At 36.9% G+C, this 144,179-nt stretch overlaps 6 protein-coding genes, 3 long non-coding RNA genes and 1 pseudogene across 16 annotated transcripts; 6 read left to right on the forward strand and 4 right to left on the reverse strand.

Annotated features, from left to right (window-relative positions):
- The first annotated feature begins 814 nt into the window (after positions 1 to 814).
- LOC113347926 lies at positions 815 to 2,141 on the forward strand. Its single transcript, XR_003359331.1, has 2 exons — positions 815 to 1,742; positions 1,879 to 2,141. It is a non-coding gene; the product is annotated as an uncharacterized LOC113347926 (long non-coding RNA).
- Positions 2,142 to 13,028: 10,887 nt separating this feature from the next.
- LOC113353460 lies at positions 13,029 to 16,426 on the forward strand. The gene is made up of 4 exons (XR_003361295.1): positions 13,029 to 13,152; positions 13,917 to 14,072; positions 14,193 to 14,269; positions 16,186 to 16,426. It is a non-coding gene; the product is annotated as an uncharacterized LOC113353460 (long non-coding RNA).
- An 11,062-nt stretch (positions 16,427 to 27,488) lies between these two features.
- On the reverse strand, positions 27,489 to 31,296 carry LOC113347928 (vacuolar-sorting receptor 6-like). The gene is made up of 12 exons (XM_026591620.1): positions 30,855 to 31,296; positions 30,052 to 30,744; positions 29,881 to 29,969; positions 29,692 to 29,761; positions 29,484 to 29,567; positions 29,321 to 29,397; positions 29,144 to 29,225; positions 28,710 to 28,792; positions 28,507 to 28,570; positions 28,271 to 28,399; positions 28,069 to 28,172; positions 27,489 to 27,984 (listed from the first exon to the last, which is right to left on the reverse strand). The coding sequence occupies exons 1-12, from the start codon at positions 31,150 to 31,152 to the stop codon at positions 27,880 to 27,882; spliced, it is 1,878 nt and encodes a 625-aa protein (XP_026447405.1). The 5' UTR covers positions 31,153 to 31,296; the 3' UTR covers positions 27,489 to 27,879.
- An 11,701-nt stretch (positions 31,297 to 42,997) lies between these two features.
- On the reverse strand, positions 42,998 to 45,183 carry LOC113351294. The gene is made up of 5 exons (XM_026595309.1): positions 44,860 to 45,183; positions 44,423 to 44,764; positions 44,287 to 44,307; positions 44,046 to 44,134; positions 42,998 to 43,136 (listed from the first exon to the last, which is right to left on the reverse strand). Exons 1-5 carry the CDS (start codon positions 45,181 to 45,183, stop codon positions 42,998 to 43,000), a joined length of 915 nt encoding a protein of 304 aa, XP_026451094.1.
- Positions 45,184 to 66,234: 21,051 nt separating this feature from the next.
- LOC113347929 lies at positions 66,235 to 71,658 on the forward strand. Of its 5 annotated transcripts, none has more exons than XR_003359336.1 (18): positions 66,235 to 66,648; positions 66,816 to 66,932; positions 67,093 to 67,267; positions 67,395 to 67,637; positions 67,806 to 67,881; positions 67,977 to 68,065; positions 68,137 to 68,222; positions 68,311 to 68,386; positions 68,474 to 68,507; positions 68,707 to 68,783; positions 69,026 to 69,085; positions 69,359 to 69,465; positions 69,746 to 69,838; positions 69,982 to 70,069; positions 70,150 to 70,212; positions 70,520 to 70,598; positions 70,818 to 70,880; positions 71,414 to 71,658. It is a non-coding gene; the product is annotated as an uncharacterized LOC113347929 (long non-coding RNA). The 5 variants fall into 5 exon arrangements; XR_003359334.1 differs by having other exon boundaries at positions 66,235 to 66,482; positions 66,590 to 66,648; positions 68,137 to 68,386; XR_003359333.1 differs by having other exon boundaries at positions 68,137 to 68,386; positions 68,474 to 68,541.
- A 15,231-nt stretch (positions 71,659 to 86,889) lies between these two features.
- On the forward strand, positions 86,890 to 91,979 carry LOC113347930 (anoctamin-like protein Os01g0706700). Of its 2 annotated transcripts, none has more exons than XM_026591622.1 (16): positions 86,890 to 87,701; positions 87,852 to 87,921; positions 88,067 to 88,182; positions 88,325 to 88,451; positions 88,550 to 88,650; positions 89,155 to 89,246; positions 89,348 to 89,452; positions 89,536 to 89,799; positions 90,008 to 90,140; positions 90,238 to 90,351; positions 90,505 to 90,575; positions 90,704 to 90,831; positions 90,913 to 90,995; positions 91,079 to 91,186; positions 91,270 to 91,428; positions 91,593 to 91,979. In XM_026591622.1, exons 1-16 carry the CDS (start codon positions 87,522 to 87,524, stop codon positions 91,698 to 91,700), a joined length of 1,959 nt encoding a protein of 652 aa, XP_026447407.1. In that variant the 5' UTR covers positions 86,890 to 87,521; the 3' UTR covers positions 91,701 to 91,979. The 2 variants fall into 2 exon arrangements, with proteins under 2 accessions (XP_026447407.1, XP_026447408.1); XM_026591623.1 differs by having other exon boundaries at positions 90,505 to 90,560.
- A 9,035-nt stretch (positions 91,980 to 101,014) lies between these two features.
- Positions 101,015 to 104,474, forward strand: LOC113347931 (annotated as a pseudogene).
- A 4,016-nt stretch (positions 104,475 to 108,490) lies between these two features.
- On the forward strand, positions 108,491 to 110,877 carry LOC113353461. 3 transcript variants are annotated; one of them, XM_026597055.1, is made up of 4 exons: positions 108,491 to 108,728; positions 109,531 to 109,628; positions 109,847 to 109,950; positions 110,307 to 110,877. In XM_026597055.1, exons 1-4 carry the CDS (start codon positions 108,681 to 108,683, stop codon positions 110,336 to 110,338), a joined length of 282 nt encoding a protein of 93 aa, XP_026452840.1. In that variant the 5' UTR covers positions 108,491 to 108,680; the 3' UTR covers positions 110,339 to 110,877. The 3 variants fall into 3 exon arrangements, 2 of the variants coding, with proteins under 2 accessions (XP_026452840.1, XP_026452839.1); XM_026597054.1 differs by having other exon boundaries at positions 109,847 to 110,006; positions 110,307 to 110,873; XR_003361296.1 differs by lacking the exon at positions 109,531 to 109,628 and having other exon boundaries at positions 109,847 to 110,006; positions 110,307 to 110,865.
- A 253-nt stretch (positions 110,878 to 111,130) lies between these two features.
- On the reverse strand, positions 111,131 to 112,619 carry LOC113353462. The gene is made up of 2 exons (XM_026597056.1): positions 112,042 to 112,619; positions 111,131 to 111,485 (listed from the first exon to the last, which is right to left on the reverse strand). The coding sequence occupies exons 1-2, from the start codon at positions 112,432 to 112,434 to the stop codon at positions 111,459 to 111,461; spliced, it is 420 nt and encodes a 139-aa protein (XP_026452841.1). The 5' UTR covers positions 112,435 to 112,619; the 3' UTR covers positions 111,131 to 111,458.
- Positions 112,620 to 133,399: 20,780 nt separating this feature from the next.
- On the reverse strand, positions 133,400 to 137,164 carry LOC113351295 (E3 ubiquitin-protein ligase ORTHRUS 2-like). The gene is made up of 9 exons (XM_026595310.1): positions 136,700 to 137,164; positions 135,542 to 136,098; positions 135,322 to 135,447; positions 135,134 to 135,233; positions 134,981 to 135,042; positions 134,771 to 134,873; positions 134,520 to 134,673; positions 134,174 to 134,388; positions 133,400 to 134,047 (listed from the first exon to the last, which is right to left on the reverse strand). Exons 1-9 carry the CDS (start codon positions 137,162 to 137,164, stop codon positions 133,400 to 133,402), a joined length of 2,430 nt encoding a protein of 809 aa, XP_026451095.1.
- Between the last annotated feature and the right edge of the window lie 7,015 nt (positions 137,165 to 144,179).

Raw genomic sequence — 144,179 nt, forward strand, 5'->3', positions numbered from 1 at the left:
ACCAATGAATAAAAGATATATTGCTATGCAACAAAAAAAATTCATAGACTAAAGTCATTGCCGACGACCTCAAGTTTCTCTTGAAACTGCATTTTACAAAATAATTGGTTGATATATGAATTAACGTATATCGATTGTGGTTTATGTTTATCACATCAACCTAGAAATGGCTTATGTAGGTGTATCATATCTACTGATTCTTGTGAACATCAACAACAAATCGGTGTATGTTAATGCCTATATCAACCGATTTTGGTTGAGTTTCAGAAAAATTTGATGAGAAATTTCAGAGGTTCAAAGTTAAATCATTGATGAATCCCTTTTGAAAGGAATGAATTAAAGGTATTTAACCGAACCACTTGAATTCTCTGTATCCAAAATATTGTTTAAAAACCCAAAACAATGGAGAATTGAATTATTGTTTGTGATTAGGTTTTAGTTTTTGATTATCATGGAAACTGAAAAAAAAAATAGTTTTTAATTAAAGATTGTTAGTAGAAATTATTCAGGTTTTTTATTAATTTTTTTTTAAACAATTAAAATTATTAACGTTAGTGTGAAAGATAATTTGGTATTTTATCACACTTCAGACATCCCACATCATATTCTCTAGGTTAGGGGAAGAAAGTGATAGGCTCAAGTAAAAACCAGCTACTTCAAACTAGCCAAGTAAGAAAAAATAAAAAAAATTTAAAATGCCACACTTCCAATATCGAGTTTAAGAAAGTGCCACAGTCTTTCTCAAAATTAATAAACTACCACAATCGTTAAATATTCCGTTGGGACCCACCGAACGGATCTATATTCGTTGAACAAGACAAGAAAATGTTCATTTTCACCAATTTACCCTTCACAATCTTATTAGATAACCCTAAAAATCTAAAATGTTCGGCTTCTTCTTTCTTCTTCACTCACAACGACAGCCATGAATCCATGATGTCATCTCCATCAGAACCACCACAATTACCACCTTCTTCTTCTAATCTTATTCTTCCCCATACAGAGAGAAAGTTATACTTTTTATTTTAGAGCTAGGGTTAGAGGATCAATTCGTGAAGAACTTAGGGGAGAAATCAGGGAAGATTTGATCTGTTTGTTGTGTTGAGAATGGGTTGAAGAGAAAAAACTCATCGAAGATTTAATGGAAGAATTTAAAGTAGAAATTAAACTAGGTTTGAGTTGATAATTCGAACAAGGAAGATATGGGTTCTGAAATTAGGGATTGTGTGATATGATTGAGTTAGAGTTTGAACTGATTTGAGGTGTAGGTGATGAAGAAGCTACTGATGAGGTGGAAAAGGATCTGAAATTGAAGGTGGAGGAAATCTGTTAGATTAATTGAAAAGGTTAATGGAAACGTGCAGATATCTAGTTCAGTGGTTAAATTGAATGGAAAATTGCAAGTAATTTCGAGTCCTAGTTTGATTAGGAACAATAGGTTGCAAGGGATTTTGATCGTTAAGCAAGTTAGGAGAAGATTAGTGGAGATAATCATCTAGCAGGTTCAAGGTTGTGACAGAAAAAATAGCATCGAACCAACATCTGACGCATAAAAGAGAAATTTTAAAAGGGAGAACATAAGGTTCATATTATGAATGGAAAATAAATTGGCTGGTATTCTGATACTTGCAGGTTTCAGTTTGTAGTGTTTGCTGGTAAGAATAGGAACCATGATGAACTAAAAGACGGAATTGGTGAGGATTACGGCCCCTCCACTCATCTGCAAAGTATGAACATAAATGGTAATACAAATCATGCACGTTTTGCAAGATTAGGGGATTCTTCTTTTGTTATTTAAATATTCCTTCGATTTTTGATTCAATACTTCGGTAGTAATAGCATTTGGTTCTCGTATGTTCTTATTGTGAGCTTACGCAGGCTATCTGTTGGATGGAACGCCCCAAGAAAGAGAAGAAAGATTAATTAAAAGATACTTAAAGGCGTCTTAGTCAATTGTGTTCTCATCTTGATTTTTTTTTTTTTTGGGATCTGACAGTGGTATTGGTAAGAAATTTTGATCATTTTTCCGTTGGTGGGTTTTGATTTGTTTCAATGTCACGATTGGATTCTCAAGTGATAGTTACTGGTCGATGTCATTTTTTGATTATGTTTCTGTATGAATGCATGAAATTTTCTAATTACTCTTGACTTTCGTGGTTCTTTTCTAATGACTCATGACTGAACTCGCTAATGACTCACAATGACGAATTGATTTAACTCAGTATAGCGAGATGATTTGCGGATGTAGATGTCTTTTACTAAGATGAATAACTTCCACCTATGCACTAACGGATGTTAACTGTTTTTTGAAAAAATTGGGATGGAAAAGGTCAAATGAGTGGCATTAAATAAATTTTGAAAAAAACAGTGACACTTTTTTAAACATGAAATTGAAAGTGTGGCACTTTATTAAAATCCCCAAAAATTAATAAAAAATAAGATTGAAATAAAAACATATAAAAACTACTGATTGGTAACACTCACCCCCAAACGGAAAAAGGAAAAAAAATCTCTCGATCAATACTCTACCGGAAGGTCGACTATACATCTCCTATCAAATATTCCACAGAAGATGGCTAAGTGACAAATTTATCACTTAGCCAGTTCATTTAACCCCATAGTCCAACTGATAGATTTTTCATACCCATAGTCGGGCTTACAAACATTTTAGGGTGAATTTAAGTGGTAATTGAATTTATATCCCTACTTTTGATAGACCTTACAAATATCCTTATCATACAATAAATATATCCCTCTTCATCTATAAGTTGCTGTGAATGAAGAACAGATAATCAAACAATTCAAATCAATGAATGGATAAATGGTGAATTCACCTTCTGAATCAAAGATCCAGACCTAAACTGTGCAAATAGGCGCAGTCAAAAATGGTTTAGTTTTCATTAATTTTCAGATAAAAACCTGATTGGGTTTTCTTACAACTTAAATACCCAATCATTAACCCTACCATACCCTCAATGGATGAGCAACACGTGCCAAAGATCTAAAGGACACAGTTACACCAATAGCTAATGATAGAGAAGGTTAAAGGCACCTAACTAGATTACTAAGAGCAGCCAGAGCTCCCTGAATTACATGTCACACTGTGACATTTCCTCCCCCAGAACATGATCCTTGTCCTCAAGGATAAATTTTGGATAATGAGCCTTTATGTTTGACAGAGCCTCCCAAGTAGCATTCTCAGGTGAGGAATTGGTCCACTGCAAGAGTATTTGTCTCACCAATCTGCGACCCTGAAGAATTGTTCTGGTGCTAAGTATCTTCTCAGGAAGCATCATAATTTGACCCTCATGATCAACCACTGGTGAGTCTGGAGATGGAGTGTGTTTGAGGCCAATGTGTTTCTTCAACTGAGAAACATGAAAAATTGGGTGAATACGCGCGTGAGAAGGCAGCTGCAACTTGTAAGCCACATTTCCAACTTTCTGAATGACTGGGAAGGAACCATAGAATTTAGCAGAGTGCTTAAAGTTCTTCCTGAGAGACACGGATGCCTGTCTATATGGCTATAGCTTGAGATATACCAAATATCCCACTTCAAAGCTTCTATCTTTGCGTGATTTGTCAGCATAGAGCTTCATTCTCTCTTGAGCTAAGTGAAGTGACTCTTTGAGAAGATCAAGTAAAGAGTCTCTCTCCTTCAAATAGGTTTCAACAGCATCAACTGAAGTTGTTGCAGTGGTAGGAAAAGCTAAGTGGGGAGGGACATACCCATAAAGTGCCTAAAATGGGGACATCTTCAGACTTGTACGAAAGCTTGAATTGTACCACTATTCTGCCAAAGCTAGCCATTGGCTCCATTTTCCAGGTTGATGTCCAGTTAAGCATCTCAAATAAGTTTCCAAGCAGCCATCCACTCTCCAGTTTGGCCATCTGTTTGGGGGTGATATGCAGTGCTTAAATTAAGACTTGTACCCAAAGCCTTAAACAGATCATGCCAAAAATTGCTGGTGAAGACCTTGTCCCTATCTGACACAATGGATGATGGTAATCCATGCAATTTGAACACTTGAGAGATAAATGACTGAGCAACTGAGGTTGTTGTGTATGGATGTTGAAGAGACAAGAAATGAGCATACTTGGTTAGCCTGTCAACAATGACAAGGATAACACTCTTCTTGTTGCTGACAGGGAGGCCTTCAATCAAATCCATTGTGATATGTTACCATGGTTGATCAGGGACAGGAAGGGGTTGGAGTAGTCCTGCAGCATTGGTGGTGTCACTTTTGTTTCTTTGGCATATATCACACTGAGAGACAAAAAGCACTATGTCTTTGTGCATTCCTCTCCAATAGAAATGGCTTCTTGCTCTCTCATAGAAGTTGCTTGAATTCCAGAATGCCCTCCAATAGCATGTAGAGAAGCTAACAGTGTTTTCCTTACATTGCCTCCAGTTCCAATGTAAAGTCTATGTTTATACCTTAAAACACCTTCCCTATAAGTAAAGTATGGAACACTGAGAGGATTGAGAAGGAGTGAAGAGATAATATCTTGAGATTGAGAGTCATTTAGATAGCTACTGGTAACTTCAGCAACCCAAGTTGGTGTAGATAATGCCAATGAATGACAAGAAGAAGCATTTACTGGTCTTCTGGAGAGAGCATCTGCAATAGCATTGTCATCTCCCTTTTTATACTGAATATCATAGTCAAAACCAAGGAGTTTGATTAACCATTTATGCTGGAATGAAGTGGTAAGTTTTTTCTCCATGAAGTATTTCAAACTTTGATGATCTGTCTTAATGGTGAATTTGTTTCCTTGCAAATATTGTCTTCAACTCTGAATAACCATGACTATAGCAAGAAATTCCTTTTCATAAGTGGATAAAGCTGAAGCTCTTGGACCCAAGGGTTTGCTATAGTAAGAAATTGGTCTGCCTTCATGTAGTAAGACTGCACCAATGGAAGAATCACTTGCATCACTTTTAACCACAAATGGTTTAGTGAGATCAGGAAGTGATAATACAGGGGTGTTGCTCATGGAAGTCTTGAGGTTCTCAAATGCATTTGTGGCAGCAAGGTTCCAATGGAATGCATCTTTCTTAAGCAAATTTGTGAGAGGCTTGTTGATGGAGCTATACCCTTGCACAAATTTCCTGTAATAACCTGTGAAGCCAAGGAACCCTCTAAGATCTTCAATAGATTTTGGAAGTGGCCAGTTCTTCATGCACTCAATCTTGGAAGGATCAGCACTTACTCCTTCAGCTGTGATAATGTGACCCAAATAGTCAAGGGAAGACTGCCAAAGATGCATTTAGACATCTTAGCAAATAACTGGTGTTTCCTGAGTAAGGATAAGACAATCCTGAGGTGTTCCAAGTGTTCCTTCATGTTATGGCTGTATATAAGGATATCATCAAAGAAAACTAAGACAAATTTTCTCAAGAATGGCTTGAAAATATAATTCATCAAAGACTGGAATGTTGCAGGTGCATTTGTAAGTCCAAATGGCATGACCTTAAACTCATAGTGACCTTGATGAGTTCTAAATGCTGTTTTGAAGATGTCTAAGTCATGGATTCTGATTTGGTGATAGCATCCCTAAGATCAATCTTGGAGAAAACTATATAGCCACATAGCTCATCTAACAGTTCATCCACAATTGGAATGGGAAATTTATCTTTAATGGTGATGTTGTTGAGTTTCCTATAATCAACACAAAATCTCCATGTGTTATCTTTATTCTTAAAAAGAATAATAGGAGATGCAAAAGGGATGTGACTTGGCTGAATAGTGCCAGAATGGAGCATTTCTTTCACAATCTGTTCAACTGCATCCTCTTGAATATAAGGGCATTTGTAGGCTCTGAGGTTAATAGGTGCAAAATTAGGTTGGAGAGTGATTTTATGATCCAAACTTCTCTTTGGGGGTAGCTGTGTATGTTCTTGAAATATATCTTGAAATCCAGTTAGCAATGGTTGTAATATTGGGGGAGTGGTGGGTGTAGGGGTAGGAGAATTGAAAATAAGTGGCCCACCAGGCCATGAGAAGAAGTAGAAAAATATTTCTTAGCTGCTGAAGCACTTGTCTGAAGTAATGTAGACTGTGGAGAAATAACTTGTAATGTAATCTGCTTCTTGTGATGTGTGAAATAAATACTGAGTTTAGTAAAGTTGAAAAGAACATCACCTAAAGTCTTGAGACAATATGTACCAAGTACAATGTCACACCCTCCTAGAGGTAAAATCCTTAAGTTGTCTACAAAGTGGTGACCATGCATACTCCATTGTAAGTTTAAGCAAATGCCAGTGCTGATTCTTTTCTCTCCATTGGCTACAGTGACCATCATTGGTTTAGTTGGTTCAATGCAGCATTGCAAGGAATTTGCCAAGTCACTATCAATAAAACTTGTTGTGCTGCCAGAGTCAATGAGGATAGATACTTTCTGGTTGTGGAGAATACTAGGAATTCTAATAGTCTCACCAGGTGCATTGCCTGTGATTGCATGAAGTGAAATTTCGACCTCTAAGTAAACTTGGGATTCTTGAGCCTCTTCAAAGATATCTTCCTCATCCTCAATGTCCTTGGTCTCAGCAGTATCCATATGAAGCATGTAGAATGTTTGTTTCCCTTTACAGAAATGCCTTGGTTTGTAAACAACATCACAATTATAGCACAACCCTTGAGCTCTTCTTTTGTCCATATCCTCCTGTGACAGTCTTTTGATAATTTGGTTAGGAGGGTTGGTCTTTGGTGGAGGAGAGAAGAAGGATTTTGGGGTTGTAGGTAGAGACTTTGGTGAAGTAAGGATTGTTTTAGGTGACAATGGTGTAGGGGAGTATTGTCTGTTGGATGTAAAATTAGCTGAGAAGGATTTATTGAATGGTTTAGAATTTGTATGAACTAATTTGAGTTTTTGTTCATGTAATATGGCTAAATTGAAAGCATCAGCCAAAGTTTGGGGATGAAACATGGATACAGACTTTCCTATTTCATCTTTAAGGCCACTAAGAAAACTCATAACAAAATAATTTTCAGTAAGAGATGGGTTCATATCAAGCATTAATGCCTTGAGAGACTCAAATTCTTCATAATAATCATCCACGTGGTGGTTTGGATCAGTTTATTAAAACTACCCACAAAATTTTCATCCACAGGGTTTTCAAATCTAGCACATATACTCTTAGCTAAATCATTCCAAGTAATTTGATGCCTATTAACTTGAAAATTTAAAAACCATTTCTCAGCGTTACCCTCAAGGTAGATTGCAGCTATATCCACCTTTTTGTGTTCTTAAATGTCATGTAATTGAAAGTATCGATCATCCTTTTGGATCCAACCACGAGGATTTGCACCATCAAATCGAGGAAAATCGATCTCAGAAATACGATTAGGAGAAGGATAGTAACGATGATGAGTGAAACCCGGTTCCTCCATATCATGATTATTAGATCCAAAAGTATCTTCGGGATTCGGTTGATACTGAGTATTATGAGGACGATTGAATAATCTCACCAAACTTCGAGTGGTCTATTGTAAAGTGCTGTTGAGGTTGGTTGCTAGAGAATCAAACTTAGTAGTGATATCAGATGATAGGGTATTGAAATCTGCTTGCAGCTGAGAGTGAGAAGCTTTCAATTGGGTTACTTCTTTTTCAACAGCCTTAAAAGTCATTGTGAAAAAAAATTGGTGGATTCGAACTGCTCTGAATACCAATTGTTGTGAATGAACAACAGATAATCAAACAATTCAAATTAATGAATGGATAAATGGTGAATTCACCTTCTGAATCAAAGATCCAGACCTAAACTGTGCAAATAGGCGCAGTCAAAAATGGTTTAGTTTTCATTAATTTTCAGATGAAAACCTGATTGGGTTTTCTTACAACTTAAATACCCAATCATTAACCCTACCAGACCCTCAATGGATGAGCAACACGTGCCAAAGATCTAAAGGACACAGTTACACTAATAGTTAATGATAGAGAAGGTTAAAGGCACCTAACTAGATTACTAAGAGCATCTAGAGTGCCCTGAATTACATGTCACACCGTGACATAAGCCCATCAGGGGTCCATTAACATTTTTCTTCTTTTCATATTTACCCTTCCCCTTTTAAGTTTCGATCGATTCACTTCCTCTTTCAATTTTTCTTTCTTTCTCTCTGTTCCTTTCAAACACCTCTATAACGACCACCACCAGCTCCGCAGTCGCCACCACCACTTTGGTCCATTACATCACAACCACAACAAACCACCACTGTTACGACGATCATCACTTCCTTTTTCCGAATTAAATGAGAAATTAGGATCAAACAGAAATCGAGGTTATGATTTAGAGATTTGAAATAAAAAATCAAATCAAAAACTACTATGGTTTTTCAGATCTAGAATTTTAGGTTCCAATTTCTGAAAATTTTTCGAATTGAAGACTTGTATGTTCGAATCATTGAAGCTGAAGACGTAAAAACTCAGTTGCCGAGTTTTTCCAAGTTGATTTCGATGTTTATTTTGATTCTAATAATCTTTAGATTCGATTCTTCTTTGAAATAGGTATGTTTCTGCTTTTTCGTAGGTTTATTAATTTTATTTTGGTGTATAGCTTTGATTCATTGTAGTAACTAGGGGTCACTGGATCATGCAAATTGCAACCGATTTAAGGAAAAACAAAATATGTGTGTGATGTTTTCAATTGTACATATCCAATGGTTTTATTGTTGTTGACGATATTTTTGAACCATTGTTTTGTTTTAAGCAGTGGTGGTGGTAGTGGATTTTGTAGTGGAGGTTGTGGTAGTTATTTTAGTGGCGGAGGTTGCTGCAATGCTGGTGTTTGTGGTTGGTGGTAGTGATACTATTGTAATTGTATTTGTATTGGTGGTAGCGGATGTTTTTGGTGGTGGTGGAAGGTATAGTTGCAGCGATGGCAGTGGTGGTGTTTGTTGTGTTTGCAGTGGTGTGGTGGTGTTGGTTTTTGATTGCCGGGATCAACTCATGTTTTTGACCCAATTTTTTATGGATCAACTACGATTGTTGATCCCATAAATGGGATCAACTCCTGTTGTTGCCCCAATTTTTTATGGATCAGTTAGGATTGTTGATCCCATAAATTGGATCAACTCCTGTTGTTGACTCAATTTTTTATGGGATCAACTACTGTTGTTGATCCTTTCAACTCCTATTGTTGACAATATTTTCTTGGATAACTTGTAGTTTAAATCATGTAAATTTCTTCCAATGTTGAACTTGTGGTACAATGGTAGCATGACTGACTCCATGTCAGATGATGCGTGTTCGACTCACGCCAAGTTCACTCCATTTACATGGATCGACTTTCATTGTTGATCCAATTTAGTGGATCAAGTACCATTGTTTATCCCCTAAATTGGATTAACTTCTACTATTGATCCTTTTTTTTGGATCAACTGTCGTTGTTGATCCCCTAAATTGGATCAACTTCTACTGTTGATCCTTTTTTTTTTGGATCAACTACCGTTGTTGATCCCTAAATTGTATCAACTTCTACTGTTGGTTCTATTTTTATTTGTATCAACTACTGTTGTTGATACAAAAATATTTGAGCCAGCGGCGGCGGCGACGACGGTGGCGGTGGTGGCGGCGGCGACGACGGTGGCGGTGGTGGCGCGGCGGAGGACTAGTGGTGGTGGCGGCGACGGACTATTAGTGGTGGAGGACTGTTGGTGGTGTAATGGTGGTGGTGAAGGAGTTGTGGTGGAATATTAGTGGAGGTGGCGGTTGGTAGGTGGTGGTTGTTGAACGGTGGTGGTGGAATGGTAGCTGAATGTTGATGGTGGTGTTGCTAGTGGTGGTGGTGAGTGGTAGAGGAAGAAATTTATTCCATTTTGAAATAAAGAAAAATATTATATGAGTAAGGATACTAAAGTAATCTAAATTTAAATGAATAAGATTATTAAAAAGTAGGGACATATTTATTGTTGTATAAGGATATATTTATTTATCGAGATTGACGTACAAGTGTACTGAATGATGCTCTGATTAGGATCTCGTAAATTTCATCAGATGACAAGTTTTGCATCTCTTGTGCAACTATTCTTCGTCTTCTACTTTAGTAAAACCCTTCTTCAACTCCATTATTCTTGAATTAACTAGGATGTTATCGGTCCCTCCACTTCACACGCCTTTACCTCGAAATCCTAACTTGCGCGGATTAACAAAAGCAATAGCAAAAACCAGAGAAAATAAGTTTGATAAATCAAATAACTCAATGTTTAGTGTTTTTCTCTGCAATACTAGGCCGTCCTTCTTATATAGGCCTCAACAAATCATGATAGTACTACTGGGACTAGGAAATGAAAATCAGAAACTTATTGGAACTTGGACAAGTAAACTAACACTAGAAAGCTAAGATGTTTTAATCACGTTCTAATTCAATTTCTACATCTCAGACTCAGCAAATCATTCAATTTCATGTTCGTTTTATACCTCTCTATATCTTCACATCTCAGCAAACTAAAACTTGTGTTCTTCATGAGATTAATTGTTTTGATTTTATTCTATTCATTCATTCTGATTTTGAGTTGATTGAAGAGCATCCTGATTCTGTGTATTTAAGTTTTTTTTTTCTTTTCTGATTTGATTAAATTGATTCAATTTAAGATATGGGTTTGTATTAATTTGTGTGTGAATGTTTGTTTTGAACCTGAATTGAAACAATTGTTTAATTAGGGTTTGTATGATTCAATTTGAGGATTTGAATTGAGCAGAACTACAGAGTTAGGGTCTGATTTGAGTTGAGCAGAAAGTCATGGGGTTGTGATGATTGTGATGATGGTGAATGAAATTGGAGCAGTTGATGACGATTTAGGGTTCTTAGAAGAAGAATTTGGGTCGATTTCATATTCCAGTATTGAATTGATGATGTTTGAGCTCGTGGAAGAAGAAGGGAATTTTAGGGTTAGTACTGATTCAAGATTACAAGAAAGAAGTGGAGGTGTTACTGTTGTTGTTGATTATTCAGTATGGGTTTGTGTTGGAATGGTTAGACAGGTAGAATATGAAGTACAGATTTAGATGTATGTTAGGTCAGGGAAAAAAGAAGAAGAGATGAATCTTGAGTCTCTGGTGGGTTTAACAGAACTAGGGCTGAAATATTTTTGAGCAAGAAGATGGTGGTGATGTGAATCTGTTAATCTCAGGCTGAAGTTGTTGCAGCTTCAGTTTTAGGTGTTTAATGGTGGTGCTGAGGACTGCTATGAATTGCAGATGGGTGTTATTGCTGAACTGCAGGTGATGATGGCAACAGACATGTTTGTGGTTTATCCTGGTGGTGTTTGTTATCTTTGTGGTGTCATTGGTTAATATACTCATTTCATTACTGGCAGGCCTGTGCAATTTACAACAACTGGTGGCCAATGTTGGCAGGTAACTAGAAAAAACATTTAGATGGTTACTCTATTTCTTATGTGTTACTCTATTTCTTGTAGCTCTCATGTACGTGATGGTGCCTATGCCCTGTTTATTTTTTGGTGGTGGATCCATTGCATTTTTAACCAGCCGTGATGGTGGAGGGTGAGTCTATCTTATTCTTCAAGAACTTCAATTGATTTCTGTATTACCTTGGTGTATAAGAAAAAACATCATAATTCACAATATATATCCTGCATACCATATTTTACTAACTGAGTTGATCATTATATCTTACTTGAAAACAAATTCCTTCACAACTCATGCACTCCAACTGATGTGTTTTCATTTTTCATGCAGCTGGATGGATGTTGCAAAGTTCTTGATTTGAGCTGAAGCTGGTTGAGAATGGTTGAATGGTGGGAACGATGCAGGTGTTGAGAGATTGTGATGTTAATGGGTTGAGTTTGCAGGATGCAATACAAAGAAGATGCAAATGGTTTTGTTTCTTGAGCTGAACTGGGAAGAATTGGTAGCATGAGTTGTTCTGTGAAGCTGGTTGTGTATGGACTGATTTACAAGAACTGATGCAATGATGCAGCTATACGGAGATGATGGTGGTGCTGGGTTGTAGTTGAGGACAATAACAAGTGTCTGTGATGCAGTGAAGTGGTGTTCAGATGAGGCAGAGAAAATTTGTGTTGGTTGCAGTTTGGTGGTGATGAATGAATGTGTGTGTACAAGGAATGGGATTGATTTAGCAGTTGAGCTCAATCTGAGTTGGGAGTTGCAGGTGAATATAGCATGGTGATGGTATGAGCATGTGGCTTGAATTGGATGAAGTTGCAAGTGGAGCTCAGTTATGAAGTTATGCACTGCATGGCATTGATTCGACTCGGCGATTCAACTCTACCCAGTCGTAGGAATGGCTTTTTAGACTTTTCGACGCTGCCACCTAAGCGTTAACGTTTGTTAACTGCTGTTTACCATTTTTTGAATAAAATGATCAGGGAAGGGTACTTTAACAAATTTATATAAACGGGGGCACTTTTTTAGTGTAATGTAAAAAATAGGGGTACTTTATCAAAAAACCCAAAAAAGTATAACTTACTGATGTGTGGCATGAGCAATTTGAAGAAAATCCATAGAAATTCAATTTTTTGGTCTCAGTGAAGAAGAAGAATGGATTTTATACATTATCCATAGATCCGACCCACATATCCGGAAATTTCTCCCATATTATTACAGTAACAAGTGATTGTTAGATTCTGTGTGGTAGATCAGAAGAGAAAGTTTCAGTTAAGAAGAAGAGATTGTTTGTTGCAGAGAGTTTGAAACATCAAAAAGGTGAAACTTCTGTTTTCTCCGAACCTCCACGTGCGGCACATGAACATAACTTACCTAAACTACCATAATTACCCTTTAGTTGTGTTAGTAATACCTTCCTGCAATCCTGCTGTAAGGGAAAAAAAGGTTCAAATTACAGTTTAAACCCTATTGGCTGAGATTTAGACACTCTACTCCCGTCCCCTCAAGTACTATACCGTCCTAATTTACAAAACCGAGAACAATTTGATCCCTTTTTAGACGAGTTAGTTCAAATGGTTACCCATCCTAGTTTCTTTACCACCTAAAATACCCTCTTAGCGTTATCAAATATAAAATTCTATTTTTAAGTTTTTTATATTCTATTTGAGAGACACAAATTAGATGAGATTTATAGAGAGAGAAAAGTGATTTATGTTGATCGAAATTAATATATCAACAAATTTTCATTGAGCTAAACGATTTTAAGTCGATACCTATTTGCAGGTAAGTATCTAATCTTTGATTACCTTTATTTTTTTATTTCTTGATGGATTTTTGTTTTGTGTTTGATGTCTGATCTTTTGTTTCATTTTTTTTCAATTTTTTAATCTTTCGTTTCATATTTTGATCTATTTTTTATATCCATAACACCTTGATTTTGATTCGTTATTTTTTAGTTTGATTTTTTTTTTACCGCTTAACTTGAAAAATATATTTTGAGATAGTGATTCAGTTCGTATGTAATTGGTATTTGATATCTTGTTTCATGTTTTTGATTTTGTAGAATTTTGATTTTGTTAATTTTGATTTTAGGTTTTATTTGTTTTCAATTTTCACTACAGCATGGGATTTTGATTTCGATTATCTTGTTTCATTTTTCAGTTTTGATTATCCTAAATTGAATTTTAGTTATTTGAGATCTTTAATGTGATTTAGATCTTTTATTTCTTAGATGTATTTTCTCTGTTGATCATTCAAATCATCATGTAGGTAACTTTTGATCTCTAATTACAAGCTGAAATTGATAGACTAATTGATAATCTTCAGTTTATACAACATGTGCACTTTAATGTACACTGTTTTGCAATCTATTTATACAACCGGTGCACTTTAATGTACACTGTACATGTATTTTAGAATCTTCAAGGTATACAACATGTGTACTTTAATGTACACTGTGTATGTATATTGCAATCTTCAGTTTATACAACATGTATACTTTATTGTACATTGTATATATTTTTTACATATGGTTTTGCATTATGCAGGTTATCAAGCATTCTGGTAAGGCCGTGTATGCTATTTTGTATTATGATGATCAACATAGACAAAAAAAAAGATTTTCCACCATACCAACATAATTTGATATTTGCTGGTAAACAACTTGAAGATGGGCATATTAGCTGATTATGATATCCAGAAAGGTAGTTATTATACAATTATTGTTACTAATTTTGTGTTTTCATTTGTTCATTTAAAAGTATTGGTTGTTTCCTATTTCGTGTGGTGTGAATGAAGAATCGACTCTACATCTTGTTTTGAAGCTACATGGAAAAATTATTGAACCATCTTTGATGTCTTTGGATAGAAAGTACAACCGGGACAACATTACCTGTCGCAAGTAAGTTTAATTTGGACATTTTTCTCTTCTCTTTTACAGTTTCATCAACGTTTTAATAACAACATATTGCGTTATGAAATTGATGTTATGAATGAATTGATGATCATGTAATCAATAGACCATATGTATTAGTAATATACTATGTGGAGAACAAGCATTTGAAAATTTTAGTGCCAAATGTTAGTTTAGTAGGTATAAGCTTATAAGACTGAATAATTTTTTGGGACACATCAAGGTGTACTTGATTGTGCACTTGTTCATGGTGATGAATTGAGAGAAAAAAATTATAATCTTCATTTATATAAGATGTGCACATTATTATACACTATATTATTTTTTTGGCATGTGTACTTTATTATACACTATAATTTTACTTTTTTGTTTTTGTTTTTGTAAACGTGCGTATACTTGTACATCAATGTGTTATGTCATGAATAAAAGTATATCTGGCATGCTTTGTGTAAGCATGGATATTAAATTTTGTAGATGTGTATATAATTGTAGACCGATTATCATGTTATGGACATATGACATGTTATGTGGTTTTGGTCATTTATGTAGGTGTGCACATACTTGTACATTGATGTATCATTTCATGGAAATATGACCTGTTTTATGTGGGAATGCATGTTAAATTTTTTAGATCTTTGTACATGTGTACATGCATGTACACCAGTGTGTTGGGTCACGGATATATGGTCTAGTAAATGTTCACATGTTATTGAATTTTTTATAAGAAAATAGAGTCTTAGTACTGTACATAGAGGTTATCTTACAAAACTAAGTATGCATTTAATTTGATTTGTTCTTTGACTCGTTTGTTTATTTGTTAGATTTGTTGTAGGAATATACAGATCTGTACACCAATATTACATTTTGTGGGATATATTAAATTGTTTTGCTCGCCTGTTCTATTTCTTAAATTTGTTACGAGGTACGAATGTTATTTTTGTTAGACTTGTTATAAAATTGTACATATTTGTACACCTTTGTGGTATCCCATAGATACAAGGATTTTTTTGTGGGCATGCATGTTTGATTGTCAGATTTGTTGTAGGAGTGAATATAGTTACACCTTTGTGATGTCACACGGATATATTGCATGTTCTGTGGTATGGATGTAGTTTTGTTTGAATCACTGCTGTATTTTGTTATTATTCTACGGATGAGTACATACTTTTACACTAGTATTTTTTTTTTTGTGAATGCATGGTGTGATTTGTGGTTATATATGCTATATATTCTTACTGATTCTGGAGATGTGTACATGTTTGTATACTAAAATGCTATGTGATGAATATATGGCATGTCATGTGGGTATCGATGCAAGATCTTTTTTGGTTTTTATAGAGGTGTACATATTTATAGACTAGTATATGCTCTATGATGAATGGATGACCAATCATATGGGTATGGATGCTAGAATTTGTTAGGTTTCTGTATAGGTGTATATATTTGTATACTATTATGCTCTGTAATGATTTGTTTAAGTTTATTGATCTCATAATCTCAAAATGTTAGAGCGCCCAAGCCTATCACAAGGTTTGCGGAGGTTGATGGTTCGAATCCTTCTGAGTTTTCCATGTTATGTTTATGCAATATTTATAGCGGTATTGGTGTTTAGGTAGATAATTCAAGTTGTATGTATGTACAAACTGGCCCCCTTTGTCTTTTCATGAATATCCGGTATGTTTTTTGGGTATGGATGTTGAATTCTTTGGATTTTTTGTAGATGTATACATAGTTGAACACCATTGTCCGTCTCGTGAATATATCACATGTTTTGTGAGTATGAATGTTAGATTTGTTTTGTTAAATTTTTTGTAGATGTGTACATAGTGGTACGCCATTGTCACGTCTCATTGATGTATGGTATGTTTATACGTATGGATGTTGAAGTTGTTGTATTTTTGTAGATGTGTCATATGGGTACTATTTTTGAAGCGGTAGAACGCAGTGATGTCTGGTACTCAACTACACACTTTTATCCTTGAAATAAGAGGGTGCCCAAATACACCACAATCTTTTATATCCACCCATAAGTCCTATACCTTTTGCGATTTCTATAGACGAGGTCGATACAATACGACAACAAGATATTTACTTGACAGTATTTACGGTAATAAAACCAATTGACTATTAGGATCAGTGTCAAATAATTCGGATTAACATACAAGTGTAATTTACTTTATTGTAATAAGACAATTATAATGCACAAGTAAATATGTATGCACAAATTCACAAGATACAAAAACTAATAAGAAAATCTTCTTCGTCTTGAAAACTTCAATTGCCTTCTCAATAACCTGCACAACATAAACTTGAATTCTCTTATGATAAATCACACACATAACGAAGTCTATTAACAATGGATTATCACAAGATGTCTTTAGATCCAACAATGGTTCTAAAATCCCGTCGATACTTTGATCTAGTTTGAGTGACCCTTATGTCAGAAGAGAAAGCTCCCAAGAATAATCAAACTAGGTGCAATCAAAGTTTCAACAATCGTTAGTCAATCAAATCAATAATAGAAAACTAAAATAAAAATTCAAAATCTAGTTTTCTACCAACGGTACTCGTCGAGCTTCTTAATCCCACATAAGTCTTTAAACGAGCGGTCCTAAGAGATTTCGCCTAATTCGTTAAGCAAAAACAATTGATATCAAACAATAAAGAAGATACCAAATCATTAAGTCAATAGTGAAAACACTGGGAGTACCAAAATACACCACCAACTTTTTCGGTGGCAATCTGTATGGACAAACTCAACACAACTCCGAGAGTTAAAAATCAATCAAGAAAAGTGTCTAGAGTCATATCTCTATCTCTCTTGTTATTAGAACGTTTACATAATCGAATCCGTGAACCTAATCACAACGAGAGTTCTTGGACGGTACCAAAGACCAATGTCCAAGGATCAAGAAGTCGTATCCAACAACCTAGGTCGGACGTATCTACTTTGATTGATCAACATACAACCTGTGATATGTATTAGAAAGATAAACGATATAATGTGAAAAAAGAAATAACACAGACACTTGAAATTTTGTTAATGAGAAAACCGCAAATGCAGAAAAACCCCGGGACCTAGTCCAGATTGAACACCAAACTGTATTAAGCCGCTACAGACACTAGCTTACTACCAATTAACTTCGATGTGGAAGTAGATCCCAAACTCATTTTCCCATTGATTCAGGTACAGTCGCGCTCCTTGTGCCTCCTAAATCCCATCATAAGACTACGCAAATGATTTCCTTAGATAACGTCACAATAACTAAAAGTTGCTTCAACTCAATTGAAGACTTTAAACTAAATATGCCTCCCACAGATTAAGCCTTTATAATTGATTTCCTGATTTACTATCGAAACAGATGATTAAATCAAACGTAATATCCAGTTGATGGAAATCGATAGCAACTTGATAAAAGTATGGCTGTCCTCAAAATACGGACTTATGCAACCCAAAGTGCAGCCTAGATTATTATTCACCTCATAAGTATAAAACTTGTGGAATCAAAAAGTTGATACAAAGAGACTTTGTGATTTCTATCTATCTTGTTCAAGTGATAAATCAAAAATCGAACAGGATGAGGATACTTAAGTTATCAAGATAAAATATAATTGATCCTGGCTTCACGAATCCCAATGAAGTTTTTGATAGTCGTTAAACCCTAAAAGATTTTCTGGAGAGGACGACTCTGATACAACTAGGTCACAAAAAAGTTAGAGTCAGGATTAAAAGATCCCAGTTGCCAAGAGTTCCGTTATATAGACTTCAAAGATAGGTTGCTTTAAGTTTAAGCTAAGATACCTTTCGAACCAAGCAAACAATATTTAGATGAATATTGTTTGCTTGGTTCGAAAGCTATCTTAGCTTAAACCTAAAGCAACCTAGATGAAATCTTTGAATCTCATTCACATGTACAGTATCTACATTTTGTTTAGGTAAATCATAAAAGAATCGTGTACAAAGACTATGTCCAACATGGTTAGTCAAAATTAGTCAGTTTGAAATTAAAAGCTTAAAACTCATTTTCATGATCACTAAGACATCAATCTCGAGTCAAAATTATGTGATCAAATAAGTCTAGTGTTAATTAGAGAATTTATCAGAAATAATTAAATCGCATTTGAACAAAATCGACATAGTTTGTAAATGCACAAAATACAAATACATTAACTGTTTCTGAATGGGTTGAGTCATGGTACGCGGACCTGTTTGCAAATTTGTTAGCATAACCGAGATCTGGAGTTGATAAACATTTTTCATTCCACGTACTAGTTTGTCAACTTTGGTGCAAAACTGAGTTCCGGAGTTGACAGAACGTTTTCAGTTGGTGAACCGGTTTGTAAACCTTAAGACTTTACCGGATTCAGAGTTGATAGAAACTTTTCAATTTTCGTACCTTTTTGGGTACTAAACTGGTTTTAGAACATAGAACTGTATTGGTTTGCATACCGGTTTGAATTTAAACCCGGTTCCCTTACCACAGTTCCAAAATGGTTTGTATGCGAATATAGATACCTATCTGGATCACGAGTCAGACAGATTTTCCCAAGATGTTCAACGAATATGCGTACTACACAAATATGTAAGTCGATATATAGCTACTATGTTACATGTATTACGTCTTCAAACATATAAAAGTTATCTCAGTTTGTAAGACTGATAACACTGTCTTGTATTCCGAATATAGTAGTTTTATATTTCTCTAAATCAATTCGAAACATTCCTGAATAACATCAAATTTCAATACATTACCTATACATGGGTAATTGGAGTACTTGTACGTTCAGTTTGTTTACTTTCCTGGGTTGGTTCTTCACCTAAAGCTTCATGATCATAAATATCTTGATTTAATGTTGTTGCATCAACAAATTCAACGTTAATGATTTATACTAATCATCATCAAACGAACCTATTAACTTAACTAATTATAATTAACCATTAAACATGATTAGTGAGGGGCAGATTAGGAATTAGTTAAAATACATGGATAGGGGGTGACCTTGCTTTACTATTTAAATCCCGTTTTTATCTTTTTCCTCTATCTCCCAATTAGTTTTAGTATCCCCCAATTGCGCGTTCTTAAAAAGAAAGGTTGTGAAGAAAGAATAGATATTAGGAGATACGTGTATTTGCATATATTGTATATATGCTCAGGTATTAATAGGTTAGTTGGGAAAGATATTATTTGGTGTAATTTCGGTAACCAAATGCATTTGTGTTTCTACCTATTTAGTTACAGGGGAACCAATAATAAAAAAAATCTTCATCTTCTCTAGCTTGTAGTTTCATGGTAAGAGAGCCAGAAAAGACTTAATCTATTTGAATTCAAATCAAAAAATTGTGCTTAAGATTAACACCATGACTTTTGTCGCTAATGTAGCGATCACAACCTTTAACTCTGGTGGAGGGTCTTTACCGTCACAAGATCGATTAGGTCTTGCTAATACTCTTACTGGATACCCAATGTGAAATCATTGTGCAATTGCATTAAAGAATTTTTATTTAAGACTAAAGAAATATGTTTCTTGTTTCCATAAAGCTTCCAAACAACACATACTCTCGTGCTCCATGCGAACACACTATGGTGCTTGGAAACATTATGAAACTCGATACATGCGAACGCACTATGGTTCGAAGCTTTCTGGTAAATGGAACTCGATATATGGGATGCATGACATATGACATCAAGTAAAGAATTTTTATTTAAGACTCGTGAAATATGTTTCTTTTTTCCGTAAAGCTTCCGAACAACACATACTCTCCTGCTCCATGTGGACGCGCTGTGGTGTTTGGAAACATTATGAAATTATTTCCTGTTTTATTTAATCCTGATCTCAACATCAACTTGATTTCTTTAGGCTTAGTCCTATGGTTTTCTAATCTAGCATCTAGATTGCAAGTCCACGTCATATAGAACAAACTCCTAAGTCCTATGGTAGTTCTAATCTAGCATATTAGATGCGCTGAATCATTCAACAAAAACTAAATTTAGGATGCTGCGCTGAATCATTCGACGAAAAAGTAGATTTAGGTTATGCTGAATGGTTCAACACAACCAATCTCAGCAGTCAGATCAAAAAATAAATCCGGATGCGCTGAGTCATCCCGCGATAAGGTGATTTTGATTGCGTTGAACCATTCACTGCAACCATCTCGCCACTAGTTCACATGCGAACAATTGATAGGAGAGAGAACTAGTGCTAACAAATAGACAACACTTTATCCAGCTACCAAATCTACCCGGATGACTCAATCTTAACATATCTAATTAAAGATTTGAGATATATTGTCACTCTAGCTGGTAAATGGTTTTTGAGTTTCTGCCAACGCTCATGTGGGTTGAGATTTTCTTGAAGTTAAAGTGGAAAGGTCGTGAGTGAAAGAATGGGTTTTTGAGTTTATATAAAGTGTTGTGGTGGATAGATTAGAGATCTTCACAAAACCACAACCAAACTCCAGTCTTACATGGATCATATGTACCGTAATGGTCTAACTACGTGGGACATCTTTGAAACTTCCGTGCAAATTATCACCGGTCAACGACTTTCTCCCATACACAGATTGGGTGATCTTTGAACGAACGACTTTCCCCTCTGGTATAGTATGTTAATAGGGGGTATCATTTTGTTTGGGATGTAAGAAAATCCAAATAAAACAAATATCACTAGTGTGTATTTTGGCACACCCCTCAATCAAAACAGTACCCGATTAGCATCCGTAGTTACCTAGGAGTCCGTCCATCCGAGTATGAACAGTCACCTCATTTTCACACTCTTCGCCTGACATACGGCGCATTTTAGAAAGCACTACAGAGCGCAAATTAGCATAAATTTCCATTTTCAGTTGTTTTCAAACAAAACTAGCTTTAAACTGCAGAATTGAGTTTGCCATTTTCGATCATCTTTATTAAAAAAATAATTCGAATACCAACAAAAAAAAAACACATTCTGAACTCTGAAAAAGCAGCTTCTCAGAAACCCATCATCTTCCTCTTCTTCTTCTTCAAAAGACTTCTTCTCCTCTGCATACATTATTTTTTCAGTGAAGAAGAAGAAGAGGCAGATGAAAAGTCCCGTCCTCCATTAACGCTCTGTACATTTACTCAGTAAGCTCTTTTTGTCCCTCTCTCTGTCTGATTCTTCAATAGTACTCATTTTCTTGTGGTTTCTGCTTGTATTTTTGAAGGTTTTGGGGGTTTTTGAAATAGAAACTTATTTTAATCTCTTTTACTGTAATTAGCTCTGTTTTGCACTCTGATTTTTGATTTTTGGCCGGAAGTGGGTTTTGATTTCTGCTGTTTCATCTGTTGGTGAGATGAAGAACAGTAGATACTAGTCACATTGAGTATTTACAGGCTATTTTTGTTTGATTGAATGGTTTATTTGATGGATTTTTGTTCAATTTGTTGTTGATTTTGCTTTGATTTTTGAAATTTTTTGTTATAGGGTTGTTGAATTTGGGAACAATGTCGATTTCTGAAGTAGAAGAAGGAGAGATTGTTGAAGGGGATGAGTTGGATTTTCAGTGGGGTAATTTAAAAGAGAAGACACAGGATGATATCCAATTGTATGAATCGTTTACGCTTGATGGAGTTGAATACTGTTTGTATGATTGTGTCTATATGCAGCATGAAGATGAGTCTTCTGTGGAGAATCACATTGGAAAGATTGTTAAAATTATGGATCATCCAGACAATCAGAAGGAAGTGAAGATTGTATGGTTTTTCAGGCCTAGACAAGTACAGAAGTGGCTTAGAGAAAGAGAGGTTTCTTGCCTTGTCCATGAACTCTTTCTAGCATCAGGGGAAGGTCTAGGCGTTGCAAACATCAACCCCGTGGTAACGATTCCGATTTCTTTCCTCTTTCCTTTGATCAATCTGCGTGTTAATATCACTTTCGATTGTCAACTACCTTCAACTTACATTAGTGCTAGTATTCTAGCATCAGTGAATTGTTTGCCAAATGAATGTTATGCATACTAAGTATAATATCTGAATGTAGTCCTCCATTTGATTACTTGAAATGAAAAGTTTGTGAAATGCCCATATCATTACCGCATGTAAATCCACGACCACGCCCTTTATTGCCATTGTTGAATCAATTGGTGTGGTTAATAAGGGGTTTGAGAGGACTAATTTTGCTTGTTTGAAAAACTTCGAAAACGAGCAAGCAAAGCAGTTGATGAGGAATTTGTAGCATTAGTTTGAGACTAGAGAAGAGGCATTTCATTATTGAGAAGGATAGAGCAAAGTTGAGAGACAGTGGGAAGTTTGTCTCCGGTTTTAGAGGCTGTCACAAACTGAGCATAATCAGGATCAAGACTGCAGAAGCTATTTTGAGTTGCAAGGTAACAAGGAGTGGGGATGACGGTAGAGAGCATTTAGAGTGACATAGTTTCTTACAGTTCAGTAGTACTCAACTATTTAGCAACATACTTCAGGTCTATCTAGCATATTTCTGTTGGCTTAGTTGTCCATGTTGCGTAGGTTGACAGTTTTTGAACTTATTTATTGATATGATACACGTTGAATTTGTTCAGGAAGCAATTGTGGGAAAATGCTGTGTGGTATGCATATCAAAGGACAGAAGAAATCCTCAACCCTCGATAGAAGAACGACGAAATGCTGAGTTCGTGTTCTCCAGGACATTTGATGTTCAACAATGCACTTTCTCACATAAACTAGATAATATCATATCTGGAATTAAAGGTGCACACTCTGTCTTATATCATTTCTTTCTTTTTTTAATAAAATTTGTTGTTGTGATAGTTGATTATCCTGTATCCATTGCAGTTGAGCACTTTTTCAACAGTATAGAGTACTCAACGCTGAGTGGAGATCAAGAACGGAAAGGTAATCCTTAGAAAACTTTTTGTGATTCGATGTTGAATGCAGTTAGATTAGTAGAAAATCGAGAGTAAGCTTTTATCCTTCCACAGATGCAGAAGTAGAGAACCCAAATCTAGTGGTTCTGAGAAGGATAACCTTAAAGCTCCAATCGTTCAAGGTGGAGAGGACGCTAAGCTGAAATCAAAAGGTGAATTACATCATTCTGGCTCACTGCGAAGTACTTCTTTTGAGGAAACTCCTGCAAGTCTTGGTGACTCAGCTAAACGTTCACTGGATGGGGAACTTAAGGGTAATGCAATGCTAGTACGGAAGCCAAAAGGTGGAGAGGACGCTGAGCTGAAACCAAAAGGTAAATTATATCATTCCGGCTCACTGCGAAGTACTTCTTTTGAGGATACTGCAAGTCTTGGTGATTCAGATAAACGTTCACCAGATGGGGAATTCAAGGGTAATGCAATGCTAGTAAGCAAGCCAAAAGGTGGAGAGGACAAGCTGAAACCAAAAGGTGAATTACATCGTTCCAGCTCACTGCGAAGTACTTCTGTTGAGGAAACTGCAAGTCTTGGTGACACAGCTAGCCATTCGCTGGATGGGGAATTTAAGGGTAATGCAATGCTAGTACAAAAGCCAAAAGGTGGAGAGGACCCTAAGCTGAAATCAAAAGGTGAATTATATCGTTCCAGCTCAATGCGAAGTACTTCTGTTGAGGAAACTGCAAGTCTTGGTGACTCAGCTAAACGTTCACCGGATGGGGAATTTAAGGGTAATGCAATGCTAGTAAGCGAGCCAAAAGGTGGAGAGGACGCTAAGCTGAAACCAAAAGGTGAATTACATCGTTCCAGCTCAGTGCAAAGTACTTCTGTTGAAGAAACTGCAAGTCTTGGTGACTCAGATAAACGTTCACCGGATGGGGAATTTAAGGGTAATGCAATGCTAGTAAGCAAGCCAAAAGGTGGAGAGGATGCTAAGCTGAAACCAAAAGGTGAATTACATCGTTCCAGCTCACTGCGAAGTACTTCTGTTGAGGAAACTGCAAGTCTTGGTGACTCAGATAAACTTTCGCTGGATGGGGAATTTAACAGTAATGCAGTGCTAGTACGGAAGCCAAAAGGTGGAGATAAAGCTAAGCTGAAATCAATAGGTGAATTATATCATTCCAGCTCACTGCGAAGTACTTCTGTTGAGGAAACTGCAAGTCTTGGTGACTCAGCTAAACGTTCACTGGATGGGGATTTTAACGGTAATGCAATGCTAGTACAAAAGCCAAAAGGTGGAGAGGACGCTAAACTGAAACCAAAAGGTGAATTACATCGTTCCAGCTCACTGCGAAGTACTTCTGTTGAGGAAACTGCAAGTCTTGGTGACACAGCTAGCCGTTCGCTGGATGGGGAATTTAAGGGTAATGCAATGCTAGTACAAAAGTCAAAAATAAGATGCAAGGATGCTGGAATGTCATCTGGAATTCATGTAAGTCATGACCGTAAAATTGATCGAGGGACCTCATTTAGATTGAGCCAGAGGAAGACAGTCAAGCTAGCAGGTTTTCATGTAAGTCATGACCGGACATTTGATCGAGGGACCTCAAGTAGTGTGAGCCTAACTAAGACAGGCGACCTAGAACGTAAAGAATTTGCTCCTAAACCAGCAGGAGAAAAGGGTAGAAAAGATGTCCAAGTAATTGTAAGAAAAGGACCAACAAAAATTGTAGTTAGAAGAGCTGCTCCTGATTTAGCACACCAGAAGCGTAGAAATACTCAAACCCAATATTCCAGGTTTAGAGAACCTGGAAAAGACTCTGTCAGACATGATCGAACAACCAACGACAAGAAACTGCACCTCAATGAAAGAAGAGAAGGTGCCACAGGTCTCGTTAGACAACACAATTTGACATCCAGAACATTGAATCGTAATGACAAAAGGTCCCTGCTTTCATATAAAGAAGCACCAGAAGCATCCCAGCGAAAGAAGATCAAAAGTGTAATTCACACTGTGGAGGCCCAGAGAAATGTTGTAAGTTCTCTTTTCATGCCTGCTTGGATGAAAAGAAAATCACCTTTTGATTTATGTCTTCTCATCAAACAAGAATGTGCAATCTTTGAAAATATTCAATAAGTAGACTAAAATTAGTTTGAAATTTTTCGTAGGCATGCATTCACAAAACCTGAGTAATGCTCCTGCTTGAAAGTTTTTAATTTTTTCTTAATTCCCAAAGAGGCTTATGCTCTCCTACTTTCTCCCTTCATGTTTTCAGGACAGAAGCAAATGGTTCAACTTCAAGCAACTTGTAAGTAGTTCTTCTCTAAGTAAACTAGGCTTCTCCTTTTTCAGCAAATACATTTTCGTAGAACATTGATTTAACTCTTTAAGCTTTTGTGATAAAAAGCTGCACACAGACTGTAATTTGAAGTTGCAAAAGAAACAAAGTAGTGCCAAGCTATTGTGGTGCAATATGCATGTAAAAATCGACAAGTCTCCCTCTTCCTTGAAACAGAAAAGATTCTTTTTCAAGGCAAAAAAGTATACTAGAATGTTTAGTTCATTACCAAAACCTGTAAACTGGGATTCGCAAGCTATCATTTTGTAGCTGTGTAAGTTATCTAAATCAAGCATCTGTTTTTTTGTTTTTTTTAGCCTTCGGAGGAAGAAGTGGAGCCAGTGGACCGTGCTTATTCTGAAGGAACTCTTGTCCGACTGCAAAACTTGGACCCCTCCTATTCAGCAGCAGAAATTGAGGTAGGGATGAAATTTCCAGTTCTGTTCGAAATTGTAGACATTGGTTATTATTTTACTTTTTTTAGGTTTGACATTCTTTTGCAATTCCATTCATTTGTTTTACTTTTGAACTCCTGTTTTTTGTTTTATTTCAGGAAATAATTATGACCTATTTGAATGTAAGGTGCATTGCAAAGGTGTTACCACAGTGTACATTCTCTAGCCCTCACAATGGTAAATGATCCAATTGAATTTCATAACTGTTATCATTTATCAAGTCCATTCAGCTATGTTCCTTCAAATGCAGCTTGGTTTATACAACTAGGTGTTAGATTTACTTCAAGTCTTCAAACCTTTCACTTTTTTTTTTTACCTTCTATTCCAGGTCAAGCTTTTTTGATCTTCGGAACAGAAGAAAAGGCAGAGGCGGTAATTAAGCAATTGCGGGAGAGGTATCTAATGCTACCAAATGGAAGGTATCTTTACTTTTAGTTGCATTTCACCATTTTAGTGGGAGCCCTTACATTGGTTGGTACATTGAATATGAGCAAACAATGTAGCATTTGTTTGTGAATTGAACACTGCAAATCTAGATTTATGTGGACCTTCACCTGATTGCATACCAGGCTCTTTTTAATACTTTGTCAATACTTAGTGTATTACTGGATTTGCTTATTCCAGGCCTCTTACTGCTCATCGAGGAGCCCCAAGGGTGTTCCCTGAAACATCAGCGAAGTTTTTTGGCCATATCACGCTTGACAGATACAGGCATCGTGGCGGGGTGGGGCTTTTCTTATCCCACTCCTCTTAATCAGTCTTAGTTTTTATTCTTTCATGCATCATGCTATTGTTGCTAGTTCTCAGTGTTAATTGACTTCTGGTTTTCAGAAAACTGGTTTTCAGAAAAGAGCGGTCTCAACGTCACACTGTGCACAGTCTAACACAGTAGAATACGAGTTGGCTTTAGACTGGATCTTACTACAAAGACAATCAAAGGCGACTCGGAAAGCCCTTTTTGAGGTGATTCACATAATACCATAGGAATGCAAGTTGCTTTAGAATGGACCTGTCATAGTTGGAAATTCACATAACCTTTTACCTTGTTTTTTGTAGCTTCATGGGAAGGAATTGGATGCTCTAAAAGCAGAACTAAAGAATCAACCAGCATAGTTCGACAGGAAATGAGTGACCTGTTATGTAAATAAAATCTTTTGCGAATGTCTATACGGCCTAATTGAAGCTGAAGTTACAAGTATATGCTAACAACATACAGGCATACAGCCCTTCAATCTTTTGGAAACCTCAAGGGAAGTATTAAACATAGTCTAGTACAGTTAAATGCATACAGACTTACGAAATGCCAAACTGGTAGGAGGTGGATTTTTGTAAATTTTTGGTGTCAGGCATATCAAATTGTCAGTTGTTACCACCCCTTCAGTGTAATGGTTTCTCATGACCATTTCTTTTTGCTTTTCATTTCTATGTTTAGCATTTATAGACAACTGAATATTATTCAAGTATTACTATATTATAGAAATATATAGGAAAAGTTCTTAAAACAGACTACATTTTGGGTGGTTCACTTCACTGCTTTTCTGTCCGAATGCTGATTTTTATGCTTCATGAATGTGCAGCACAGATTTGGATCAATCCTGGAAAACATAATTATATTATTCTTCAAGACTACAATTGCATCACTTTTATTTCCATCTACATAGAAAAATAAAGGATCAGAAAAACCTAAATGCTACATCAGTTTATTTGTCCATCTGCACAGAACGGTTTTCACAAGCAAAGAAAATAAAATGGCAGGAGTTTTTCCTTGTTTTGACGGTATTGTGTTGGAAACATATACTTGAAACCGAAAAGCTATCTTGAACTGATGATGACGGAGACGAACAGTTGAACTATATATCTTTTGTGCACCAGAAAGTAGCACGTACTAAAAACGCAAGCATAGAAAGTTTCACAAGTATTTCTTCCTCCCTCATAAGGTCTTACTACGCACTGTTGCTTCAATCTTCAAATACAGACAACCTATACGGCCGAAACTGGTTGATGTAGCGGTTGGACCTCATTTTGTTGATTGTCAAGGGGCATGTACTGAGACATTATAGCCATGATTTCTGAATCCATGTATGACTGCAAGTGAAGTAGGACTTTAGATGTTGGAATGGAGTTACCAAAAAGAAAAGTAAGAGAAACATACAGATAGGTAGAGATTACCCTCAGCCTGTATTTGTAGAATATATAACCCGCCATGCCTGCACCGACTACTCCAGACACCACCAAGAGTGTAAGGAACCATCCAAATCTTGACGAATCTCTTCCTGTATAACAGACGAACATGGGTCAAACAGAATGCAATAAATATATACCCACTAGAACACATTTGATTTTCAGTGTAGAAAATACCTTGATCACTTACCTATACAAGTATCTTGCTCCAATATGTATAAAGAGTCACCTTTGCACTTGCAGTCATATCCACCCCATAGATTATTACAAGTGCATCCATCACATTGACATGCACGACTCTCCTTACATTCATCAATATCTAATGCATAAACCAACACAAGGAGAATTCTTGGTATAATTTTCCAGACTACGAGAATTCTAAATGTAATTGATGTTGCCAAGAGCTAAAAAAACAAGATGGAATACCTTCACATTTCAGACCATCTCCTCGGAATCCACTTGGGCAACGACAGCCTGTTAACTGGAATTCCTATTTTGTGTACCAAAGAAGAAAATAAAACCCTGAATTAAAATAAAAATAGATGGCGCATGCAAATAGATCAATGGTCATGAGAGCGTAAAACCGTTGGAAGACTAAAAAAAAAAAAAAAAGGATAATGTGAGTGAACCGCGCAAGCTGAAACAGTCAGTCCATTTCTTGATTCAGACCAGCAGCCTCCATTGTTCATAGTGCATCTCGCCGGCCCTACACCTGCCGATGAAGGAAAGGAAAACACAAATATTTATCTAGGTGATTGTATACATATGTGAAACAGCATTATAATTCTTCATCTGTTTAATGGTTTGAATTGCAGCTGGTTATATATGATAGTACTTATGTCTGACTTGTGCTCGCACTGTAAAAATGTAGTACTTATTGTTACAAAACGAGCATCCAACTCAAAGCCAATTGGCAATGAGTGGAGAGGCCCTAAGGGATTATAAGTCGCAGGATCTTAGATTGTCCAACAATGTGGGACTAATAATCTCAACACTTATGTCTGACTTGTGCTTGCAAATAAAATAGGAAATTGGTTTGTAGCAACATCAGAGGAGTGTGTACCTTCACAAGATCGATAACCATCTCCACGATATTGGACACCATTCACGACTGGGCACTGGCATATTCTTCCCCTGAATGTGTCCTGAAAGAAACAAGTGATCGTTGATAATCTGACAAGTTAGTATGCTATTTCACCTTAAATTATGGCAGTAAGCTGGAGTACTTCTTAAATTGTACCTTGCATGCAGTTACATTAGATTGTGGGTCTCGCCAACAGCCACCATTATTCTCAAGGCACTCATTAGTCTCAATAGCTGTAACATCAAGGGATAAAATGAATCCAAGTCCAAGCTTACATTTTTTCTAGTAGGTTATAAGGTAGAAGAAAGTGGATAACAACCTCCACTCAGGCATATTGGAGGATCGCTTGTTTCCTTAAATCCTGCGCATACAGCCTTCAGCACTGAAGTTCTCTCTAATTTTCCTTTAGGGAATGCAAATAAAGGAGTTGTTAGTACTTCTGCACATGTTTTCTTTGCAGCAGTTTCAGTGTGACAATTAACAATTCCAAACAGGAGAAGAAGTAGTTATAGCATTGCATGACAAACCTCGATATTGTGCATTGTTAATAACTAGTGTTGGCAAGATTGTGACATCACCCCGAGATCCTCTACCAATCTACACGTAACAAACAATAAACACTTGAACCACATATTGAGCGGTGGTTGGCATCATCTAACCAAACCAAACAACAAACGATACCTGTTTTACGAAGCAAGCAAAGATATAAAGCAAACCTGCAGATCTTGCTCAATTTTTAAGACAGGATTATCCACATCGGCCTCAGGGTCACCCATGCACTTTTGAATCTTCTCGATTGGCAACTCTAATGGATGATACATAAAGAACATTATGTAGGAGCAAATTGAAAAACATACATAAATGTTACTTTTACCAGTTGCACGTACCAAGTGAGTTCATAACATCCTCGGCGCATTCTTTGCTATACCTTTTCTCCTTCATCGAACACCTAATGTGGAAATCTGTCACGTAATCCCACCAAACCCAAGAACGATTACTTTCATTGGCGACTCTGTGGACACAAAGTTGCCTCAGGTTCTCAACAACTACATCTTTTCCTTCATACCCTTTTCCAAAATCCTGTTCTGGATCGGGTGCACAGTACCTCCCATGGTTTATACACTGAGACTTGCATTGTTTGCTTAGGATAAAAGCCTCAGGACAATACCAAGTTATATAGTGAGGTGTAAATTGAGTAAAACCACCCTTCTCAAGAATCTGAGCATGACCTTTAAAATTCTTGACGAAATTCATCTGATCATCGCAGCGGACTCCACACTCATCATTGCTATTTGTCCACAACTCGTACTCGACTCTCTCGTCCGGATGTGGCATAGATTCTGTCCAGTCCAGTTTTATCATAATGTCTTCCCCTTTCAGTGAGGCTTTCTTCAATGTCTCACCAAAAGAGCGATGAATCAAAGCCGATGGTATTTTAATCTTATCTATATACCCTTCAGAATCGCTACTCTCCTCTGGAGAATCCATTGTTATCAAAGGTTCGTCTATGTTGTCAGCTACTAAAACTGCTGCTGCTCCAGCTTTTTGTGCATTCCATACTTTCAAAGCAAAGTAGCAGTCTGCAGGATCAATATAAAACTGAATTAATACCCATTCCTCAAAATTGAAAGATCAAGAGTCTGACGATCATTACTAAAAACTGCATGATCTATATAAGAAGAGTGCATACCTCCACGATCAAGGAGAAGAAAAATGGGAGCAGAAGAAGAGTGAGATTTGACGTCAAAAGAGTTACAACCATTTGATGATGATTTATCGGATGGATAAACGATAGTACCTATCAGTGTACCTCCATAATCAGGAATACCAAAATTGCCGATAGCACTATCATGTTTAGAACGTAAATTATCAGGTGATAAAACTGATATACTACTTTTCTCTACTACAAATCTACCATTAACACTAACTAATAATATGAATGATACCCAAACCATCAAATTCATTGATATGATGATCACAAAACCCATTCTCCTAGTTTCAGAATCAGACTTGTTTTTGGTTTGGTTGTTGTAATTCAGAATCAGAGTTGTTTTTGGTTTGGTCGTTGTAAAAAGGAAAATTAAGACAAGAATAAGTGAGTAGTTGTTGCGGAAAGCAAAGTAATAGGAAGAGAAGAGAGAATGATTCGACGAGTGTTTGTCGCTTCTTCAGAATTGGTCTTCCAAATTTTTTTCTTTTTTACGTAAACAAAACGACATTCATCTGGCGATGTAACTAAGCATCATCGTCTGATGTACAAGTCACAACAAGTGATAGCGATGGAAAAACCGATAAAAAGTGCAATTTTTTATATTTTTTTTCATAAAAAGTGCAACCATAAAATAGAAGAAGACTATGGACTTCTTGCAGAGAAAAGGGAGAACACTGCGCTACACACGTATAAAAAATATGGCCCGGTGAACCTGGCGCTTAAACGATTGATCCGAACACCGTCATGGAGTCATTGAAGTTTTGGGCCTAAGATCTATTTTGAAACTTTTTCTTTATTATTATTTTTTTGGTGGGGTGTGGAGGGTGTGTGCGTGTGTGGTTTAGTGTCAACATTTAAAAGGGTTAGACAAATAAAGCTTCCATTTGATCAAAACGAAAAGAAAACTTCCACGTGTAATTCTTGTCTTTTATTGATTGAAATCGATTTTTCGTGATGCGGTAATTCTGACGAGGATACTTATCAATGCCTGATTGGTACCATAGTATTTTATCATGATGGAAACCTATTCTTTGATTAGAAATTATGGTAAATAATTATTACATTTCATTTACATCCCATACGTAATTATACCAAGTCACTGTCACCTATAATGAGTGGACATAACTTTAGATCGATAATTTGTAAGTGTTATATGATTTTATAGCAACAAATGTATTGATTCCGGGTAATACTTTTGATTCCTTCATACCTATATACTGTAATTTCATAGCAACAAGGAGTTCATCACAAGCTAATTGGAAGTAACTGCATATCTTGGAAAGTAGTTTAGCTCATCAGATTAATCAAACATACATGATATAAGATGCATCTAATACTTTTCGTATAACCGAGACAGATGAGTCAACTCATCTGAAAAATCGGTTTTATAAATCTTTGATTCTAATGGTTTTATGATTCTAATTTGTTCTATTTTTAGATTTTATTCAATCTCACCATGATTTCTATAGTTTTAATAATTAGATTTCATAGTTGGCTGTGGAATTTTTTCTTGAAATCAAAATTTTAGTTCAAGTTGAAATTTCTCTTTAATTTAATTATCCATCTTAAATAACTCTCATGTGTTTGTAAACCTTTTCAGGTCTCTAATTGATCATTCTGTGGGTATCCAATGGTGGTATTTATCATGGGTTTTGCAGCTGAGAAAATAATAGTGGTACAACCAGCAGTGGTGCTAACCGTCATCGTCTTGATGTTGGTTCATATTAGTAGTTCATAAGATCCTCTTCATTCATCCAAAAATATTCTTCCTTCAAACATTACCTTATTAGATACTATCATCCACTCTTCCCATTTTAGATCAAGTTACCCTGATCAAGAACACCGGATTTCTCATCTTCATTCAAAAATTCAAAAAAAAATTGGCTCCCAATAACCAGTCAATCAATCATCGTAATTTTAAGCAGAGTTATAGTAATTCCAGTCTGTCAATATTATTACCATATTTTTATGAAATATCATTCTCACAATCATCGGAATATAAGAGCTAACTATGGTCATCAATAATATTCTGTTTTTAACCATTATCATAAAGCATATAGGGTTACCCTTCTAAGGAGATTCACATTTATTACGTTGAACAAAGTTGCTGAGAATAATATATATCATGTGAGTAGTTGTGGAAACTATATTGTTCATAGGTCCGTGAAATATAAACAAGTTAAGGTTGTCAAGATACTCAATCCAGTCATGTCTGCATCACAGAGCGATCATATCAATCAGCTATCTCGTCAACGGAGACAAGCCAATATTGATTTGTCTTCAAATCAAAGAAGAGTAGTTGGGTCTTTACAAGGTATCAACCAGGAAGCTGGAGAATGACGTCCGTTGGAATATTGGGAAAGTTTATAGAGAAGAATAAGATGAAGATGAGAGTTATCAGAGCTGAGATTAACTCTCTTTGGGGAAGGTATCGTAATAAGGAGATAAGAATCATGGGGCACAATCTTATGCTAGTAAGATTAAACGGTAAAGAGGAACGCAATGAAGTTATTTCTGATGGTCTGTGGTTAGTAGATGGAGTTCTCTTCCATGTCCAGAAATATTACCCAAATATTCCTCTTAAAGAATACGTATTTAAGCATCAAATCTTCACACTTCATTTCAAATATCTTAAGCTGGAGCATATGAATGTAGCTGTCATTGTTGAAGCCATAGGTTTTATGGGTAGAAAAATCTCAACAATGCCAAAGAACTGTAGACCTCGTGCAGGAAATACAGTGAAAGCAAAAATTGAAATTGATCTTCAGAAACCTCTTCACATGGGAGGCTGGTGGAAAACTATTTCGGGGGAGGATGTATGGATCAGATACCATTGGGAATTGCGGCCAAAAGATATCTTTCCTAAGTGTTTTGTTATTGATCATCTAGATAATAGTTGTGACCATATTGCTGGTCTTCTTTATCTAGATGGCTTATCTGCTACTGAATACGAAGCTTGTTTTAAGGAGACGTCTGAAGAAGGAAGTGAAATGCAAGAGGAGAATGGTGAAAATACTTAAGGAAATGCTATGGAAGAGGAGATGGCTGAAGAAGATATTGCAGATGGTCCAAGAATTGTCAAGATAATGATTCTCTTAACCAGGAACCTTCAATGAATCCTCATAATATTCATATCCGCCACCCAATACCTTGATAAACAATGAATCTACTAATGAGTGCCAACATAATACTACAATGATGGTTTAGGACAACTCATCTGCAATTTTTTTTTTTTGCACCCATGAATGATTGCGTCAGAGATCCATCTCAGGTATTCTTAAAACACAAAACCTGCATTTATTTTTGTCCATTTCTCTTTTTCCAACTTAGCTTTAATTGCTTCTTATAATCATTATTTCAAAGTCTGAATGAAAATTATTGCTTGGAATTGTCAAGGTTTTAATGATGTTAAAACTAGAGATCATATTAAATTCTATCTAGATTACATAATCATGACATTATTTTCATCCAAGAAACCAAAGTCAGAACTGACAAGATTCTCAGTCTTTCTAAAAGTCCAAACTTCCCAAACTCTGCTTATGATCCATCTGTAGGTTTATCTGGTGGTCTTATTCTTTTATGGAAGGATGGCTTTGGCTTAGAAATAGTTCATTCCTCTAAGAATATGATATATTGCTTAGTTAAAAATGATCCCTTTAAACCAGATTGTATTTTGTCATTAGTGGATTGATCTTGTAACCCACTGGAAAAGAAATCTCAATGGAGTTGTATTAGGGACCTTGGTTTAGAAGTCAGCCAATCGTGGGTGTTGGTGGCTGACTTAAACGTTATACTTGGCCCTTCAGATAGAGTATGGAATACTGTGGCATCAAGTTCTACTTCTTTATCGGTCAAATAATGTATCTAGGATGCTGGACTAGTCGACTTAACTTACAATGGTAAGCCCGATACATGGACCAACAATAAACATAGGACTGGTAGTATTAAGTCTAGGTTAGATAGATCTATGGTTAACGATGATTGGCTTATTTGTTTCCCTGACTCTAAGCTAACCCATCTTGAATCTGACCATACTTCCATTCTTTTAAGCATGTACTCTCCTGAAACTAATATAAGCAGGAATTAGAAATTATTTTCTTGCTGGCTACAAGACTCTGCTTGCAAAGAATAGATTATCAAAGCTTGGAGCAATAATGTAAGAGGCAGCTCAGCTCATAATGTCAACCACAAGCTTCAAATTACAAGGAAAACTCTAAGTATATGGAACAAGGAATATTTTGGGAACATTGACACCAATATTAAGTTGTTACACTCTAAGCTTGATAGTCTTCACCAGAAAGCCAGTCATCAAGACAACACCAACAATATATTGGGGGTGGAAGATGAGATTCACAAGTGGGAAGATATTAAAAAAGAATTCTGCAGGCAACAAAAGAACAAAAACAATTTCTTCAGAGAAGTAGACAACAACACAAAATTCCACCATGTTAATGCCAACAGAAGAAGATCAAGAAATATGATAGATGCCTTGAAAGACAAGAATGGATATTGGTGTACGGATAGAGGGTCTTTATCAACACTTCTACAGACCATTTAAAAGAAAGCATTACTTCAAATCCTAATTTAAATGAATATCTTCTTCAGTATGTTAAACTTGTTATTAATCCTCATGACAATGACAGATTAACAGCCATTCCTTCTGAGGCAGCAATTCTTGATACACTTAAAAGTATGGATCCATGGAAGGCCCCTGTGCCAGATGGTTTTCCTCCGGGATTCTATTTAACACAGTGGTACGTTATAAAGGAAGATATTTTAGGTGTGATACAAGATTTCTTCAAGAGTGGTTTTCTCAGCAAGAAGATAAATCAAACTAGACTTATGCGAGATCCTAAAGTCAAAACTCCAAGCTTGTCATCTGACTATAGACCAAATGCACTTTGAAATACTTCTTATAAGCTTGGTTGAGGGTGAAAACGGTTTCTGCTAGTTTTGGTAAATTCGTGTGTGTGGGTGAGAAACGAGTCTAGACCCTAAACAATGTACTGCACGGGAGTACTTTTGATTCGAGAGATCAATCTGTATAACCCTGGCCTAAACCAAGAAATGGCCATTCTAGGCTTGCTTCGGCCACAAAGTGAAGGAGAAGGGTTGGTCTTCGGGAGGGAAGCGAAGAAAGTGTTGAGACCATAATAGTTGATTCTGAAGGTGTGGTTGTTTACGACTTGTATCAGAAAGTAGAACAGGCTAGCTGAATGAAAATCTATCAGGTGATTCCTGGATACTGTGTTGCTCTCCTGGCCAAAAACTTGTTTTTGGTGGAAATAGCTAAAAACCTATTTATACAAGTCGTAGTAAAACATACCCTGGTCTCGTAGCAGTAAGTGGAAATGATTGAGTAGTGGAAGAATGGAGTAACGTGTAACGTCAGAATTTATGCTTCCATGATGAAGGAAAAGTTTATACCATTACTTCTTGCCATTACTAACCGCCCTTCTTCATGACACTTTCTTGTAACGGGCGTATTGCACGCCGCACGCTGTAAACCGCTAGACCAATACCCTGATGAGTATCCCCCAGTTTGTGACATGTTTGATGTCTCGAGTGTTTTCGTGGAAAACATGTAGCACTTTGCTACGTGTGGCAAGTTAAAATCAAGAGGCTTTCCACAGGAAAATAGCATGTGTTGCTATTAGGATTGTCTTGGACCTGAAACTTGCCACAAGCCTGCCGGCTTGGTGGCGATCTTTGATGGCTGAGATTGTATCTCATGATGAAGGGTAGCCGTTGATTATGGTTACTTTCTGTTGGCGCCTGGTAATGGCGCAATGGCACCTTTGGTGCATGTCAGCGGCATTGCATCATGGATGGCATGGCTCGTGCATGTCAGTGGCACGGTGGTGCAAGTGGGGCCTGGCGTAGCCATGGACACTAGATTTAGGCGGCGGGTCTCCTAAAGGTTGCCACAAGTCTGGCAATTTGGTGGCAAACTTGGATGGCTGAGATCACATCTCATGAGGAAGGGTAGCCGTTGATTATGGCTACCTTCTGTTGGCGCCTGGCAATGGCACAGTGGCGCCTTTAGTGCATGCTAGTGGCGTTGCGGCATGGCTGGCATAGTTTGTGCATGCCAGCGGCACGATGGTGCAAGTGGCGCCTGGTGTAGCCATGGCCGCTGGATTTTGGGCACGTTGGTGTTAGATTCAAACGTGGTGTGGCAACATCAGTTTTAATGGCCACATTGATCACCATGTTCTGTGGAACATTGTTTGGTTCGGTTGGCGCGATTGGCATGCTTTTGGCATGTGCGCCTGGCATGCGTGTTTGGCATGTGCGCCTGGCATGTTTGTTTCTGGCATGTTTGACATGCCGTTAGCATGTTGGCATGGTTTTATGAATCCAACTTGGTAGGGTAACCTTTTGACACAATTTCCACCCTTTTATAAAGCTGTGGCAGGTTTAGAGAAACCTGATTGGTCAATGAAAGCAGGGAGCCGGCCAAGTATGGGCGTGGCCACCCTTTTGGCGCGCATGGCAGGTTTAGTGCGACCTGATTGGTCGCTGGGAAATAGGGCCGGCAAGTATGGGCACAACCACAAATTATGTGCATGTGGCGAGTTTAAGGAGACCTGATTGGTCGATGGAAATAGGGACGACAAGTATGGGCACAACCACAACTTATGCGCGTGTGGCGAGTTTAAGGCGACCTGATTGGTTGAGGGAAATAGGGACGGTTTAGGATGGGGCGTGGACAATGGCAAATGGCGCTGGTTGTCCTAAGGCATGGCCACACCTCTCTTTTTTGCTGCTCCTATCATGCGGCTCCTTGTTTTCTGATTCTGGGCAAGATTTTATATCTTTTAATCCATGGTGGATTAAGTACCTAGTTTTCCTAGGCTTAATTTCGATAAGCAAGGCCTGATATATTGCGCAAGGCGCAAAACCCTAACTTTTGCAAATTAGTCAGGATAATTGACTGAATTCTATGTGTTGACACAGATTTCTTTTAAGTTCGTTGTCGGAGAGCAGCATGCTTTCTGATTTAATACCTTATACAAAGACCTTATCCTTGATACTTGGAAATTCGTGCTACTCTGCTGCGAGTGAACACAAATTGTCATGCCGTATCAACATTAAGGGTTCAGCCGGGGAACATAGCACAGAAAGCATTCAAAGAAACTTATATTAATTGAGTGTAGGCAAGGTTCCAAAATTTACAGAATGCCTGGGATTATTGCTACACGCACCAAATTTCATAAGAAAGTATTGAGTTTCTTAATAAATGTGCCAGTGAAGAGGTTGACACTCATGGCTCTGTTTCCTTACAGAGTGACGTCACATCAGATGTAAGGTTTTACAATTTTAACCCTAAGCGAAAAACCACCATCAACAAAGCTCATATCTAATATTATTGCTAGAAGAATGAAAAGCCTACTGGGTAAAGTTATTTCACCTCTAAAATCTTCTTATGTGTCGGGGAGACTTATTTCAGACAACATCTCACTTGCACACGAAATTATCCATACCTTATAAATGAAGAAGAGTGGTGAAGGTTTTCTAGCTTTAAATCTCGACATGTCGAAAGCCTTTGATATGCTTGAATGGAGCTTTATTCTTGAAGTTATGAAGATAATGAGTTTTGGAGAATAGTTTCGTGGCCTTATCTCTCAGTGTATATCTACAACTGAAATATCACTACTACTCAATGGATCTCCTTTTTCACCTTTTCATCCTTAGAGAGGGATCAGGCAAGGTGATCCAATTTTTCCCTACCTATTTATTATTTCTTATGGAAGTACTCTCAAGGTCCATGATAACAGCTGAATTTTCTAAGCTGGTAAGACGCATCAAAATAGCTAGAAGATCTCCTCCTATAAGTCATTTACTATTCGCGGAGGATTGCTTAATCTATGTAAAGGTTAATTTGGATAACATTCAGAACCTTCAAAATATTCTGCAAGATTTTAGTACATCATCAGGTCATCTCCTTAACTATCTCGCAAGGAGATGCTCAAGCCATTATTGGTATTATGAATGTCTGAAGAATGTCTGAGGATGAAAACTGTCTTGGTATCCCATTATTTCTGAAAAAGAAAAAGAAAGTATCTTTTAACTTTCTAGTGGATAATATGCAAAGAAGGTTAACTAACTGGATAGGGAAGATGGAATCTTAAGCAGGCAGGTCTGTAATGGTTAAAAATATTCTTAACAGCATTCTAGTGCATCAAATGAGTTCGTTCAAGCCATAGAATACAGTCAACAAAATGAATTCCTTGCAATTACATTTCTGGTGGAATAAAAAGGAGAAGAAGGGTCTATACTTAACCTCTTGGTCAGGTAACTGTCGTACAATAGATGATGGACGATTAAACTTCAGAGATTTGAGACTTTTTAATCAGGCTCTTTTTTTCAAAATCAACATGGAGAATTTGTACGCTTAAAAATAGCTTATGGGGTGGTTCCGTTCAAACTAAATACTTTAAAACTCTAAACGCTCTTTACGCCCCTAAAAAAGCAGACTCAACATGGTCTTGGAAGAGCATTAGTTCTGCTTTGGGTTTCGTATGCAAGTATATTTTCTAGTTAATGGATAATGGTAAAAAAATACTGATTTGTCAAGATAAGTGGATCCTCAATACAGATGGTCCTCATTCTCCATCAAATAGTGACATTAATCCTGGCAGTTAAACTTTTGTTGTGAACTCATCGATCAAGAAAGGAATGTATGGAAACAGGATATCATCACTCAACTATTCGACCAGGAAACAGTTGCTAAGATAATTCGCCTGATAATTTCTCTAAACAGTGGGGATAAGCTTATCTGGACAAAAACAAAGGGTGGAAACTTCACAGTGTCTTCCTATCATGTCCTCTACAACAAAAAACATCATAATGGGGAAGATCAGTCAACTAATATAAGCAATAATATGTGGAAGAAAATATGGGATACTGACGCTTTTCCAAGAATAAAAGTTTTTCTCTGGAAGTGCGCAAAGGATATTACCTGCTCTAAGGAAAGAATGACTAGAAGACTACCACAAGATACTGTTATGTGTTGCAGGTGCAAGGTTAACATCGAAACTACAATGCACATCCTGTTATGGTGCCTGTATATAACAGCGGTTTGGTTTGGATAAGGCTACATCATTCCTAATCAGCGATGGAATAACCTTAAAGACTGGATATCTACTTAGATTAATGTGCCTGACAGAAGGCTCGTAGCCAAAATGGCATTGATCAGTTGGCACCTGATTAACAACAAATTTTCCTCCTCTCAGCAATCTCTACAGCATATATATATTCTTGATGATATGATTTTAGCTAATAAACCTAGAACCAACTCAGTTAGAGCCACAATCATTCCTAACTGGTGTCCACCTGATCTAGATGTTGTTAAAGTCAATACTGACGCTTCCTTTTGTCATATAACTTATGCTGGAGGTTATGGACTAATATTTAGAAATTCTGCAGGTGCGCATTTAGCCTCGATGAGTGTTGCTTTCAATGGAGCAGCTGGAATGTCTGGCAGTTTTAGAATCTATAAAGATGGCTCTAGAGTTGAAGTTTCAGAAGATAGTCATTGAGACAGATTACGAACCACTAGTGAAGACTATTCAAGAAGAAGATGCAGAAATTCCTTGGGAGCACAGAGGCATTGTAGAAGACATTTTTTTTTTGAGAGTTGGTCAGGTACGCACACAAACAGATTAGCTAATAAGTCTGCCGATGAATTGGCAAAATATACCCGTAAGGAAGGTATTTCTAGCACCTGGCTTATAATTCCTCCTACATTCTTGTTAAAAACTATCCAGCACGACAGTGCATAAGTAATCTAAGTTTTGTTTTCATCAGGAAAAAAAACTTCTCGTATAACCTACGCAGATCTGAACGATAGTGGTACCATATATGGAAAATTCGTATGATAAATAAATTAGGCTTGGTACATAGCACGTGCACTTATCTAATCTAGGGTACAAAATAAAATGGGCGTCTCTTAGTAGTTAGATAATTACTAATTTTATTCTTACTTATATCCACCTAAACCAATACAAAATAAACCAAATAACAACTTTACCCCTAACTATTTATTAACCTAGTAATAAATAAATCTAGCTTAAAAACAAATCAAAACAAAAATCATTCAAAAACCTAACCGAATTTGGTTTCATTTCAATTTTTTCTTTTCTTCTTCTTTCCTACATAACTGAACCCGTCGTTATTGATTAATCGTCTATTCCAAAAAATTGTCATTGTTGATTAATCTCTTATAGTAGATCCTACTAAACGTGTTGTTAGGGTTAATAGTGAAAAGGAGAGGGTACCAAGTATACCTCAATATTTTTTGTTCGTGAACCTGTATAGACAATTGTTTTTTACAATCAATATGTATAGAACTACAGATAAAATTCTCGGAAGATTTCAAAGATCAATATCCAAGAACTAATATGTATCTGAATAATACACGATTCGAATTCCAATTAGAACAAGTCTTATAATCTATATTTAAATCTAAAAATTTAAAAGAACAAATCTCAGATGTTTTATACAATACTTTGAGTTTAAAAATTGTCTGGCTTGGTTGCTTAACATACTACTTGTCATATTTATATCATAAAAATAAACAATATAATATGCAAAAGAAATAATACAAGACACCATAAATTTTGTTAACAAGAAAAACTGGAATGCGCGGAAACCCTCTCGGACCTAGTCCAGCTTTAACACCCTGAATTAAGTTGAAACAACACTAGACTACTATTAGACATCGGAATGGAACGTAATTAAGACTGAATCGACCCTCCGACCAATTTATCTTCAATTTTTATGCTTACGTTTGTATATATTGTGAGAAATTAACATGTGAAAAAAATGTCTGGATAAGCCTATATGTATTTTGAAAAAATTAGACGGACAATGGGATTGATTGGAAGGTGGTCGTTGCTCTGTGAAGCCGACCTGACGCGGTGCCCTTCACTATAGTAAAAATTAGACATACAATGGGATTGATTAGAAGATGCTTGTTTGCTCTGTGAAGCCATCCTGACACGGTGCTCTCCCTATAGTGACCACACATCCGAAGACTATGCCTAGATAAAAATTAGACGGGCAATGAGATTGATTAGAAGGTGATTGGTGCTCTGTGAATCTAGCCTAACGCGGTGCCCTCCACTATAATAAATTGATTAGAAGATGCTTGTTTTCTCTGTGAAGCCATCCTGACGTGGTGTCCTCCATTATAGTGACCACACATCCTAAGCCTACGTCCGGATGAAAATTAGACAGACAATCATATTGAAAATATAATAAAAGGTGTTGGTTTGCTCTGTGAAGCCATCCTGACGTCAGGTGCCCTCCAGAAGGTGCTCATTTGCTCTGAGAAGCCAGCCCGACATTAGGGGACCTCCACTATAGCGACCACACAACCCAAGCCTACGCCCGGAAAATGCAGGCAACTCCTAATTTTGGGTATAAATATGAGGTGTTATTTTCTGTTGTAAGTTACTAGTGGATTGCCCGTGCCATACTGGGACGGGGCGGAAGGGGTGCTGGTGCTATGGCCAATGCTTCGTCTATAACCCATGCCATCGGTGGTGGTGGAGGCGAGGCATCTCATAGAAGACATTTATTCCATTGTATATTGTCTTTATGCATATTGCATCACCGGAGCTACCAAATTTCATAGTAGACAGTTAATAACAAAGAACTAATATAACTTGAAACTGAGTTTATTTTTAAGAAGATTAGTATTTGTCTTGTTTATGTTACTCAATTTATCTCTACATTTTTTTTAAATTAGTCTATAATTGTGCGCCAATGTAATTGATCTCGTCGATTCTAAGTGGTGCATTCAGCATTACAATTCGCACAAACTAAAAGTCAAAGTAGCCAAGAATAGACACTGGTGATAAAATCAGAAGAATCAAATTTCGAAAACAAACTTATGACAGGAGTTTCGGATACACAACATTTGTTGCTTCATGTATAGTACTGTTCTTTGGGAGTAACACGTGGATCCCCCTGGCACTTGTGCATCTGGACAGTGCAACATATAGCTTCCCATGGCTGAATACGAGACTCCTTAAGTCTACCCCGATATACTTCAGCGATTGACCCTGAGATTTATTTATGGTCATCGCATAAGCCAACCTGATTGGGAACTGTCACCTAATCATTCGAATGAGGACATGCGATGAAGATGGTGTCAGTGATATGCACGGAATAAAAACCACTTCCCCAGCCTTATCTCCTGTTAAAATTGTAGCCACAATAACATGTTTTTCACAAATCTCTACCCTCAACCTGATAACACAACAAATCATGGCACAATTAAACAATCATCGAAGCAAGTATAGGGTTCTAAATATAAGCAACACAATGAGAATAAATGAGGTGAATCATATGATATGTGATAATCTAGATAAAGCACATACCTAATACCATTGCATAGTCCACTTCTAGGAGCTAGATTACACAACAACATAATTGGACAACCGACTTTAATACCTAATTTGAATGGAGGTAATCCTAGTGGATTTTGTTAGTTTAATGTTTCACTCGTATAGGTTGTACCTGTTGATGCTTCACCGTTAACCTTCTCTTGCTTATCTGCTGCGATAAACGTGTGAGATTCACCATTGTACATCTCCAACACAATTTTATTTATTTATGAAATCTCGTCGTTCCTAGAAGATAATATTGTTCTCTCGGTCATATATTTTGCACTGGGTTTTCTCATTTCTTCAATTCCCGGATATATCTTTGAAATCAACTCATGTAGATTGGCATATTTTGAAATAGCAGATGGCGAGTTAACTTTTGTCTCTGGATTTTCCCCCACCTGCAAAATGACGTAAATATATCGAAGGAACTAATATCTAGTGTGGAAGATGCGGTGGCTAAGTATGCAAGGAGAAACAATTTAACTAAATGCCCGTAAACGGGATCCCCAAAATGCTTAATGAGTTGTGAGTCTTAGCTTTCCATTATGTAGTGTAATTATGCAGTTCTACGAAGTTTTTTGTATCAATCTAGCAATCACTTAAGCAAGTATGTACCACTCGACTTGATGTTCAAAACAATTAACATTACAGTCAAAAAAAAATTGTAGTTCAAACACAGGATACATTGCATAAATGTTACCCAATTTGATTGTAAGTGGAATAATGGGCCGACTTGTAGCTAACACGGTTCCCACTTCCTCTAAGCTACCTTGTAGCTGACACACAGTTTCCACCTCTTTTAGGCTGTGTAGTTTGGCAGCTCTTTGTTTCAGGGGATAAGCTGGTGACTTGCAGTTCCTATATGATATCAGTTTCATTCTATTTGAACAACGAAATTGTACAGAGAAAGCTACTTCCTAAAGAGGAAATTATACGTTGTACCTAAAACCTCCTCTATTAATTCTATGAGGAAGAAGCTATATACAGAAAAGTACAACTGACTACATTACTGTACTTCTTGATAAACATACCTATACACAAAATGACTCCACAAACACAGAAACATTGCACTGCGTTTCATAAGCATAAAATTCAGAATAATAATGGATAATGGCAAGAGAAGAATTTCATGTATAGAAAACGTACCTGAAGTAAATACTCAGCGAATGCAATGCTGTCAGGATCTTGACTCTCAAGCCTCGTGTTTTGTGTTAGCTTAAGAACATTCACGTCTCTCCATAAAACAGAGCTTCTAATCGAGGCATCTATGATTTGTTCTCTACGTCCCTTTTGTACAACTGGAAAAGTTTGCTTAAAGTCTCCTCCAAGCACGACGATGATCCCTCCGGATGGTTCGTCACTTGATCTCACATCTCTTAGAGTACGATCTACCGCTTCAATACAGTTTTGCATTGCCACCTCATCCCATATGATCAATTTGGTAGATGGAAACAATTCCACCTCGATTGAATCAAAATCGACATTACACTTGGAATCAAATTATGGCTTGAAAGGTATCTTAAAGGTAGAATGTGTTGTCCTTCCACCAGTTAGAAGCAATGCAGAGACGCGCAAGAAGAGACTGTTAAAACAACGTCACCCTTGCTTCTACGTGTTACTGCCAATGTGTTGTACACAAAAGTCTTCCCCGTCCCAGCACTACCATTTAAGAAGAACGTTCTACCAAGATTATTCACTACAGAATCTGTAATTATCTCAAACGCATTTCTTTGTTCTGTGTTGAATTTATCCACATTCGAATCCACCATTGATTCTTGAATCTCAAACTGCAGTTCACTTTGCTCCCATAGTAATTGATTTCTAATAATTCGGATCCAGTCACCGGTGTGTTGGGGCATTCCAAGATCCTTCATTTCCTTCCCTTCCTCCTGAACTATTTCCTCCATGAGGTAAAGACCTTAATCAAGAATCTGCTCTTCCGTTGGATTTTTAATTCCGTATTGTCTTTTGAACATAAATGGTAAATCATCACATATACCCTTTCCATACCTCTCCCATAGAACTTCTGGCCGTGTAGGACTGAACTTGGTTAGTATTATACCAAACAGTTGTCGTAGCTGATGTCCAGTTTTGATCACGACGGATTCTTTCAAGCATTTATCACATTCTCCATTATCTTCCAACAGATTTAGTGCAATACAGGCAGACTTGAAAGTCCGGTGGACCTCTTGAACACCACTATTCATCGTAGTTCTCAGGTGCTTGAACGATTTTTCCCCCGCTACTACCGTAAGCAACAACCTCAAATAATATACTTCGCCATTGTTTGGAGCGACAAAATACATTCTCCCAATAGAAAATCCTTTCTTTCGATGAGACCACTTCTTATCTAACAAAATGACATGAACATAATTCAGATGTTTAATTTCAGTAACTTAATTCAATTACATATTTAGAACATGTAAATAAGCACACGTAACGACGACCATTTCAGTAACTACTACCAGAATCAGACTATTACCACAATCGTCTCAGTAACTAATGTGTTTCAGTAACTAATAGCTATGTAAACCAAAGAAGGAAATGGACACACCGAGGACCGTATCTCACCTGACCATACAAACTTCTGTGGAAAGTCATGGTAGGTATATGCATCATCTTCTGGATTTAACCTATGGTATTTAGAAACTTTAGAATATGTCCCTTTTCTATAATAATAACAATGAAACATTCAACATGCAATTTAATCAGTCTATTAAATAGACTAAATTGTAGTTTTCTTCTCAGTTTACCTTACTGTTATTGTCACAGTGCCACCAATGCAACAATAAATGCACAAAAAATATGTTTTGATGGATTCAACGGTGATTTGAAAGATGCAACCTTGATTAACATAATGTAGAAGATTTAAGCTCTAAAACCACCTACACATCGTCCTGTATTTGGGAACCCAAATTTCAGAATGACTACTAAAGATAGATAACAAAATATACTTCTGAGAATGAATTCTACTTTAGGAACTAAACGGGTTTCCTGTGCAAGAATACTTAACTACAATGAGCACTTTGTGCAAGAACTGAAACACAACGGAGATAATATTATGCAATATATAAAGACAACAGAGAACAAAATGCAAAAATCAGGCAGAAATTGTAGTTGCAGGACAAAGTCGAAATAATCACTAACCTATTGTAGTCAAAATACCCCATCAAAGTGGTTACTACATTTTCTGCCTTGTCATGAATTACTTCGACGGGATCATATGGATCGTAAATAACTCGCTGCTTTCCCGTAAGATGTACCACTAGCCGTTGTACTTTGGGCTTATCTTTGTGAAGACGGTTTCCAAGTAATCTCCAAGCTGCCTCAGGTGCTCCGATATACCTTGCATTCAGATATTGAAGAATCTCGTTGGGGCCACCACCAGCTACCATAATCGTCAAGTCATATCCCTTGTATATATACTTGTGTATATACTTCACGGCTTGGACGCTGAGCAAACCTCGACATTGATATGGCAGTCAAACAACCTGCTAAGATGTGGATTGTAAGGGACCACATCCATATTAGTGAATGACTGGTTGCGATAATGGAAAACCCGACCATCATCGCGTCAGCGATACACTGGATACCCATCCTCACAAATTTTTGAAGTTGATTCTGCATACTGTTTCGGAGAGTCTTTGGTGCACCTACCGCCATCCATGCAACTTGCACTTGGTTTCCTAGCACCACACGGTCCATGAACCATGCATCTCTGTATATTCTGAAAGAGATCCGGGTCTTTTTTTCATCTGGGAATTCGGCACATACCATCTTATCTACTTGCTCCGGGTTGTGTATTTTGTCCGTCTGGTCCAGAAAAATCAACATGTGCATATGCGGCAAACCCCTTCTTTTTAAACTCTATAGTGTAAACATATCCAACCACCCTGCCAAACACTTTCTTATCTTATATTTATTTTATCAGCGCCTTACGTTTGAGCTCAAACACCCTAGCCACCAAAACAGGCTTATTGTGTGGTTGTTGGTTTTCTAACAGGGCACTTGTAATTTCTTCCCAGCGCGGGTTTGCTGTCATGGTTAGGAATATAGCTGGATGATGGTTGTACCTTTTAGCAATAAAAGGAAAAGTATATTAACAATTTTTAACATTCAATTGATTATAGAATCCAACCAACTTATGATATGTGAGGTCTGTCATGTAAAAGAGATATTCATATGCATAGAGTAAAACAGATCCAATCCACAAAAATGTGAAATGAAGCCAACACACCCATCTTATTACTGAGAACAATAGATTAAAGGTTAGCCTCGACAGAAAAGCCAGAATACATGACCCATAATACACACGGACAAAATCTGAGGTTATTACATGCAAGTATGAAATTGTCACACATAGTCTCATGTATATCCTGTCACAATTGTGAACATTATCATGTGCAAGTATCAGAATACAAAATATAACAACCTAATGAACAAAAGAATCAACAACCATAATCCATCTTCTCTGCGAGGAACGTGAAAAGAAAGACCCATCTCAACAAAATTTGGATGCTAATTACTTTCTTAAACTTCAGTGGAATGATGATTAGTTTCTGACATACATTATTGGTGGGGTATGTCAGACTTGGAATGCATTTCTGAATTAGTTGCTAATTACTAAACTATGTTTCAGAGGGAGAAGAGGTTCGTCAAGCATTTCCGAATCAGGAATTTAGGCATTTAATCTATCAGCAGATTTTTCTTCTAACAAAAGGTAAATTCAGAGAATTACTGAACAACAAAAATGACTGAGATAATAGCACTATAATGATGAGGAATACATATCAGGGAAAGTTTGGTTGTACCTGGTTATCGCCATTGAGTCTTCATATATCTCGTACATGTGTCGAGGACCGCCTATGAAAGTGGATGGAAGTATTACTGGTTGACCACATTCTGCTGCTTTGTTGCCAGAAACCCCAAGGTCAGCAAACCCTTTATATTTTTGAACTCTCAACTTGGGTTGATTTTTCCTAATCCACCAAAGGCAATTCTGTTCAGTTGTTACCCAAGCATCGACTATAAATTCTTGAAAGAGCATACCCGCTCTCAATATCGTTGAGTACTCACCTCGCCTCTGAAATAATCTATAGTTGTAGTATTCCATTTATGTAAGTCGTGTATCCGTAGGCTTATCTAGATCGACATCCCAGTGTACCATCCCAGGCTCCCATCCCAATTCATCATATGGGAACAAAAAGAACATAATGCAAAGGAAAATAAGCTGGATGACACTCATTAATTCTCTTCAAAGCATTACTTCCTTTCATATGAAGTATTATGTCACGTGGTCCAGAATTGATGGCTTGTCCGTCTTCAGGAAATATAACGACTATCTCATCTATTGTGGATATGTTACGTCTCGGATCTGACCCTTTTTCGTATTGAAGAGAAACATGGACGTCATTTCCCCTCCACTCATTGCTTTTTAATAATTCAAAATCCTGACTGTATTTCTTCACGAATGCATTGTTGTCAGATAGAACCTGTTGTATAATCTCAAGCACCGTAACGTTCAACCTCGGGTTTAGCTCAAGGAGTTTTGATACTGTAGCTTCCGGATCGTAAATGTAGAGTTGTGAGTATGTGCCGCTTTGCGGATTTTCATGTAAGAGTGTTCCAGTTCTGTTCCTTAGCTGACCATGAATAGTGAACAACGGTGGGCCTGTTTCAACACATCGAAGATAGAGTATGAATATAAAGTTAACTCCAAAGTGACACATTTAACATCACTGTTCTGCTCTTAAAATTCACAAATAAGTATTGCAGTAGTTATACAATTATGGGTACATAGATTTGTTAACCGTGAATCAACGAAAAGCAGTTTTAACACATGTAATAATCTTGAAACTATGTGCTGGGACATACTTAACTTTATGGCTTTTGCAGGATTAGAACGATCAAAAACTATTTGACAACATAGACACAGACAGTGGTGTATCTTAGTTACAGCATAATCTAAGGACACATAATGATAGAAACCATAAATAATTCCAAAAAATGAATATTTCCAAAAACATGTTTTTAGAATTCAAAACAATGACTTATGAAATAAGGTTTTCTAAAGTAAAGATTAAACTTATTATCAGAAATTAATACGTGTAGCAAATCAACAACTATTGCTATTCTGTGTACTTTGCAAGTAACTCTGGAAGTTAAGGGATAGACTCAAATACAATAACTATCGCAGAAACTAACAACCAATGGCATTTGTAACTTTAACTTCATACGTATTCCTTCTGCTAGACAAATAAATCATCTATTCATACATATACCAAACTCAAACTTCCTACATTTGCTCAGCTATTGATAAATCATCTATTGATACATGTGGTGAATCAAAAGTACTTGTTCCCTTGAGTTTTTGTGGTTTAAGTGTGCATCCCAAACTCGTGAATGGGTTTGCCGTGTTGTACCTGTATTGGTTTCATTAAAAAAACTATTCAATTAGTGGATGAGTATGTTTTGTAAGGCCTAACATTTATTTCAGGTTCTAACGGGATGCTATCGTGAAAGAATGACAGTGTGTGAATGTTGGTTATCTACGAATATTTTCCCGGAAACTCTTTGCGACTTCGTCAGTTCCTTCGAGTAGCTCTATAGTGGTACCATATAATTTTTGTTTGCATCAGGAAAAAAAACTTCTTGTATAACCTACGCAGATCTGAACAATAGTGGTGCCATATACGGAAAGTTCGTATGATAAATAAATTACGCTCGGTACATAGCACGTGCACTTATCTAATCTAGCGTATAAAAAAAATGGGTGTCTCTTAGTAGTTAGAAAATTATTAATTTTATTCTTACTTATATCCACCTAAACCAATACAAAATAAACCAAATAACAACTTTACCCCTAACTATTCATTAACCTAGTAATAAATAAATCTATCCTAAAAACAAATCAAAACAAAACTCATTCAAAAACCTAACCGAATTTAATTTCATTTCAATTTTTTCTTTTCTTCTTATTTCCTCCATAAACGAACCCGTCATTATCGATTAGTCGTCTATTCCAAAAAATTGTCATTGTTGATTAATCTCTTATAGTAGATCCTACTAAACGTGGTGTTAGGGTTAATAGTGAAAAGGAGAGTGTTAGAGCATTGCTCGGTCGAACTCGCATGCGTTGCTATCTCAAGCATGTTTGTCAATATTGTTAGTGATCAAAATTATAAGTCTTGATTTCTAGTATATTATAGCTAAGGTCTCGGACTAGGATAGAAAGTGTAGTTGAGCTCAAGAACTCCATGGTAATCATCATACAAGACAAAGGACTACTCAAGGAACTGGTGGATCTTCATCGACTAAAAGGTATATGGAGACTTGAACTTATCTATCACTCAAAAGTCTATTTATCTCCTATCTTGAGACAAAAGTTGTTTTTCTATATAAACTTAGATTATACACATTTGGTATTTCGAGCCGAGTTTACCTCGCCTATCTATTTCTCGAAATATGTGTTGGTAAAGATTTCGCTTTAGCCAAGTTCATCTTTACCAAGTGACGAAAGTCATGTTATGTTTCAATCACTTTGAAAATTGCTCTGACAAAAAATGGTTTGTGAATAACAACTATATAACGTTCTCTGAGAATGTTTTAATGATTGAAATGAAAGTTCAGACTATATAATCATTTGGAGGATATAAGCATTGTTGTGGAAACACATATATGTATAAGTCCTTATTGTTTGATCCGAAGTTTGTGAACTTTGTTGATCAAGTGAACCGGAGAAGTGAGTGAGATAAGTCCACGAACTGGCGAAGTTCTCAAACCCGAGAATTTCTGCTGGAGTTTGTGAACTCCATCCGGGAACTTAAGTCCGTGATGGTTATTTTCAATGATGTTGTAGTAAGATGGTTCGTTCAAGACTTGTGAAAGCAGATTTTTTAGACTTAAATTTTATAAATGATAATAATAAACTCAAATAAAAAGGTGATACAAATATTGTGGTGAGACTAGGGCTAGGATTCCACCATTGGTCAATATTAGTGATTTAATAAAACAATAATTTTGCAATTCAACATTCAAATTGATTCTAATAGTATTGCCTAGACATGTAGATTTTTAAAAGAATAGATTTTAATCCAAGGATAGAATATCAAAACTCTAAAGCAAGAATATTCTATCAAGAGAAAATACACCTAACTAATCAAAATCATATAACTCATTTTTAGTTCAATGCAAAAATCATAAAAGAATTGCTATAATTAATTTAAAATAAAGATATATCACTTTTACCGAAACAACAACTTCCTCCATCGCCCCAAGGATTGGGTTTAGCTCTTCATCATGGAAACACGCTCAAAATTCATTTTTATTGCTCAAAGGTGGTGTACAAATGATGAAATTGGAGAGAAATCAATTAAAACCGGGTTTGTAACAGTTATAAGTGTTACAAACCGAACTGTTACAGGGAACGACAGAACCTAACTGTCGTTGTCACTGTAGCAAAACGACTGCCTCTGTGGGTCAATGTTCTTCGTGTTCTTCAGCTTCAGCAGCAGAAATGGCAGTTTCCTGAAACTCGATTATTTACATCTCTGTAGCGTTCTCCCCTATCCCAAACTCTCTAGAACCCTATATATACTCTACAGGACCAAGGATTACCCCTCATAACTCCAAAAGATCTCCGGTAAGTCGACAGTGAAGAGAATTATTCTCCATGCAGTTACGGGAATATCTTTCCATTTTCACCTCCATCACGCGTCTTCCTTCCATCTACACACTACAAACATGCCATAAGCTCGCCTATAATTGAGTTAAGCTCGTGAAAGGGGAATATCTACACACTCCAAACACGTAATCTTCACAAACTCGTTCAACAGAATCTCGAGAATATCTCGTGCTCTGTTTACTCCAAAAGATACGTTACATGCCTGTTTTCTTGATTCCGCAAGATTTACCATCCCTGTTTAGCTGAATCAAGCCTACGCAAAAAAAATCAGCCATTGAGTCTCATGAAATCACGTCCAATTCGTGAATCTAAAATCTGCCAGTTAGTGCTCCATTTTCCCGCCAAAATTTGTTTCAAACGAAGGTGAAGATGAAGTGCTCATACCCAGTTCTGGGGTGCGAATAGACATGGGTGCTGAGAATGAATTTGGGCAGTAGACATCCATGGGTGCTCCTTAGCCAAATCTGGGGTCCTTATAGCAAATGTCCTCCGAGGTGCCCCGAGCAACTTTTCGAGCCGAATTTTCCAAAAATACCTACAAATACAAAAAAACACCATAATAAGTACGAAATCGAGTACCAAAAATACAGTAAATTGAGGATAACTTAGACACAAAAATGTGTCTAACAAATACCCCCAAACTTATTATTTGCTAGTCCTCGAGCAAAAATAATCTAGAAAAATAAAATCCTAACTCACTAGGTGGCCCTAGTGACCGAGTTAATCTCGGGAGGGTTTACCAGAAGTGTACCCACAAAATCATGACTTCTAAATGGTTACAAGTATCCAAAGAGCTATGAGGACATACATATTCTCAACCTATCTCCAAGTAACTAGAATGCCAGAGAAATTAAAGGTGCCAGCTCTAAAGCTGAACAAAGAATTAGGGAGACACATCCGCAACACTACTAGATAAAGAGATATCTGCTACACAACTAGATAAAAATTGTAAGATGCATCCGCTTTAAAGATGGATAAGATTAGGAGAGAGATAAAAATGAGAGGGACATCTGCTACACAGCTGGACTAATTACGTGTGATGAGTTGAACCAGTGTTAGAAAGATCTTGTGCCAGATGGAAGCGGACTAACAAAGCAACCAATATGCATCTCTCTTCGACTCTCTCATAGTGCTCAGTAGAAACAACATCTTCTTCGTCTTCAACTGTTGATGATAAACTCTCGAACCTCGTAGAACCTTGACAATTTAACTTTTCTCCTTAATTTATTGTTTGAAACTTCCTTATAGATTTCTACTTCTCTATGGCCTTATTGGACAAAACGTAACGATGATTTTTTATTTTTTTATTTTTTCTCTATTTTTTTTCAATAAAACAAGATAAAAATTTACATTGCCATGAGAGAAGGACTTTAGAACTTGTATCTTTGCAATTTGTAATGTCTTGGTATCATGAACTTCAAAAACTTATATCTTTTGATTTTCTTTGCTCTTATAACTTCTTGTAGCTAACTTTAATTTTTTGAATTATTCTTTTCTATTATTGCTGCTAAACCTTAAACGTCTTCAACTTTCTTCATAGATTTTGATGTCGCTCCGTTTGTTGGTGATGATAAGTTTCTACTGAGAGAGAGACGTAATCCAGTAACTAAGACTACATTGTGAGATTGCTTTGTCTTTCTAGCATTTCCTTCTGGCCTTATTGTCTCTCCATCATGGATAGTTAGATCCATCACGATTACCCTCTAAAAGGAACATGTTCTCTCCTGAATGTCAAAGATCTCAATGTCTTTTTCTCTAATGTCTCAGTAGATTATTATCCCTAGCATTCCAATTTCCATCTTTTCGGTGAGAAACAGTATGTAAACTTAGCTAATCGGATACTATGTGATGCTAGAATTTTCTCCCTTACTCCCAAAATTAAATCTAACATTGTCCTTAATGTTCTAAAGATTAAATTAAAAACATGAAAAAGGAGAAACTGTTACCACTTGAGGGAAAAGAAATAAGGAAGGATATTACCGTAAGCATGAGCGTAGGTACCTCCCAGAAAATGTTAAATTTAAAGGCTTTGGCTAGACATCAAATACCTCAAAAAGAATTGTCACCTTCCAAAGTCGTATACCAATAGTCGAAACAATTGTGGGTCCATAAGACCAAATAGAGCTGACACCAGTATGAGACAACTGCACTGGTTCAGAAAAATGAAAAGAAGGAGCACGTCCTCATCTAAGGTTTCTATCAAGACAACTGGGTTTATCTGCGACGAGTAATTGAACTTCATATGTGTGTCTCGATAAATAGATTCATCCGAAAAACGGGTTTCTAATACCTGGGTTACCTCCTGGACAGTATCAGGAGGATCGGGTTGCGGAGTCTGAAAAGACTCAAGAAATATCTCAGATGCACAAGGCTCGAGTCCCAAGTTAGGGACTCTAATTAGGGATACGATACAATCACAAGAACCATCACTACCCCCAAACTTAGGGTTTACAGACAAACATCTAACTATTGCTAGAATTTCCGGATCTTCAGAGTCCTTAAAATACTCAAGAGATTCTTCTAGTTCTCTACCCCCAAACTTAGGGTCATCATTATTCTCTGAAAAACCTGAAACTATTGCCTGAATTTCTGGGTCCATAGAATCTTTAAAATACTCAAGAGCTTCTTCTAAAGATTGATCACATATCTGATCTAAGAGAATGGTTTCCTCAAAATCATCTAAAGAATCTACCAGTAAAGTGTCAAGCCAATTATCCTAAACCAAATCCTGAACTAAAGTGCTAATCATATTCACTTCTTCTAAATCATCGTTCTCAGAAGGTTGTCTAGTAACATTAAAGACATTTAGTTCAGTGGTCATATTACCAAAGGATATGTTCATAAGCCCAGTATTACAGTTGATGACATCGTTAGCTGTGGTAAAAATAGGCGACCTATAATTACTGGGATTTGAGAACTTGAGTCCTGAACAGGCTGGGTGTCTAGAACAACGAAATCCACTGAATAAAGAAACTTATCAACCTCAATCAAAACATCCTCTATGACACCACGAGGGACTTTGACAGACCTATCAGCTAATTATAGTGTCATTTTAGTCGGTTTCAACTTACCAAGACCTAGTTGGGTGTATGACATGATACGGGAGTAAGTTAACACTAGCTCCTAAGTCAAGTAAAGCTTTATCGACCATGTGATTACCAATCGCACAAGATATGGTGGGGCATCCAAGGTCCTTATACTTAGGGGGTGTTTGGTTCAGAAGTATGGAACTTACTTGACCAGCTAAAGAGGCTTTCTTATGGACATTAAGCTTACGCTTTCGTGTACAAAGATCTTTAAGGAACTTGGCATAAGCAGGCATCTACCTAATTGCTTTTAATAATGGAATTTTGATGTTCACTAGCTTAAATGTTTCCATTATCTCGTTGAAAGTCGACTCCTTCTTTGTTGGGGCTAAAAAATGTGGATATGGGGCTCTAGGCACAAAGGTAAACCTATCAGGAATTTCTTGGGAATCCTTAGAGACTGTTTCAGTTTCCTCGTCTATGGGCTCCTCCTGGGAAGTAGAAGGTGGAACTACAATATGTCCACTAGGCATGGCTACCTTATTGTCTACCGTTTTACCACTCTTAAGGGTTGTTATCGAGTTCACATGGTTTGATGATTTCTCACCAGCTAAAGATATTTGATGGACTCCCCTAGGGTCGGGTTGTGGTTGACTAGGAAACTTTCCTTTTTCTCTCAATGTCTCATTTATCTGACTAACCTGGGTTTTCAACTCGGAAATAGCCTGAGAGTTAGCTTGTACCATCTTTTTATATTCATCTAATCCTTGTGCAACCGATTGCTGAAATTCTAAAGTGTTGCGAGTTAACAAGGCAAGAGACTCTTCTAAACTCATGATTTTCTTATCCGAAGGGATCTGAAGTTGTGCCGGAGCTGAAGGATTCTTAGTATAGCTAAAATCTGGGGGAACCTGAGAGTTACTAGACTAACCTTGATTCTGGCCCTTAGACCAAGAAAGGTTGGGATGGTTTCTCCAGCCAGGGTTATAGGTTTCTGAATATGGGTCAAACTTCTGACGGTTATCGAATCTAGTGTTGTTATAAAGAGCATTGGTTTGCTCCTAAACAGTATGGCCTTCCCAAAAAGGCTCTATTCTACCACTATTACCACTAGAATGACCTAATTCTAAGGCTTCTAACCTTTTGGCTATGGCTGCTATTTTAGCATCTGACTCATAAGATCCTTCTACCCTATTGACCTTTCCTCTACTTAGAAGAATTGTTTTCTGGGGTTCCCTAATATTTTCCCATTGTTGGGTCTTATCAGAGATTTCATTCAAAAATGTCATCGCCTCATCAACAGTTTTATTCTCAAACCCACCTGTGCATAAAGACTCAACCATGGTTTTTGTTGAATAATCTAAATCCTCGTAGAGGATCTGAACTAACTTAACCATCTCTAAACCATGATGAGGACATTGATATATTAAGTCATTGAACCTTTCTAAATACATATATAAATATTCTCTCTCTTGTTGAGCAAAAGTATAGATTTGTGTCCTAATAGACGATGTTTTGTGCCTTGGGAAAAACTTATGTATAAAGGCAGATGTAAGTTGGTCATAGGTTTCAATTGACTCAGAAGCCAAACTATACAGCCAAGATTTGGCTTTATCTTTTAAGGAAAAGGGGAATAACCTAAGTTTCAACGCATCATCACTAAGGTTTTTAATTTTCAGAGTACTACAAACTTCCTCAAATTCCCTAACATGAAAATAAGGGTTCGCATTCTCTTTTCCTAAAAAGATTGGGAGCATTTGTAAAGTCCCACGTTTGAGTTCATAATATGCCTCGGTTTCAGCTAACTTGATACAAGACGGACGAGAGGTCCTAGTTGGGTTTAATAAATCTTTCAAAGTTGCCATTTTTGGCACTACCAAAGGACTAGGAGTACTTTCTTCACTAATTGTCAAGTTTTCAAAGCTGAAATTTCCAAAGACAGGGCTCTCAAAAGAAGAGTATTCGAGCTCCCTGCCTTCACAAGAAGAACTACTAGGTTTATCACTAATCAAACGACCTAGAGTGTTTCTTTTCCAAGCCCGCTCTTTAATAACCTTGGGCATACACTAGAAAAACAAAAGAAAAAGAAAGAAATCCTAAAAGGAAGGGAAGTTCTATGCAAACACAAACAAGGATGACTCCACCACAGCAAACCTACTGATTTCTAGCAAACAAAAAGCATGATGGATCCACTTAGATTGTTTCTAGACCAGCTTCTAATCTTTCGAAAGGGAATTCGTTACAATTTAAGCAAACCCCTCTGGAATCAATCCGAGTTTAAGTAAGTTGAATCGAGACGAGGGAAGCTCAGTGGAGCTTTGATACCCAAGGCCTCACTGGCGTTACAAGGCGGCGTATTCGACTCACAGAAACCATCATGAACTTTGAAGCATGCTTAAAAGAGTAACCAATATTTTTCAAATGACTTTCCCATTAAGCTCGTTACCCTATAGGTCTCGTTCTAGTCAAATTTTAGGTTTAGGTTCGCGTTTGGTTTCGTTTTCCTAAGGCGGGAAAGAAGGGAACGGTGATGAAATCCGAACCCTTATCTTCTAAGTCCAGTCCTTTCCCTTTACTAGGAAATTAAAGCAGCCGTTTTCAAATCCTCATCATATATGCAAACGAAGGAATACAGTAACTCGCTGACAGGGGATTCGTGAGTGTTTCGACAAACTTACCTCCTGTACCAGACGGGGGATGAACCGCCGAAGTCGACTCAGGCCACGACTCCTATGTTATGTACGAACCTGAGGGGCCGACGCGATAACGTAATCGCCGTCCTTCTCTACAAACAGTTTATATTTAAACCACCCTTCCGTAGGGTTTTTAAAAAAAAAAAAGTCCCAAAGTCCACAGTCCAAAGTCCAAAGATAAAGTGCAAAAGAAAAAGATAATCTAAAAAAAAAATTCTAAAAAAATTGTCTCTCTCTCTCTTTTTTTTAATTAATTTTTATTCTTCTTTTCTTTCGCTCCTTTCTCTTTGCTTTTACTCCAAATCTTTAAGTATTCACCAAAAACTTTGGCAAATTTTTCTTTCGCTCCAAAATCTGTAAGGAAAAGATAAAAACGTAAAGAAGAACAAACAAAATAAAAATGAAAAACAAATAAAAACCTAAAAAAAAAATCTAAAAACTCTAGCCTAAAGACAAGTCCGCGTCGGCGGTGCCAAAAATTGATGGTTATTTTCAATGATGTTGTAGTAAGATGGTTCGTTCAAGACTTGTGAAAGCAGATTTTTTAGACTTAAATTTTATAAATGGTAATAATAAACTTAAATAAAAAGTTGATACGAATATTGTGGAGAGACTGGGACTAGGATTCCACCATTGGTCGATATTAGTGATTTAATAAAACAATAATTTCGCAACTCAACATTCAAATTGGTTCTAATAGTATTAGTATTGCCTAGACATGTAGATTTTTAAAAGAATAGATTTTAATCCAAGGATAGAATATCAAAACTCTAAAGCAAGCATATTCTATCAAGAGAAAATACACCTAACTAATCAAAATCATATAATTCATTTTTAGTTCAATGCAAAAATCAAAATAGAATTGCTATAATTAATTTAAAATAAAGATATATCACTTTTACCGAAACAACAGCTTCCTCCATCGCCCCAAGGATTGGGTTTAGCTCTTCATCATGGAAACACGCTCAAAATTCATTTTTATTGCTCAAAGGTGGTGTACAAATTATGAAATGGTAGAGAAATCAATTAAAACCGGGTTTGTAACAGTTATAAGTGTTACAAACCGAATTGTTACAGGGAACTATAGAACCTAACTGTCGTTGTCACTGTAGAAAAACGACTGCCTCTGTGGGTCAATGTTCTTCGTGTTCTTCAGCTTCAGCAGAAGAAATGGAAGTTTCCTGCAACTCGATTATTTACATATCTGTAGCGTTCTCCCCTATCCCAAACTCTCTAGAACCCTATATATACTCTACAGGACCAAGGATTACCCCTCATAACTCCAAAAGATCTATGGTAAGTCGACAGTGAAGAGAATTATTCTCCATGCAGTTACGGGAATATCTTTCCATTTTCACCTCCATCACGCGTCTTCCTGCCATCTGCACACTCCAAACATGCCATAAGCTCGCCTATAATTGAGTTAAGCTCGTGAAATGGGAATATCTACACACTCCAAACACGTAATCTTCACAAACTCGTTCAACAGAATCTTGAGAATATCTCGTGCTCTGTTTACTCCAAAAGATACGTTACATGCCTGTTTTCTTGATTCCGCAAGATTTACCATCCCTGTTTAGCTGAATCAAGCCTACGCAAAAAAAATCAGCCATTGAGTCTCATGAAATCACGTCCAATTCGTGAATCTAAACTCTGCCAGTTAGTGCTCCATTTTCCCGCCAAAATTTGTTTCAAACGAAGGTGAAGATGAAGTGCCCATACCCAGTTCTGGGGTGCGAATAAACATGGGTGCTAAGAATGAATTTGGGTTGTAGACAGCCATGGGTGCTCCTTAGACAAATCTGGGGTCCGTATAGCAAATGTCCTCCGGGGTGGCCCGAGCAACTTTTCGAGCCGAATATTCCAAAAATGTTTATTTCCCAAAAATACCTACAAATACAAAAAACACCATAATAAGTACAAAATCGAGTACCAACAATATAGGAAATTGAGGACAACTCAGACACAAAAATGTGTCTAACAATCCGCGAACTTGAGTAGGTTATGTCTAAAATCGATGTTTATTGAACCGATCTTTATAAACTATGGAATGCAATTGCAAACCGTGGCTATAGAGTTCATGAACCGATTCATGTGAATCAAATCGTTTTTCTTCAATTGTATCTTGTGTAGTACATAAGATTTCCTTGCAATTGAACAACTCTCTAACTAGTTCACTTGAGTCATTTGAACTAGTTATGGTGAAGAAGAATATGGTTGATATGAAAGTGATCATATGGCTAACCATTTGGTTAACTATTGTTGAACCAACTAATATACAAGTTTGGGTACGGTTACACAAGCCCAGGAACGTGCATTTCATTTCTGTATAACAAGCTATGTTTTTGATTTAACGGTTGATAAATATTAGCTTGAATCTAAATCAGGCTTTCATATAACGGTAAATATTGAATTCTTTGTTACCTAGCTAACATTGATTGCAAACCCTGATTTGAAAGACTATATAAAGGAGAACTCTAGCAACTGGGAAACCTAATCCCCACACATTTTGTGTGATACTAGTTGTGCTAATCTAGAGTAGATTCTCCTTTAACCTTTGGTTTCTTCTTCTTAACCAGGTTAACGACTTAAAGACTTCATTGGGATTGTGAAGCCAGACCGATACTACTTTTCTTGTAGTTGTATGATGTGATCTTGTTGTTTCTATCGTACGACTACAATTGTAATAATTGGCTTGAGATTTCTATCTCCGATAGGCAAGATAAAAAGTAATCACAAACATCTTCATCTCATCGTTTGTGATTCCATAATATCTTTTTTCGCTACGTCGATTAATACTATTGTGAGGTGATTGATAATACTAGGTTGTTCTTCGGGAATATAAGTCCAGATTATCAATTGGTTCCTGTTCACCTTGATTTATCAAAAGACGGAACAAAACTCATAGGTATATTCGTGGGAGACGAATTTATCTATTATCCTAGACTTTTTTGTGTGATACAGATTTGTTTATTAAAGTCTTCGACTTTGGGTCGTAACAACTCTTAGTTGTAGGTGAGATCAGCTAAGGGAATCAAGTATGTAGCATCCTGCTGGGATCAGAGCTGTATGAGCATAACTGTACCTTGGATCACTGTTAGATTGGTTGGGGTTCAACTACAGTCCAGACCGAAGTTAGTTTGGAGTAGGCTAGTGTCTATAACGGCTTAATACAGTGTGTGTTCAATCTGGACTAGGTCCCGGGGGGTTTCTACATTTGCGGTTTCCTCATTAAAAAAATTTATGGTGTCTGTGTTATTTCTTTTCCGCGTTATATTTGTTTATAACAATGAAATTATACAGTTTGTGCGTTCTTCAATCAATTAGAATATCCGACATTTTGGTTGTTGATAAATTGACTGAAACTTGGATATTGGTCATTGGTACCATCCAAGTTTATCTTTCTTGTATTTAAATTGAGACTCGCAGTTTGCTTGAGTAAGATTTAAATCGAGAGATAGAGATAAAAACTCTTTGATATACTTTTTATCTAGATTGAGTCTGACTGTCTAGTTGATTCTCTAGAAAGTATATTGGACTTTGTCCATACAGATTGCTAAGATAAATATTGGGTGTGGTTGTTAGACCCCCGCTTTTTCAATTGGTATCAGAGCAGGAAAACACGTTTAAGACCTTACAAGTCTGTGTTTGTAGCGATCTGACTCTATGGACAGAGGTGTTATCTCAATAAACGTACCACCAGTCTTCGATGGCTCTAATTACTTATGGTGGAAAATTTCTATGCGAGCTTTTCTTCAAGCACGTGATTTTCAATCATGGGCATATGTAGTTAATGGCTATAATGCTCTCGTTGTGACAGTTGGAGATGTAAACGTTCCCAAGAACATTGGTGAATACACCCTTGCCGAGATAAATGATGCAAAGAAAAACTCCAACGGTTTGAATGCCATTATACATGCCATTACCCCAAATCTTCAACACCATGTGTCAAATTGCACTAAGTCTAAAGAAGCTTGGGATATCTTAGAAACCGTATTTGAAGGAAATACCAGTGAAAAGGAAGCTAGACTTCAAAACCTTAATTCCGATTGGGAAAACCTTCGTATGGCAGATGAAGAAATATTTGGTGAGTTTAATCACAAAGTGTCTGAAATTGTTAATGCATCTTTTGTATTGGGTAAGACTATTCCCGAAAAAGACATTGTGATGAAAATTCTCAGATCGCTGCCATCTAGATACGATTCTAAGAAGCATACCATCGTTGAGTCAAATAACCTTGATAATCTTTCCAGAAATACACTGGTTGGGAAGCTTAAGATCTTTGATCACGAACATTCATCCAAATCTAAGGATGTTGCGTTCAAAGCACTAAAGGACACTAAATTACTTGATAAAAGTAAAAGTATATATCTTTGAAGATGATCATTCTGAGACAGATTCATCATATGAGGATCTTGACAAATCAGTATCGATGATCACAATACAGTTTAGGAATCTTCTGCTGAAGAGAAGTAAACGGTTCTCCAGAGATAAGCCTAAGGCATCAGTCAAACCTCATAATCGTGTTCCTCCTAAAAATAGGGATACTGATGAAACTAATGACGAGAATATGCCTCAATGCTTTAAGTGTAAGGGATTTGGTCATTTTGCAAACGAATGCCCAAATCGTAGAAAATACACTGGGAACAAAGGTCTTACTGCAATTCTTGATGAAATGTCTGACATCTATGATTCTAATGAAGACGAGAAATCAAGTGTTGCATTTCTTGGTGAAAATATTGATTTTAATTACTGTAGCAATACATACATCAATCTTGATATTCTTTCAGAAGATAAACCAACTATTCTGGAAGATAAAGTTGACTCATCCTTTGGAAACTCTATTTGTAATGTTTCAGGTTCCACCATGTGCCTAGATGCTTGCACATCTCAAAAGCCTGATTTTTATCCTAACTTGACGTGTTCTTATTGTTCTTTAAAGGGTCATGAACTATCAAGGTGTTACAAGTACAAACACCAACGAAGGCACGTCAACAAACTTCAACGAAGAGAAAATCATTTAGAAGAAAAAGTTTAAACTTGCTCAGAAGACCACTGAGGTATGTAGGATTTTATCTTCGTCTAAGAAGTTAGTTTCCAAGGATAAACCAAGACCATTATAAAAGAAAGTATGGTCGAGTCGTTTCGATAGACAGAGGTCTGTAGATTCCTCTCAAGAGAAAAATGGTGGACAAATTGTTGTTCACCACAATGCAACTTGATTGTGTTGTGTTTTGAAATCGTGTCTCATGTGCCTGATCAAAAGAGACAATGATTTTGTACCTCTCAGGCTTTAGGAAAAGTTTTTTTTTTCTTCTTTTCTTAGATTTTCTTTCTTTTTGTCTTTCAAACAAAAGAAGGGTACTATCGACAATTCTACTCTTCATAGGTTGAGAGTTGGTCGTGTACGAACCTGTTTAAAGGTTTCAAAACCCTACATTCTTTTTTCCTTCTTTGAAACCTCTTTTTATCTCAAGACTACTTGTTGAGCAAATTGTGATTTCCTCTTACAAACCCATATGTTTATGGATACTCCAAGCATGATGTCTTCTGATGGAAAAGATGTTAGTATGATTGTTAAGCCATCAATCACGAAGGAAAAAGAAAAATCTCCATTATCTCCAATATTGAAAAGGAAAAGAAGGAATGTGAGGAAGCCAAGAGTCGTTCCTTCAAACTCTCAGAAGTTTTCTGATGTTCTTGATGGGTTGAAGGAGATGCGAAAAGAGATTCAACAAATAAAGGCTTTTGTATATAAGACTCATGAGATTCAGAAGGCCCTGGTTCGAAAACATCAGCCAAGAAGGTTTATTGACATAAACTTATATCTTAATGAACCTTATGTTCCAATGGCGGTTGACGGCAAGGAGTTCGGGGACGATATAGAATCCTTTAAAAGTCTTATTACCTAGTAAATATTCTATTTTTTCTTGTTTTTCTTAGAAGAATAACTAGAGTTTGGAATAGCCATTATTGTGATTACACATAGCTATGTCCAACGTTTTTCATCTTCATGTTTTTATATTTATTGGTTCAAATTCTAAATTTGTTTGGCAGATGATTTTTGCAATATTAATCTTTATAGTTTTATAAATTGCAATATTGTTATGGGATATGTGTGTTTACGACCGTGAACTTGATTGTCCCATACTTTGTCAAAAGTAAAGTCGTTCGTGAGTTGATATGTATGTGTTGATGAAAGAATGAATTGACTTTTGACAAATACAAAATTTAAGCCTATTATGTAAATTTTTGATGGAAGATAGGTTAAAATCTTTTGTGTTCAAGGATTATGTCTATTAGATGTCATTTTGCAAATGGTGATGGAAAATAGAATGAGTCCTTGATTATTCCACGGTATTAGGTCGATCTCCGATCCACAATTTGTGTACATACTGTGTTGTTCCATAAGGTGTCTTATGTTGAGCTCTATCGACTGAGTCATTGTTTTGGCATAGTTGTTGTTCCATGAGATACTTTGTGTCGAGCATGACCAATTAAATTGATTACTTTTGTGATTAGTTTGATTGTGTATTTAGATTACATTAATTATGGGTTTTCTTGTGATTAATCTAATTGAGTGTTTTTAAGTCTCCATAAGTTTACTTGTGTTAAGCATTTCCGATTAAGTTAATCATGGGTTCTCTTATGATTAATTTAATTGAGTTTTTTGGATTCAAATTCATACTTGTATGTACTTTGTTATGTCCAAAGAAATCCTTCTTTTCTTTTTGAAATTAAGGTCGCTCTTGTTGTTCTTTCGGGAATGACATATTATGGGGGTGACTTATTAATTGAACTTGTGCTTAATTGCCAAATCTTTGTGGGGAGTGCGGATGTGGAATATTGTAGGAGTTATCTTGTATCTTTATAGACTCCTTGATGAATGCATTTATCTTCGGATTTATGATTGCATCTAAATAAGATGATATATGCTTTTGGTCATGAAATGTCTCTTTCGGAAATTTCATTAAGATTCCGTTCTTGTACCTTTGCCAATTTTATTGACAAAATGGGGGAGAATTAATATGTAGTTCACACTACAAATACATATGGTTTTCGGATCATTATGTAAGGGGGAGTGGTTTCCATGAGAGATGGAGTATTGACTAAGGGGGAGTGACATATCATCATAGTATTGTTGTTAAAGTTGTGATGCAATTGAACTTTGACGCTGTGTAATGATACTATGACACTGTATAACAATGATTGAGAACTCTTGTTTTCTCGTTGTTATAGCTACGAATTTTCAACAAGGATGATGCTAAAGTTACAACCTTTGGGATCATTGGAGTACTTGGGAGTGACGAAGATTTCAAGTAATGTTGAAGATTATGCATGTGGAATAGGAGCTACAAAAGTTTATTTATATATTTTTTGTATTCCATATGTATCGATAGTTTTGTCACTAAAATTGACATAGGGGGAGATTGTTAGAGCATTGCTCGGTCGAACTCTCATGCGTTGCTATCTCAAGCATGTTTATCAATGTTAGTGATCAAAACTATACGTCTTGATTTCTAGTCTACTATAGCTAAGGTCTCAGACTAGGATAGAAAGTGTAGTTGAGCTATAGAACTCCATGGAAATCATCATACAAGACGAAGGACTACTCAAGGAACTGGTGGATCTTCATCGACTAAAAGGTATGTGGAGACTTGAGCTTATCTATCACTCAAAAGTCTATTTATATCCTATCTTGAGACAAAAGTCGTTTTTCTATATAGACTTAGGTTATACACATTTGGTATATCGAGCAGAGTTTACCTCACCTATCTATTTCTCGAAATATGTGTTGGTAAAGTTTTCGCTTTAGCCAAGTTTATCTTTACCTAGTGACGAAAGTCATGTTATGTTTCAATCACTTTGAAAATTGGTCTGACGAAAAATGGTTTGTGAATAACAACTATATAACGTTCCCTGAGAATGTTTCAATGATTGAAATGAAAGTTTAGATTATATAACCATTTGGAGGATATAAGCATTGTTGTAGAAACACATATATGTATAAGTCCTTATTGCTTGAAACGAAGTTTGCGAACTTTGTTGATCAAGTGAACCGGAGAAGTGCGCGAGCTAAGTCCGCGAACTGGCGAAGTTCTCAAACCCAAGAATTTCTGCTGGAGTTTGTGAACTCCATCCGGGAACTTAAGTCCGCGAACCCAGTCCGCGAACTTGAGTAGGTTATGTCTAAAAACGATGTTTAGTGAACTTATCTTTATAAACTAAGGAATGAAATTGCAAACCGTGGCTATATCACTACACCAAATTTAGTGATTAGCAACTCAGATTCGCAACAGCTAGAAAGCTGTTGCAAATTTCAGTTGCAAGAAATTCGCAACAGTTTAAACAATTACGAAACTCGCAACTGTTTCCCTGTTGCGATTCGCAACAGAATTCAGTTTTACGCGTGTGACTCGTGTGTGTCTGCCCACACTTTCAAGCTGACTCGGTTTCATCCTATTCAGATACTCGTAGTCAGCTTCAAAACTGACTCGCTCTTTATCATTATCGAGATCACCTTTTTTCTCTCATCTTCTGCTCTCTACCTTTCATTCTGTTCTTCCTTCCTCTCTCGTTCTCGTCTCTAAATCCCCGCTTCTCTCTCGTTCTCTTCCCCCTTACTACTACCAGAAACATCATTATCATCAACTTCATAAACCCCCAAATCCTTTTCCCTATTTTCTTTCAAAATCCTAGAAATCTCTTTATGTTTGAAGATCCACCAAACCCAAAACCTAATGGTCGTCGTTCAAAAAGAAGAAGATAGAAAACATCTTGGAACTAGGGGTCAATACAAAGGGGTTTGTTTGTTTATTTGATATATGTTGATTGTGTAAATAAAATTTCAATAAATAGGTCAGAATAAGATTAGGGTTTTGAAGTTCTAATTGAATTTGATTTGTTAAAGGCAGAGATGGGGTTCTAGATCTGCTGTAAAGAGCTGGATATCACTCTGCTTGTTACAGGGTATTTTTCCTTTTCTTCGTATTTCATCTTTAATTACAAGACTTATCTTCGTTTAATGTATTGAATGTTTAATTGGTATTTTTCTTCAATTAGTGGTGATTGCTGTTTTTGGTTGATTAAGGAGTATTTTCAGTTTTTGAGTAATTAGGATTATTGTGTTTGTTTAGAACTTGCAGGCTAAATGATTGCAGGGAATGAGCTATGTAAGATTATAAACAAGCAGCAAACTGATTGATCCTTCACTACAAACAGTATTGACATTTGAGGGGTTAGACCAAATTTGGGTTAGTTTCTAAAAGTAATTAGATTCTCGTAGTTAGTAGTTTCTAGAACTGAATTATGTTTTCGATTATAGAATTGTTGATGCGAGGATATTAAAATTTTGGTAGGAAATTCTTGGTTTTGTATTCATTTGCTTATTCAGCTTATTTTCTTTTGTTTCAGAAAGTTTTGGTCGAAAAGGATAGTAACGTAGATTCTGTGCTTTTTCTTGATTGGAACAAGAAACTTAAGCAGGCTTCAAAATATTTGGGTTAGATAGTATCTTTGGCTAAAACATTATTAACATGTGCTCTTGATCTAGCATCACTGGTTTTCCCTCTTTGGTCCATTTTAAGGAGTAAGTGTAGCTGTTCAGGATATATATGTACCTGGAATTTATGTTAGTCCTATTTCTAGTTGTACAAAACACGATCTCCTGTTATATATTAATATATGTAATCTGCTGTTTTCTCTATTTTATATAGGTAATCGCTATTACAGTAGAAGAAGAAGATGATATTGTAAAATTTTCTGATTACAAAGCTTCGTCAACATCATCCAGTGGAGGGGCGAAAAGCTCACCGGAACCTTCTCCACCAAAAAAGAGGCGGAGCCTGTGAGCTCGCCTGAGCTAACAAGTTCAGTGGCTGCTGAACCTCCTCAATCAGAAGGTCGCAGTTTTGCTATCCCTCTTGCAAAAAAACTGGCTGAAGACTGAAGAGAACAACGTTAGTCTTTCTTTTCAATTGTTACAACAAAACTCTTATTACTCAATATCAAACAAACTCATTATGGGTTTCTCGTGTCTTGAACATTTTGCATATTTCCTTGCTATCTTATGCAACCACTTTTGTTGGAATATTGACGCTTTCTATTTATTTGAATGTACTTCACAGTAGGTGCCTACTTTAAGCGTTAAAGGCACAGGTCCTGATGGCAGTATTGTGAAGGATGATATTGATGACTACTTGGGTATAGTTTTTTCAATGTTGTTTCCTGTGTATTGGTCATTTTCTTGGTAGGGTTCCTTTTGAGTATCAATAAATACATTTCACCTAATGATGTAGCTAGCAAGGCATCAGCCCCCAAGGATAAAGCCACAACACAGGCATCTAATTTGGATTACACCGAACTTCCACACACTCAAATAACAAAAGTAAAGTTTTTCTTTTGTATGCCTTAATGTTAAGTGGGACAGAGCTGTAGCTGATATATCTACTTTTGCAGATCACAGCTTCACATCTGCTACAATCAAAACAAACTATTCCTCATTATTATTTGACTGCTGATTCTTGTGTCGACAAACTAATGGAGTGAGTATCAGTTGTGAAAAGCAAAGTTTTATGTTTCTTCTGTTCTTGTGATGTGGGTCCTCCTTAGGTATGGTTATTTTTCTGAAAGATTGAGAAGCAAATTTAATTTCGTCCAAGAAGATTCTGGTGGGAAACATATCTCAGTTAATGATCTTGTAGTGAAGGTAACCTCTTTCACTGTACCTTTAAGGTAACTGGATAAAATATGTTTGCTAAAAGGACACTTTATTCACTTATAATTGCAATTGCAGGCTGCTGCTTTGGCTCTTCGCAAAGTTCCTCAATGTAATAGTTCCTGTACAAATGATTATATCTTCTAGTAAGTAGATATGCCAGTTTTACCATAATGTATTCTGGCGTCTGCTTGTGTCTGTTGTTGATGTCAAACCATCGCTGGTTATGCTTAAAAGGATTAAACATATGCTACTTATAAGGATCAAACCCCGATACTTAAATTTATATTTGGGGTGTATAATTTCTACAGGTTCAAAACCATCGTCTGATGGATCTGGGAGGAGAATAAGAGAAGTTGCATGTTCTACTTGCACCGTCCATTTGCGGGTAGGACTACCTCTGCTTCTTTGTTTTTTTTATTTATTTAATTTTCAATTACTGGTTTACTAGAAATTGATTACACTGCTTCATTGACACTTCGCTAGTTTTATTCGGATGCTTCTTTATCAAGGACATAGATTTCTAGAATCTTGTTCTTCTTTCATATTCATTATGCCATGCTTTTGGCATATTCTTCTTGAGAAGGTCTGATAATGAGGCTGATGCTAACATCTGAAGTGAATGTGCAGTAAAACGATGGCTCACCATAGCTCCCGTTGCACCCACAACCCTCTGGTTAACTATGTCAGGTAAGGCACTAAAATTATCCTTACTCTCCTTCCAGTGTTGTCAAGGATGGTGAAAAACATAACCCTAGCTCTGGCATTTGTAACTTTCTGAAGCTAAAATGTAGGATGTTGATGCTGAAAAAATCAGTTAAGCACTATTGATCCCTTGTAGAGCTAGTATTACGTAATGGCATCAGTTTCTAATTTCTTGTTGGTTTTAGCGATTTTATTATATTTTTCGAGATCGTGCTTTGTAGAATATTGATGTCTACATGTCAAACATGTGGTTCATAGGGTGCTGTGGAAAATCCTTCTTTTATCCTACTTTTCGAAAGCTCTTCCTGTAGACGTTTTCGTACAGCGGGGCTACCTCCTCTTTCGTGAACACTAGAATCTAACTGGTAAGGCGTTAGTGAGATCTTTGATTTCGGCTGCATCTCTATCTTAGCAGCTTTCTGTAATAAACATGAAAAATGGTGAGGTGGCACTTGTGAGTCTGTGGCTATAAAACCAAATATACTTTTGGCTCTCCATAGTCTCGGCAAGAACTCGTTGTTGATCCTCCTGGTTCAATCATCTCTTACTGAAGTTGGCTTGTATCTTTTGTTAAGGTTGGTGGGAATCAACTTCTTTTTCTACTTTCTAACACTTGGGGATTTATTTTGGTTTTGCTTATTCAAGCTGTGTGCTGACGTTATGTACGACATGGGATAGAATCCTGGGACATGGACAATGGTGAGAACATTGTGGTTGCTGGCAAAAAGAAAAAAGAAGGTAGTGCAAGATATATGGGACCAAGTATTCAAAAGTATTGTAGTATATCTTTTCTTGTACAATACTGATCCATGGAAAGTAGTTGAGTGTGACCAAGTACATAGTTAATCCTTATAAAGTAAAAATAAATGCTCACTTTGCAGCCTGTAAGCATGATGGACGGTTTCCTGAGGTTGGCGCAAACAAATACAAAGAAATATTTAGAAACATGTGGGGTTCTTGCTGGTACCGGTAAGTTCTTATGAATGTTGAAGTTTGCAGCAAACTGTTATGAATATTATATCTATTCTGACTTTTGAAACCAATTGCAGAAAAACAGAGTATTCCATATTACAACACTGATGATTCCAAAGCAGGAGGCAACTTCGGACCCTGTAAGTAATGTTTTGCTCCTTTGTTCTCTTTCACCAATTAGCCAGTATTTTTATAGTGTCTTACTCGAGCTTCACCGTTCCTTCCCATTAGATGATCCCCGCCGATCTAGCTAAGTTATTTGCCTTGTCTAGGATGACAATCTAATTTCATATAATTAAGATGAAAACTATCCACAGAGCTCACTGAATGAAAAGAAAACTTATTTGTGTCGTTTGTGTTCTTCCTAAATCTTCTGCACCTGCATGGGATTCACTTCTTATTTTAATGTGAACGTCATTCGTGATGAAATGTTTGTTGTTTGTCCAGTGCTCGACGATGAATGAAGAAGAAATTTTTGAGTTTCAAGACAAACTCTTCCTTTTCCCCCTTGGGTGGATTCATGCAAGTAAGAAAAATCACCTTTCAAGTAGTCATCCTATTTTTTATTCAAGGACTTGTTGTTATCTAATCCTTGCCTCACTTTAGGCGCATAATGTGTTTATCAAATCTTCAATTTGACATCAATCGTATGATATCATGCACATCTTTAATCCTTGATATGTATTGTCCTATTCACAAAAGTATACAGTCACTTCACTCATTAACTTCCTGGTTTGTTTTGCAGGCACATTCTTCACAGACTTGATTTATGTCTTCAGTTGATCTTCATACACATTATTCGTACCAGGTAATGATACACTATTTTGGAATAGTTATTATTTGCCTGTAGACCTCAATATACAGCCCATACCTACTTCACTATTTATAGTTCATTTAAAATTTTACATGGATTTTACGTGGCTTTTTTATTAAATCATGTTACCCGAAGCAATTACACTTGTCATGGCCCCCACAGATACTTCCAGGTAGAATTTGTATCTCCCTTTGTACCTGAATTATTACAATTATAGTGACTTTGCATGGTCTAGCTGAACAAAAATAGTAGTTGGTTACACCCATTACCCACTCTGCCCTCTATCCAACAAATTTTCTACTCTTGTGGAATAGTAGAATTAAAGTAAACAAAAAAAGAAAAGGGAGTTAAAAAACTGGACCATAAAAAATGATTGTTACTATGTAGTCCATTCTTCATTGTACCCGTCGAACGAACCAACAACTGTCTTGCCGTATTTAAACATTCAAAGATACAGACTATCACCTACTCAATTATTGCTTGTCATATTGAATACTAATAGTAAAATAGTTCATTGTTTGTTGTAGATTTTGAGCAGTTTCATTGGGCGTGCGACATCTAACACACTGCTCTTGCTGGTTCCTCCAGTTGAAATGCCTCACAACCCATGGTGACAACTTAAACTTCAAGCACCCGGCATACCTCATGCGGCAAAGAATGTTCACCTGGTTAGCTGGTTCCAGCTGACGAATGTGAGAGTTCTTATTTCTTTAGATCATTTTGTAAGAACCTTAGTGTGATACTAAATATTTATAAATATATCCACATGATATGATTTTTGTGATGTGCTTCATACTTTTTTGGTGTATATGGACTGCATCATGGTATATCATTGTGAATACGTTTTTGATACTTCTGTTCGATTAATTTGATTTCGAAACGAATATGAAATTTAAATTTGTTGCAGGAACTCTAATGTTGACCTAGTTTTGACCGGTCAATACCCGGTTTTGACTGGTCAAAATCACAATTTTTTGATGTTACAAAATTTCGCAACTGCAAATAACTGTTACGATATTCCAGTTTTGCAACTACCGGAAACTGTTGCGACCATCTAGTTTCGCAACAACCAAAAACTGTTGCGAAATTTTGACGTTGCAACAGGTGCTAACAGTTGCGATTGGAAATTTTCAACGGAAATGTAACCGTTGGGAAAAATTGCAATATCGACTTTCGTATCAGAGCTGAATTTTTGCGACCCCACTTTGCAACTGCTAGGTACCATTGCTAATCACTAAATTTGGTTTAGTACATAAGATTTCTTTGCAATTGAACAACTCTCTAACTAGTTCACTTGAGTCATTTGAACTAGTTATGGTGAAGAAGAATATGGTTGATATGAAAGTGATCATATGGCTAACCATTTGGTTAACTATTGTTGAACCAACTAATGTACAAGTTTGGGTACGGTTACACAAGCCCAGGAACGTGCATTTCATTTCTGTATAACAAGCTATGTTTTCGATCTAATGGTTGATAAATATTAGCTTGAATCTAAATCAGGCTTTCATCTAACGGTGAATATTGAATTGTTTGTTACCAAGCTAACATTGATGGCAAACCCTGATTTGAAAGACTATATAAGGGAGAACTCTAGCAACTGGGAAACATAATCCCCACACATTCTGTGTGATACTAGTTGTGCTAAGCTAGAGTCCATTCTCCTTTAACCTTTGGTTTCTTCTTCTTAACCAGGTTAACGACTTAAAGACTTCATTGGGATTATGAAGCCAGGCCGATACTACTTTTCTTGTAGTTGTGTGATCTGATCTTGTTGTTTCTATCGTACGAGTACAATCATAATAATTGGCTTGAGATTTCTATCTCCGATAAGCAAGATAAAAAGTAATCACAAACATCTTCGTCTCATCGTTTGTGATTCCACAATATCTTTTTTCGCTGCGTCGATTAAGACTATTGTGAGGTGATTGATAATACTAGGCTGTTCTTCGAGTATATAAGTACGGATTATCAATTGGTTCCTGTTCACCTTGATTTATCAAAAGAAGGAACAAAATGATAGACGCATTTTTGTGTCTAATTTGTCCTCAATGTCCGTATTGTTGGAACTCTATTTTTGTACTAATATTGTGTTTTTATGTATTTTTAGGAAATAAACATTTTTGGAAAATTCGTCTCGAAAAATTGCCCGGGGCACCCTTGAAGGACAATTGTTATTCGGACTCTCACTATCGGTTAAGGGGCACCTCAGTGGACACCTGTTATTCGCACCCCAGTTCAGGATAGGGGGACACCCTTCTTCTTCGTTTGAAAACTGTTTTTTGGCGGGAAATGAAATTCTCAACTGGAAGAAGTTTGATCACAAAAATGAAGGGGTTACGGGTCGATTCAATGGATGAAATTTGATAGAGAGATGTGATATAGGTTAAGGAACACATTTTGGGCAGTGGGTTCGATCGGAATTGGCTGGAAAACGCGTGATGATCACACACCCAAAACAGAGCACGTGTACTGTAACTCGAGCAAAATTGAAGTTATTGTGTGCATGGAGGAGTTCTACTAGCATTGAAAGAGTGCTGAGACGTGGAGAAGGCTAACTAGAGCGTGCAGGATCAAATCTAACGTGTGTAGAAGCCAAAAATGGAAATTATTGTTAAATATGGGCAGCGAGCAATGACGGGATTAATGGGAGATTATACGGTGTTATGGTCGGATATTTTTGTTCTAAAACACTATAAATACAAGGCTAAAGAGTTTAGAAAGTTTGGAGAGAGTCTTTGGGAAAAGTTTAGGAGTCGAGAGAATCAAAAGAAAATCACGCAGAGAAGAGAAGAGTTCTGCTGGTGTAGTTGAAGACGAAGAACAAAATACGCTCCAGGAAAGTCGTTGAAAGGGCTTAACTGCGACAATTTCCAATTCCTTTCCCGCGACTTAAAAACAGTGCTTACAGCACTTCATTTGTATCGTTCTTCCCTGACGCTTCCTGTGTGTTGCAAAGTACGGCCGAATATTGATTTTTTTGACATTTCTCTTCATTGTAATCAACTTTTGAGCATCAATGAAATATTTTGAGAGGTTTTTCATCATGAGTAGCTAAACCCAATCCCAGGGGTGACGGAGGAAGCCTTTCTCGCAATATTTATGTGGTAATTTTTATTTGATTAATTTTTGCAATATTTATATATGATTAATTGCATTGAAAATAAATGATTTAAATGATTTTTATTAATCAAATATATTTTCTCTTGATAATACATGCTTAGTTTTATACTCTTGATGTATTATGCTTGCGATTAATCTTTGATATTTTGAGAATCTGCTTTTGGCAATAGTTAGAATCAAAACAATTATTAAATTTGCATAATAAAAAATAAATAAAACTACATAAATATTGTTGAATGGTGGAATCATCACCCCTATTTTCTCCATAAAATTTATATCACTTGTTAATTGAATTTTCTACATTTCTAAATTATTTAAATCTAAAAAAAATTATTCCCTTCACAAGTTCGAAAAGAACCAGTTTTCACCACTATCTACAACAACTTTTGAAAATACATCAAATTTTTGGCGCCGCGCCGGGGACCTGTGCTTAGGTAGATTTTTTTTTTTTTAGGTTTATTATTTTTTTTCCTTTTTACGTTTCTTTTTGTCTTTGATTTGCAGGTTCGAAGTGGAGTACTAAGGACCTTGGAAGGAAAAGCTTAAAGCGAAAGGAGCGAAAGAGAATTTTTTTTTTTTTATATATAGAAAAGAGAGAAAAAAAAGAGAGATTTTTATTTTTTTTTAGGTTATTTTTTCTTTTTCTTTTGCACTTTACTTTATTTGGACTTTGGACTGGACTCTTGGACTTTATTATTATTTTTTTTAAAAACCCTACGGAAGGGTAGTTAAATACAAACTGTGTGCAGGGAAGGACGGTGATTACAATATCACCTCGGCCCCTCGGGTTCGCACACGGCATAGGAGTCGTGGCCCGAGTCGACGACAACGGTTCATCCCCCGTCTGGTACGGGAGGTAAGTCCAATCGAAACACTCGCGAATCTCCTGTAAGCGAGTTACTGTATTCCTTAAGGTGATCATTGATTGAGGACGAATTTGGACTGTCTTTATTTTCCTAGTAAAGGGCAAGGCCTGGCCTAAACAAGATAAGGGTTCGGATTTCATCACCGCTCCCTTCTTGCCCGCTTTAGGAGAACAAAACCTAACGCGAACCCAAGCTTTAAAATCTGATTAGAAAGAGACCTATAGGGTATCGAGCTTGTTAGGAAAATTTTCGAAGGATATTGGTTATTCTTTTAGCATACTTCGAAGTTCATGACGGTTTCTGTGAGTTGAATGCGTGACTGCGCCGCCTTGTACTGCGGTGAGGCCTTGGGTATCAAAGCTCCACTAAGCTTCCCTCGCCTCGATTCAACTTACTTTGACTCGGATTGATTCCAGAGGGGTTTGCTTAAATTGTAACGAATTCCCTTTCGAGATATAGAAGCTAGTCTAGAAACAATCTAAGTGAGCCATCATGCTTGTTGTTTGCTAGAAATCTCTAGGTTTGCTGTGGTAAAGTCGAGTCAGCCTGTTGTGTGATTGCTAGAACCTTCCTGTTAGGATTTTTATTTTTTTGATTTTTTTAGTGTATGCCCGATTTTGTTAATAGGGCTTGGAAAAGAGATACTCTAGGTCGTCTGATTAGTGATAAACCTAGTAGTTCTTCTTGTGGAGGCGGGGAGCTCGAAGACTCTTCTTTAGAGAGCCCCGTTTTTGGAAACTTCAGTTTTGAGAATCTGCGTCTTTGTGAAGAAATTTCTCCTAGTCCTTTGGTAGTGCCAGAAATGGCAACTTTAAAAGCTTTATTGAACCCAACTAGGACCTCTCGTCCGTCTTGTATCAAGTTAGCTGAAACCGAGGCAAATTATGAACTCAAACCTGGGACTTTACAGATGCTCCCAACCTTTTTAGGAAAAGAGAATGAGAACCCCTATTTTCATGTTAGAGAATTTGAGGAAGTATGTAGTACTCTGAAAATTAAAAACCTTAGTGATGATGCACTGAAACTTAGGTTATTCCCCTTTTCCTTAAAAGATAAAGCCAAATCTTGGCTGTATAGTTTGGATTCTGAGTCAATTGAAACCTATGAACAACTTACATATGCCTTTATACATAAGTTTTTCCCAAGGCACAAAACATCTATTAGGACACAAATTTGTACTTTTGCTCAAAAAGAGGGAGAATCTTTATATAGGTATTTAGAAAGGTTCAATGACTTAATTTCTTAATGTCCTCATCATGGTTTAGAGAAGGTTAGGTTAGTTCAGATCCTCTACGAGGGTTTAGACTATTCAACAACGACCATGGTTGAGTCCTTATGCACAGGTGGGTTTGAGAATAAAACTGTTGATGAGGCAATGACATTTTTGAATGAAATCGCCAATAAGACCCAACAATGGGAAAATAATAGGGAACCCCAGAAAACAATTCTTCTAAGTAGAGGAAATGTCAATAGGGTAGAAGGATCCTATGAGTCAGATGCTAAAATAGCAGCCATAGCCAAAAGGTTAGAAGCGTTGGAATTAGGTCATTCTAGTGGTACTAGTGGTAGAATAGAGCCTTTTTGGGAAGACCATACTGTTGAAGAGCAAGCCAATGCTCTTTATAACAACACTAGATTCGATAACCGTCAGAAGTTTGACCCTTATTCAGAAACCTATAACCCTGGCTGGAGAAACCATCCCAACCTTTCTTGGTCTAAGGGCCAGAATCAAGGTCAGTCTAGTAACTCTCAAGCTCCCCCAGGTTTTGGCTATCCTAAGAATCCTTCAGCCCCACAGTTTCAGAACCCTTCGGATAAGAAGATTATGAGTTTAGAAGAGTCTCTTGCTTTGTTAACTCGTAACACTATGGAGTTTCAGCAATCTGTTGCTCAAGGTATAGAAGAAAATAAGAGAATAGGTCAGGCTAACTCTCAGGCTATTTCCGAGTTGAAAACCCAGGTTAGTCATATATAAATGAGTCTTTGAGGGAAAAAGGTAAGTTTCCTAGTCAAACTCAACCCAATCCTAAAGCAGAGAAATCGTACAATCATGTGAACTCTATTACAACCCTTAGGAGTGGAAAGAAAGTTGACAATAAGGTTGCCATGCCTGATAGTGAACATGTTGTAGTTCACCCTTATGAGCCAGAAAATGAGAAGACTGATAGAGTCTCCAAAGAGACCAATGAGGGTCCTGATGAGCCCGGCTTTGTTCCCAGAGCCCCGTTCCCCCAGCTGCTAGTTCCGACTAAGAGGGAGTCCAACTTTAATGATATATTGGAGGTTTTTAAGCAGGTTAATATCAACCTTCCGTTATTAGATGCAATTAGGCAGATTCCCTCTTATGCCAAGTTCCTTAAGGACTTGTGTACGCGAAAGCGTAAGCTCAGTGTCCAGAAGAAAGCCTTCATAGCTAGTCATGTGAGTTCTATTATTCAGAATACCACTACTCCTAAGTATAAAGACCCAGGGTCCCCTACCATTGCTTGTACAATAGGTAAGTACCGTGTTGAGAAAGCGTTGCTTGACTTAGGAGCCAGTGTGAACTTACTGCCATACCATGTGTACCTTAAGCTAGGACTTGGTGAGATGAAACCTACACAGATGACACTTCAGTTAGCTGATAGGTCCGTTAAAATTCCTCGTGGTGTGATCGAGGATGTTCTCATAGAGGTCGACAAGTTTATATATCCGGTGGATTTTGTTATCCTAGATACCCAACCTATCCCTGACCCAGAGAACCAAATACCAGTGATTTTAGGTCGCCCGTTTTTAGCTACATCCAATGCGATCATTAACTGTCGAAATGGTATTATGAATTTGTCTTTTGGTAATATGACTATTGAGCTGAACATTTTTAATATTAGTAAGCTACCCTCTGAACTAGATGACTCGAATATAGAAGAGGTGAACATGATAGGAACATTAGTCGAGGAGTCATTACCAAACACTTTGTTAGAAGATCCATTAGAGAAATGCCTAGCTCACTTTGGGATTGATTTTGATGATGATAAGGTGATTAATGAGGTGAATGCTTTGTTAGATTCAACCCTTTGTTAGATACTAGTAATGGATGGAAACCTAAGTTCGAACCACTACCATTTTCTAAGTCTACCCTAGTTCCTTCTTTAGAAGAGCCTCCTAAGTTGGACCTAAAACCATTGCCAGATACCCTGAAGTATGTGTTTTTAGGCCCGTCTGAGACTTTACCTGTGATTGTTTCTTCCGACTTGGATAGAGATCAGGAAAGTAGGCTAGTAACCGTCCTTCAAAACAACAAGGAAGCTTTAGGGTGGACCATAGCAGACATTAAGGGTATAAGTCCTACTGTTTGTATGCATCAGATCTATTTAGAGGAAGACACCAAACCTTCTAGGGAGATGCAACGTCGACTAAACCCCAATATGAAAGAAGTAGTTCGAACTGAGGTTCTTAAGCTATTAGATGCAGGCATTATCTACCCTATTTCAGACAGTAAGTGGGTCAGCCCCGTTCAGGTTGTTCCCAAGAAATGGTATTACTGTAGTCCAGAATGATAACAATGAGTTAATCCCGACCCGAGTGACCACGGGTTGGCGTGTTTGTATTGACTATAGGAAATTGAACAAGGTCACTAGGAAGGACCACTTTCCCCTTCCCTTCATCGACCAGATGCTAGAGAGATTAGCTGGACATAGTCACTACTGCTTTTTAGATGGCTACTCTGGATATAATCAGATCGTTATTTCCCCAGAAGACCAGGAGAAAACCACTTTTACCTGTCCCTTTGGTACCTTTGCGTATAGACGCATGCCTTTCGGGCTATGTAATGCCCCTGCGACTTTTCAGCGTTGCATGATGAGCATATTTTCTGACATGGTAGAACGGTTCTTAGAGGTCTGTATGGATGATTTTTCAGTGTTTGGTTCGTCTTTCAATGAGTGCTTGCATCATTTGTCATTAGTTTTGACTAGGTGTAAGGAAAAGAATTTAGTGCTTAATTGGGAGAAATGTCACTTTATGGTTCGTTCAGGAATTGTTCTAGGGCATATTGTATCTTCAAAGGGTATAGAGGTAGATAGAGCCAAAGTTGACCTTATTAAAACTTTACCGGTCCCAAAAACCGTAAGAGATATTAGGTCATTCTTAGGGCATGCTGGTTTTTATCGTCGTTTCATTAAGGATTTTAGCTTGATGTCTAGACCTCTTTGCAATTTGCTTGCAAAAGATGTTAAGTTTTTCTTTGATGATGCTTGTTTAGAGGCTTTTGAGAAGCTTAAGTCATTACTCACTACCGCCCCCATAGTCCAGGCACCCAACTGGAACCTACCCTTTGAGATCATGTGTGATGCTTCAGATTATGCTATTGGTGTTGTGCTATGTCAGCGAGAAAATAAGTTACTTCATGTGATTTACTATGCTAGCAAAACTCTGAATGATGCCTAGTTGAACTGTACCACTACCGAGAAGGAACTATTAGCCATTGTGTTTGCCTTAGACAAGTTTAGACCCTATCTATTAGGTTCTAAGATCATCATATATACTGATCATGCTGCTTTAAAATATCTTTTTTCTAAGAAGGATACTAAACCTAGATTGATTAGGTGGATTCTGTTGTTGCAAGAGTTTTCTCCAGACATTAGAGACAAAAAGGGTGCCGAAAATGTTGTAGCAGATCATTTGTCTAGGCTAGTTGTTAGTTCCCCAGATGATTCCCTTCCTATAAGGGATAGCTTTCTGATGAACAATTGTTCTTTGTTACCCAATTACCTTCGTATGCGAATATATTGAACTATCTTGTTACTGGTCGAATGCCCCAACATTGGGGTAAACAAGATCGTTCTAGATTTTTAGCCGAGGTTAAGCACTTCTTTTGGGATGATCCTTATTTGTTTAAGTATTGTCCAGACCATATTATTAGGAGATGTATACCTGAGAGTGACCAGTCCAGTATTATTTCCTTTTGTCATAATCATGCTTGTGGGGGTCACTTTAGTGCTAAGAAGACTGCTGCTAAGATATTGCAGTGTGGATTCTATTGTCCTTCGTTGTCTAAAGACTCCCATAGTTACTGTGTTACTTGTGAACGTTGCCAGAAATTAGGAACCATTTCCCGTAGGAACATGATGCCCTTGAACCCGATTCTGATTGTTGAGGTCTTTGATGTGTGGGGTATTGACTTTATGGGTTTGTTCCCTAATTCTTTTGGTAACCTATACATCCTTGTCGCTGTAGACTATGTCTCTAAGTGGATTGAAGCGGTTGCGTGTAAAACCAATGACCATAGGGTTGTGATAGAGTTCTTTAAAGAAAATATACTTACACTTTTTGGTACACCGCGAGCTATAATTAGTGATGGAGGGTCGCACTTTTGTAATGGACCTTTTCGGCTTTTAATGAAGAAATATGGTATTACTCATAAGGTAGCTACCCCGTATCATCCACATACTAGTGGTCAAGTTGAGGTTTTCAATAGGGAGATAAAACGTATATTAGAGAAAACAGTTAATCCTAATCGGAAAGACCGGTCGTCTAGGCTTACTGATGTCTTATGGGCTTACCGTACTGCGTTTAAGACTCCTATTGGAATGTCGCCTTATCGGCTTGTTTATGGCAAGGCATGTCATTTACCTGTTGAGTTAGAACATAGAGCTTATTGGGCTGTTAAGCAGCTAAATTTTTCACTCGACAAGGCAGGAGCCCATAGGAAGCTCCATCTCAATGAGTTGGAAGAGATTCGTAGAGATGTGTATGATAGTGCGAAGGAGTATAAGAACAAAATGAAACTTGTGCATGATAGGAATATTCTAAGAAAGACATTTTCTTCAGGTCAAAAAGTTCTTCTGTATGATACCCCCTTACATCTTTTCCCTGGGAAGTTGCGTTCTCGGTGGACAGGTCCTTTTATTGTTCGCACTGTTTTTCCTCATGGAGCTGTTGAAATTAAGTCACCGGATGGTAGAAGTTCTTCGAAGGTTAACGGTCAGAGATTGAAACCCTTTTTAGAGCCCTTGCCTACAGGTGATGTTTAGGAGGTCCCTATGGAGGACCCTGTTTACCCTTGATTGACCATCGAGGCGGATTGTATGTTGTATATTAGTTTTTGATTTTCTTCACCCAGGTACTATCTTTCCAACTTCTCCTCTTGTTATGTTGCTTTTGGTACTGCTCTTTCATAAGAAACATTGAGGACAATGTTAGATTTAAGTTTGGGGGTGGGGAAGAAACTTTTTGTTAGTTTTAAGTTGCAATAAATAAACTCCAGAGCCTAGAAATTTACGCCTATTAAGGATAGCACTAACCAATCTAAGTGGATGGAAACATTTTTGTTTTAGGAGTTGAGGAACCAATCTGACTAGATGGAAACATCTATAGAGTCTATTCATAAAAGCACAGAGCTCAGATGTTAGAAATAACATGATAGTTTCGCCATATCTCGTCGAGTCCTTTTCACTTTCTATTTTTTCTTTTATTTCAAGTGATTTGGTGGGGCACACGATTCAAGTTGTTACCTTTGCTAGGGTGAAATAGAGTGGCTGAGTTACCTTTTCAAAAAAAAAAAGACCAGACCAATAGACCAATCGGAATAAATACTAACACTTGGATAGCAATATGTGTGTGTTCTCCCTGTCTCCGTCGCCTAAACAAGCGTGGAATGCAGGATCCACGGGAGACAACACTCCCGCCACTAGGGCCACCTAGGGGTTCAAATGATTTTCCTTTCTAGAATAAATTTGCTCGAGGACTAGCAAATAATAAGTTTGGGGGTATTTGATAGACGCATTTTTGTGTCTAATTTGTCCTCAATGTCCGTATTGTTGGAACTCTATTTTTGTACTAATATTGTGTTTTTATGTATTTTTAGGAAATAAACACTTTTGGAAAATTCGGTTCGAAAAGTTGCCCGGGGCACCCTTGAATGACAGTTGTTATTCGGACTCTCACTATCGGTTAAGAGGCACCTCAGTGGACACCTGCTATTCGCACCCCAGTTCAGGATAGGGGGACACATTTTCTTCTTCGTTTGAAAACTGTTTTTTGGCGGGAAATGAAATTCTCAACTGGCAGAAGTTTGATCACAAAAATGAAGGGGTTACGGGTCGATTCAATGGCTGAAATTTGATAGAGAGATGTGATATAGGTTAAGGAACACATTTCGGGCAGTGGGTTCGATCGGAATTGGCTGGAAAACACGTGATGATTCACACACCCAAAACAGAGCACGTGTACTGTAACACGAGCAAAATTGAAGTTCTTGTGTGCATGGAGGAGTTCTACTAGCGTTGAAAGAGTGCTGAGACGTGGAGAAGGCTAACTAGAGCGTGCAGGATCAAATCTAACGTGTGTAGAAGCCAAAAATGGAAATTATTGTTAAATATGGGCAGTGAGCAATGACGGGATTAATGGGAGATTATATGGTGTTATGGTCGGATATTTTTGTTCTAAAACACTATAAATACAAGGCTAAAGAGTTTAGCAAGTTTGGAGAGAGTCTTTGGGGAAAGTTTAGGAGTCGAGAGAATCAAAATAAAATCACGCAGAGAAGAGAGGAGTTTTGTTGGTGTAGTTGAAGACGAAGAACAAAATACGCTCCAGGAAAGTCGTTGAAAGGTGTCGCTTAACTGCGACAATTTCCAATTCCTTTCCCGCGACTTAGAAACAGTGCTTACAACACTTCATTTGTATCGTTCTTCCCTGACGCTTCCTGTGTGTTGCAAAGTACGGTCGAATATTGATTTTTTTGACATTTCTCTTCATTGTAATCAACTTTTGAGCATCAATGAAATATTTTGAGAGGTTTTTCATCATGAGTAGCTAAACCCAATCTCATGGGTGACGGAGGAAGCCTTTCTCGTAATATTTATGTGGTAATTTTTATTTGATTAATTTTTGCAATATTTATATATGATTAATTTCATTGAAAATAAATGATTTAAATGATTTTTATTAATCAAATATATTTTCTCTTGATAATACATGCTTAGTTTTATACTCTTGATGTATTATGCTTGCGATTAATCTTTGATATTTTGAGAATCTGCTTTTGGCAATAGTTAGAATCAAAACAATTATTAAATTTGCATAATAAAAAATAAATAAAACTACATAAATATTGTTGAATGGTGGAATCATCACCCCTATTTTCTCCATAAAATTTATATCACTTGTTAATTGAATTTTTTACATTTCTAAATTATTTAAATCTAAAAAAAATTATTCCCTTCACAAGTTCGAAAAGAACCAGTTTTCACCACTATCTACAACAACTTTTGAAAATACATCACAAAACTCGTAGGTATATTCGTGGGAGACGGATTTATCTGTTATCGTAGACTTTTCTGTGTGATACAGATTTGTTTATTAAAGTCTTCGACTTTGGTTCATAGCAACTCTTAGTTGAGGGTGAGATCAGCTAAGGGAATCAAGTATGTAGCATCCTGCTGGGACCAGAGACATATGAGCATAACTGTACCTTGGATCAGTGTGAGATTGGTTGGGGTTCAACTACAGTCCAGATCGAAGTTAGTTTGGAGTAGGCTAGTGTCTGTAGCGGCTTAATACAGTGTGTGTTCAATCTGTACTAGGTCCCAGGGTTTTTCTGCGTTTGCGTTTTCCTCGTTAACAAAATATCTGGTGTCTGTGTTATTTCTTTTCCGCATTACATTTGTTTATATAATTGAAATAATACAGGTTGTGCGTTGTTCAATCAATTAGAATATCCGACCTTTTGGTTGTTGATTTAAATTGATTGACACTTGGATATTGGTCTTTGGTACCATCCAAGTTTATCTTTCTTGTATTTAAATTGAGACTCGCTGTTTGCTTGAGTAAGATTTAAATCGAGAGTTAGAGATAAAAACTCTTTGATATGCTTTTTATCTAGATTGAGTCTAACTGTCTAGTTGATTCTCTAGAAAGTATATTAAAGTTTGTCCATACAGATTGTTAAGCGAAATATTGGGTGTGGTTGTTAGACCCCCGCTTTTTCAGAGAGGGTAACGAGTATACCTCAATTTTTTTTGTTCGTGAACCTGTATAGACAATTGTCTTTTAGAATCAATATGTATAGAACTACAGATAAAATTCTTGGAAGATTTCAAAGATCAATATCCAAGAACTAATATGTATCTGAATAATACACAAGTCGAATTCCAATTAGAACAAGTCTTATAATCTATATTTAAATCTAAAAATTTAAAAGAACAAATCTCAGATGTTTTATACAATACTTTGAGTTTAAAAATTGTCTGGCCTGGTTGCTTAACATACTACTTGTGATATTTCTATCATAAAGATAAACAATATAATATGCAAAAGAAATAATACAAGACACCATAAATTTTGTTAACAAGAAAAACTGGAATGCGTAGAAACCCTCTCGGACCTAGTCCAGTTTTAACACCCTGAATTAAGCTGAAACAACACTAGACTACTATTAGACATCGGAGTGGAACGTAATTAAGACTGAATCAACCCTCCGACCAATTTATCTTCACTTTTTATGCTTACTTTTATGTATATTGTGAAAAATTAACATGTGAAAAAAATGTCTGGAAAGCCTGTGTATATTTTGAAAAAATTAGACGGACAATGGGATTGATTGGAAGGTGGTCGTTGCTCTGTGAATCCAACCTGACGCGGTGCCCTTCACTATAGTAAAAATTAGACGGACAATGGGATTGATTAGAAGATGCTTGTTTGCTCTGTGAAGCCATCCTGACGTGGTGCCCTCCATTATAGTGACCACACATCCTAAGCCTACGCTCGGATGAAAATTAGACGGACACTCATATTGACAATATAATAAAAGGTGTTGGTTTGCTCTGTGAAACCATCCTGACGTCAGGTGCCCTCTAGAACAAAAGGTGCTCATTTGTTCTGTGAAGGAAGCCTGGCGTCAGGTGCCCTCCAGAAGGTGCTCATTTGCTCTGTGAAGCCAACCCGACATCATGGGACCCCCACTATAGCGACCACACAACCCAAGCCTATGCCAGGACAATGCAGGCAACTCCTAATTTACACCTCCAGAAGGTGCTCATTTGCTCTGTGAAGCCAACCCGACATCATGGGCCCTCCACTATAGCGACCACACAACCCAAGCCTACGCCCGGACAATGCAGGCAACTCCTAATTTTGTGTATAAATATGAGGTGTTATTTTCAGTGAAACTTGTTTTGAGGCATACTCATTCATTGTACCATCTAGGGTGGGTTTATAAGGGGTGTCTAAAGGTAGTGTAATTACCCATATATCCTTAAACAATTTAAATTATTAGAGTGCCCTTATCCTCAAAAACCTAAAATCAAAAATCAAAATAAACTTTAAAATTAAACATCTTGGACTCCAATTCAATCAAGAAATTGATCAAGCAAAGCAAACAAGAATCGAAGTGAGCGATGTTGGAATGCGAAATCCAAATCTCAATTGCTCTTAGATGTATTTTAGAATGTATATGTAACAAACCCATCTTGTTTTTGATTGATTTTATTTTGTTTGATCGATAGAATATAATTTCAAAGATGAAATTCGGGTTTTCAGAAGATCAGTTCGGCTGATCTTGGAGTATCAATTTTGAGCCGAACCTAGTGTATGATTTAGAGAAACACTATGTTCGGCTAATGCGACTTTGCTAGATTTTGTTCGAATTAGCCGAACCTAAATTCGTCACTTACAGAGTGAAGTTCGGCTGATAACTTTATCAGCCGAACCTAGGTATATTTTCAAAAAACTGAGGTTCGGCTGAAAAGTTATCAGCCGAACTGTTCATCTGGTCAGTGGATCTGGGTTTTAAAAAATGAATTTTTTGACAGATTCAACTTATAAAAAGAAATTAAACCTCGTATATAATCTACCTCTGATTTGAATCACACATTTTGGTCACTTCTAATCACTAAAATCTCAAAATTCAAAATCCAAGTTTTTTTTCACTTCTTCCTCTCAAAAACCCCAACTCCCTCACATAAATTTGATTTTCTACTAATTCACCACTAATAATTTAATCTTTAATCAATCCTTAAAATTCCTAACTAATCAAATCTAATCATAATCATTAATACTAATTATGTAAGGATAGTTATGCCATTATCAAAAAGGGTGAATAAGGGTGATGTTGTTTTTTATTTAGTTATCCTATTTTGGCATTATTTAGTATGCCTCAAAATAGGATTCTTTTCAGTTGTAAGTTATGTGGGACTAAGCAATATAACGGGCTATATTTGAGAATTACCGCTCGGCCCATTCCGTACAAGTGTACGCCAAGAGCTTTGAACTGAACATGCTGGAAACTCACCGGAGAGTGGAGATGGCAACAAATCTGACTCATTTTTGAATTCAACATTAATTTTAGAGTTCTAATTTTACAAGATGCAGCACCAGCTTCACTGCTTTTCTATGAAATTCGTTTGAATGCTGATTTTTTATTAGCAAGATGATGTGATCCCAACCCGTCGGTTTTGGCATTGGCATATCCTAATAGCCTGTGAGCTAAGGCTAACTCTTATGGGGTGCTAATCTAGTAACTAGATTGGCAATCCACGTCAGTTAGGATAATCACCTAAGTCTTATGAGAATGCTAATCTAACATCTAGATTAACAGTCCACGTCAGGTGGGACCACCCACCGATGAACCGTTCAGCGTTTTAAATCCCAGCCATCAGATCAAAAAGTAAATCGCCAAGCGCCAACCATTCCACGAAAAGGTGGTTTTTCCAGCGCTGAATTATTCAGCGAAACTATCTAGTTGCTAGTTCACATGCTAGCAACTGGTAGGAGAGAGAACTAGTGTTAATTTTTAGGTCACACTTTTTTTTAAAAAAATTGCAACACCTAACTACTAATCTAACATCTTCAATCTATCCCATAAAACTTATCCTTAGAAATATGTTTCAATAAAATGATGCCAGATCATGGTGGATAGAAGGGATTGAACCCCTGACCGCCCCATTTCCGAGCAAGGTTTTCCATCCCACAGCAGGAGGATAGAGGGTCTTTGTGATGCATCTGACCACTGATTTCACCTCAGGGTATCTTAAATGTGTGCAACAGTATGACAAAAACAATTCAGAGACAAAAATTCTCAAACCCAATTTTACAGTATGGTTTCATGATCTAACATGAAATATAGAGAATCTAAACCCAAAGGATTCATGAATTCAGTCATCCAACAACCTCCTCTTGGTCTTGTGGATGACAGTAAAGCAGTAATGATGACATTTTTAGCCATTGATTCACGAGAAGAGAGAGCTCACTGAATCAAAAAGAAAAGAAAACAGTTTTTCTTTTCAGATATCACATTGAGAAACGCACCCACCCAATGGAGAGATTTTCTGAATTTTCATCATTTTCCTTTGTCTCCCCCTTTCAGCCCCAGAGAAACTGCCATTTTCCCAATGCTTACATATACCCTCCACATGTCACTCCGTTCTTACAACATCTCCCACAAAACCCTCAATCCTAAACATCTGTTGGTTTCTTCTCTTTTTTTTTTTCTTGTTTTCTTTCACCCAGAAAAGAAAATTTTGAAAAAATTGATTCTATTTTCACAGAAATTCAATACCCACTATGGTGTTTTGATTATTTAGACAAACCCTTTTTGCCATTTTAGTTGTTTAAGTGGTTATAAGAGAGATTTTATATTGGTTTTGCTGTGGGGGTGGTGGTGGTGGAGATGAATGGGCATGGTGAAGAACAAACTGGGTTTGAGATTGGGATTGTAGTAGCAAAGAAGAATTTGAAGGAAGAAAGGGTGGATTATGAGGAGGATTGTGTTGATGTGTTGGTTTCAGAAATGAAGAAAGTTGGGTTGATTGTTGAGAGAGTTGTTGGTCTTGCAGAAGAGTTTATAAAGGTGGAATTTCTTTTTTGAATTTTGTTTTTGATCTCATTCATCAATGGTGTTGCTTAGTTTATGTTATTTATGTCAAGATTTATTGAATTTATTTGTTTGATTTCGTTTTTGGTATTTAGTTTGACGGAATTGTCTATGGTTGTGTTGCAGGTAGCAGCTCCTTTAGAGACATTGGGAAGGGCTGCAGCTGCATTGGACATAAAGAAGTTAACATACATAGGTATAGATTCATCCTTTTGCTTAATGCTTTTGCATTAGATTTGGGGTTCATCTTTGAGTGTTTGTGCTACTGACATGTAAGTGGCAATGTATGGTCCTATGTACTTTGTCTGTGGTTGTGTTAATAATCTTGGCTTGTGTTGCAGGGATGGAGTTACAATTTGAATGGGAGGAAATTGAAGCATTTGTAAGGCAACCTGATGGTTCTCTATTCAGTTGGTGTGAGCGTTTCCGGTGTTTCAATCACTTGGTTTACGGAATTGTGAGTACTTTTCTTCTTACAATTGTTGTTTAATTTGCTCTTACTAGAAATCTTGACCTCCTTTAGAGCATTTTTCAAGCATAAATTGCATTTTTCATGTTCTGGATTACATTGTACTGTAATATTAACCTGAAGCTTGCAGGTAAACGAAACCGACTACGTTATAGCACTAAGGTTTGATAACCAAGAGTTTTGTTGGAAACCTGGGGAGTCTTTGCTTAAGAGGTTGGAAAATGAAGGCGTTGTTAAACATGTTTTCCCTTTGCATGGTATGCTAATAATCTTCTCTCTCTCTCTCCCTCTTGATATATATATATATATATATATATTGTGGCACTTAAAGAATGGTAAGGTTTTTTTTGTGTAGATGAGATTAGGAGGAAGCAACTTTTAAGAACCTGGGCACTCAACTGGTTGGACTTCACATGGCAGCCGATCGATGAAGTTTACTCATATTTTGGGACAAAGGTAAGATCATGAATTTGTGTCTAGACTACCAGATTGCCTACATATGTAAGGAGAGGTGTTAACTTAACTGAGTGTGGCTCCATTAGAGCATAGGAGTAGTTCCGTTTTGGTCAAAACAAGACTTACAAATGTTACATAAAAATTAGTCAAACCACTACACTGCAGCGAAGCCTATTAAGTAGTAAAGGAGCCCTAAAGCTAACACAGGAAAGGTGGTTGAGCTGGATAAAGGTGCTATTAAGCGGAGTTATTTAGAAAGCGTCTGCGTTATCTGGTAGTGGTTGCTTGCATGGACTATAAAGGGTTTAGGGTATTCCACCTTTGCGAGTCCCAAAATTACTTGGGTCAAAAGAATGTTACCGGTGCACCTAAATCCCGAGTCTCTTTTGCTCATCCTGGGATTCAAAGGTCACCAAATCCTGCACTCACATCTCTCCTGCGTTATCTGTGCTAGCACAATTTCATTTCTGATTGTTATAACCAAGAAATCATACTGCAATGTAGGTCGCAACATACTTCGCATTTCTTGGAATGTATACACGGTGGATAATCTTTCCTGCTGGTTTTGGGCTTATCTTGCAGTTGATTGATTTTGGGTATGGTTCTTTTAATTCTTACCAGTTTCCTTAAGAGATGCTGTCTATGGATGGATCAGCATTTACTGAACGCTTGTTTCTTTATCGAATACTGTTTTCAGGCCTTGGCAATTGTTCATGCTTCCTATTTTTTTCATATTTTTAATTTCATGGGCGGTGCTTTTCTTCCAATTTTGGAAACGAAAGAACTCAGCACTTCTATATAGGTAACTTCGAAACATTTTTTCCCCTCATCTCTTGATACCCTCCCATATTAGTGTTAAAGATCTCAATCTCTTCTTATGGACAGATGGCAAACTTCAGTAGGAGCGGATCAAGGATGCAAATTTCCTGATAGTGAAAGGAGTTCTGCTATGCCGCGTGAGGAACTCATAAAGAAACCAATAGTAGACAAAACGAAAGAGAAAGAAGCACTACGAAGGGCTGAATGGTTTGGACATCTACTGAGATTCAGAAATGATGCAATGGTTATCATGAGTATTATTTGTTTACAGTTGCCATTTGAGTTGGCTTATGCTCATCTATACGAGGTTATGGAATCTGATATTTTGAAGTAAGACTTATCCTTCTGTTTATCTTTTTTGTTCTTATGAGTTAATATATAGCTGCAATAATGCTATGTCTAGCATCCAAGTGATGTACATCTAACAGATCGCCTTCAAATGTCATGCTTTTTTCTTGTACATAGGAAAACCTGGCCCACTATTTTATTTAACCAGCTAAATTGTTCTTCTCTCATTTATGTTCTCCTTTGGTTTTAGGTTTGGGTTAACCGCCATCTATCTTTTCGCCATCCAATACCTAACTAGAATCGGTGGGAAAGTGTCAGTCAGGCTTATTAAGTATGAAAATAATGGAAGTTCGGAATCAAGGGCTGATAGTTTAGTATACAAGGTAAGTAACTAGTGTAAAACTCTCAAGTATCAGTTGAACCTTGTTTCTATTTATTGCATGTCTTACTAGTCTGCGTTTACTTCACTTCCTTTGGCAGGTTTTTGGTCTTTACTTTATGCAATCATATATCGGCGTATTCTATCATGCCCTTCTGCACCGCAACTTCAAGACCCTTCGTCAGGTCTTGATTCAACGCTTAATTGTATCTCAGGTAAGAATAGCTGAACTGATGGAGTTTTTTTTTTTTCCTTTTTTTTTACATGATGAATTGATGCAGTTATTTTAAACCAAAGCTTAGTTTTCTGCTGTCTATTTTGCGCCTATTATGGGTTATTTATAACTCGGATTTGGAAATTTCTTGCAGGTGTTCGAGAATCTGTTGGAAAACTCTATTCCGTACCTCAAATACAGTTATAAAAAGTACAGAGCTGTTCGGTTAGCTTCTTGGCCTTCCATATGTTATATGATCTTCCCAATCCAGTTCTGTTTGGGTTTACTGAATTTTTCTGCATATTAAACTACTATTCTTAGGGTTCTGACACAAATATTTCGTGTCCCCAAAGCAAGAAAAAGCATGAGAATGGATTTTCAACTGGGAGAAGTCAAGTGATTCCTAGAGTAGAGAAAGAATATCTGAAACCTGCTTATTCTGCAAGCATTGGCGAAGAACTTGAAGATGGTTTATTTGATGGTAGTAATCTATAAAGTGAAACTTTGTGATGCCAATACACTTTATTTTCTTCGCTTAACAGAATTTGTACATTTCTTGCAGACTTTCTTGAATTGGCACTGCAGTTTGGAATGATCATGATGTTTGCATGCGCATTTCCTCTCGCATTCTCCTTTGCTGCCTTGGTAAAGTATTCTCTCTTTACTGACTGAAAATAAGAATTATGTTCGTTGATGTGTAGTTTAATTTTGTTCGGTATTTTTTCTAGAATAATATCACAGAAATCAGAACAGATGCATTGAAACTGCTTGTAATGTTGAAACGGCCTGTTCCACGCAATGCAGCAACAATCGGAGCTTGGCTAAACATATTTCAGGTTTGCTCTACTTCTTTAGACATTTAAGCTCGGCTGATCTTGGATTTGTCACCTAACATAGATTCTGGTTTTATGAATTTCAGTTTTTGATAGTCATGTCAATATGTACGAATTGTGTGCTTCTGGTGTGCTTGTATGATGAGGAGGGGAAATGGAAAATCGAACCTGGCCTTGCTGCAATCCTCATCATGGAACACGTTCTGCTGATGATCAAATTTGGGTTCTCCCATTTTGTGCCTGAGGTACTTTTAGCTTCATCTCTAATTTTGGCTAAACATATCCGAAACAAACTCATAGACTTTGTCAAACAAAGATATATTACACAGCTCACAATGTTGGACTACCTGAGTTCTCAAGCGTGGATTGCTAGATTTTAATGTGTATGGAAATTTCTTTCTTCATATAGGAACCAGCATGGGTTAAAGCGAACCGTGTCAAAAATGCCGCTCAGGCACAAAATGTTTGCTCTAGACAACTTCTGAGAAGCATATCTGGAGAAAAGAAGATGGAGTGAGAACTGGGAAAAGAATACAACATTGAGAAACAAATCTTGGAATCTTATACTGGTTTCTTGGCGTCAGCACCATACAACACCACTTGAATTTCGCCAGGGGGGAAAAACAACAAAAATGAGCAAAGAAACCTTGTATGTGCAATTAGTCAGAGGAGAGTATGTATAGGTTTTTCGGCTTCATGTATTAATCTGTTTCTCTGCGGGAACTCCAATCACGATTTTTGCTGTTGTTTTGTTACTGAACACTTGAATGGCAATGGCATTCTTCGTTTGAAGCTATTGTAGTTTGCTTTTCTCGTGTCTTATCGAGTCGTTTGAGTACCACCTTCTACTATATGCCTATAGCAAAACTTTCTTTTGCAAATTCAAACAGAAGAAAGGAAATGATCAAAGAAAAAGAATATTCCTACTGATTTGAACCTTTCTTGCACATCATTGGCGGCTATGTTGCAGAATGTTTCCATGACTGGGTTTGTTGAGAGAAATCAAAAAATTTATGTTTGTCAATGATTTATACAAGTCACATACACAATTCAATCGAAACATTATAAACAGGTCACCGGAAAATACAACAAACTGCAAAATGTCAAATTACTGTACATGTTTGGAATTCAAATGATTCCAATAACTTCATCAAATTTATACTTCTTTGGTTCAAATTGAATGATCTTCATGCAAGAATGCTCCGGTCACCGGACAAAGTTTTATGATTATGCACAATCTCATGACCATGTAAAATCAGTCACCAGAACCACCACCACCACCGCGACGGCTGCTACCAAAGCCACGACTACTGAGTTGACGAGCGAACTTCACAACGGCTTTAGCCCATTTTTTTATTTCTGTTTTCAACTTATCAGAATCTAAATCCTTCAATGAACCAGATGGTTCAAGCTTAATCTTCACAAAAGAAAAACAACGACTATTCTGAAGACCTTTTGCGTTAATAACTAAATCGGCATCTTCGCCGTTTCTGTTAGTTTCCGGTGGGCTGATAGCACTATTTTTCGTGTAATGACCGTCACGTATTGCCAGAGCTACAGCTTCTTCAACCGCCATCAAGATATTTAACTTGTGTAGAGTTTTGTGCAGCCAATTTATATGAGAAATTGCTTGAAGGAAAAACTCGTATTGTCACACGCGTGGTTCAAACTAAACAGTTGAATTGACTTTTCAGTAATCAGCTGTAGTCAAGGAATTGAGTCCATCATCCTATGAAACAACAAAAAATGATAGACGCCATTTGCTCTGTCTCGAGAGATATGTGTTTTTAACCGTTTATTTCTCCAGTGAAAATTTTCAACCGTTTATTTCAGAATGTTCATGTAAAGACGTGGACTCCTGGAAAAAAACATATTTCTGAGTAGGATTCTGATTAAGAGCAAATCTTATGATGGAATCCATCCATCTTCCACGCCACCTCAGCACTTGGAACTGCTTACAAGATTAATCTTGTTTAGACAAATCTTAATTCAAGGAAGATCGTAATTAACTTGTCCTCTAATGAAATGTATGTAGACGCAGACTATAAGCTTGACAATTGCATTACTAAATGACTTGGTATTGCAAAATTCTTAGTAGGAAAGCGATGTGGTTTTCTACACGTTTTAGACAAAAGAGAAAGAGGTTCCCTAGAGATAGAGGCATGGTGCCCGAATAAAAAAAATGTTCTTCAAGTTTTATTGGGTTTATAAGGGGCAAGCCCGATGAGACTTGAGAGTCGACAAAAATCCTACTTTGCACCATGGAAAAATAGAGTTTCAGTGGAGGAGTCTGGCAAAACTACCAATTTGATGATCCACGTGGATACGTAAATTCATAGTGGATCAAGAAAATACCGGTGAAGATTATTGGAACGCCTGGCTGTAGTTGGGACGCTCGTCCAAGATTGAGCTATGCCTCATTTTTCATAGTGGATCAAGAGAATACCGGTGAAGATTGGAACGCCTGTCTTTAGTTGGGATGCTCCTCCAAGATTGAGCTAAGCCTCAGCGTAACATCAACCGAGTCACGGTTCAACAAGAGTCGAGCGTCCCTATTTTTGTCACAACGGTTGCATTTCTGACCGTCGATCCAACGGCCATATGTTCATCCTACCAAAATAAATCTTCTTCCATCCAACAATAAGCTCACACAATTTCAATCTATTTTACACTTTCACATAAACTCATCATATTTCTTCAATATATTCCTTGTTTTCAATCGTTTCAATCAATAAAAAAAGAAAAAATCTTATGGGTCATGATTTGGAAAATGAGGAAGCGCAGACAGTTGCATTACTTTTTCTCAATAAACAACAAGTAAGGATGCATTAGTCGGATGACTCTGATCAGATAGAAGAAAAATCAGATAATGAAAGAACGATGACGAACGCCGTAATACAATTATACACAGGTAAAGTACTCTAGCTCCAAAACCAAGAGAGATATTGACAAAAATATATATGTGAAGATTTTCAAAGGACATGAAGGTTTTCAACTTCGCTTATGTATGTTGCATCACTTGGTTACTAAGCTTATCGGAGAGCTTTTTCCGGTAAACCCTAAATTCAACTATCAATTTGATGCAACCAATGTATGAGGATATAGTCCTAAATAAAAAGTCACTGCAGCCTCAGGGTTCTAGGTTATGGTATGCCAACGAATGCTTGTGATGAGTATATTTATATAGCAAAAACAAAAACATACGAAATCTGATCAGTATGTTTTACAAAACTGTAGTCAACCATCTTGGTCCATGTTTTTTACGACAACCAACGCAAGATGATATCGACCAACTACGAGTTGAAAATTCGAAAAGAGACTTTCCTGGAATACTAGTTAGCCTTGATTGCATGCATTGGGTGTGGCATGGATGTTTTTATGCTTGGAAAGATCAGTATGGCGTGGATGCCTTTATGCTTGGAAAGATCAGTACAAAAGTCACTACTCAAAACCAACTGTTGTACTCGAAACATCGGCTTCTAATGATTAATGGATATGACATGTTTTTTTTTTTGGGACTCCCGGGTTCAAATAACGACATCAATATTTTGAATAAATCTCATTTGTTTGAAAATAGGAAGTATGAAAAGGATCATTCTGCAAATTTCACTGGTCAACGACAATAACTATAATTAAGATAGGGTATTTTTAGGAAGACGGAATTTATCAAACATGATCAATTTTAGTTCAAGATTATACTCGGACACGAAGAGAACTGAAAGAAAGAGGATATCAAGTACACCACCAATTTTTTGTTCGGAAACATGTTTGAACAAACTTGTCAGTATTACGAAACAATAGTAAAGATCCAATACCTGCTTTATAGACAAGTTTTACTTGGACGATCTCAAAAATCAATATCTAAATAATAACCATAGTATGTACCCGAACTGTTATAAGAACATAATTCCAACAAGAAAAAGTCTTGTAGTCTTTCTTTCAAGATAAGAATTCTCTCAAGAATAAAACTTGTAGGTTCTACAAAGTCTTTTAGGCTTAAAAACTTTCTAAGTTATTTAATGCGTTACTTGTAATATTTTTATTATAAAGATAAACAATATAATGCGGAAAAGAAATAACACAAGATATCATAAATTTTGTTAGAGAGAAAAACTACAATATGAAGAAAAACCTAAGGACCTAGTCCAGAACTTGAATACCATATTATATTAAGCCGTTACAGACACTAGCCTACTATCATACTTCAGACTGGACTATAGTTGAGACCAAATCGACCTTAAGAGTAATTCAGCTTCAGTATGCTCTTTTACGTCTCTTGAATCTTGTAAAACCCAATGCAACATGATTTATTAGCTAATATCCTTTACAAGCCAAGGAGTTGCTTCAACCTAAGTAAAGACTTTTTGACTATTTTTCCTCTGACATAAAACCTATTTGATTTCCTTTCAGAAAGATATCCAATCAAGGTATGGAATCTATATGCTTACGAGGTATCTTCAATGAATGAAGATTTAAAAAACGGGGGTCTACAACCACACCTAATATTTCGCTTAGCAATCTGTATGGACAAACTCTAATATACTTTTAAGAGAATCAACTAGTCAGTCAGACTTAATCTTAATAAAAGTATATCAAAGAGTTATATCTCACTTTTTCGATTCAATGTTACTCAAGTAAATAGAAATCTGCGAGTCTAATTGAATACAAGAGAAATCACTTGAACGGTACCAAAGACCAATGTTCAAGGATCAATCAATTTCAATCAACAACCAAAGGTTGGATTTCCCAATTGATCGATTCAACGCACAACCTATGATATTTCAATTGTATAAAAAAATATAATGCGGAAAAGAAATAACACAAACACCAAAAGTTTTGTTAACGAGGAAACCACAAATGCAGAAAAACCCCAGGACCTAGTCCAGATTGAACACACATTGTATTAAGCCACTACAGACACTAGCTTACTACAAACTAACTTAGGTCTGGACTGTAGTTGAATCCCAATCAATCTCACACTGATCCAAGGTACAGTTGCGCTCCTTACGTCTCTGATCCCAGCAGGATACTACGCACTTGATTCCCTTAGTTTATCTCACCCAAAACTAAGAGTTGCTACGACCCAAAGTCGAAGACTTTAATAAACAAATCTGTATCACACAGAAAAGTCTATGGTAATAGATAAATTTGTCTCCCACAGAAATACCTACGATTTTTTGTTCCGTCTTTTAATAAATCAAGGTGAACAGGAACCAATTGATAACCCAGACTTATATTCCCGAAGAACAGCCTAGAATTATCAATCACCTCACAACAAACTTAATCGACTAGCGAAAGAAGATATTGCGGAATCACAAACGATGAGACAAAGTTTATTTGTGATTACTTTTCTATCTTGCCTATCGGAGATATAAAATCTTGATCCAATTATTTCAATTGCACTCAACACGATAGAAACAGCAAGATCAGATCACGCAACTACAAAGAAAATAGTTGGGTCTGGCTTCACAATCCCACTGAAGTCTTCAAGTCGTTAACCTACAGGATATCAAGAAGAAACCTAAGGTTAAAGGAGAATCGACTCTAGATAATACAACTAGTATCACACAGAAGGTGTGGGGATTAGGTTTCCTAGTTGCTAGAGTTCTCCTTTATATAGACTTTCAAATCAGGGTTTGCAATCAATGTTATCTTGGTAACAAAATATTCAATATTCACCGTTAGATGAAAACCTGATTAGATTCAAGCTAATATCTTTCAACTGTTAGATCGAAACATAGCTTGTTACACACAAATGAAATGCACATTTATTTAGGTTTGTGTAATCGTACCCAAACATGTACACTTAGTTGTTTCAACATTAGTTAACCAAATGGTTAGCCATATGAGCACTTTCATATCAACCATATTATTCTTTACCATAACTAGTTCGAATGACCCAAATGAACTAGTTAGAGAGTTGTTCAATTGCTTAGATCTTATAGAAGTACACAAGACACAATCGAAGCAAAAACGATTTGATTCACTTGAATCGATTCATGAACTTTGTAGCCATGGTTTGCAAATATGCATTCCTTAGTTTATATAAAATTTAAGTTCACGAATAATCGTTTTTAGAAAATAACCAACTTAAGTGCGCATACTGGTACACGGACTTAAGTACCCCGGAATAAGTTTGTTTTCAGTTCACAAACTCCAGCAGATTTTCACGGGTTGTGAACTTCCGACAGTGCGGTACTGGTATGCGGACTTTAGTTCCGATTTTCCTGAGCAGCAAAGTACGCATACTTTGGTTCAAGGAATAAGGACTTACACACGTATGTGTTACCACACAATGTTTATATCCTTTCAAGGTTATATATTCTAAACTCTCATTTCAATCATTGAAACATTCTTAGAGGAAGTTATATAGTTGTTGTTCACAAACAATTTTTCGTCAAAGCAATTTTCAAATAATTGAAACTAATATGACTTTCTTCACTAGTAAAGATGAACCTGGCCAAAGCGAAAGCTTACGAACACATATTTCGAGAAATAGATAAGCGAGATAAACTCGGCTCGAAATAACAAACGTGTATAATCAAAGTCTATATAGCAATACGACTTTTGTCTCAAGATAGGAGATAAAGTAGATAGATTTTTGAGTGATAGATAAGTTCAAGCGATGTGGCCAGCATCTCACCGCGGTCGTTTAGTGTAATTAGTTGTAATGTATCAGAGTTCATCTGTCAACTAATGTAGAATAACAAAAATAAGCTCAACGATGAAGCCGGACATGAAGTGGAACCCAGAACTCTAGCGATGTGGTCAGCATCTCACCACGGCCGTCCTTTCGACTTCCATGCTTATTTCAACATTCTTAGGGTGCTCATAAAATACGATCCTTACATCGCCCTAGGAATTCCACCACCCACACCACCCGCCGAGAATTGACACCTATGTAGTAGTTGTTTTAATTTGATGTATTTTTTTATTCTCATGTATGATGTGGTTGTTCAATGCAGTATGTTTTTATTTATGAAATTGATGGTGCAATGTTTAATCGAGGAAAAATTTAAATTACTTGATATTGATGGTTTTAGATAATCGTAAATAACAAAAATAAACAAAAAATTTAATAACATAATACCATAGTGAATCGATTTGTCCTACAACTTCAATCAACACACTCCACCAAAAAACACCTGAGACATTCCTAGAAATGCCTTCCATATGTATCTTCTTCAGAAGAAGTCCGCAAATGCATAAAAGTCATGCAACCGGGCTTTGAGCATGAACTGATTCTCTGTGGAAAATGTTTGTATTCGTGATATCCATATCCACAATGCTTGCAGTGTAATAACTCCTTCAATTTGGCTTTAAGTTTGAAGTTTTTGCAGAGTGTTGCAATCTTTTCTTCTTCTTCTTTAATCTTCATAGCATCATCTAGCATATGTTGTTCTTCTGGACAATTGGGATCTTGACATTGCAAATACCTGAGCTTTTCCGGTTGTGATTCAATCACCATTCTGATGCGTGAACAACCTTCCACGCAGACACTTTGAATACATCCAAGGACATTGCATAAGATTGTGGTTATCTATGAAACATAATGGACAAACCTCTTTTGCTTCGACACGTAATATTTGCTTCGCTTTGCCTTTAGAAAACATGGTGGATGATGAGAAATAAATCGGTTGGTTTGGTTTAGAATAAAACCTAGTGATGTATTTATAATAGAAAATAGGCGTTGGTAATTCAAAGGGGCGCTCAAAGGAAAGTCGCGGGCGGTTTTACTACAAACGCCAACGGTTAAATTTCCAGTTCCAACAACAAACTTTTTTTTCTCGACCTATAAATTTCATTCCTCCCATCTCTAAAATCACATCTTATTTTTTCCTAAATCTCTCCCCCTTTGCAGAAATGTCTGTTAGAAATCATGGTCCCAAGTTTACTCAAGAAGATGATATAACTTTATGAAAAGTATATTTCTTTCACAGGGTAATCACTAGTGTTTTTATTTCTCATGACGGTTCTTTTTTGGAGAACGTTTTTTCAACGTTCGTCTTACTTACGGGAAATCCAGGAAATCGAGATGCTCGTCGATTGCGTGCTCGTTTTCAATCTATTAGGCTTTCTGTCCAGCCATTTGTTGTTCTGGTAATGGAAATTGATCGAGAAAAGTTCAGCGGTGTAACTGAAGATGAAGTGATCCAAATTGCTCTTGATAATTGGGAGGAAGCTCACGGTAAACCTTTTCGTTACGAAGGGTGTTTCAGAATTCTAAAAGATGGTTCATCTCAAGCACATCATTACTGCACTCGAATGCCGCTGCCGGAATTTAAAATGGAAGAAGATGTTGCTCTTGTTTCGATGTTGGTTATATCGTATGGTGAGACCAATGAACAATGGCAATTTCTGGGAAAGAGTATTGGGACATTTTGTAGCATCGCAGAACGAAGCCATAAGAAACAGTAAGAGCCTAGAACTAAGAATTGCATTCACCACTAATGAAGTCAAACATTATACGGAAGTATTGTGGATGGTTCATCGTAGCAATTCTGGATTATCCAACGAAGAACTGGAAACCATCGGTCAGACCAAGTTTACCGAAGAAAGCGGGAGAGAGTTTAGGCATTTTGAATGCTATGAACTTTACAGAGAGAATGTCGCTGGATTTGATGTAGTTTGATGTTTTTGTTGTGGTTTATTAAAATGTAGTTTGATGTTATTTGCAAGTTTAAATTCTAATAAATTTCACTTAATCTAAAGTGGAAATATTTTAAAATATAAACATTTTCATTCATTGATATTACTGCCAATTCTTTTACAAGCTATAAACTTAGACAATAATAAAAACTTCAATAAAAATCAAGTACAAGTTTTGGCCTCCTGTTTATCTTCATCTGACGTATTTTCCATTTAACGCGCTCTTTGACAGTTTTTCGCCTTTGTTTTTGAATTTTTTGTTGTTAACTTTCAAAACTAGAGTTCTTATTTTCCTTTTAGCGGAACATTTTCTTGGAGCAACTTCTAAAACTTGCACTTCCCTTTTACAATTTTCAATATTTTTAAAACTCCCTCATATATTAGAAACAACAGCTTCAAGTTTTGCATCGCAAAAATGTGTGATCGCCTTTTCAGCCATTTTAGAAGAGAAAATTCAAGTGAATTTCGGTGTGAGTGAATTGTTTGAAGATGGTGGTAATTTATAGAGGTAAAAAGTGAAATTTGAATTTTAAAAAACTACCCGTTGGCGTTAGAAGCAAAAACGTCGGCGTTATATCTTAAGACGCCGCGCTGGTTCTTCTGACGCAAGCGCTTTTCCTTCCAACGCAGCGTTCGGTCTACGGATGCTAACGTTTTTACCTAGATCGCACGCTTATTGATTTAACGCCCAATGCTTTACCATAGTGGAAAACCTAGTTTATCCATCCACCTGGCTCAACAAACGAATGGGTTTGTTCATTCCCATAGGAATTGCTCTAAAAAGTTACAAAGCTTTGCATTTAACTTCTAAGAAGAACTTCTAAATTTAGTGGGCATTCTTATCGAGACATACCTTTGTTAAAGTTCGACAGTGCTATTTGGCTCTCTAATCTCTACCTCCCTATTCTCCTCCCTACAATCTAAACCTCACATTAGGAGAATGGTGAACCCCACCTGAACCTGAATGCGGATCTCGATACGGATGTGAAGCTTAGATTATAGGGAGGTAGAGAATAGGGAGCCAAATAGCATTTCCGGTTAAAATAATACTTTCATTTTATCATTTTTACCTGAAAATAGGTGGAATGGCAAAAGTGTTTCCAGGAATCAGGATTCACCAGTCAGGAGTCAGGACAACCGTTAAATATCCAATATTTTAACCCGCTACCACTGTCCCTTTAAGCGGCTTGTGGGGTTCTATTAGGGTTCTATTAGGGTTTGGAAAAATCTCAGTCTCTTCACTGTAATAACAAGTATAAGAAGAAGAATAGAGAAGGGTTATCAATTATCAAAACTAAGAACCAAAAACCCATTCTAGGTAAGAATCTATTTCTTCTTTTTTGATTGATTTTGATCAAAAGGTTCCACCTTTATTTTGATTGATTTTGATTAAATTTTCCATTTTCTCTTTTAGTATAAGAAGAATTGAAAGATGCAGGCATACAGTGGAGCTGCAATAATGGGTGCTGCAACTGTACAACAACCCAATCTGTTTACTAAAAGTTCTTCTTCTTCAACTTTTCTTCCCAACTTGAGTATTGCTAAGGATAGATTTCCTTGTCAAGTTAGATTTAATTCAGTGAAGACTTGTAAAGCAGCTTCTTCAATTGAAGGGAGCTTGGTTACATGGAGACCACCATCTTCTGTATCAGTTCCTATTCCTGAAATGGGAGGTAATCTATTAAAAAAATAAACTATTAAACTGATTTTTTTAGCAGTTACTGTTATTTGAATTTGTAAATAGCATTTACCAGTGTCTGGAGCATTTGTGGGATAGGGGTTTCTTGTATGTAATGTAAGTGTGAATCTATTGTCATCCCATTAGGAATCAGTTTGTTTTGTTAGTTGTTGTAATCGAGAATGGGTAAACTTGAGTTTGTTGATTGGTTTTTCATTGACCCCTTCGTTGCACTGTTTATTCTGTTCTTCGAGCTAGTTGGGTTATCTGTTATGGTTCGAATTTTGAACTGTCCACTGGATTGTTAACAGAGACTGAAGTCGATGAATAAGAATTATGTGGGTTGTTTACAATTGTTGGCTGGCAGAAATATTTGATTAATTGGATGCCTGATTTATCTTTATTCATTGTTATTGTACAGAAAATGGAAGGGGACTTATTGACCGTAATTTGAGTGAGGCAGACCCTGAAGTAGTTCAATAATTGATAGTGAGAAGAATCGTCAGTTTAACAGCTTGGAGCTCATTGCTTCCGAGAATTTTACATCTCGGGCAGTGATGGAAGCTGTGGGTTCTTGTCTCACAAACAAGTATTCTGAAGGACTTCCTGGTAAAAGGTAAAGTGGTGCTTAGTGTTGTACTTTTCGCTGTACTCATAGCTATGTTGTATTAGGCGCTAGGCAATGCGAGGTGAGGCGCCAAGCCCCCTAGCGCCTAGAGCGACTAAGGCGCGCTTAGGCTCCCAAGGAAAATTAGAAACCACAAAGTTGGCCATACTTTGGTGCCTTGGGCGCCTCGTGCGCCTTGGCGAGCGCCCAGGGCGCCATTTACAACATAGACTCATAGATGAATGTAATACATTTTGGATTCTTATTGTTATTTAGGTACTATGGTGGCAATGAGTACATTTATGAGCTAGAGACACTTTGTCAACAAAGGGCTTTGGCTGCATTTCACTTAGATGGAAAGAAATGGGGAGTTAATGTCCAACCTTTGCCTGGTTCTCCTGCAAACTTTGAAGTTTACACTGCACTTCTCAACCCACATGACAGTATTATGGTAAGTTGAGATCTCTCTTTCTTTCACTCCAATAATTTGTTTGCATCATTTTTATACCTCTTATGGATGTAACAGATCTCCTTTAATACGGGGCTGTATTAATTTATTCATGTAACTGGCGCAGGGTTTGGATCTTCCTCATGGAGGTCACTTGTCACATGGGTTTATGACTCCTAAAAGGCGGGTATCTGGGACTTCAATTTATTTTGAATCAATGCCTTACCGTCTTGATGAATCAACAGGTGCTGCTTTGCATTCATATGTTACATAAAGGTTACGTGGTCTTATCATATATAATTCGTTGTTAAATTGCATTCGCAAATCCACTTGCAGGCCTTATCAATTACGATATGCTTGAGAAAACTTCCACCCTCTTTCGACCAAAACTCATCATTGTTGGTGCTAGTGCATATCCTCGTGATTTCGATTATCCTCGTATGAGGAAGGTATGCTCATCTCTTTTGATTGTCAACAGTAGTGAATCTTAGTGATCAGAGAATCAGAAATTCAATTCATTTTAAACGTCTAATTGTCTCGCTGGCTATGTTTCTTGAAGATTGCGGATTCTGTTGGTGCTTTCCTAATGATGGATATGGCTCACATAAGTGGTCTTGTTGCTGCATCTGTACTTGCCGACCCGTTTGAATACTGTGATGTTGTAACTACCACCACCCACAAGGTAATCCCATTCACGAAATCTGCAACTAAAAAACGCCGAGGCGTGCAGCATTTGTGTTTATTGATTTTAGGTTCAAGGGGCGAGTTCTTTACAGTGTCTTCTGTTTCACTGTGCAGTCGTTACGAGGTCCCAGAGGTGGCATGATTTTCTACAAGAAAGATCCTGTTCTTGGAGTGGATATGGAATCTGCTATTAACAATGCTGTTTTCCCAGGACTACATGTAGTTAGAACTGTAGTGGTTGTTTTTTATCTGTCATTGTTCCACATTTTAACGTTTTCCATCTCAGGGAGGTCCTCACAATCACACAATCGGAGGGTTAGCCGTGTGCTTAAAGCATGCTCAGAGCCCAGAATTTAAGGCTTATCAGTTCCAGGTAATTACCGTCAAAGTTTATTTAGAGGGGTCAACACTACATATGCAAATCATGGTCTGTCTGATTCATGTCACTCAATGCCGTCTCCCGTGGGTCCTTTTTGTGCAGGTTGTCTCCAACCGTCGAGCACTTGCCAGCCGGTTGACTGAATTGGGGTACGAATTGGTTTCTGGAGGGAGTGATAATCATCTCGTTTCGGTGGATCTGAGAAAAGCAGTAAGTATTTGCTAGTATGTCGTAGTTCATATTGCTACAAATTACTATAAATTTGGTAACTTGAAACCAATACAAAATTCTTCTCCGTTATTCAACCAGTAAGGATCGATCAGTACCACGTAAAATGTTTGATCCGGCTAGTTGGAATCTCTTGCTTCCCAGGTACTTGTAATTCTAAATTAGTTTCTCTTTTGTGTTCCTCCAATGAAAGGGTCTTGATGGTGCGCGAGTGGAGAAAATCCTGGACCTGGCTTCTATCACCCTCAACAAGAACTCGGTCCCAGGTAAGTATCCCCCTATAATTTCTCTCCTTCCATTGTTGTATTTAGCAACTTAAATAGCCTAAATTTTGAATTCACAGGCGATAAAAGCGCCCTAGTTCCTGAAGGAATTCGGATCGGTGCACCAGCTATGACTACCCGAGGATTCACCGAGAAAGAATTTGTTGAAACTGCAAATCTTATTCATGAGGGCATCCAACTAACTCTCAAAGCCAAGAAATCTGTTCAAGGATCAAAGCTTCAGGACTTCTTGAAGGCAGTCGAATCCGCTGAATTTCCTCTCAAGGATAGTGTTGCAGCATTGAGAAAGAGAGTCGAGGCTTTAACAACCCAATTTCCTATTCCTGGATTGTAAGCAATTTTGTTAGTCATCTACTTATGAGTGATGCTCTAATATTCCTATTGAGCTATTATTATGATTAATTGAGATGGATTCACAGCAAATTTTGTCATAAGCCACCACAAAAGCCAAGAAATTTCTTAGATTCACCGGTCCAAAGAAAACTTCTGATTGCTCTCTCGCACCCAGCAATAATCTTCAGGGACCATTTATAAACAGACATTGTATGAATTACAAAGCTAGAAATCACAGACTTGACTAAAACAATTCTAGCCTTAGAAGATGAGAGATGCCCTTTTCAACCAGCTAGCTTGTCCATTACCTGTCCACCGCATTCCTATACTGCACCAGTCATAACTTGCACCCCTAAGGCCGGTTCCTATTGGGTATGGCATAAAAGTTGTTTTGCCATGCCACATGGCATGGCAAATTCGTTTCTCCACTACATGAAAACCGGCAAATACTAGGTAAAACTGGCAAATCTTAGATAAAATAATATATTTGATATGATAAGTGGGACCCTTGTTAATAAAAATATTGTTTGTGTGTATATGTGGGGTATTAATATATTTGGTGGGACACGTATGAAGTAAAAGTAATGTTAAAATAAGAAAACGTAGGAGAGAGAAGTTCGAAAATAATACAAAACTATTTAGTGGTGGAGTTTAGACCGCTAGAGGTGGAAACTACACCTCCAGATCTAAACTACACTAGGTGGAGACTCGGCTTGGCCTGGCTAAGTGGCAAATTGTCACTTAGCCAGGCCAGTTTGCCAGATCCATAGTGGGTGCATAAATGGCAAACTCTTTGGTTTGCCACACCGAGACCGAAATCCTAGCAGATTATAAAATACTGCCTCCGTTTCTAAAAAGGATGTACTATAACTTTTTCATTTTAGCTTAAGAAGATAGGCTAAATTAGAAAAGTGATAGTAACTCTTTTCCCGAAACTGAGGGATTCAAGAACAAAATACCATTGCTGTATCAAAAGTTTTTTCAACTCTTACATGTCTTCAAGAGTGGTGGCCTAAGACTTTGCTGAATACTTCTGGCTTACATACGAACTCTGACCCTTGATTACTCATGAACCACTTGTACTAGCAAGTCTGTAAGATTTTTTTTTGCTAAGAAAACACCCTATCTACATTAACTTAAAAGAGAGTTACAAACATTCAAGATGGGTTCTCTCCTGACCACATTGTTCAAAAAAGAAGGAAAAAAGACCCACACATTCTTAAAACGATACTTTCTAGCACGGCGTGCAAGCCTATCTGCTACTTTGTTTTTTGTATGCTTAATATAAACTACTTTAAAATTAAGAGTAAAGATTTGCAGTGCAGCAAAATATCCTTGCATCTCCACTCGAAACTACCTCCGCTTCCGTTAACAAAATTCACAACCTGAAGACAGTCGTTGTTAAACAAGACTTTGGAAAGATTGATCTCCATTGCCCAGGAGATAGCAAGAAAAAGAGCAGTCACCTCAGCGCCTACAACATCAAAAATCAGTCCAAAGTCTGAACGAGATTGAGTTATGGAGCCTGCATTATCACACAAAATCATGCCAACACCAAAATTAAAATCCTTAAAAGAACCATCAATACAGAGACAATGATCTACCAGATCAATAGGAATTTTGACTTCCCTACTAGCCTTCTGGACCTTTTTTGGAATAACAATATAAGTATTAATCATTCTTTTTGTGTCAAGAAAAACTTTATCCAGATTAATAGCAATTCTGCTGAAAACTACATCACATCTAAGCTTCCAGATACACCACATGATTATGGCACATAAACTTGGCCAATCAACTGCAAAAGGGCACTGCCCTAATCTATCATCAAACCATTCAAGAAAGAAATATTCAGTCCAATCCAAGTTAAGACTAACAAGATGTTGTAGCGATAAACCAAACCAAATATGAGTAGCAACAGGACAATGGAAGAACAAATGAGTAACAGTTTCGATATCAGCATTGCAAAGAGGGCAAGATTCATCAATAGCAGGGTTATAATTTTTTAACAAAGCATTGACTGGAAGCATATGAGCAAATATTTTCCACATGAAAAATTTAATTTTCGGCAGACAATTCAAGTTCCGAACCTTTTTCCAAAACAAAGCTTCTTCACCATTACTAACTTCATTCTTATAAACTCTATAAGTAGATTTTATAGTATAAGACCCATCTTTCGTATGATCCCACATGATTTGATCTCTAAGAAGCAAATTAATCTTAATAGTTCTAATCCTAACAACATCTTCAGGCTCAAACAGAGAATTTAACATGCCAATATTCCAAGTACCAGACTGCTTATCAATAACTTCACTAACTAGATTAAAATTGTTATAATTAGGATTAAGAGATACCGGAGGAGAAGAAGTACCAGGAAACCAAACTGAATCTCATATTCTTGTATCATTACCATCATTTATTTTAAAAATGATATTAGACTTTAAGAAAATTAGACTATTCACTATACCCTTCCAAATCCAAGAATTTGAATCCGCTGCTTTATCAATTTCCAACAAATTATGATTAATGAAGTACTTGTCTTTTAAAAACTTTGAAATTAAGAAATCGGGATTTTGAATAATTCTCCAACAAATTTTTGCTATAAACACCCCGTTAGTAGCATATGTAGATCTAATACCAAGCCCGCCGCATCTTTTATCTTTCCCAATATCACCCCATGAACGAAAATAAGCAGCACGTCTAGGGTCTTTCTTAGACCACCACAAAGTTCTTTGAATAGAATCAATTTTAGAAATAATCTTCTTAGGAAAAGGAAAACATGACATATGATAAATTGCAAGACTAGATAACACATGCTTTGTTACAACAGTTCTACCAGCAACATTTAGACTAGATTTCTTTGTGTTTCCTAATCTAGAGTAAAATTTATCTATTAAGAATTGAAAAGATTTGGTTTTATCTCTATTAAAAAAAAGAGGGGTACCTAAGTATTTTTCAGAAGAACTCATAAATTTCATCCCTAAAGTTTTTAAAAGAAGTTTCTTATGCTTATGGTGCATTTAAGAACTAGCAAAAAAACCAGACTTTTCAAAATTGATAGCCTGGCCAGAGGCCTTAGCGAAAACATTGATAATATTCATCAAATTTCTAGCATACATTAAAGAAGATTTTGAAAACAGCATACAATCATCAACAAAGAATAAATGAGAAATAGAAGGACTATCTTTTCGAATTTTGAAGCCTTGAATAAGATTAAGAGCTTCATCTTTCAAGATGAGTTGAGATAAAACTTCCATGCAGATTATGAAAATGTATGGTGAAAGACAATCTCCTTGTCTAATACCCATAGTAGGGAAAAAGACCTCACCAGGAGAATCATTAACCATAAATGAATAACACACCGTACTAATGCATTGTTAAATAATCAGACACCAATCGTCGGAAAAACCTAGTTTTTTAAAGACAGAAAGAAAAAAAGACCACTCTAGCCTATCAAAAGCTTTGGAAAGGTCAAGTTTTATGGCCATAAAACCATTTTTAGCCTTTTTCTTTTTTCTTTTAAAAGAGCATAAAATTTCATGACTAAAATAATATTATCCTAAATTTGTCTATTAGCAATAAAAGCTGACTGAAAGGGGGAAATAAGAGAATCAAGCAAAGGTTTGAGACGATTAGTAAGAATTTAAAAATGATTTTGTAGACTGTGTTTGATAAACTAATAGATCTAAATCCTGAGGAGAAGAAAGGTTATTCACCTTAGGTATTTGAGCTATGAAAGAATGGTTTAACTGCTTGAGGAGAAATCTTGTTCGAAACTTTTTTTGAACATGATCAATAATTTCCTTCGAAATTTCTTTCCAATTATCTCTAAAGAAGCCAGCAGGAAAACCGTCGGGACCCGGTGATTTCCATGGAGCCATATCTCCCCCTTTTTAATGAGCCCAAGAGATAAAAAATTCTCCAACCTAACTCACATCAGCCTTCCGATCTGCCATCTTCTTGGGCGTTAAATGACAGGAATATTCCGCATAAGATTCCTGTCGCAGAAAAAATGTCTGTGTCCTTTTTTTGGTTACTACCCCAAAATGCCCTCCATCTTCTTTTCCAAAACGCAGTGATTTCTCTCCTCTTCAGTTCCATCACCACCCATCGTTACCATCACCGCCACCAACACCGTCGCCCCCACCACTATCATCATCACCAGCATCACTGCCACTATCCTCATCACCAGCAACACCTCCACTATCTTATGCAGTCATTACCATCACCGCCACCACCACCAAATCTGATGAACCAGGTACATAAGTTTTCCCCGATTTCGATTTCAGTCGAAACCTAGAAGCTCAATTTCCTTGATTTTTAGTCTAGGGGTACGATTTGGATTACATTCTGTTGTTTTTAGATGTTGTATTAAAAGATTAGGTTTGTGAACATTTCCTGTTTGTGTAAATGCCTAGGAGAAACCACTGTTTTATTTTAGTTTGTGGACTCATTTTTATGTTTGTCAAAGCCATTGTTTGATTCTCTGTTTTAAATGTTGTTCAATTGTATAATCGTGCTCCTCAACATGTATAATTTGATTTCTTTAAACAAAGTGACACAAAGCACAGTAACCTTGAGATGATTTCAGTTAAGCATAATTGTTGTTATGGTTGTCGATAATGTTATTCAGATAAGTATCAACAAGATTATGACCATCACTACCATCAACAATTTCGAATGTCACATCTTTGCTTGACGACCATTAGATAGAAATACTTGGATCAGGATATTTTGGTTAGTTACCAAATTTTGTTTGAAATGTGAAGTTTGGTTACTTTGGTATGATATTTGGTGGGGTTTCAATACAAAGTATTTTGAATAATTAAGTCATAGCTGCATAGGTTTGCAGTGCAGTGTCGTATATATTCGACTCAATCTAAGTAGCAACAATATAACAAGCCGTGTATGGATCATTAATACCATCTATTTTGGATATGTGGTCTTTTATTAAAAAGTTAGTTTATTTGCAGATGAAAATTCATCTGAAAAGTCATAGTTTGGAATTTGGATATGTGGTCTTTTATTAAAAAGTTAGTTTATTTGCTTAAAAATTGCAGATGAAAATTCATCCTAGAGCTTCCCATGGAAGTTATTCACAGGACATAAGCACTCGACTTCCTGTAGTTCAAGTTCTACTCATTTGCACTGACGCTTGGTCATTTTCCTGAACTATTTTACTGCTTGGATTCTGATGATAAGTAGTTGGTTGTGAACGTCATAGAGACTTATATTTCAATGTTTATACCAACTCCTAAATCTTCAAGTCTTCCCTTGATGTCGTTTCTTATATGTTGATTGATTTGGTGTTTTTGAAATTTTTGTATGCCGTCATTTGAATTTTCTTTGATCACAATTTTTTCTTACTTCTTGAAGGGGTGGATACTTGGATTCATATGGTGGCAGTTGCACCAAGCCGAGAATGGTATTACGTGGGCAAGGACCACAAGGGGGTTCGCCCACGCCAATATGTGACCAATGTAAGAAACTTAAAGAGACAACACATTTTGAATGCAGCTTGGGCAGAAAAAAAAAGGTTGAGCTAATTAAAGTAAAAAATGTTAGACTCTGTTTAAAGTATTTAACTCTCCCTTTTACATATATCTAATCATGCTGCTTAAATGCATCAAGCTAATCATAAGAAGAATTAGACGTCTATGTGTTATATCAATGTTAGAGGCCGGTTAACTTCACACCTCGCTGAATCAAAGTAACCATACAACTTATACTGATGGTCCTCTTATCGAATGTTATAGTAGTTATAAAAATCATTCTGTGTGCATATATTAGCCGGTACCTAACCATCTTTTGCTTATTTTTTTTTCGGGACCTTCAGGTGGATCAAAGTTGTCCGCAAATTTGAAATGAAATTTTTGGCGTGGATAGCAAAGCATTGTATGGAGGTCGTAATCCAAATTGAATCTGAAACTGGGTTGCTGAGAGGGAGTGTTGGACGGATAAAATGAAAGGCTCTTACCGAGTAAAAGCTACTATTACCACTGAATAGAAATTGCAGGTATAGCTGATAACATCAAATTGCAGGTATAGCGGATAATGGAAACCTAGAACACCCATCATTTGTTGACGTGCATCGCACGTGCATTCTACTTGTCATTAATAGTAGCACTGATTTCCTCAACAGTAGGATTAGATACCAAAAGAGAATTCATGTCTTCTGAAATGATAGGCTTTACATCTTTTAGAGCCTCTTCAATATCAGAATTATTAGGGTTCGAAGAAGTATAAATGTTCTTGAAATAATGAGAAAGGAGAGTCAGAGCTTGTTCTCTGTTTTCTAACCAATTACCTTTCTCATCTTTGATAGTGTGTATAGTGTTATACATATTTCTGAGTTTGACAGTATCCATGAAATAATTGAGTATTCTTATCATAATGAGTAAAATAGTCAATCCTAGATTTCTGTTTATAAATATCTCATACCAATAATCGAGTTGTTTAGAGTAGTTTAAGATTTGATCCCCAATAGCAGAAGTATAAGGTAAAATCTGTAACTTCTCAATTTCAGCATTTAATTTACCAATTGTATTTTTAACATGACCAAACGACTCAATGTTCCATTTACTGAGGTCAGTCTTAAGATTTTTAAGCTTGCCAGCCACAATAAAACTAGGAGACCTACTAACTTTCTTATCCCAAGAATTTGTAAGAACATTCTTAAATTCAGGACTTAACTGCCAACACTTAAAAAAAATTATAAGGAATATACAGATTATGTTCATTGTGAAAGCACTTGAGCAGAATAGGGCGGTGATCATAGTAGACTCTAGCAATATTAGTAATACGAGTTCGAGGAAGAACATCTACCCAAGAGTCATTCATAAAACCTCTATCTAATTTTTCAAAAATCATCTCAGAAGGATTTTTAAATCTTCGATTACACCAAGTGAAAGGGTTACCAAAAGAAAAAACCTCATTCAATCTTAACTCCACTAATTTATTTTTGATGAAAGATGGCGCCAAAGAAGTATCAGGATTTCCTCCCTGTTTTTCTGAACTATGAAGAATAAAATTAAAACCAGTCAGAAGCATCCAAGGTCTAATATCATCTTCATTCACGTGACTTAGAGAATTCCATTGATTTTTCATTCCAGAAACATTTAAAGCTCCATACACAAAATAAACTATACAATTTTTAATATTAGGCGATATATCACATAAAATATGAATCATGTTAAGAGAGATACTGATGACTTCTATATTGGATCTATCAAAGTAACCTAGTGCTAAACCTCCAAATTTTCCAACTGCCGGCACTACGAACCAAGTGTCAAAAGGAAGATGATGACTGAATTTTTTGACAGTGTCATTATCTACCATTGTTTCCATAAGACAAACATCATGCGGTCTAAATTTTCTATATAAATTAAGCAAATGTAATCATTTTTTATCTGATCAACATCCATTCAGATTCCAGCAAATGAAATTCATGGTTCAAATGAATAAAAACTAACAAGAAACAAAGTAGAGGTAAATTTAAAATGTCAAAACAGAGCAAAAACTAGGATTATGATAAGCAGAGAAACAACGAATTTAGAGTTTAAAGTACTTACAAGGTCATGAGCTAAAGAAGGCTCTGCATCCATCGAATCCACAGTATCCATCATCATGAGATTAACCTCCTTTTGAAATTCTTCATCAGTAACAATAGGTTCCGGCGGAAGAGTAGCAATAGAGGTTGGTTCCAAAACATCTCTATCTGAAAAAATTTCTATAATTGGATTGCTCATCATAGCATAGTCAGTAAACCGATTAACATAAACATCTGAAGAAAAGTTCGATACAGTAGCAGAGTTGAAAACCACACCGGAAGAAGTAAACACAGTTTGAGAAACTGATGTGCAGGATACTGACCAAACTACACTAGCACCAGAATTTCCAGAACTGACATTTTCATTGAATCCTAGATTGAAAGTAGAACCAACAGGAGCTGTAAAAATTTGCATTTTGATATAATAAGTTTTTAATAAAATTCCTAGAAGCCCTTGCCGTCAAAAAACAGCTTTAAAATTTATTCCACAAGTGACCACCACTTGCCAAGAACATAGACACAAGACAAAGAGACTAGTAAAATAGGAAATTATGAAATCTGTTCCACAAGTAACCACCACTTGCCAAGAACACAGACAGAATACAAAGAGACTAGTAGAATAGGCAATCATGATTCCAAGCCTAAACATTTCTAATATCAAAAGGGAAAGAGATGCACTGAACCTTGAAGCACTTCATAAATCCAAGCCTTTTTTTAATTTCAATAGCCTACAAAAACAGCTTTAAAATCTGTTCCACAAGAAACCACCACTTTCCAAGAACACAGACACAAGACAAATAGACTAATAAAATAGGTAATCATGAAATGTGTTCCACAAGTAACCACCCCTTGCCAAGCACACAAACAGAATGCAAAGAGACTAGTAGAGTAGGCAATCATGATTCCAAGCCTAAACATTTCTAATATCAAAAGGTTAAAGAGATGAACTGAATCTTGAAGCACTTCATAAATCCAAGCCATTTCTAATTTCAATAAGGGTAAAGAGAGATGCTGACCCTTGAAGTTTTTCTTAAAAAAGAACAGAAATCTCAATAATATAAAAAATCCCTACATAAGTAGGATCTCATAATGCCAGAAAGCATACCCGACAAAGACTATTCTTCACTTCTTAACCTGACTAGATGAGCAATATTGACGAAATCCAAAATTTCCAGAGACATCGAAGATAATACCGAATATTAACCCCAGCTGTATACTAACCAGAAATCTCTTTTCCACTTCCTAATATTAAATATGATGATGGTGAAAAAACCATGACCTTATGGATGCTACCTCCTTCAGCTCATGACCTAATATAAAAATACAGAAAGGCAAAAGCTTAATCAGATAACTCAGAGATTCACATCACATAAATAAAAATAGAATTAAGCTAAACAAATAGAAATTTGTACATGATATAAAAATAATATTGGTTTTAAAATCTTTAAAAAACACGAACCCTAAAAGATTAATCCATGTAAATTATAAAATCAAAAATTAGGTTTTTTAGAAAAGAAAAGTTTAAGTCATTAAGAAAAAGCAGAAAAGAGGAGAAAATAAAAATTAGGGATAAACTGGCATGAGATTCAAAAGAAACTTAGAAAATCATATGAATTAATTGAAGAACAGAGTAATAATTTGTCGAAGAAGATCGAAGAAACTTGAGGTTGACTAAATCAATGTCGCACGAATAATCGCCTCCTCTCGATGGTCAACAATGATACATTACCAATATCATACATTTTCAAGTTCTCCAAATATCATCCCGTGTCTTTAAACCAAAAGGCAGTCTTCTGCATAATAAAAGAAAAATAATTCAAAACTATCTAACACAATTCCTTCTGATTTCCCATTTAACATCACCAGTAAAGTGTTTCATTGTTTCCCATCTTGGTCATGTAATCACTAAAGTCTGACATAAATGCTTCAGAGTGAAAAGGCTCAGGCAAACTGCCGCTGTTTGTGGCAACACATTCACATAATGCATTAAATTTATGCAATATACATGAAAACATAAAAAGTGAGAGCACCTGATTAACAACAAGTAAATGGATTCCTTAATAATTTCAGAATTCAACAAAAATATTTCCTGCTAAAAAATAGAATTGCTAGTGTAGGGGTTAAATATCGTACCCATATGTATCATGTGAAGGGATACTACTATAAGGGGGCGAACGTACTCGCACGTAATATATCCCAGATGACGGAATCAATGACGTCATGAAGTCACGAGTAAAGTGTGAAGGCTATGCGAAGTTAAGGGGTTCGTGCGAGAAGATCCAATATAAACGTGCGAAGATATCGCACGTCAGATCCGAAAATAGGGTCTTTATTAGCTGTCCTCCACTATGTAAAACTCCTATATATAGGACCAACTACCACTGTGTTGAGGGAGAGATCTTTTTGAGATCAGAGATAGAACTTTATGAGAGATAGAAAGTTGTTTGCTCCCTAAGGTTAAGGGTTTTACTTTACTTCTCTGTATTGATTTATAAAACCTAATAAAATACTTCTAAGTGTTCTTCATGATGATTTCCTAGTTTATTGTATAGATTATCTAAGGGGTGTAGTAGTAGGATTTTCTGCTACCACATTTTGGCGCTAGAATACAGTTCGGGAATGGGATTATACCTATTTGTGAAAATTTTAAGTTGATTTTTCGAAAACTTCTTATATTCTTGTTTTTGTGGAAGATTTCTGATTGTTTTCGCTGAGTTTCGGTTTGCAAAACAAAAAAATTAAATCATAAGTTTGTTCTTGAGCATTTGTTGATTTCGAATCTATGAAATAATACTAAAGACTATAAGTTTTCTTTCGAGGCACAGACTTAACAAATTTTCCTAAGAGATATTTGGAAAAACTAATCTTATTTCAGGAAAAAGCTAATCAAGGATGTTTGTGGATAAAAGGGGAACGAATTGAGGCGAAAAACAAAACACACAACTATGTGTCTGCAACAGGAAACGAGTAAATCTACGAAAGTGATAAACACCATCGGAACGATGAATGGAAGCGGGCGTCTACAATGTAATATGATAACAAAATTAGGTGTGGATGTCACAGATTTTCATGCAGGACTTACAGGGCAGATCCACAAGCGTGATTATGAAGGAAGGAAGATCTCAAATGTCAAGAAGATGTCGCCCTTACACGAATGGCAAAAACAGAAGATCATGTTCGAAGCGGACGATGTACCACAAGGAAACTGGGGACGAACAGATCCATTGGTAGTAACTATACCCGCGCGAAAGATGGAGAAGGATAAAGATGCGAAAGTTTCAGAGGAATGGGCGATCGAAGGAACTTCGATAGATGCCGGGAGCTCAGCTGACATCTTATTTTATCGCATGTTCAAGAACATGAGATATGATGATGCAAACTTAAAGCCGTATGCATACAATATCCATGGTTTCAACAAAGCAATAACGAAGCCAAAAGGGGAGGTAATTATAAATATGACACTAGGAGAGATAGAAGTGCAGGTAACATTGTGCGTAGTAGATGTGGAGTCACCGAACAACATGCTCTTGGGAAGACCGTGGTTGCATGGTATAAAAGGCGTAGCATTAACCTTAGTGCATACGTTTTCCGATGCCGATAGGAATAGGAGAAATTGCAGGAGACACAGAAAGAGCGAAAGCCTGTAACCTGTTAGATGTTAAGAACTATGAAGGAAGAGCAAAAAAGCGAAAATATAGGTGGAGAAAGGCGAAGCAGTTAAAGAAAGAAGAAGAACTCAGGGTCTACATGGTGCGAGCGAAAGAAGGTCGAGGTATACCAAGCGAAATCTCAGATGAAGAAGGAGCACCAGTGAAAGAGGTCAAAGAGTCATCCCCACTAGGTGAACCAAAGGCGAACTTTATCGCAGTTGAGCCAACTAAGGAGGTCATAGGGACAAAAGAGGAGCCCAATATGATAAGGATATGAACTGGAATGGGGGGAGAAGAAGAATAAAAAATAATTCAACTTCTAAAAAAATATAGCGGTGTCTTCGCATGGGATATGGATGAAATATCAGGTATATATCCCGATGGTGCATGTCACAGGTTAGATGTCAGGAAGGATGTACGGCCATTCAAGCAGAGAATAAGGAACATAAAAAAATCATACCACCCGCAGATAGAAGCCGAGCTGCAGAAAATGCTAGATGCAGGAATAATACGACCAGCTAAGTACCCATAATGGATAACAAACATGGTGGTGGTGCCAAAAAACAACAATGGTATAAGGATCTGCATCGACTTCAGCGACCTAAACAAAGCTTGTCCAGAAGACAACTTTCCTTTACCAGATATACCACATATGGTAGATGCGGCCTCAGGGAATAAAAGGATATCATTATTGGACGGGTATAAAGGCTACAATCAAATCCCCCTTGCAGAAGAGGACCAAGAACACACAACTTTCTTCATACCCAGAGGATTATACTGTTACACCAGAATTCCATTTGGTGTAAAAAATGCAGGTGCTACGTATCAAAGAATGGTGGAAAAGATATTCGTGAAGTGGATCCACAAGACCCTAGAAGTGTATGTTGATGACATGCTGGTAAAGAGCAAGGAGGATGAATATCATATAGACCATTTGGAAGAAATATTCAAGCAAATGCGGCAATACAAAATGAAGATAAATCCTGCAAAGTGTATCTTTGGAGTGGCGTCAGGGAAATTACTAGGATACATTGTATCAGAGAAAGGAATACAGGTAGATCCAGAGAAGGTGCAAGCAGTTCGTGACATGCCAACACCAGCGACGTTAAAGGATGTGCAGAAGTTGAATGGACTGTTAAATTCATTAGGACTATTTATCTCGCGCTCATTGATAATATTTTTTGATGATGTTGTAGTAATGAGGTTCAAACTCTCGGACTTGTGAAGATTAAATTTAAAGATTTGATAAAATTATATATACAAAAATATTAACAATGGGTGCGAGAGGTAACCAAGACACTAGATTCCACTATTGTGCAAAATTGAATGATAAATATTTCAAAACTCTATTCAATTCTTAAGTCTTCTTTTATAATTAATTCACTATCAATCATACAGATTCTCAAACATTATTTGTAAACCTTAAGCATAGATTATCAAGAGATTAAACCAAGCATAACCTATCAAACTGAATAACAAATAATTAAGACAATCATTCAAATAATTTAAAACTCTGCAAAAGCAGCGATTAGGTGAATTATATAATTAAATGAAATAGTTACCCATTTATGTTGCGTGAATAACTTCCTCCATTGCCTTGATTACGAGGGAATTAGCCGCTCATCATGTTGGAAAACCTCTCAAAATATTTCATTGATGCTCAAAAATGGTTTACAAATGATGAGTATGAGAAATACAATAAAATCGGGTTTGTAACAATTATATTTGTTACAAACCAGAGAACTACGACCCTCAGTGACAAAATAAGACTGCTGCAGCTGTGTCGCAAACGCTGTAGCAAATAAGTCTGCCTGATGTACGACCCACAGGTGTGAGTCGTTATTACTGTAGAAAAACGACTGCTGGTGCAGGTCCGTTCTTCGTGTTCTTCATGTTCTTCAGCAGCAGCAGCAGCAGAAACCGAGTTTGGGAAAACTCGAATTTCTTCTTCTCCGGCTCTCCTCAGCCCCCCAGACTCTCGACACCCTTTCTACTCAACCCCATCAACCTATTTATAGCCAACAGACCCATCGAATCTCGCTCATTCACTCCATATATTTCTCTTTAACTCGACAGTAAAGAAAATATTTCTGGGAATATTTTATTTCCTGTTTCATCTTCTCACGCGTTTTCAAGCCTCCAAATTACCATATTTAACTCATTCACGCTGCAACAGGCTGTGAGGGTCTTCCATGCATGCACAAAACACGTTGAATCTTCTCCAAATCACGTGAAACCCGTGATATACACGAACTGCCCTGTTTTCAACCCGTGAATTGTTTAGCTGATTCTAGCCAATTCTGGTCGAAACAAATGCCCACAATGTGTTTAATAGGCCATATCACAACTATCTACCAAAAATCATCCATTGAATCTCCCTAGAACACGTTCAACAATTCGATCAAAAATCTTCAGAAGTGTTCTCCATTTTCCCGCCAAAAACAAAATTCAAATGGAGAAGATGACCTCCACCTAATCCTGTACTGGGGTGAGAATAGCAGATGCCTTTTGGGGTGACCTGGGGTGCCCCTTAGTAATTGAGGTGCCCCTTATCCAACGGTGAGAGTCCGAATAACACGTGTCCTCCGGGGCTTTTACCAACTTTTCGAGCCGAATTTTCCAAAAAATGTTTATTTTCTAAAGGTGCCTACAAACACATAAAACACCAAAATTAGTACAAACTCGAGTGCCAACAATATATAGTATTGAGATCAAATTAAACACAAAAATGTGTCTATCAAATACCCCCAAACTTATTATTTTCTAGTCCTCGAGCAAAATTTATTTTTGAAAAGATAAAAAGACTACACTTAGCACGTGCAGCAGGCCGTTAAACCGCTAGGTGGCCCTAGCGGCGGAGTGTTGTCTCCGGAGGGTTTGCCAGAGGTGTACCCACAAAACCTTTACTCATAATTGGTCACAAGTATCCAAAGAGCTATGAGGACATACATATTCTCAACCTATCTCCAAGTAAGTAGAATGCCAGAGAAATTAAAGGTGTCAGCTCTAAAGCTGACTGAAGAAAAGGGGAGACACATCCGCACCACTGCTAGATAAAGAGATATCCGCTACACAGCTAGATAAACATTGTAAGATGCGTCCGCTGCTTTACAGCTGGATAAGATTAGGAGAGAGATAAAAATGAGAGGGACATCTGCTACACAGCTGGACTAATTACGTGTGATGAGTTAAACCAGTGCTAGAAAGATCTTGTGCCAGATTGAAAGCAGACTAAAAAGCAACCAAAATGCATCTTTCTTCGACTCTCTCACAGTGCTCAGTAGAAATAACGTCTTCTTCGGTCTTCAACTGTTGATAAACTCTCGAACCTCATAGAACCTTGACAATTAACTCTTCTCTTCGATTTCTTGCTTGACTTATAAATTTCTTCTTCCCTATGGCCTTATTGAACAAAAAGAACGTAATGATGTTTCATTTTTTTTATTTTTTTTTTTATTTTTTTTTTTGATGAACAAAAAATTACAAGACAAAAATTTACATGGCCATGAGAGAAGGACTTTCAAAACTTGGATCTTCGCAACTTGTGATGTCTTGGTATCATGGATTCTAACAACTTATATCATTTGCTCTTATAACTTCAACTTTGATTTTTGAATTATTCTCTTCTATTGTTGCTTCTAAACCTAAAACGTCTTCACTTTCTTCATAGATTTTGATGTCGCTCCTCTTGTTGATGATGATAAGTTTCTACTGAGAGAGAGTCGCAATCCAGTAACTAAGACTACATTGTGAGGTTGCTTTGTCTTTCTGGCATTTCCCTGACCTACTTGCCTTTCCATCATGTATGGTTAGGTCCATCACGGTTACCCTCTAAAAGGAACAAGTTCTCTCCTGAATTTCAAGGATCTCAATGTCTTTTTCTCTAATGTCTCAATAAGTTGTTATCCCTAGCATTCCAATTTCTATCTTTTCGGTGAGAAACAGTATGTAAACTTAGCTAACCGGATACCATGTGACGCTAGAAGTTTCAAAAATGCAACTAAAAAGTTTCTCCCATACCCCCAAACTTAAATCTAACATTGTCCTCAATGTTCTAAAGATAAAATTAAAAGCATATGAACAAGGAGAAACTGTTACCATTTGAAGCAAAAGGGTTAAGGAAAGATATTACCATGTTGCATGAGATTGGGTTACCTCCCAAGAAGTGCTAAGTTTAAAGTCTTCAGCCAGACATCGGAAGGAATTAGTCACCTCATAGAATCATATAGAAGTAGCCGGAATAATTGTGGGTCATCTGGATCAAAAAGTGCTAACCACAAGAAGAGGAAACTGCAACAGACCAAGAAGATACCGAACATACCCTTATTTAACTTTTTGTTTAAGAAACTATCTCTAGTTGTGGCTCAGGTTCAGGCTCTATAAAAGGGTCTAAATAAAATGCTTTCATAGGCTGGACTTCCTCAAAAGAAGGATTCTTAAGATCAGGTTGTAGAGTCTGGAAATACTCAAGTAGGAACTTAGAAGCACATAACAAAACCTGAACAACTGCGGATCCTTAAAGTCAATTAGACTTGACTCACAAAACTGACCACAATGAAAGAGTTGGTCTTCCTTAAGAAAATGTGTCGACCCTATTCTCCTAAAGTAATTAGGTTTAGTCTCAAAACTTAATAACCGACACATCTTAAAATCAAATGTTCCCACAATTGGAAGAAAATTTGTTGGTGGGAAAACAAAGTCAATCTTGGTATCATAGCCTGGGTCAACCACATCAACCAGAGGATGGGTTTCTAACAACTGAGCTTCTCTTTGGACATCATTAGGTTCAGGAAAAAGTATACGAAGATAATCTTGTAAGATGGTTGAGGCACAAATGTCAAGTCCTACACGAGGGAACTTTTTAAGAGTTAAAGCACACGGAGAATGATAATCACCCCCAAACTTAGAGTTTTTTGTGTCTCTAGAAAGACTAGTCACAACTTCCCTAATTTCTAGGTCATCGGATTCCCGAAAATGGTCAATTGATTCTTCTAAGTCGGGTTCATCCTCACTCATCTCTACGGGTATATCTTCTTCATTTAATACTATTGTTTCTAAGTCGCTAGACTCTAAAACAACATTTTCGGAATAAACCTGTTCCTCTAAACCACTATCGGCTTCGTAATCAAAAGGAAAAACTACATCGTCTAAAACGGTGGTATCCCTAATCAAATCCTCGTCCTTTTGAATAGGTGAATAATCATAAAAATTATTTGGATTTAAACTAGAAATAATATAATCATTATAAAGCTCAATTGGATTAATAGATTCCTGATTACTATGCCTACATATTTCAGATTCTTCATTACTACTATCCTCATCATCATAATAGTACAAAGATGATTGAACCTTATGTAAATAAGTAGTGTCTTTTATTCTAGCCTCGTCCTCTAAATTAGGCAAATATTCACTATTGATATCAAGGGTAGAATTAGAACCCCTATTTTGGAAATTTAGATTATTTCGAGCAACATTAGCCAACTTTTCATTTTCTGCCTCTAGACGTGCCTGAATTTCACTGAGCATAACACTTATACGTTTACCACTCTCGTTTATCATCTCAGAATATCGTGTACACTCTTCTTTTGAACTATTCATTGCAACTAAACGTTTATACGTCCTTTCAATCCGTTGTTGGGTCTCTTCTAGAGATGGAACAGGTTCAGAAATATCATAATCAGGACTAGTTTCCAAAAACGTGTAACCAGTACTACAGTGTTCCTGATTGTCTTGCTCGTAAGACCAAATCGCGCGTGGATAGTAATTGGGCTCACCATGGTATGAACCATAACCTTGAAAAGGTTGGCATTCCCAACTACTATTCCCACCATGGTCATAAAAATGATGATGTCCATATTCAAATTCAGATCAATACTCATTGTATTGGCTTCTGTCATACCAGTTCGACATTCTTAATTGCAAGGGAATTCTACACAATCACAAACAAGGCTGACTCGACCAAATCAAACCTATTGATTTCTAGCAAACAAAAAGCATGATGGCTCCACTTAGATTGTTTCTAGACCAGCTTCTAATCCTTCGAAAGGGAATTCGTTACAATTTAAGAAAACCCCTCTGGAATCAATCCTAGTCAAAGTAAGTTGAATTGAGGCGAGGGAAGCTCAGTGGAGCTTTGATACCCAAGGCCTCACCGCTATCACAAGGCGGCGCAGTCACGCATTCAACTCACAGAAACCATCATGAACTTCGAAGTATGCTAAAAGAGTAACCAATATTTTTCGAACGACTTTCCTACTAAGCTCGTTACCCTATCGGTCTCGTTCTAATCAAATTTTAAGCTTGGGTTCGCGTTAGGTTTCGTTTACCTAAGGCGGGAAAGAAGGGAACGGTGATGAAATCCGAACCCTTATCTTATATGGCCAGTTCTTGCCCTTTACTAGGAAATTAAAGCAGCCGGTTCAGTCCTCAACATATAATCACCTTAAGGCAGACAGTAAACCCGCTGACAGGAGATTCGCCGGTGTTTAGAAGTTTACCTCCCGTACCAGACGAGCGAAGAAACGTTGTAGTCGACTCGGGCCACTGACTCCGGTGTCAGTGTGCGAACCCGAGGGGCCGAGACGATATTGTAATCGTCGTCCTTCCCTGCAAACAGTTTATATTTAATTTATTTATTTTTTTATATAACCCTTTCGTAGGGTTTAAAATTAAAATAAATTGTCCAAAGTCCAGTCCAATGAAAAGAAATACAAAAAAAATAATTATAATAATTACAAAAAAAAAAGAAAAAAAATGGAAAGTCTCTTAAAAATAAATAAATAAATAAATAGTTCTCTCTCTTTTTTTTTTCTCTCTTTTTCTTTATTTTTTTGCTTTGTCTTTTTTCCTTCTCTTTTAGCTTTAAGCTTTGATTCCAAGGTCTTTAGTATCCAACTTCAAACCTGTAATACAAAAACACAACCAAAGAGGCGTAAAAAGAACAAATGGAATAATAAAAAATAATAAAAACCTAAAAATTCTACCTAAGCACAAATCCGCGTCGGTGACGCCAAAATGATAATATTTTTTGATGATGTTGTAGTAATGAGGTTCAAACTCTCGGACTTGTGAAGATTAAATTTAAAGATTTGATAAAATTATATATACAAAAATATTAACAATGGGTGCGAGAGGTAACCAAGATACTAGATTCCACTATTATGCAAAATTGAATGATAAATATTTCAAAACTCTATTCAATTCTTAAGTCCTCTTTTATCTTTAATTCACTATCAATCATATAGATTCTCAAACATTATTTGTAAACCTTAAGCATAGATTATCAAGAGATTAAACCAAGCATAACCTATCAAACTGAATAACAAATAATTAATACAATCATTCAAATAATTTAAAACTCTGCAAAAGCAGCGATTAGGTGAATTATATAATTAAATGAAATAGTTACCCATTTATGTTGCGTGAATAGCTTCCTCCATTGCCTTGATTACGAGGGAATTAGCCGCTCATCATGTTGGAAAACCTCTCAAAATATTTCATTGATGCTCAAAAATGGTTTACAAATGATGAGAATATGAGAAATACAATAAAACCGGGTTTGTAACAATTATATTTGTTACAAACCAGAGAACTACGACCCTCAGTGACAAAATAAGACTGCTGCAGCTGTGTCGCAAACGCTGTAGCAAATAAGTCTGCTTGATGTACGACCCACAGGTGTGAGTCGTTATTACTGTAGAAAAACGATTGCTGGTGCAGGTCCGTTCTTCGTGTTCTTCATGTTCTTCAGCAGCAGCAGCAGCAGAAACCGAGTTTGGGAAAACTCGAATTTCTTCTTCTCCGGCTCTCCTCAGCCCCCCAGACTCTCGACACCCTTTCTACTCAACCCCAACAACCTATTTATAGCCAACAGACCCATCGAATCTCGCTCGTTCACTCCATATAATTCTCTTTAACTCGGCAGTAAAGAAAATATTTATGGGAATATTTTCTTTCCTGTTTCATCTTCTCACGCGTTTTCAAGCCTCCAAATTACCATATTTAACTCCTTCACTCTCCAACAGGCTGTGAGGGTCTTCCATGCACGCACAAAACACGTTGAATCTTCTCCAAATCACGTGAAACCCGTGATATACACGAATTTCCCTGTTTTCAACCCGTGAATTGTTTAGCTGATTCTAGCCAATTCTGGTCGAACCAAACGCCCACAGTGTGTTTAATAGGCCATATCACAACTATCTACCAAAAATCATCCATTGAATCTCCCTAGAACACGTTCAACAATTCGATCAAAAATCTTCAGAAGTGTTCTCCATTTTCCCGCCAAAAACAAAATTCAAATGGAGAAGATGACCTCCACCTAATCCTGTACTGGGGTGAGAATAGCAGATGCCTTTTGGGGTGACCTGGGGTGCCCCTTAGTAATTGAGGTGCCCCTTATCCAACGGTGAGAGTCCGAATAACACGTGTCCTCCGGGGCTTTTACCAACTTTTCGAGCCGAATTTTCCAAAAAATGTTTATTTTCTAAAGGTGCCTACAAACACATAAAACACCAAAATTAGTACAAACTCGAGTGCCAACAATATATAGTATTGAGATCAAATTAAACACAAAAATGTGTCTATCACTCATCAGACAAATGCAAGAATTTTTTCAACATTCTAAAAAAGGGAGCCAAATTCGAAATGGATGAATGTGAGAAGGATTTACAAAGCATAAAAGATTACTTAATGAATGTCTCTATTTTGAGGAAAGCTGAGCCAGGGGAGGAAATACTATTATACTTGGCTTCGACACCGCATGCATTAAGTTCCATACTACTTCGCTTAGATGGAGGAGTCGAAAAACCAATTTATTACATCAGCAAAACCTACAACGTAGCATTATGAGAAAATCGAAAAGATAATCCTCGCACTGGTGTACGCATCTCAAAAGCTTCGCACGTATTTTCAGGCTCATAAGATTAGGGTTCTTTCAAAAATACCAATTAAGTCAGTAATGAAGAACTCGAAAAGATCTGGAAGAATAGAAAGATGGAATGAAAAAGTGGGGTACTTTGACATCAAGTATGAGATATTATCCTCACCAAAATCACAAGTCATTGTGGATTTCTTAGCAGAATTCCCATTGGAGGAAGATGAGAGTGTAGAAGAGATGATGGAGGTAGACATAGACCATGGAAATCCTCAAAATTTGTTAAGAGAATGAAATTCAAAAATGTGGGAGATACTAGTTGACGGATCTGTAAATGGAGAAGGAAATTAATGGCATAGGGATAGTGATCATCTCACCACTAGGAGCAAAAATGGCATATTCATTTAGACTGGAATTCGCATCCACCAATAACGAAACAGAGTATGAAGGCGCAATACATGCATTGCGATTGGCGGTTGAAATGGAACTAGATGACGTTAGAATAACTAGTGACTCACAGTTGGTGATCCGCCAAATAATGGGGATATATAGTGCGAATGAACCATCGCTACAGAAGTACAAGCTACTCGCAGAAGTACTATCAGCAAAAATAAAGAATATAGAATGAAGGCACATTTGTAGGAAAGATAATAGATTCGCAGACGCCATGGAATTCCTCGCATCAAGCTGGTGGATCCCACCGCTCGATATTTAAAGATCACGACACTCTGTTTCCCATCAATCAAAAAAGAAGAGAAGGTGGATGTAATGATGATAGAAGGTGAAGAAGGAGAAAAGAATGATGACGAAGAGGATTGGAGATCGCAACTTCATTCATACTTGGAGAAGGGAGAAATACCGAGGAACAGGTTAGAAGCACACAAGATAAAAAATCGTGCGACAAACTATGAGTTAAGAGATGGAGTACTTTATCGGAGATCATTCCTCAGGCCCTCTCTCAGATGTTTGACACGAAAAGAAGGAATGGAAATTCTAAAGGAAATACACTATGGGGATGCAGGAAACCATAGCGGGGGAAATTCATTGGCGTACAAAAAAAAGATGCAAGGATATTATTGGCCTTACATGCATGAGGACGCGAAAGAAGTATATAGGCGATGTGAAGAATGTCAAAGACATGGGAACATGATACATGCACCGGGAGCGAACTTAAGTTCATCAACCAGTGTCTGGCCATTCGCAAGATGAGGCTTAGACATCGTGGGACCATTCATACCAGGGTCAGGCCAAAGAAGATATCTGATTGTTGCAACAGATTATTTCACAAAATGGTCAGAGGCGAAAGCGGTTCATCATAACGCGATAAGGACATCTTCACTTTCATATTTGAGAATATCATCTGCATATTTGGAATCCCTGTGCACCTAGTATCTGATAATGGAAAACAGTTCGAGGGTGAGAACATAGAAATGCTGTTAAATGCCTTCAAAATCCAGATTGGAAAATGAACTCCATTATACATGAAGGGTAATGGACAGGCAGAGGAAACAAATAAGACGCTTGCGAATACACTGAAGAAGAAGTTAGAAGGGCATAATAAAGGATGGTGCGAGCAGATCTACAATGTCTTATGGGCATATCGAACAACACGAAGAGAAGCAACAGGAATGTCACCATTCTGTTTAACATATGGGGTGGAATCTGTATTACTAACTGAAGTCATCATACCAACAACGAAGAAAGAGGCTTGGGAGAAGAATCTAAAAACCAATTTGATGCTCGAAAAATTAGATGACTTAGAGGAAAGCAGAGAAATTGCCTTGCAGCACATGGAAAATTATCACAAAAGACTGGCGAGAGAATATAACAAACGTGTCAAGCTAAGGGAATTTCAACCAGGCGAGCCGGTATTAAGAGAAATACCATCTTATCAAAAATGAGGAGATGGAAAACTGGAGAAGAAATGGGATGGAACATATATAATCAAGCGAATTGTGGGGACTGGAGCGTACGAGTTAATGGACAAGGATGGAAAGAACGTTGGGAGAAAACTTGATCATCTGTGGAACAGAATGTACCTTAAAAGGTATTATCCGTAGGAAATTCAGTAGATTGATGTATGCGAGAGAAGAAAAAGAAAATTCATAATGTACACGCGAAGATATGAATAGAAAGAAAGTATTCTCAATAATGTTCCATAAAAATACACAAGCAAAAGAAAGAGGCAACAATAATACCTCATGAGTAAGACCCCAATAAGGGGAAATAAAATATAAAACCTCTATTTAGGGAGGCTAGGTATCCGATTGTGACGTGCACCCTAGTTCGCACTTGTGCAAGAGGCAATATAAATAAGCCCTAGTAAGGCATGGCTCAGGCGAAAGGCATACCATTCCTGGGACCTGAGTCATGGAAAGTGGAGGCGAAATAAAATCCTATCCGATAGAGACTCCTTGGTCGAAATACTAAGGTACTAAGTTCTATATTATGGAGTGTAGAAACTCGACCATGGTGCCGCGGTACACGGTTGATGATCGAAATTTTGATAGTGGTAAATAGGTTGTCGTTCACTCGGACTTGTTGAGAAATTGTTCAAAGACTTAACGAAGAAAATAAGGAAAATATATACAAATATGATGACAGGATGAGAGAGGCTGAGACTCAGGATTCCACTGTTTTTCATGTTCATGGGGTTCAAAAATTAATTATAGACATTTACAGCTCAAAACAAAGGAATATCAACTCTATTCTTTTCCAAAGTAGATTTCATAAAATATTACGCGTAGGTTATAAGCATGGCACATTAAAATTACTTAGAACTAAGCATGCTCCATCAAACAAAGTCACGAGTAGTTAATAGAAATCATAATTCGTTAAAAATCAATGCAAATAGTAAATAAACAATTAATTTAATTACCTCAATGGTGAAATCCAGCTTCCTCCATTGTCCCAATGTTGGGTTTTAGCTCCTCATATTGTAGACACGCTCAAAGGATAATTTATTGATCAAAAAAAGTGTTTACAAATGATGAAAATGGGAGAAAATGATTAAAACTGGGTTTGTAACGAATATAATTGTTACAAACCAAACTGTTACAGAGAACGATATATGGTACTTGTCACTGTCACTGTAGCACTATGACCCTCACTGTTGTGTCGTTCTCACTATAGATGAACGACAGTTCTTTAGGGTCTTATGTTCTTCGTTCTCTCCTTCAATGGCAGCAGCAGAGACAAGCTCTGCAACTCTATTTCTCACCCTTTTTCATCTCCTAACTCTCTATTTTCCCCCCTGCTTCTCTACGTACACCTTAAATAGCCTCCCAGAACCGAAAATAATCCTCCATAACTCCAGCAAATCTTTCATTACTCGGTATTGAAGAAAAATGTTCTCGGGAATATTCTCTTCCCCTGTTTCACGAGATTCCGTGTATCTTCCTCTTTGATTGAATTGAAAGCACTTACCAACCTGTTGTAGTATAACATGCTGGTATATATCCAAAACAAGAGAAAATCCGACCAAATATCCATGAGTTTAATGGAGAATATCTTTCCATGCACGTACGCCTCTGTCTTCTTCAACACGAGAATCTAGCCAATTTTATCCGACAAAATAAGCCATACCATGTCTGTTAAGATCAGTCACATCATCCCAACAATTCTCAGCCATTGAGTCTCTCTAAAATGTCCTCAAATCTCGAACAAAAAATTCTGCAGGTGAGAAACAAGTTTCTCTCCAAAATTCAGTTTCAAATGAGGAAGATGATGGTTGCCCCATATCCAGAGTATGGGCGCCTTTAACAGCTGGGGTGCCTGGGGGTGCTCTTATCCAAAATGAGGGTGCCTTTAGTACTTTTTCGGGGGTGCCCTGAGCACCTTTTCGAGCCGAATTTTCCAGAAATGTTTATTTCGCAAAAATACCTACAAACACATAAAACACTATAATAAGTACGAAATCGAGTACTAATAATACAGAACATTGAGGACAAATTAGACACAAAAATGTGTCTATCAGTTGATCCAAGGGTGTCAGGGGCGTCTGGAGCGTACCTCGCCGCCCTTGGTAAGTCCTGGCTATGATTCACTCGGTCCTCAAGAAACCCCACCTAGGGTGCGGTCTCGTAACCATAAGCCACATAAGTTAAGGGACACGAGTCCGCGAAAACAACTGGTTGTCGCATCACTGGATGGGAAGATCCCACCCCAACCCGGTAGGGGTATTCTTCCTTGAAAGGGAAATCAGGAGGAAGATAAGGACGGCACCCTCCACTAGGGAGCTGGATTGTGTCTAAGACGTTAATATCACAAGGCTTTTACTCACGGGGGTAATTTGGCTTGTCGTATTGACACACATTCTTATATCCTGCAGAGGCAATAATACGAAAGATGATAAGATAGGGTTAATGGATCAATACGCGAAAACGTAAGGACGTCCTGCGACTCTATCGCATGGCCAAAATAATATCCTGGGGCAAAAATAAGTCATATTAACAGGAGAAGCTGATTAAGACCTCTACTTAGGGAGGCTCGATTAGACCTCACTAACAAACACCAAGAGACCTAAGTAAATGTACATGTGATTTTATCTCTTGAACATTCATATTCACATAAAAACATTTTCTTTCTTAAGTGGACTATATTCGCACGACTAACACAGTGCATGAATTCGCATACCCACTGTTTTCGTATTTATAAACCTTGTTTTATATTCGCGTAAGCTATGTTTATTAAACACATATAACTTATCTTTATTAAATGAACTTTTCTCCTTTGACAAATGTTTCATGAAAAAATTATTATCTAGCATGCTAATAATAGAGGCAAGTAAGGGAAGTACAAAAAGAAAGTATCATTCGCATACCTAGAAAATAACTTTGCATAGAAATAAATTTGTTTTTCTTTAAATATGCAGCAAAAAACAGATAAAAAGAAATCCAAACAAACACAAAGACAAAAAGAAACTAAGGGTCGTTTTGGGGAACTTCATCATGCAAGCCAACAACTTCAGTGTCAGCCTCAGTAGCGGGAGTGGTAATTGTAATAGAGGTCTTCGCAGGAACTTCAGCGTGAGGAATAGCTTTAACTTCAATAAAGGGAATTGCTTCATAATTTGATGCATTAGGAAGATCATTACCATCTTCATCATCCTTGGGCTGATCTCCAGGAAGGAGGATTCCTTCGTCACAGCTATCGTAATCATAATCGCTATCAGGTTCGGGAATGGCCTCATTATCAGAGATATAAAGAGGTTGCACTTCTTCTAGAGGAAGCAAGTTGGAAATGCATATTTAATCCGCGAAAGCTTTAGACTTGAGGTGAACTTTGCGAGCGACATCCTTTTGAGCGTTCTTGACATAAACCCTCATCATATGCTCAAGGTATATGCATCTTCATTCCGCCCTATTACGCGAGGACGAAAGTGTGGAGGAGAGGTTCCTAAGATCCTTGTGAGGTTTGTCCAAATCAGACCTTAACTTCTGAATAGTAAATTGGTTGGATTTATCAGAAACTGCAAACACAAAGAAGACCAACACACCAGTTCAGAGATAATGATATCGCATGAGTCCTAGAATATTCAAGGGAAGATAAGAGACTAAGTGAGGCAGTCAGCTTGACGTGACTACCTTCCATCTGAGAAAGGAAATATTGAGACAAGGCAATACCACTATTTTTCATACTCTCCAAATGTTTATCAAAATCATCACCTATCATGCCTTGAAGACGGGAGCGAATTTTCTTCTCATCTTGAGCGAGAGAGGCGTTTTTCTTCTTTAAAATGTCATGCGAACTTATCAATCGAGTGTGTTGTCCGCGAATCTTATTCATTTCTACAGTTATCTTTATCTTTCTATTGGCAATCTTCTCATTCTCCAATGACAGTTTCTTCACATCTCTGTCATATTGGTTCCGTAGAACACAAAGGGAATCATATTGCTCAGTACAGGTTCGCCGAAGAGCAAGATGTTGCTGAGTAAACTTCGCCTTCTCACTCAAGAAGGTTTGTTTTCCCTCCGTAAAGGTGCGATTTTCCTTTGATAGAGTTTGATTCCTTAAGTCAGCACTATACAACAACCCAGAAAGATTGGATACTTGGGAATTTAGGAAGTCATTCTGGGTACTAAGGCCATGGTTCTCATTTCTCAAATTATAAATTTGATCAAGCAAGTACGAGTGGTTATTAATCAATTGATTTAATTGATGTTGCAATTCTTTATTCTCCGCACAAGCATCCTCAGCAGAATGCTGATACTCAAATCTTTCCATGACTCGCCTTTGGTTTAAATCTTTATATTCGCGCAAAGAAGGGAAAATACATGCGAAGAGATACATATAACAAAACTCAAAGGAGGAACGAAGAAGGGTAAAATCACAAATCAATTGAGAAGAAAAAGGGCATACCTCTAAGCTCTTGATTCCTGCTGTGAAGTTTCTCAGCTAAGACCTTTCCAGCATGAACATCAGCTTTCAACTTGGCATTCTGGCGAGTGAGCTCTTGAATGGTAGCACTAGATTCTGAAAAACCTTCGGCTTGAATAAAGCCGCGCCGGGATTCCAAGCAATCAAAAGTAGCATTGACTGATGGGTCCAAGTGAGTGAAGGTCTCGCTCCTAGTTAACTTATCCGGAAGAGAATCGCTCAATAGTTTGATGAGAGATACGCACAGGCGAAGTTGAGAGGAATCATTGGAAGCTGAACGCGCGAGCTGAATAATATCCAAGAGAGGTATCGTGCCCGAACCAATGACACTAGAGGCACCTGCCTCGGAAGTAGTAATATTCGCCTGAGATAAAGCAGTTGTGCGAAGAGGAGAGGTAGTTAATACTGTGCTCATAGAAGGAATAATTGAGACAATTCTCAAAGGAGAAGAATAATCCATAGATATGGGGATGGTCGAAGAGACAGAGAGGGGCATATCTTGCAATGATGCAATAACTTCCTCAGTAGAAAAAGTGATAGCTTAAGTAGTAACGCCCAGTTCCTGGGAGGTGGAGGTCATTTCTGAAAAGAAGAGAGATTCCGAGAGTCTGAAAGGATAAGGTCCTTACAGGGGTTCTGAATGAAATCATCAGAAGGAGCAGAAGGTGACGAACATGTGAAAGTCACTGCCTGAGAAGAAGTAATAGATGGTGAAGATGTGGTAATGTTCGCTTGATCAGAAGCGGCCGCATTCGCTTGAGTAATAGGGACAGTCCAACCGGAGGACCCCTGTTATGCGGAGCTAGGTTTCTTTTTGAAACTCGAAAGAACCATGCGAGTATCGATAGTAGGAGATTGTTTGCTTCTTCTAGACTTCTTCTCTTTCTCTCTCGCGTCATCCTGCGAATAACAACACATATAAGAAACAGAGGCAACAATATTGTTTTAATGAGTAAGGTATTTAATCTTGATACCTTGTCATGCGAATACTTCCTCTTGAGAGACTTGTCATCTTTGGACCTTGAAGAGGAATTAGGGTTTGGAACGGTGAAACGAGTTCCAGAGGAAGAAATTTTACTGCAACAATACCAGTATGGGAAGTATCAATAACAGCAGCAGAACAATAATGGCGATACAGGAAAAAACAGTAGCAGCAGAATAACACTGGTGGTGACCAGTTACAAACAACAACAAAGGCAAGTCGTACACAACAAAGAGCATAATAAAAGAGATAAAACAAACCTTTGGGAGGAATCCATGGAGTGTAAACACTAACAGAAAAAGAGAAGATGAAGATTCAGATGAGACGAAAATTCGAAAAGATTTTGTGAAGAAGAAAGGACTAAAGAAAGAAAAATCTATCTCCCTTGAAAAGATTAAATAGGAAAGAAGATGACCGGATGTACCAGGTGGAAGAGGAGACGTGTCGGTAAAAAGTGAAAAAAAGAAAACGTGTGAACAGTTATGCTAAAAATCCGGAAACCTGTCGGTCAAAAAGAATATGAAAAGTTGATAAGGTGCGGCAAATCGCATTAAAGGTGCGAAGAGCATTATAAGAGCAGTTTCTCTCATCGCTCTTTCCATAATAAAGATCGCTAAGAGAAGAGGCAAAATGTAGGGGTTAAATATCGCACCCATAGGTATCATGCGAAGGGATACTATTATAAGGGGGTGAACGTACTCGCACGTAATATATCCCAGATGACGGAATCAATGACGTCATGAAGTCACGAGTAAAGTGTGAAGTTAAGGGGTTCGTGCGAGAAGATCCAATATAAACGTGCGAAGACATTGCACGTCAGATCCGAAAATAGGGGTTTTATTAGCTGTCTTCCACTATGTAAAACTCTTGTATATAGGACCAACTACCACTGTGTTGAGATAGAGATCTTTTTGAGAGCAGAAATAGAACTTTAGGAGAGAGAGAAAGTTGTTTGCTCCCCAAGTTAAGGGTTTTACTTTACTTTTTTGTATTGATTTCTAAAACCTAATAAAATACATTTAAGTGTTCTTCATGATGATTTCCTAGTTTATTGTATAGATTATCTAAGGGGTGTAGTAGTAGGATTTTCTGCTACTACAGCTAGATCCACGAAATTTAACATAACACCAATATCATGATTAAAAAAAAAAAATATAAATAGTATAACAATGATAAAATCTATATTGATTTACCACTTAAGATTTCAAAAGTTTAACCTTCAACATAGTTTCAGACTTATAAAAAAAAAGACATTTAAATACTTAAAAATAAAACAGAAAGATAAATTTGCTTGCACTGTTCTGTATCTCTTTCGTATTGATATACCCCCTTTTTCTTGATCACATGCCTGTTTTCAACTATACCCCCAAAAAAAAAACTTTATGCTGCCCAAAAAAGATCGAATAAAGAACACACCACCAAAAACAAAGTATACCACCCTATTTTCCTTTTACCAGTAAAAGTGTCTGTATATAGAATTTTCTTACCACCAACATCATTCAATGTGGTCATCTGAACCAATTTGAAGAGAGCTAGATGTTGAATCATTCCCCTCGTCAACAACCACTGGTGTCTCCTCAGTTTTCTTCTTGCCAACTCTTTTCTTTGGTACCTTTTTAAGCTTAGTTTCAGCTGCAATAGTTTCTTCTGCTGCAGATTCGCCACTCTTGATCTCAGGCCCATTTACATTTCTGGATAAATCTGAAGCTTCAGTCTTTAAGCGCCTGTTCATCTGCTTAGGCTTTCCCTCAGCTTTCTTCTTGCTAGCTCTTTTCGCTGGCACCTTTTTAAGCTTGGTTTCAGCTGCAATAGTTTCTTCTGCTGCACTATTTTCCACAACATTGTTTTCATCTGTGACATCAAATTTCATCTCCTCCACTGCAGATTCGCCATCCTTGAACTCAGACCCATCTGCATTTCTGGACAAATATGAAGCTTCCGTCTTCAAGCGTTTGTTCATCTGCTTAGGCTCATCCCCAGTTTCTGGATTACCTTCCCTCAAGTCAGAATTATCACTCCCTTCTTCAGCGTCTTCAATCATATTTTCGGGCTCATACAACTCTTCACTTGGGTCCTCATCATTTTCCTCCTCCTTGGCCTTACGTTGGAGATCTTCTATCACACCCATCAGCTCTCGATTAACCTGATACAAACTCATGGCCTCAGCAAAGCAAAAACCACTAGTGCAATGTGTGCATGATAATCTTGTCACATGGATGGTCGCAGACAGATCTTAATAGTTACGATGTTGAGAATTGAAATTTCATACCTGAGGGTTCTGAAGAAACTCGGATAAGTCTGTTGGGCACGACGGGCACTTCATTATTTTCTTTTGTGCTCTAAGTGTCCTCCCATGAGAAGACCTCTCTCTAACAAAAGTTTTACCAGCAAACACATTCTCTAAGCAAGGCTTGCAAAAGTTGTGAGCACAGGGAGTTGTCAGGGGAAGAGTCATCACTTCCAGGCAAAGTTGACATTTGAACCCTGCAACAAGAACCGTGAAAGAAGCTTAGTAACATGCTGTTCAATAACATGCTGTTGAATTAAGAATTGAACCGTATGAACAACACCATGGTTGCAGTGATTTTTTTTCATAATGGAGAGAGAGTTCAAACCTTTCAGATACTGTTCTGTAAGAGACTTATTCTGCGCTTTTTTCCATGCTTTCCTTTCTTTATTATAAGCCTCAATATCTTCAGGATTCCCTGTATGAACGGGTTTTTTACTTGCAGGTGGAGGTTTTTTCCATTTCCAGCAACTTTCTTCTTCCTGAAAGACAAGGAAACTCCAGGTTAACCTTCTGATAAGACATGCATATATACTTCAAAATGCAATTGATCAACATAACAGCAGCTATGTAACTCACGTCATAATCCCAAGATGGACTGTCCTTTCTATCTGTAACATCAGTTGCCCTGCTAAGCTCCTTAATAACAGGCAGAGGTCTGGGACGGTCTCCGTGCTCATCACTACAGTTGATGACATGACACAGAGAATTATGTTATTACTAAGTAGGGTAGCCATGGATCTCCGTAATTAAGAAGAGAAAAGAAACCAAAACATAATGAAAAGGAACCTTGTCCAAGGAGCAGGTTCATTGTCACATCGAACAAAGAGATACCTACAGACTTTGTGGCGCTGTAAATAACACTTTCTTATTAGAGACTGGCAGCAAAGTGAAGACATAGGCCAAGAGTGTAAATTTAGAAGACAAGAGAAACCACCACACCTGGATCCCAATTTTTCGCCAACATTTTTCTATTCTATAAACTCCGTCATATCGAACCCCAGTTTGTGGAGCATACGATGAGCGCTTCTCCTTAAATGACCTGAAAGTTGCAGTGGCATACAAATTAAAAAAGAAACAAATTTAACTAATTAAAAAATGTAAGGAAAAAGTAAGAAGAGTAGATCTACCTCACAACGCGGACTGGATATCCTTTTCGACAACTAACACGAAGTGCTTCATTATATTTCACAAACTTTTGATCGAATGACTGATCTTTGTTTGTGCGTTTATTGCCGCTGAGGTCTCTTCCCCCACTGTTAACATGAGATACCAGATAAGCAAAACCGACCTAGACTAAGAGATATAGCATGTATATACAATAACAGCACAAGAGTATATGAGTTTAACCTTCCTGTATAGAGGAACCACTCTCCATGGTCCTCGTCATCTTGGTACCCTCCTGAAAGAGCCACAGACTGCGCACCATAGTTAGACTGCCCAGCAATTCCAGCTACATGAGGAAAGTGGACTCCCCATTGTCTGCATTCCAGCCTATCTCCCCATGACTCCCCAACCAACACTCCCTGGTTCCTCCTAGGATCATTCTTGGCAAGTATGGGTCCAAAGTGGTCTGCCGGGATAGTAACAAAGATCTTCCCACTAGCAGCATTAGCCTTCCCAGTTTTCTTAGCTCGTTCCGTAGTAAATGCTTCGTCTGGTCTATTCTGGTTCTGAACAACGTGATAGACTTTCAATGGGCCTTCCACTGAACCACTATTCCTTGCAACCTTTGCCATACGTATTGCGACAGCAAGGGCTGAGTTAATCCTTGGGTTAGTCAGCATACTCTTAGGAACCATACTGCGACACTTAGGACACATTGGTTGCCCAGCTGGTTGCGTCGTTTTCAGAGTCTTCACCCATTTCTCAAAACACTTTAAACAGAAATTGTGACCGCAAGGAGTCTGAAACATACCAAGTTTCAACCAAAAACCAAATCATTCATAGTTAAATCCTATCTTTTCACACATACAAAAAAAAAAATTTACATCACATGAAGGTTAGCAAAATCAAAACCTAAATGTCAAACAAAACCTTTCCATAAGTACAGTCATGTACCACTATACCCATGGTCACTATGAATAGAAAAACAAGACACAAATGTCAATTGAAGGACCATAACGTCAATTTTAAAAAACTTCCCAATAATGACCATTACTTTAATGGCAATGTCTATGACCATAACATATTAATGCAAAAAGTTTAAAATCAAATCATAAATAAAAGTTTCCATTCCAACCTATTTGGTTCAGATTGATCTCTTATTTAGGGCATTTTTTTCTTACAAGGAGAGACAAAAAGACGAATTCAAACAAAAAAAAATCCCCAAATGAAGAGTAAAATCCTACGTAAAATCAATTCTCTAAATACATCACTAATCAACTTAAAAATAAGTACACAAATTATCAAAAAATCTTAAACTTTAATTAATATTCACCATTACTGTTAAATCTTAATAAATCACTATCAAAAAATCCAAAAGAAAAATGAAAAAGAAATACTTACTGTAACAGGTCTGTCAGGTAACGACTGGCAAATAGGACAGTCAAGTTTATCATCTAGAATCTTCATCATATCATTTCCACTTTTCTTCTCCATCTCTTCATCATCATCATCAAGATCTGAAGATTTCAGTGATCCAGACAATATTTGTTGCCGTTTTTTAGCTTTCTCCTGATCAGTCAGTGTAATATCACTTTCGATCTGACGAATCATAGTCACAAGTTCATTTGAAGAACTCGATGCATCAACGGAAGGAATCATCGTCATCGTCAAGTCATCACCACCATCAGAAGAACAATCAGGACATTCCCATGCTAGAGTAGAAGATAACGATTCTGGTGGTGTTGTTAAGCAACTGACGTGCCATGGTGTGGCACAGGTTATACAGACTAGGGTTTCGATTTCTGATATTGGTTTTGTTTTGCAACGCATGCATACTCCATCTCCATCGCATGGGAGTTGAGCCATGGAGGCGGAGGTGGCGATGATGGTGGTGGTGGTAGGTGCGCAGAATTATCTGAGAACAGACAATAAGAACTTTTGGAGAGGGAAAGGCGGAATGGTGTTGATAGTGATGGGACTTTCGATTTCACCAATGAGGGGGGAATTAAAGCGGCTGAGAGGACTATTTTTCGGAAGGGGTTTGAATTTTCCCTCTATTTTGTTTTGGAAAAAATATTATTACTCTTTGGAAACATTTGCTATACATGGATAATCTTGTTTTATTAATTTTGGTTTCGTGTTCCTAAATTACCCCTTTGGCTCTTTTTAAGCATGCTCCATTATTTTGAAATTTATTTCTTTATTTCTTTGGTAATATTTAGTCATTAATGTCGTTATTTATGCTTCACAAAAAGAAAACAAAACTAATGTTGATGTTATTTTGGTTCTGAATTTTATTTCTTTATTTATTGGTAAAACCATTTAATCACTAATTTTATTGTTATATTTATTTAGAATTTGGATGAAAATGTTAATTGTGGTATCATTTGTTTTGATAAATTTTTTATGCTGAAGATTAAACCTTCCGAACAATAAATATATCATCATCTTTTTGCACAAGCTAGGTCTTTTTCTTTTCTTTTCTTTTCTTTTTTTTAAATATGCCACGAAGAACTTTTCTTATAATTTATTTGATGGTTTTGAAATTTTATGGTAAGATTAAGAAATTCGTCTAGATGTACTATTATTTTTTAAGTCTAGATTGATAAATTAGTTACAATGTATTTTTTTTAAATAAACATACGATATTAATATGCTTGTCGAATAAGTAAATAGATGATCGATGAGTTGCAGTAATTGTACTGAAAAATCATTGATTTAAGTTTTTGTCGGTTTATAACTAACTTTGAACTCGTGGCTAACCGTTTCATTAGATCATCTGAACTTCGGTTATAAACTGCAACAATAATTGATAAAAATCTATAAACGAAAAGATTTGGTGGTCAGAAAATCTAATGTAGATCCAACTTTATATCTACTTCAATTGAGATATAGAAAATTTTGAGTACGTGTCTAAATGCTTTACACGTCTTTATAAATACTAGGTATTAACTGATTTAGTTATTTCAGAAGACTGCAAATACATGTCTAAAATCAAATACTCATAACGTAAATAAGAATTTGAAACCTGGAATTTTCCGATGATGGCATTTGTTCCGACAAACTGATCTGATGATGATTTAATGTGTCACCATATTCTTAATAATTATTTATGATGCCAAGTTTGTTCTTTTTTTGTTCGGAAAATTAAAGTTTGTTTTGGTTTTGAAGATTTTGTATGTTAATGGTCGGAAAATATTTTTATATTTTTATTGACAAATACAAATGTACAGTATTTAAATAAACCCAGGGCATTGATATGCTTGTCGGATAAATAAATACATGACTGATGAGTTCCCAACAACTGCGGTGAAAAAATATGAATTTTTCTTTTTTATCGGTTTATAACTAAATTTGATTACGTGGCAATGTGTTTTATCAGACCCTCCGAACTTCAGTTATCAAATGCAGCGATAACCGACAAAAATCTATAAACGAAAAAAAATTAATAGCTATAGTCAAAGAAAACCTAATGGGTTGTAGAAAACTTACCCTGAGATCCTGAATATTTTGTGAAACAACGTCGTAATTGTTATAAGTACAAGACAATAAATATATTAGTTAACTCAGTTATTTGAGAAGACTGTAAATAACTGTCTAACATCAAGTGCTCAGAATTTAAACCAGAATGGTAGATATTATATGACATATAAGTAAATGTCAACCTTAAATCTTTCAAACACTTGATAACATATGTGAAGTAAAAATAAACCGAAAGACACGAAGAAAAAAAATCAAAAATCTATACATGCATTAAATAATTATCAAAAATCTTTTCCAACACTGTCACAATATGTTGTTTTAATAAAAGAAAATATAGACTTATTACTGTATCAAATAAAAGAAGAATGTAAACGACGGAAAAAAACAAAAGAAAAAGCGTAAAACATAAACTTAATGATATTCAGAACTCTAATCTGACTGACCATATGAACTCGTTGACATGGTTATAATGACATAATCTTGACATTTTAGCGCCATTTTTCTACCAAACCCAACCGACAATGAATTTGAAGCTAAGATTTTGGTAACATGTTCCTCTTATAAATCTCTATATTCCTACCAAAAATGAAAGTATTTCGAAATACGGAACTTCACCATCGACAAATTTTAATTTCAACAGATGATGGTCCTATACATCTCCAAATGCTCTCATTTTTGGTGGGAATGTAGAGACTTATAAGAAGAACATGTCATCAAAAAGTTAGCTTGAAATTCATTGCATGTTGGGCTTGGTAAAAAAAACGTTAAAATGTCAAGATTATGTCATTATAACCATGTCAATGGATTCTACCCCATCTTTAAAACCATTTAGCCATATAAAATTTTCTATTTTTTATGCCATTTTTTAATTAATCCATTTTCTTAAAAAAAAACAAAGAACACTTTAATATTTTAGATGACTTAAAAAGAATGTTACAGAGGACATCAGCATTTTTATTGAGTCATTTAAAGTAATGTTTATTTTGAGATTTTAAATGACTCAATAATATTGTTTTGAAATAAACTATACAAGGAAGATGAATAACGATACAGAGGGCATGGGCATTTTAATCATTCAAATCACTAAGTAATATGCCCATAAACAAAGACTTTAATTCCACACCAATAGCTAGGTAGATAGGATTAGTTTCAAATAAATACAAAATTTAATGAACTTTGATACAGCTGCCCCCTATCCATTCACCACATTTTCCTTTCGGTTTTCCAAGAGGAATATGGCAGGAATTTCAAACCCAATACCAGATTACAACAAATTCACCAATGCTCTTCCCGTTGTTTCCTGCAAAATGCTCTTCTTACTCCGTGGTTCCCATTTTTCAGATTTTATTACTGTTCTCGGCAGGTAACCGACGAGTAAGATGGCTTCCACGTTGCCGAACCTTCGCAGTTTTTGGGGTGCATATTTGTAAGAAGATTGTTTTGACTTGTCATTGGAGAATTGCCCACGTTGCGAAGTGGGTAATAACACTTGTAGATTAGTGGTTACGAGACATGACAAGGAAAGTTGTTTTATTTTGCTTTTAGCTCTCATTTGTTGATACCGTTTCATAGACCTCTTCGTTGACTTGTGTTGACTTACATCACATGTCTTGGTGTCACGTACCCATTTTACAAGGCCTAAAGTTTTCCCGAGACAGGCAACACTATGTTGTTTCGTTAACTTCAGCCATAAGTATTCGGCATGTTTCATTCTGATTCCTCCACCCATAACTATGTGATTCCCGTCTGGACACGCAGTTGGTCTTTAGATTAAGTCCTATAATTTTCTAATCTAGCAGTTAGATTAGCAGTCCACGTAGCTCGGACAACCTCCTAAACCTTATAGGAGTGCTAATCTAGCAGCTAGATACGCTGAACGGAACAACGTCCAGACATATTTTCTTCAATTTCGTTATAGTTGAACTGCGAGCACTTGATATGAGAGAACTAGTGTTAACTTTTAGGTCACACTGTTTTTTGAATTGCAACACTAAACTGTCAATCTAACAGTTCAATCTAGCCCATAGGACTTAGCCTTAGACTTGTATTTGGGCTTTCTAACGGCATGCCTTGTGAATATTAAAATTTTGTTTGGGTCTTAATAATCGGGTATATTCTTGCACCATATGTAACAAATGACGGTATTTTTGTTCACGTATCGTAACCACATAGTATTTGGTAAATAAAACCGCAAGGATATACTCCCTCTGTTTCAAAATAATAGACAATTATTTTGAAACGGAGGAAGTACGTATTAATATTAATGTTGGTAGAGTGAATACACAAGAACGAGAGATGTGAGAACGAAGAAATATTTATTTATTTGATTGGTCCAAAATGTTTCACGTATTGTTAATTAAGAGAGAGAAAACTCGATTGGCGATTTTTACGCAACTTTTCTCTTGCGATTTTCCAAGATGAAGATGTTCTTGGTTTTTGAGTGTTGATTCGTGATTTGATCTAAACGTCATGGATTATCAACCTATTCCTAACATCGTTTTTCGTTCAAAATCTTTCGATTTCACATGGTTTCATGCTGGACTCAAAATCTTAGAGAGATTTAAAAGGAAAGTAAGTTGGATTGTTCTTCCTATCTCTTATATAGATTGGTTTTCTTCTTTTTTACTGGATGTAAATAGTGATTATGAGGTCGGACATATCTAGTGGAAGAGATTCAACGGAGTTTTGGTACAAGTTTTTTGGCTAAATAATGTGAGGGGATCTTATTTACAAGTAATGGTTATTGGTTACTCAAAGAAGTTAGATCCAAGTTTCATTTGTATTCCTTTTGGGAATAGAAGTAATATTCAGAATAGATATGCGTCTGATATTCCAAAGCATTCTCAACTCGCTAGATTGTTGATGGCTCATAACCGGGATAAAATGTTTCCTACACTTTCTCATCCTTCTTCTCAATCATAGAGATCTAATGGTAAATGTTTTTATGAGTTTGGTTTGGCAGTTGAGGTTCATAATTTTCATTCTGGTTGGAATAGAATTGAAAATGGATTACTAAAATGACTCAATTGTAGTATAGATCTACGTAGCATCAATAGTAGATTAACATTTTTTAATGCTCGTTTATGTTTGATCTGTTCAAGGAATAACAATTTTTTAAGGTTGGGAAGTCAAAAATATCGATCAGATATTGGAGGCTTGCTGATTCTCATATCACTAAGGTGTCGTATTAAGAGCCTTCTCATTGATTGGAATCTGTGGTCTACCATTTCAATTCTGAAATTTTCAGCATTTTGAATCAATTTGTTCTCCTTAGGGAAAGGTGATGGAAGTTCATACATCGACCTTAAACTTTTCAAAACTGAATAGCTGCAAGATCAGAGTTTATTGTGAGCTTAGTAAAATCCCAAATGCCTACAAGTTTTAAGGGTCATTGGTTAAGCCTCGAATGGATTCAACCTCAGATGATCAATGAACTCGATCGCGCTCACAAGCCAAAGGAGATTCTAAAAATCAAATCCATTATTGTAATACTGAAGATGGAGAGTAAGTTAACTGACTAATCTAATGCAACAGTTCCCAGGGATCAATATCTTCGGAAATTAAGTCTATCAGGTAGAATAAGTCTTAGAATACTGTAAATTCAAATTTTAGCTCGTCTAATGCAATGCTAAAAAAATTTGAATAAAATTTGGAGAAGAGTGTCTGAGCTTCAGCTAAGGGAAAACCAATCTAATTTGGTGAACCATGTGTCAGATGATTCGGAGGAGGAAACTATTATACCATGGGTTACGGTAAGGATAGAAAAAACGGGATCTGGTCGAAATATGGGCCAAAGGGGGAGAGTGGTACCTATGGATTTTAGCGGTGAATTAGGTATCGACTCTACACTAAGTAAGAGTGGAACTCCTGCCCGTGACCAGACACAGAATCCGGATCAAGATATGGGCCTGATGGGGAGAGTGACATCTTAGGGTGAATATTTAGGCCCAGATACTGGCTCTACATCATATAAGGATGAAACTCCTTCCCATGATTTGTTTTTTGAACCACTGATTGTATATTCTTCCATAAATCTATTGAGCCCTATTGTCCCTATAGTTGCTCCCTCAAATAAAGAAATTATTGTCTCTACTGTCGAAAAGGGGGAATTTCAATCAAGGTCGAAGTCTCAATTGAATTTCAACAAGCTGATGGGCATATCAACTAATCACTCGTTAATGATTAACATATGCTGCGAAATAGCGGAAAGGGATTCCATACATGAGGATAAGATGTAGTTACCGTTAGAAGAAGATGATGATGGCCTTGCAAATTACGACTCAGAAGAAGAGATTCAAGACACATTGTTGGATAAGGAAGAACAAATTGATGCTCTTAAAGGACATTTGGAGGAGGAATTATTAGATGTGAAAGTTTGATTTAATCCAATTGCTTTTAGGATTTTGTCTATTGTTTAATGAATCACAAAATTCTAAGTTTGAACATTAAGAGTTTAAGTCAAGACCCTAAAGTGGTTGCTATTAGAAATGAAAATTCTCAAGAATAATCTAGTGATTGCCAAAATTCAAGAATCAAAAATAGAAGTGGTGGATGATAGTCTTATTAGATTTCTTTGGGGTAATAATAGGTGTAACTATGTTTATCAAGCTTCTGAAAGTGTTGATGGAGGTATTATAGTTATGTGGTAGGAGGGTGTGGCAATAATGGAAGATCATCTTATTGGAGCATTCTCTATATCAATCAAATTCAGGAATATCTCAGATGATTTTGTTTGGCTTTTCACTGCTGTTTACGGGGCTTCAGATAGAGGATACTACAACCAAATGTTGGCAGGATCTCAGAGATATTAGATTGCTTTTTGATGAACCTTGGTTGATTGGTGGTTATTTTAACGCAACTCTAAGTGCTGCTGACAGAAATTTGCCTAGTGGAAGAACTGCTAATAGTAAGTCTTTTAAATCCTTTGTCAATAGATTCTCTTTGGTGGATATACCATGGTGGGAGGAAGATTTACATGGACTAATTCATAACAAAACCAACCTATGTTGATAAGGCTATACATATTTTTACTATGTAGTGACTTCTTAGCACATTGTCCCTCTCTTATGCAAGTCAGATTAAAGAGACCAATCTCTAATCATGCTCCTATTATTCTCAGCTGCAATTCTAAAGAAAAGATAACTTCACCTATTAGGTTAGATAATTTCATTTTAAATCATGCTGATTTTTTAAGAAATCTTAAGACCTCTTGGGAAAATATGTCTTTTGTTGGTACCCATAGCTATATCATTGCAAAGAAGTTGCAATCTCTCAAGTTTTTATTATTAAGAATTGGCATCAAAATACCTTTGGTAATATGCAATCACGGCTAGATAATCTTCAGCTTACTATTGATGTGCTTCATAATCTAGAAGAAATAAATCCACTTTCTAATGAT

This window comes from Papaver somniferum, chromosome 2 (assembly GCF_003573695.1).
Source record: "Papaver somniferum cultivar HN1 chromosome 2, ASM357369v1, whole genome shotgun sequence".
In the NCBI taxonomy this organism is placed as follows: Eukaryota; Viridiplantae; Streptophyta; class Magnoliopsida; order Ranunculales; family Papaveraceae; genus Papaver; species Papaver somniferum.

Coding starts and splice junctions, on each gene's coding strand:
- LOC113347928 (XM_026591620.1), bottom strand. CDS start 31,152: ATGGGTTTTGTGATCATCATATCAATGAATTTGATGGTTTGGGTATCA. Junction 28,400..28,506: donor AGATGGTCTGAAATGTGAAG/GTATTCCATCTT, acceptor TTTATGCATTAG/ATATTGATGAATGTAAGGAG. Junction 28,173..28,270: donor GGAGCAAGATACTTGTATAG/GTAAGTGATCAA, acceptor TCTGTTATACAG/GAAGAGATTCGTCAAGATTT.
- LOC113351294 (XM_026595309.1), bottom strand. CDS start 45,183: ATGGAGGAAATAGTTCAGGAGGAAGGGAAGGAAATGAAGGATCTTGGA. Junction 44,765..44,859: donor AGGGTGACGTTGTTTTAACA/GTCTCTTCTTGC, acceptor TTTGATTCCAAG/TGTAATGTCGATTTTGATTC. Junction 44,135..44,286: donor TATGTTTATCAAGAAGTACA/GTAATGTAGTCA, acceptor GATATCATATAG/GAACTGCAAGTCACCAGCTT.
- LOC113347930 (XM_026591622.1), top strand. CDS start 87,522: ATGAATGGGCATGGTGAAGAACAAACTGGGTTTGAGATTGGGATTGTA. Junction 90,141..90,237: donor CTGATAGTTTAGTATACAAG/GTAAGTAACTAG, acceptor TTCCTTTGGCAG/GTTTTTGGTCTTTACTTTAT. Junction 90,832..90,912: donor TGAAGATGGTTTATTTGATG/GTAGTAATCTAT, acceptor CATTTCTTGCAG/ACTTTCTTGAATTGGCACTG.
- LOC113353461 (XM_026597054.1), top strand. CDS start 108,681: ATGCAGTCATTACCATCACCGCCACCACCACCAAATCTGATGAACCAG. Junction 108,729..109,530: donor CACCAAATCTGATGAACCAG/GTACATAAGTTT, acceptor TAAAAATTGCAG/ATGAAAATTCATCCTAGAGC. Junction 109,629..109,846: donor CTCATTTGCACTGACGCTTG/GTCATTTTCCTG, acceptor TACTTCTTGAAG/GGGTGGATACTTGGATTCAT.
- LOC113353462 (XM_026597056.1), bottom strand. CDS start 112,434: ATGCAAATTTTTACAGCTCCTGTTGGTTCTACTTTCAATCTAGGATTC. Junction 111,486..112,041: donor CTTCTTTAGCTCATGACCTT/GTAAGTACTTTA, acceptor TATTCTTCATAG/TTCAGAAAAACAGGGAGGAA.
- LOC113351295 (XM_026595310.1), bottom strand. CDS start 137,164: ATGGCTCAACTCCCATGCGATGGAGATGGAGTATGCATGCGTTGCAAA. Junction 135,234..135,321: donor TATCCAGTCCGCGTTGTGAG/GTAGATCTACTC, acceptor TGCAACTTTCAG/GTCATTTAAGGAGAAGCGCT. Junction 134,874..134,980: donor GAACCTGCTCCTTGGACAAG/GTTCCTTTTCAT, acceptor CATCAACTGTAG/TGATGAGCACGGAGACCGTC.